The sequence below is a fragment of the Psittacula echo genome (genome assembly GCF_963264785.1).
Source record: "Psittacula echo genome assembly, chromosome: 4".
Lineage (NCBI taxonomy): Eukaryota > Metazoa > Chordata > Aves > Psittaciformes > Psittacidae > Psittacula > Psittacula echo.
The window spans coordinates 103,315,801-103,421,488 of NC_137738.1; the positions used below are offsets into that span (position 1 = coordinate 103,315,801).

The 105,688-nt window shown below is 41.2% G+C and overlaps 3 protein-coding genes across 4 annotated transcripts; 2 read left to right on the forward strand and 1 right to left on the reverse strand.

The window, feature by feature from the left end:
- Nucleotides 1-2,169: 2,169 nt before the first annotated feature.
- Nucleotides 2,170-68,744, forward strand: RCAN2 (regulator of calcineurin 2; the record flags this gene model as incomplete). 2 transcript variants are annotated; one of them, XM_080616789.1, is made up of 4 exons in its annotated part: nt 2,170-2,394; nt 57,610-57,783; nt 61,021-61,192; nt 68,584-68,744. In XM_080616789.1, the coding sequence occupies 4 exons, from the start codon at nt 2,170-2,172 to the stop codon at nt 68,742-68,744; spliced, it is 732 nt and encodes a 243-aa protein (XP_080472915.1). The 2 variants fall into 2 exon arrangements, with proteins under 2 accessions (XP_080472915.1, XP_080472916.1); XM_080616790.1 differs by lacking the exon at nt 2,170-2,394 and adding an exon at nt 31,656-31,742.
- An 8,751-nt stretch (nt 68,745-77,495) lies between these two features.
- On the forward strand, nt 77,496-89,224 carry ENPP5 (ectonucleotide pyrophosphatase/phosphodiesterase family member 5). Its single transcript, XM_080616518.1, has 4 exons — nt 77,496-77,570; nt 79,800-80,669; nt 84,498-84,674; nt 85,932-89,224. The coding sequence occupies exons 2-4, from the start codon at nt 79,805-79,807 to the stop codon at nt 86,294-86,296; spliced, it is 1,407 nt and encodes a 468-aa protein (XP_080472644.1). The 5' UTR covers nt 77,496-77,570; nt 79,800-79,804; the 3' UTR covers nt 86,297-89,224.
- A 4,117-nt stretch (nt 89,225-93,341) lies between these two features.
- ENPP4 (ectonucleotide pyrophosphatase/phosphodiesterase 4) lies at nt 93,342-101,894 on the reverse strand. Its single transcript, XM_080615625.1, has 4 exons — nt 101,766-101,894; nt 99,003-99,867; nt 97,546-97,716; nt 93,342-95,143 (listed from the first exon to the last, which is right to left on the reverse strand). Exons 2-4 carry the CDS (start codon nt 99,823-99,825, stop codon nt 94,779-94,781), a joined length of 1,359 nt encoding a protein of 452 aa, XP_080471751.1. The 5' UTR covers nt 99,826-99,867; nt 101,766-101,894; the 3' UTR covers nt 93,342-94,778.
- Between the last annotated feature and the right edge of the window lie 3,794 nt (nt 101,895-105,688).

The window sequence follows — 105,688 nt, forward strand, 5'->3', positions numbered from 1 at the left end:
GAAGGACTTGGGGCTGTTGGTCGATGAGAAAATGAACATGAGGAGGCTTCAGTGTGTGCTTGCAGCCCAGAAAGCCAACCGTATCCTGGGCTGCATCAAGAGGAGTGTGACCAGAAGGTTGAAGGAGGTGATCCTGCCCCTCTACTCTGCTCTCGTGAGACCTCACTTGGAGTATTGTGTGCAGTTCTGGTGTCCTCAACATAAAAAGGACATGGAACTGTTGGAACAAGTCCAGAGGAGGGCCACGAGGATGATCAGGGGACTGGAGCACCTCTCGTATGAAGACAGGCTGAGAAAGTTGGGGCTGTTCAGCCTGGAGAAGAGAAGGCTGCGTGGAGACCTCATAGCAGCCTTCCAGGATCTGAAGGGGGCCTACAAGGATGCTGGGGAGGGACTGTTCATCAGGGACTGTACTGATAGGACAAGGTGTAACGGGTTCAGACTTAAAACAGGGGAAGTTTAGATTGGATCTAAGGAAGAAATTCTTTACTGAGAGGGTGGTGAGGCACTGGAATGGATTGCCCAGGGAGGTTGTGAATGCTCCATCCGTGGTGGTGTTCAAGGCCAGGTTGGACGAAGCCTTGGGTGTCATGGTTTAGTGTGAGGTGTCCTTACCCATGGGAGGGAGGTTGGAACTTGATCATGTTAAGGTCATTTCCAACCCTAACTATTCTGTGATTCTATGATTTTGTAATCAAGTCCTAACCATTTACCTAGTACTGTCAAGGGCTAGCATGGCTTTGTCTGGTGACGTGTTGGTACCAGTGTGGTTCTTAGCCTCTCTGCCTTAGCCCTGGCAACAAGAAATTATTTCTTTCCATTTGCAGCTGCCTTTTGGGGTGCAAAGATTGCTGCCATGTCCCTTTCAATCTTCTTTGGCTAAACTTATCACTTTTACAAATGAGCAGAATGTCAAAGCAGTGCCCTACTCCCCTAAGTAAATCATTACTCGAGCACAGCTGCACAAGCACTGATTAAGAAAACAGGTTTTGGTAGGTTTTGATTCAAGTAGACATTAACAGTGACTTAATATTCCTGTGTCTTTCTATTCAGTTTTTAATTTCCAGAAATAAGTCTTCTATATTGGTCTCTTAAATATGACCTGATTAGGCCTTGATCCCATGACCTCTTAAATGAATGGATCAAGCTTTGAACTAAGTTAGCTTTGCTTTACCAAGATTAAGTGTAATAAGCCCATAGAGTTTAATTTTGGACACTAGTCCTAAATAGTGTATTTGGACTAATATTTACCACTATTTATAGAGAATAGCAAGCATGCAGTAGAGCAAATCAGAAACAGATGAGCTTACTGTTTATGTAGTTCTTTAACTCATTCTGAGGAGGAAAAGCAGCCAATGATTACATATTATGATTAAAAGAAATAAAAATATCAGGGGATTTATTATGCTTCTCCGTGGCTTCTAGTCAGCTTATTGATGGTCTGTTGGAGGTTATAGCTGATGTGTATTACGCCTGTACTAAGGATTGATAAATACCTGAATTTATACTAATTAACACACCGATAATTAATTGGACCTTTACTTATTCATTTTGGCTAGTATGAAGTTTACTCTTGTTATCAATAGTAGGGGTAGTATTTGATATATGGGCTTGTTACTTGTATGTCATAACATTACCTTTCTACTATGATAGATTTGGAGTAAAGGCTCCAAAGGCAGCAGGATTTTCCTAAAGAGTGCTGAGAATCATCTTTCAAGTCTACTTTTCCCTTAGCTTTTTTTAATTGTCAAAGTTATTTTCACTTTCATCTTACTCAACACATTACACTTTTTCTCTAAGCTGACTGTGAATTCGGAAGTACCAGCCTGCCTTCCCAGTAGCAAACATGATTCTCTTAAACCTAAATGCAACCCAATATTTTCTTTTAGGGCAAGGGCACTGAAATAACACTTCTGGTTGTGTTCAGCAGCTTGTGCTTGTATGCTTGGGTCTTTTCTGTGCTAGTAATTAAAACTAAAGAAGAGCCCCTTTATTTCACCCTTTGGCGAAACTAGTTTTAGTGCCCTGCTTCAGAGGCCAATTGTTGCCTTAAAATAGTGTAAAGTACATTTTCTATGAACTAACCCCCCAAACTAAGGATTTCTGGTTAACTTGTACATATGATATTTTTTAAGTGTAGTGTAACTGTGTCTCTTCTTGTTGCCAGGGATGAGGGGAGACTCATACTTCTTTGGAATGCGCGGCCTGGGTCACTATGGTTGCATCCCGGAGGATGGAGTGCACTTCTTGCTCTACTCTATAAATGGAGACAACGATTTAAAAAGATGCTTTGCAGAGGAAGATTTTCATGAAATAATTGACTTCAATGATCTCCCAAATTCTCTCTTTGCTTGTAATGTTCACCAGTCTGTGTTTGAAGATGAGGACAGCAAGGTACAGTGTTGCTTTCCATATTTTCAATACGAGAGAAGCATATGCCTTACGTTTGTATTTACTGCAGTTTCAATGAAACAGTTTAATCTGTCTTGTACAGAGAAAATGGATCCAAACTATGGTTTCTTTCTAAGGTGACAACAATACTCTGCCATGACATCTGTTTCAATAGCTTAAAAAGCTTTTATCAACTCTGGTGAGCAAAAGTGTTCTTTTGTCCAGATTTGTAGAATACTGAAATGTGGGTACAGGGTTTCAGAGCAATTGTAGCTGCAGTTGTGATGGAGGTGGCAAAGTTAAACATGTGAAAGTTTCTCCCACTTGCTGATCACGTACCACTGTGATGAGAGGCCGCCTTTACTGTATCTTCTCATAGGATCTTTTATGTTGGAAAAGACCTCTAAGATCGAGTCCAACTGTTAATTTATCACTGCCATGTCCACCACTAAACCAGGTCTCTAAGGGCCACATCTACACATCTTTTAAACACCTCCAGGGATGGTGACTCCACCGCTTCCCTGGGCAGCCTGTTCCAATGTTTGATAACCCTTTGGGTGAAGAAACTTTTCCTAATATCCAATCTAAACCTCCCCTGATGCACCTTGAGGCCATTTCTCCTTATCCTATCACTTGTTACCTGGGAAAGGAGACCAACCCCCACCTCACTATAACCTCCTTTCAGGCAGTTGTATAGAGTGATAGGGTCTCAAATGTTTTAAGTTATCTGAAATACTATTTTATTTGGAAAATCTAAAATGAGTGATAGTAGAACCAAGACAAGAAGAACTATGTGAGATTACTTTTAACTCTGTAGTTTGGCTAAAACAGAATGTTGAAAAACAATATCTTAATATAAAAATAATTTTAAAAAATCAACCTTTTGCAGGGAGTGTTCAGTTCCTGTTTCTTAACCTAGTATTCTACCTGATGGAGATGTAAGGAATGTAAAACTGATAGCTTTGTGCTTTTTGTGGAATTTCAGAACCATTTGGCAATGAGCTTCATTTAAGTTGAAGGGGTTTGAAAATACAATTTTAAAGGAAGAAAACAGAAGTGTGCCCAGAACTAGTGAATCCCTTTTTCTCCTGCAGAGATTCTATCTCCACTTGCTCCTGAGCTTTCTTCTTCGAGAGCTCTATTCTGGAATTTAGCTGGTGGCTTAGAAAATGGAGTGGATGATTATGTAAGTACGTGGGATAGCAATCCCCAAAGACTTGCAGGACTTAAGGATGTCTTAAGAATAGCAGCTGGGTTGTGGAGGTGGATATTCTGTTCCATGTGCATTTCTGTAAACTATCTGTCAATGACATGGATTGAACAGCTCTGTTGGCAGGTAAGTAGTTACCTCCATAAGTCTATATTTAACTAGATGGGATTACCTTCAGATTTCTCATTAAATCCAAGGACCTGGGGAGCTGATTATTATTTTTATTCCTGTAGAAGATGTACTTATGTTCCCAGTTGATTAATACTGGTAATCCTTTCTATTATTAACCATTGCTGCAGGATAAGAGCATACATGAATTCAGTATAAAATATTGTCAAGTTACTAAGATGAAGTTTAAAATCTCACAAAATAAATGCTGCTGATAATCATATCTTCAGTTATATATTGATCCTATGTATAAGTAGTGGTACACTGAACTTTTTAAAGAACATACTACAGTAATGGTTATGTTTGTAGTAGTTTCATTGTGTTATCCATTCTACAGAAAGTAATGATTTTGCAGTGTATCTTTTGTAGCTTACTCCTGACCTATGCTTTTAGGAGGAAAATGGAGGCATGATTGTTTTGGAAGTTACAAGGTAGCTGACAAAGAAAGCCAGAGAAACCTGTGTTTTGAAAGGTTGTTTAGGTTTGGTCTGTGAATGTGCTGTCTAAATAAGACTTAAATATATAAGCTTCTAAGTGGCTCTGGCATGCAACAATATTAAAGTTACATTGTTCAAGTGCCTTAAGAGGCTGAACTGTCAAATTCAGACTTTGAATATGCAAATATCTAAGCAATATTCTCACTAAAGATAGGTTTTTAAAGCCAATGCCTTAACTACTTTACATTTTAATTTGAAGACACTTAACTACTGTGTCAGATACAGGGTAAGTTCCAGTTTGTGCTTGAGAAGGGGCTGGCAGCAGCCTGGAGGTAACACTTACCTGCACGTATGCCAGCACTGTGGATAAGCTGATTCACATTGTCTGATCTTACTGCATTCTGTTTCATTTATACACTTTCACCAACCTCACGGGGCTGTACAGCACTTCTTGGAAAGGATTCAGTGTTGCCTTATCAAGAGTATGATAAGGCTATAGCATCATGACTATAGCATCTGTAGGAAGCCTGAGTTTTGGACCTTCGTTTTTTCTGAAGATGAGGAATTCTTGCAGCTGAACGCTGTGTTCTTTACAGATGAAGTTGTATCAGGCCAGGCTTGAGTCTTCTCCTGGCTGGCACCCTAAGGTCTCAACACAAACAGAGTGAGTCTGAAGAGTTGTGGGCACTGAATCTGAAGATGAGCATTGCCATCTGGTGTAAAGGAAGCTGCTCAGGAGTGACTGGCTGATCTTAAACACTAGCAGAAGAAAGGGGAAATATAAATTTATACTGGCTGTGTATATCTGATTTTGCTACAGTAACAGTATCTAGTCAAAAAATACTTCCTTGCCTTCAGGCCTGTGTTCTTGGTCAGGAGAATGCCCTGGCTATCTGGGTCAATGACACAGGCATTTGAGGATTTGCACGCGATGGCTTAGCAGCATCAATACGCTATCAGCTTGCTACAGCTGAAGGGGAAATGGTTTTCCTTATCTCCACTCCCATCATGGACAGCCTGCTCCTTTGTATAGAAAATGGAATTGTACCTTCTTTACAATGAAACTAGAAAATACTGAGGTTTTTAGCTTTTTAAAGAACAACAAAGGTGTGGAGAAGTAGATTATCCAACAACCCTGTTCCAAATCTGGGGTCAAATTCAGCTGTGCCCCATCACTGTTCTGTGTTATGATCATTTATTTTAGCATATAACTTGTTAATGATAGGGGCAGGCTTTTTGGAGTGTTCAGCACTGGCTTTGTTGGGTCATGGAAGTCCTACTCTAAAGAAACTAAATAGAAAATGCTCTTAAACCCTGATAATTACCACATGTCTCTTGGAAAAACTGCTGGGACTACTTATGTGAGCAAGATACGGCAAAATTGAGACTGTTATTTTTGGCTGATGGTGTGACTGAATGGGAGGCACTGCTCCTTTTATCTTTCCTGAAAAAGCAACTGTGGTGGGGAGCCAAAGGGCATGACTGATTACTCCTAAGGGTGGATGTGTGTGTGTTTTAACAGTTAATTGCTGCACGTAGCCCCTAGGGCTTTCTGGATAGTAAACCTTCCGTTGTGAATTTGTTATGCGTATATCACTGTTCTGTAAAAACATCCTTTTCTGTATTATAACTGTAATTTCCTTCAGGCTGAAACTGGTAAGCTCACTGTGAAAGTGAAGCATCTTTGTCTCTTAAGATGGTTTCTTCAGATGCTATAAGCCTCAGGAACTGCTTACACAAAACTGTCACTATTAGAATATGCTTACATGAGGGAAGGACGTGTTTCCTCAAGCTGTTTAGAGGCTGTATGCTCTTCCTTTTGCCACTCTTTTAGCTCAAATCAGGAGGAGCATCTATTAAACTTGATAGTTGTATTTTGGATAAAGGATGAAAAATCAATTTCTGAGCATTTTAGTTATGGTGAAGCTGCCTAAGAAATGGTAGCTGAAGTCCACTAAGTGCTTTTTCTTGCTAACTTAATTAAAACCAATAGGAGAGATTATTATTGATAATTATTAAATTATTTCTGCATGAGAAAATAGTGACCAGACACATCCAGTTTTGGACTTCTCAGTACTAGAGATATGAACATACTGGTGAGTGTCCAGTGAAGGGCCACTTAGATGATGAAGGGACTGAAGCACCTCCTATGAGGAAAGGCTGACAGAGCTGGGAGAGTTTAGCCTGGAGAAGAGAAGGCTCTGGGGGATCTTATCAGTGTATATTAACACCTAAAGGGAGGGTGCAAAGAAAATGGAGCCAAGCTCTCTTCAGTGGTGCCCAGTGATAGCACCAGAGGCCATGGGTGCAAACTGAAATATCAGGAAACACTTTCTTACTGTGAAAGTGACTGAGCACTGGCACAGGTTGCTCAGGATGGTGGTGTTGTCTCCTTCCACAGATGTATTCAGAAGCCTCTGGATATGGTCCTGGGCAGCTGGCTTGAGCAGAGGGGTTGTTCAAGATGACCTTCAGAGGTCTCTTCCAGCCTCCACCAGTTTGTGATTCTTGAACATATGATGAAGTGTATCCTAAAAAATTCTTCTGAAGAGGAGGGTCAGTGTGGGAATTCAAGACTGGGGAATGCATTTCCTGAACAGTGAGATTAATGGAGTGGGGAAGGGAAAAGAGGTCAGATTAACAAATCAATAGAAAAGATAATTCTAGTTTAATGATGTTTATTACAAAAACAGTTAACTACTTTCATGAGAGGTTCTTTCACATATACTGGATGATGACTTGCTTTTACTACAGAAGCCTATGGTAGACTACCTTTTTTTTTTTAAAAAAAAAAAAAAAAAAGATGTATGATTGAAGGTGGAAATTGAAAAAGGTCTAAGGCTACCTCCAATGAATGCTGGAATATTTGTTCAAGTTTGATGCTTTAAGAGAACTCTGTAGCCTTACTTGGAAAGGCTTTTTTCCTTTGTACTTGAATTTGGCTTTCTCACCAAAGCGCACCTGTGTGCTGCTATTTTTGTTTTTAAGGTGCAGTAAAAGGCACTGGACAGTTCAGTGGTCTGCTGGGTTGCTGTTAACTTTTCACTTCTAGGATTAACACATAAACTTTCTACTGATGCTTTGACTCTGAAGCATGTAATTGAAATGTGTCTGTTCAGTACTCCTTTTAAACAAAGGGGAGCCAATGTGTCCTTTTAAACAAAGGAGAGCCAGTGTGTCTGCTGCCAAGTGTGAAGTGTTTCTTTGGTTCCCTTTTCCTACAGGCTAATTCAAGAAGATGCTCTAGGAGGCAGTTTTCATTTCTGCAAGGGAAGATCTGTTCCTTTTGCCTTCACTTTTAAAAACCTAAATTATGATGAAAAAGGTTCTGACTTCACATTACATCACTGGAGCCTCTAGGTGTTGAGTCATCAACGTCGTCAGTTATATTTAGAGGGTGGCATACTTCTTTTTAGTCTAATATTAGTATTCAAGCCTGGTCTCGGTGGAAGGTCACCCTAGCAAAGATGAAGTCACCGCTCCAAGGCTGGAAAGGAATGCAGGCTTCATTCTGCCTTCCTAGTACACTTGCTGCTGCTTTGTTTTACTTTCAGTTTTTCTACCTTTTAAGGTTGTCATCTGTCGATATGATAACATTATCAGAAACTGCCTCTTGAAGCAGACTGTGCCTTGAGCTGTGGAATCTCTACCCACTTTGGTTTGTTCTCCTGTATAAATGGATGAATGTTATTCTCTGTTATTCTGGAAAAAAAGAAAAAAGTGTTTCTTTACTATATACTGTATTTGCACCTAATAAAATAAAAATACGGAGAGCTTGCAAGGAAAAGCTGCAGGAGCAGTGTCCTTCAGCAGTTCATGAATTGTAGCTGCCCTTTGGGAATTCTGTCTTGTAATCTTCCCTGGGTGGTAGTTTACTGATATCTAAGAACTAAAAGCTACGTAGGAGGCTGTTCTTGCTCTGAGAAGTGTGCATTTCCATGGCATTCATATTTTATTCTGTGACTAATTTCAAATCCTTTCAGTAGAAACCATCTTGGTCCAGTACAATGTTTCTGCTGAAGACACCTATGGCCTCTCGTACTTGGCATCTGAGATCCCATCTGACTGTTGGAGTGATAATGCCAGGTTTTTCAGCACCATTATGCAAGTGTTCTCTACAACCTAAAAGAGGTGTAGATATTTCATAGAATGGTTTGGGTTTGGAGGGGACCTTCAACCTCATCCAGTTCCAACTCCCTGCCACAGACAGGGACACCTTCCACTAGACCTGGTTGCTCCAAGCCCTGTCCAGCCTGGAACACTGCCAGGGAGGGGCAGCTACAGCTTCTCTGGGCAGCCTGTGCCAGTGTCTCACCACGCTCACAGGAAAGAACTTCTTTATATCTAAGAACAGTAGCAAAAGTAACTTTCATTGACATTTGAGATCTATTGAGTGTTCTGTCTGGTCGGGAGGAAGAAAATGAATTTTGCTTGGTGTGGTTTGTGTATGCAGAATTTTAATACATATTTATAAGGAGACTATTTAAGGTTACTCTTGTTGCTGTTCAGACAACTTGCATTTATGTGTTTATAAAGGGTCTGACACTAATTTCTCTGAAGCGATCTGCAGAATTTCTAATGGAGTTGTCAGCTTAGTCTGGTTTAGGCATTCCTTCCATCTTCTTTCTTAGGTGATTCTGGCTGTTACTGAAAGGCTTCAGCATTTCTATTGTCTTTCTGGGAAGGTGCATAAGCTTTATGATTTGATAACCTTTGAAGAAACACAAAGAAGAACACTGGGATTGTGCAGCTGTAACAGTATGGTCAGGTTGAACCTATGCATATGCCCATTTCATCCCATGCAAGTGGAAGGTATATTTGGACATGATTATCCAGGAGCTACAAAGCTCCAAATATTATTCTAGTCAATCAATGTTCAGTTCCTGCTCTGAAAATGTGTTTAAAACAACAAAGAATCTCAAGCAACCTATCAAATAAAAAGACTACCAAGAATTTCTGGGCCTGAAACACCAGTCTGTAATGTGGATGCTGTCTAATAACTTATGCAGTACTTGAGGTTATTTTCCCATCCTTGCACAGGGTGTTTGGTAGCACAAATGCCCTTGTTTCAATGGGAGAATGTGCCTGGCAAAAGACCAACTGGGTTAAAGGTAGGCCTCTGTTCACTGCAGTTGAAATTTGTGGTAGTGCTTCAGAGCATCAAGCTATACTAGTTTTGTAAATTACAAAAATAAACTGAGTAATATTCTTTCCAGAACACACAAGACAGCAGTTACTGTCTGCTTTTTAAATTTGGAAATGTACTTTTCTCCTTAAGAGCAACTATGGAAAAATTCTTCTAGTGTTGGCTTTCTGTGCTCATGCTCTGCTCTGCAGTCTAGAGGGAATGCGTTATCTCAAGAAACCAGAGTGGGTGGGAAGTCTCTCCTGAGAAAGGACATTCAGAGTAATTTTTTTTTTGTATAGGAATGCAATTTTCTCACCAGTTCTGCTAATATAGATAAAATTTTGAATAATAAGATTTTAACAAAGGTGTTTGTAAATCCATGTCAAGGTTTAGGAAGTGGCAGTTGTGGCGTGAGAAAACACAGGCTCTGGGAGCCAGAGAGAATTGAGAGGTCTTACCTGTAAGTCAGTTTCTCTAGCACAGTGGACATAGAAGGATAAACTGTGGGAGGGTCTAATTTAGTTACTCCTAAACACTGTATAAATCTAGATTTAAAGTTCCACTTTGCACTCATCTGTCTCCTCTAATCGGTTGAACTAAATTCATGGACTCAAATGCCTTTTAATCTTTGAGGAAGTTGATATCTGGCCTGGAATGCTGAGGCCAGTGTGTCTTCCCTCTGAATTCCCTACCACTGTTAACTGGGATGTTGAGTTCAACCAAGGACTTTTGCTGACAGAGAAGTTTTGTAGGTGGTATTTTTCTCCTCCTGACTATCCTGCTTGAAAATATTTGTGAGTTTGACTGCATGGTTGATTGCGAGTTTGACATACATGGAATACTGAGTCTATTTTTCCCCAGGATGATAGTATGGTATGTTGCTTTCTGGGGCGATATGCAAGAGAACCTAGCAACAATATTTCATGCAGCTTTTTTCTATTTCATATCTACCAAGTTTGCGAGGGTTGGATTTATCGTAACTGGTGATACTTGTTATTCTTGACCAGTGTTATTCCTGGTTGGTTTTTTTTGCCTTTTTGCTTGTCAGGCAATCTAAGGTGCAGTATGTTTTTATAAAGCAATATAAGGGCAAGAAGACAGACACCAGGTCACACTTGGAATAAACCACAGCAGTCATTTCTACAAGAGCTTCCATGTATCTGAGTGAAACATATCTTGGCACAGTGTGTATTAAAGTAAGTCAACCCTTCTGGTCTCTGCTGACACAAGCAAGAGCTACATCTTTAAAAGGGAAAAGCTGCTTTTATGCAGTTTATAGAAAAGTCTTTGGTTTGTTCCACTAAGTAGTTCTTATTGGCTACTATCTGCTAATAATCAAACACAGTTTTTGCCCTTCTCCCTCCAGCAAGCTGTTATTCTGAAGTCAACAAAAATACTGTTTTTGTAGCTGATAGTAATCAAAAAGTGCAGTAAAGCCATTCTAATGGGGTTAGGGCAGCAGCTGTTCCTTATTTTAATACCATCAGAGCTCTTAATCCATCCACAAGTGCTGATATCAGTTTTCTGGCCCAAGGAAAAGGCTTCTAAATGAAGGTCAGCCTTCATTAGCAATGCATAAAGATATTGCATTTACAGAAGCCATGTTCTGGTATAATGTCATTCAAAACAGTAAATCTACAACTTTACCAGTCAAATGTTTCATATAAAATCTACATTAACAACATAGTACCAGAATTTAGTGTAATTAATATGTCAGTGTTTAATAGGGGTAGAAATGTCTTAGAAAAATGAGGGATACTTGAAGGCAAGTTGAGGTAATACAGAGTGGAAAACAGTGAGGCAGCAGCTTTAGGATTGTGGCATTGGTTAAGGCAGGTTCTGCCAAAGACTTGAGCACAAAGGTGAGAGATCATGTGCAGAGTTGAATCAAGGTGAAACGAATAATCAGTTACTTCTGTACATTTGAAAACACATTTTCTTCTGTGCCAGACTAATCCATGCTTCTTTGCAGTTGATGGAAGTTCTTGCATTTGCTGCAGTAGTGCAAGGGTTTCTCCATGGCTGTGTTCTCAGGTCCACTCCTCAGGCAGCAGATCTGCTGATGAACTTTACCATTCGGTCAGCTGAGGAGTTAATTCAAATCCTTAGTTTCCTGTGTAGTCTGAGTGTGTGAATGGCTTTGGAAATAATGTATCTTGTACTTTTTTTTATTGACTTGCTTTAATGTGATCACTTTTAACTGTAGGCTGTCTTGCTCTAATTTGATTGCTTTTTGTGGGTGCTTTATGCTACTTAAATTACATGACTTTTGTACCAGGCTTTGAAACTTAATACAGAAGCAGAGGCATTGCAGCTATGGTTGATGTTATGTGTGTGTCTGAGAGGGATAAGAGCAAACCTTTTCCATGTGATAGAGACTAATGAGCTGGAAGTTAAGATGATAGCATTATGGGAAAAAGAAATTACAGTATCCTTGGCATGTAATGAAGGCATTTATTGCACTGCAGGAGGGGGGATGCAAATTGGTATGTTTTGTCTTTTAATTGTTTTTGTAGTTAGTCTAAAAAGCATAGAGATATTGTTAGGCTGTGGCATGCAATCACTTAGAAATTTTGAGCTTAGTGTTACTGGAACCAGTATTAGGGAGAAATATGATAATTTCTTCCCTGCATTTCCAGTGTTTGGCTGGCTCATAAGGGAAGAACAGAACTGAGAACTTCAGAAGATGCTGAGGAAATGGAGTCTCAGCCCTGACTGAGAGGAAGCTGTTCCCCGTTTTAAGGCTTTGGTAACAGGCTGATGTGCACCATAGAGCTGACTTCCAGACACCATGATAAAGTCACTCAATTTATGTCTCTCCCATTTTTATTCTTCATGACCGTTTTGTATGCAGATTGTTTATCTATTTCTCAAGATATTTCTTCTTGAAAGTTTTGGGGATTTTTAACCCCTGGAGTCATAGAATCATAGAATAGTTAGGGTTGGAAAGGACCTTAAGATCATCCAGTTCCAACCCCCCTGCCATGGGCAGGAACACCTCACACTAAACCATGCCACCCACGGCTTCGTCCAACCTGGCCTTCAACACCGCCACGGATGGAGCATTCACAACCCCCCTGGGCAACCCATTCCAGTGCCTCACCACCCTCACAGTAAAGAATTTCTTCCTTAGATCCAATCTAAACTTCCCCTGTTTAAGTTTGAACCCATTACCCCTTGTCCTGTCACTACAGTCCCTGATGAAGAGTCCCTCCCCAGCATCCCTGTAGGCCCCCTTCAGATACTGGAAGGCTGCTATGAGGTCTCCACGCAGCCTTCTCTCCTCCAGGCTGAACAGCCCCAACTTTCTCAGCCTGTCTTCATACGAGAGGTGCTCCAGTCCCCTGATCATCCTCGTGGCCCTCCTCTGGACTTGTTCCAACACTTCCATGTCCTTTTTATGTTGAGGACACCAGAACTGCATACAATACTCCAAGTGAGGTCTCACAAGAGCAGAGTAGAGGGGCAGGATCACCTCCTTCGACCTGCTGGTCACGCTGCTTTTGATGCAGCCCAGGATACGGTTGGCTTTCTGGGCTGCGAGCGCACACTGAAGCCTCCTCATGTTCATTTTTTCATCGACCAACAGCCCCAAGTCCTTCTCTGCAGGACTGCTCTGAATCTCTTCTTTGCCCAACCTGTAGCTGTGCCTGGGATTGCTCCGACCCAGGTGTAGGACCTTGCACTTGGCATGGTTAAACTTCATCAGGTTGGCATCAGCCCACCTCACAAGCGTGTCGAGGTCCCTCTGGATGGCATCCCTTCCCTCCAGCCTATCAACGGAACCACACAGCTTGGTGTCATCAGCAAACTTGCTGAGGGTGCACTCAATCCCACTGTCCATGTCACCGACAAAGATGTTGAACAAGACTGGTCCCAACACTGATCCCTGAGGGACACCACTCATTACTGGTCTCCAGTCGGAGACCATGGTATCCCTGACTGAAAATACAGTCCTCAAGAAGGGAAATTTAGATGAGATATTTGGAAGAAATTCTTCCCTGTGAGGGTGGTGAGGCACTGGCACAGGTTGCCCAGAGAAGCTGTGGCTGCCCCATCCCTGGCAGTGTTCAAGGCCAGGTTGGATGGGGCTTGGGGCAACTTGGTCTAGTGGAAGGTGTCCCTGCTATGGCAGGTGGAGGTGGAACTTAGATGAGCTTTAAGGTCCCTTCCAGCTCTATTCATTCTATGGTTCTTTGATCTTGAATGGTGGGGAGGAGAGTCCAAATGCAAACATTAAGAGGCACTGGATTTTCAGAATATTCTTCATAAGCTGAAAGTCATGTGAAGACAGGGGTTTAGGATTTTCTGTGTCTTAGGTACTGCAAAGAGGTGGTAAACGGTTTCTGGATAGGCTGATCTCCTTGAAAGATTTGGTACCTATCTTGCTTTTTCTTCTAATTCTGCATTAGCAGTTAATGCTCTCCCTACTTATCATTGCTTTTGAAGGATCTTCAGCTCTCCTTGTAGCGTATGGACTGCTGTTAACCCTAGACCTGTAATACATGAGTTGTAGTTATAATGTGATACTGGTTTTTAGACAAGCTTTAGATTTTTGTTAATGCCGTTTGTGTTTTATGGTACATCTCAACCATCATCTCTATGTATGTGGACTATTTGTTGGGTTTTGTTTTGGCTTCTTGAGGTCATATCTTAGGTATATGCAGGGTGAGGTGCAACAGTATTTGAAACTGGGATTCTCACACAGATGCATCAATTGTGAAAACTGGGTAAACCCACCAATATTGTGGAATTTGAGATTAAAGTGTTGTAAGTGAAAAGCACTATTTTGCTTCTCATCTCTCCTTGCTCCTAAAGATCATGCAGCAAGTCACCTTGATAGTGAAGATAAACGTAATTTATACCCACTTAGACTGTTTATGCTGTATAATGGAAAATCCTGGCTGGCGGAGAAAATACCCCACACTTTCTGCGAAGTCTACTGTGTGAATGAAAGGACATCGGAATGTGTGTGCTCTGGTTGTATCGAGTGCCATGGGTGCCATCTGCTGACTCCTTCAGGTACCACACAGCTCTTCAGCTGTGTTAGGACTGAAAGGTAACATATATTAAGGAATGTCGTTTTAAATACCCTGCCACTAGAGTGTTAAATACAAACTATGGTTTTTAATCCTTGCTGGTTTTGTGCAGTGTGAACAGCAGTGGTCACCCTAAATGTATTTGAGTTTCATTTTAGACCTGCAAAATAGTTTCACAGAGTAATTTTTACTGTCAGTGTTCCTTTGCAGTGTTTTTGCATATGGTGAACCTAGATCTTAATTTTTGCAACGTATTGTGGCTCTTTGTCTGAACTCGGCTTCTAGCCATGCACTTTTTTAGCTTTCAACCTCTTTACGTTTCTGAACTCTTTCCTTATTCCCCATCATAGAATCCCAAGTTGGAAGGGGCCTCAAGGATCATCTGGTCCAACCTATCTAGGCAAAGTATGGCCTAGACTAGATGTCCCAGCACTCTGTCCAGCCAAATCTTAAGTGTCCAGTGTTGGGGAATCCACTGCTTCCTTGGGGAGATTATACCAATGGCTGATTGTTCTCATTGTGAAATTTTTTCCTCTTGTTTCCAGCCAGTATCTCCCCAGGAATAACTTGTGCCCATCACTCCTCATCTTTTCCACGTGACCCCTTGTAAAAAAGGAGTCTCCATTTTCTTTGTAGCCACCTTTTACATAGTAGGACATGATGATAATGTTTCTCTGAGCCTTCTTTTCTCAAGGCTGAACAAATCCAGCTCTTTCAGCCTTTCCTCACATGGCTGCCCAGTCCTTAAGTCATCCTCATGGCCGTCCTCTGTGGACCTTCTCCATCCTGACCACCTCTGTTTTATATAGTGGGACCAAAACTGAACACGGTATTCCAGGTATAGCCTGACATTGTTATATTCCATCTGTGGTATCCTGTATGTAGCTAGGATGTGAGCCTGAAAAAATTTCTTCGTTGTGCTTGCTTGCAAACCTGGTAAAATAGATTTCTTTGTCCTCAGTGAGCAAACTGGCAGTGCTACCAGATAACATGGTATAAATAGTTGGCTATACCTGATTTAGTAACAAAGCTGAGAGAATGGGCAAACTGAAGGAGTGCAATTTGACTAGACCCTAGAGCAGTTTATAGCCTGTATATTAAATTGGTTTTAAAGGGAAACTTCTGTTTTGTCTGGCTTGTCATAGTTGTCTTTAAAACCTAAATTGACGTATTGCTGTGGATCACTCAACTGAATGTCAGTGAGTATCTACCGAGAAGAAATTCAATCCTAATAAACATGAAAGTGTAATATCTAATGCTATAGTCTTAGGCTGCGTTGCTGCTGTAAATCAAATAATGTTCTGACAAGGGTTCCAACACTATAATGTGAGATAATGTTTTCAACCAATTTGTTAAAATGGTCCGTGACACACTTTTGGCTGAGGACAAACAGTACTTTCCCTAAGAACTTCCAGGCAGAGTCTGGAAGTCTCCACGTTGTCAGCTATGATTCCCAACAGCCATTTCAGAACAGGTTCCTTGAAATAATTTAATTGTTGCCTAATAACATGTGTGGCCAGCACATGCTGGTTTGTGTCACCAGCAGGCTTCAGTTACTGTGACCTGTCTCACCTCCTGCTTATTGGGCCAGGAGCTCCTCTTAAGCTCAGGATGGAACCTTTATTCCTGGCCTGAATTACATAGGTCTGTCTATCTCAAGTCGTGTCTTTGAACAAGCATTGTAGCCTTGGACTTAGTTTGCAGCCTTTCTAGTTTTAGCTCTGGTCCCATCTCCTCCTCCTGACTCTCTGGATAGAGCTAGACCTGTTCCTGTTGCTTTCTTTGGCCAGGGCTAGTGGTGTTGCATTATGATTGAATGTATGTGTATGTTTGTTGTCTTATTTGGCAAAGCCCTACTGAGATATATAGGATTACTTGGAAAGCAAGGTAATGCATAGGGTGGGTACAGTTTCAGCCTGGCTTAGAGGAATGGGATCAGCTAAAACATTGAGTAGTCAATTATTTAAATAAACAAGCAATGTTTTGAACAAAATGTGAAGACTGAGTACTTGTGCTGTTCGCAGCTCAGCCAAATCCATGTCTCTTCAGTTCAGAGACAGTGCTGTTGTGGGACAGTGTCAAATACTTTGCACAAGTCCAGGTACGTGATCTTCCCTTATGCACCAGAGCTGTAACCCTGTTATAGAAGGCCACCAAATTTGTCAGGCACAATTTGCCCTTAGTGAAGCCACGATCAGGATTCTGCTAGTTCCTGTTTGCCCACACTTAAATTTATCATTGCAGACCAGTTAATTTAAAATGATCAATTGCTTTTACTGATTTAAGTCATTAGGATAATTTTATCACACAAATTTGGGCACTTCTTCAACTGGCACTTCTTGAAGTTTTTATCTGAATTAAAATTGGGCTCTATGGAAGTAAAATAGCTTCCAGTGTGATCTTAGTTTAGGTTATTAATGAGCTCCTGTCAGATTTGGGTTTAATACTGTATTTCCAATTTACTGATAAAGCATAACCCATTGTTCTGTGCTTTGTTGTCTCGCCTGGCAGGAACCCTCTTTAAGTTGCCTTGGATAATTTGTTTTTTTCACCTGACTTTGGTAATCAGCTCAAAAGCTGGAGCTGATTTAGCTTCCCAATTCTTATCTGGCTCCTTAAATCCGGCTGGTCCATCTTAATGAACGCTTACGTGTGCTTTGCTGGCAAGGTAACTACTTGAATGAGTGAAACCAAATTCCTGTTCCTTTTCTGACGTCCTTTTTGTTCTTTTATGCTGAATATGTTGCAATCTATGTCCTGATTCCAGGTGACAGACCAAGACAATCTAATTTTATCCATGCTCAGCAAACTTGAAGAACTCTGCTTTCCCCCTGCTTCTATGGCTGAAAGAATGTATCACCCATAATGATCTCTTAGCCGAGCTTGGGCTTCACAACTCCCACACTTTCTCCCATGCTATTTCATTATTCAGCATTGCTGTTAAGCTTCTTTCTTATGAATCATTGTGACCATGATTCTGAACTAGCAGATGATGCAGAATAATATGAAGTATAATAGGAGTATGCCAAGGCTTCCTTTCTCCTCTCTCCAGTACTGATACTGTTACGTATTCATACAACTCTTTTATGTATCCATTTGAACTTTATCACCACTTTTGCTCTGCATTTCTTCCTTCCCAGGCTTAACTTAAAAATCTTTCAAATTACTCCTGTCCTTCTCTTTCCAACAACAATGGCAGGCATGGTGTCCAGTTAGCATTCCCACAGACATCTTACACACTCGCCATTAAATAACAAGCTCTATTTGTTTGCTATACCATCGTCATCTTTTATCTATCTTTTCTTTAAACTGTACTGAGTGTTGAGCTGGGGTGAAGTGACATGATTTGTCTTTATTACCTGGAAGTATACTGCTGAGACCTAGGATTGTGTTGGCTTTTTCCAAGTGCTAGTGATCTTTCCTTACCTATGCTGCTGGTCTGTGATAAATTGTAGTCCCAATCTTGATCTGTCTGGGCTTTGAGAACTTTAAGCCATTGGCAGTTTTGTTAGGGCTTGTCTGTTGTATGGGTTGTGTGTGGGTTGGCATTAATATGCCAGATAAAATTGCTGCTAATAACCCATTTTCAATGGAAGCTGTATTAATAGCCTTTTCCTGGAGTGGTACTTCCTCTGTTGGCATTGAGTGTATTGCTATCCTTTTCTACACTTAACGGTTCCTATACCAATCCCATTTTCTCTGCATTAACAATTTGTTGCCTTGTACTGTATCAGATAACTTGTGTATTTGATTTTAAGGTCCTTTCCAACCCTAACTATCCTATGATTCTATCATCCCAAATTTATCAGAAATAAACCTGCTAGACAAAATCTTCTAAAGATTCTCTTCAGAAAGAGACTAGCTTGAAACTTTTGCTGTGTTTTTTAGCATTTGAGTATATGGATTACAATGATCTCTTTGAAAACATCTTCCACAAATCTCTTGAAGTTGTGTAGGCTTGTGCTTGCCAACTGCACTTGTACCTATATTTAGGAAAGCTGTGATTATTCTTGTCCAGTCATGTGGTTTTATGACTTGGTGACACAACCCCAAAGTGATCAAATCTGAGGTTAATCTAAACCCACTGGCTTTGACTTGAGGTGAAAGTTTCAGATGTTTTTTATTAGAGTTTGTAAATGATACACCAAACCAAGAAAACACTCAAATAATGAGATCCCAAAAGTAACATAAGAGACAAGATGAAGCAGTTAGAAAACTTTACTCTGTAAAAACAGGCTGTAGAGGGAACACAGGAGACTCTTTTTTTCCAGTTCAGGCATTTTCAGTGGCTTCCTGGGTTGCAGCAGATCCTGTACACTCATAAATAGAGAAGATCTGAGATAATGGAAAGAAAGGAGCTTGGGTTTGGTTCTCTGTATCTGCTGTTTAAAAAACGAAATATCTGTCAGATATCTTTTGTTCATCCATTTGAATGTAAGACTACATGGACTTCAGATAACTTGTATAAATAAAAGCCCTTTTGCTGTGTTCTGTTAGTTAACAAATTCAAGTTGAAAATAGCAGCACCTATAGCTTCCCATTCACCAAAGGAAGTAATACTTCAATTCCAGACAAAGCAAATTCTGTACAACTGAATTCTCCATCACTTTTACATATAAAATTATACAGTCAGAAATATAAATTAAAACCACATTATTCTGTTAGTTGCAGCATGCAAAATCACTATTTGAGGGTGCTGATTTTAAAATGGTGAAAAAGCATCATTCTTTTTCTGTCCTTTTAAATTTTGCTTTAAAAAGTAGTGTTTAGTTGCTCAGCTTTTTCTCTAGACATAGTGCAAAACCAGTTCTTAACCTGTAATCCCTTCTACATTTAGGGGCGCAGGAACTATTTTGATTTTTGTACATGAAGTTTATGTAAATATTTTATTCCAGAAATTTGTATGGTAATAAATCAGTAAAAATAATTATTTATGTTTATACTAATAAACAGAAGAATTTATTTAGCAAACTTAAATACAGCAGTTGTCATAACTAGAGTTCAAAGGTATTAGAAGAAAAGTCAAAGAGGCAGACCATTAAAATTCAAGTAATTTTTCCAGAATTTAAATTGACATTTTAGAACGCTACACAACTCCAAACCTGTCAATGCCTTGAAGATTCTTCATGGTATCATTTTGTACTTGGTAACTTTTCTACCTTCCAGAAAAGCTTTAATCTCTGTTTTCAAAATACCATGAGATTCTTGGCCCATCGCTGGCAGTGTTTAAGACCAGGTTGGATGGGGCTTTGAACAACCTGATCTAGTGAAAGGTTTCCCTGCCCATAGCAGGGGCTTGGAAGCGGCTGAGCTTTAAGATCCCTTCCAGCCCAATCCATCCTATGATCTTTACAGAACCAGGGCAGCAAGCTGGGACTATTTTTATAGATGTCAGAGTATGTGTCTTTATGAATTAATGTCTTTGGTTTATGTTTGTGCTCGGGTGGAATGTGTGTAAGACTGTGGCTGGACCTTGTGCCTGTTTCACAACTGCTGTGCTTCCTGGCTCATATTCAGATGTTAGACTGATGGGAGTGTCTTTAAGTGGTTAGCAGGATGCTCTTTAAATTTGTGTGCAAATATTTTATACCCTGGCCATCACTACAGGGAATATGATGCCTTGGAAACTTCAGTGAACTACTCTTAGGATTCTCTAATATGGGCAGAGAGCCCTGAAACAATCTGCTGCTTGATATAGGAATTGTTTCACTGGGGACTTTGTTCTTATTTTAAAATCTACGTACTGTATATGGTCTGGTACATGTCCCTTCAGAAATTTGGCTGCATTCATTGATTTATGTAAAATATTTTGTAAATAGCAACCAGACATTACAATAATATTTTAAAATGCTGAAAGAACATCGACAGAACAGGAAACATGTAACTTTTTCAGTTGCTTTGTCCAAAAGATAAGAAATTGGTTTTTGTTCAAATTCTGTTATCTTCCAGGAATGTTTCTTGGCTTATGACTGTCTTCAGTTGCTTCCTTGTGTCACTGAAACATAAACATGCTAAAGAGATACACTTAGTAATTTAGAGTGGGAATAAATCTGTTAGCTGCCGAGCATAGCCTTTCCATAAGAAGTAGTTGCTGTCATTTAATATCATCCAATGCTAGAATACTTTTTAGCAGTCTTTTACAAGCTAACTTAAAGTTGTGACTTTCCTCTTATGCACATAATTGGACCATGATTTTCTTCTCATTCAAGTTGATGAAGCCAGTGCCATGGAATAAAATAGTTTCAAGTGATTCTTTGAGAGAAGATGGTACACCCAAGTTGCCTCTTGTTATGTGTTGCAATACTTGAGCCTAATTTTATCTCTGTGGCCTGAGGAAATTGTAATACAATTGGTGATATCTCAAGTGAAATGAAGTCAAGTTTTGCTTGTCCATCTTAAGTTGAAGGGTATGAAGTTCTGACTGTAAAAGCTCAGCCTATGGCTAAAATTTATATATAATACTATTTCAAAGTTACATACTAAATTACAAATTAATACTTTTCCCTCTTTTTAACAATGAGGAAACAACCACCTTTCTACAAGCCCTACTTGCTTTATGCTGCCAGGAAAAAGATCCCTTTAAAGAGGAAAGTTGTGAAACCAATAGTGAGCTGCAAACTAATACTATCTCCAGTTCATATTTTGTGGTAAACATCAGTATGGAGTGCCTTGCATCAGAGGGCGCAAGGTGGTGGAGAGCAGCGGGATTTTTAGTGAGACCTTTTTTCCCCCTGAACTGGGATCCTGTACATTATATGAAAATGCAGGCTGTTGTATTAACTCTTAATGGTTTGATTGGTTTGAGTACTTCAGTGCTGACATCTGTTTGCATATCTTATTTACATTGTTCTAATTAAATTGACTAAAGAGAAAATTAAGTGGTCTACTGCTATGTGATAAACTGTAATACCCTGTATAAGGGGAAGGTGTAGATTCTACATAAAAACTTGAAGTATTTCTTGCAGATTTAGCTTCCTGCTGTAACTGCAGGTACTGTTCTTTGAAAGTGGGAGAAATCTGCACTTGTAGACATGGGGGCTTTTGCTGTATTTGGCATCATAGTGGTAGCTCTAGTTTGGCCAGAGTATACTTCAGGTCAGAAATACTTAAGGTTTTATTCCTGAAGACTATAAAAACTAGAATGAGTTAGAATTTTTGCATTGTAATGTTCCTTTACTAGAAAAATACGTCGCTTTGTGTAACAGCATTGTTCACAGCTCCATGTTTCAGATGGAAGCTGATCATTTAAATATACATAGGCTGCTTTGAAATAAGATCAGTTTTCTGTCACACGTATTTTTAATGTATCTGATATTTAATTATTGTCAATTGAATATTGACAATGCATTGTAATACCCCTATTTTTTTTTTTTTTGAGTGAACCAACATACAGAATGACTAAATTATTTACGACTTTATTAAATACACATCTTCTGAAACCATGGTACTGATACTTAATGTGTGAGATGACTGTATGGGAACCAGCTCTTTTTATTTTAGTTAATATCTGTTTAGAGCTGTATCACACTTCATAAAACTACTGAAATACTGAGTAAACTGAGAGTGCAAAATAGAAGAATGAAGTGTGGTTTTGGTCATTTCCTGGTCTGGGTCAATGACATGACCATTTCTCAAGTTCTAGGTGGGAAAATAAGTCAGTTTTCAGGGAGATGAGAAGGGAGAAACTAAATCTGCTCTGTTAATCTTCATGTATGCTGAACATGGTCTCTTTCTTCTGTTTGTGAAATCAGGAAATCAGCCTTGTGGGGAGAGAGTCCTGGGTAAAGTAATTTTATAAATAAATTATAAGTTCACTGATATTTTAGAACTACCCAGTTTTCTTTTTTTATTCCCAATCATAAGGTACATGCTGTGGGGGGGGGAAAACCCCACAACTTCGTTAACAGATTTAACATTTTACTTGAGAGCCACTGGGGAAGCTTTGTATCTGACTTTTGGGTCCCTTATTACCTAATCTTAATCTGTCCTTTGAACATAAATAAAATCATAGCAAAGAATTTATCAAAACAGAAGACAGTGTCTTCTGTCTGTAATGAAGACAAAAATTTGTATTTGGATATGATAAATCTCAAGTGTGAACACTTTTTCTTCCTTGTCTGCAGTTGGATCAGGAAATTAACAGATCAAGAGACTATGTGGTTTAAAGTGTTGCAGCAAACTAGATACCTACCCTGTAATATCAGGATAAAATAGCAATTGCGTAAGAAATCTATTATTCATCACTTTATTATTTGCTGGCTGCATGCTGCTTGACATTTTACTCCTTTTTTTCTTTTTTCTTTGAACTTGACTGCTTTTGCTGGCTTGGCAGTAAGCACTGTTTTCTCTCAGCACAGCCATTAAATCTCTCACCTGTGTGTCCTGTGCAGAGCTGCAGCTGAGAGATAAGGTTGGTCTCTCACAGCGGTGAGCATTCCAGGCTCTTCCTTCAAGGGCATTTTGCTGTGATGAAGTGTCTGAAATGACAAGGAAAACGTACAGGCATGTTAAATACCCTTGCTAGTCTGAGACAAGTGAGAGTACATGGAAATGATTTAAAAATACATCTTGAAACTGCTAACAGAGTTCATGGATAACTGTAAATCATAGGGTTTTTTTGGCAGGAGTATTACAGACCTATCCCAAGCACCATTATCCATTGAAAACCATTTAATAATGGAGAGTACCTGTCTTGCCCAGCTTACACTTAAAATCCAAATAAAGCACGAGGGCTCTGAGCGTTTTCAATGTGTGTTCCTGTGTGTTCTTCATCCAAGGTCACAAAGGTAGTTTGTGAGGTACTGAATCCATCTCTTCAGCATCTTGCTCCAGTGCCAGCCTGTGAACATCTCCATCTTCCCGGTGTGAACTGAGAACGTGCCTGAGATTTCAAGAGGTTCTTGGAGCCCTCGGAGCACTGGGCTAGCGTAAGAATCTATTAATTAGAAATGTGTTTTATACATGACATTAACATTGCTTTACATCTACATAGTAGGTAAGTATCACCATTCTTACCTTGCTGTTGAAAAGATTTAGGCACAGTGGTAACATTACATGTAGGATTCAGTTAAAGATCAACAGTTAAATTTAAATGTCATCTTTTACATATGTGCATATGCACTATATAAGTTTCTGTAGCCATCAGCAGAGCTTAGAGGGCAAGGCAGCTCATGTTAAACTACACATCAAGTGACAGGTCAGCAAAATTCCACTCTAGAGTCCATTGAATGTATAAGAGGCATTCAGTTGCCTGAATTAGTGCTAATTAAATATCTTAAAGAACCTCTTGGGGCCTCTGGCTGATGGTTCAGAAGAGAAGAGTCTTCCAGAGGTCTTTTATCACATTTGTCAGCCCCATGCGTGGATCCTCTAAGGCATCTCATGTTGCACTAGCTATCCTTGCTGAAGCAATGGAATTCAGTCCCAAATCTGTTGCTTATAATGGCAATGTATATACCAGGATGTGGGGATCTGTGTTTAGTTCTTTAAATTTAAAATTGCATAGGTTTCAGTTTGTCTATGATACTATGCAGATAGATCGCAAATAAATTTAGCTTACACTGCAGGGTTACAATCTCATTCTCTTATTAGGGATTCCTGCATGTGTTATGTATTCTGCGGGTGGTCATCTGTTCACGAAACGAATCAAGGATGTCCTAACTTCTGAACTGTGGGAGCTCATTTTAAGAGAGAGGGTTCTGTAGTTGGGAACCAAAATGGTTCTTATCCTGTGTGGATCTGGCACAGGGAATGATTTGTAATTGCTTCCAGCAGACAGAAGACTCATGCACTGATTTCTACCCCCTCACTCCTACCCGCATATACTTGGAAGCTAACAACTATGAATGATGCTGCTACGTTAAAAGTAATGGAACACTTCTGACTCAGAGTTGAAACTCGTGTGTAGCTAAATGAGACAGCAAAATGATGTTGCCTAAATGACATAGTCATTTATTCAGGCGCTGAAGTATTCTCACATTAGCGTATGTGGGTCTTTGAGGTGCTTAATATTATCTTTATTAAAGGAGGGAGAAATCCTTCATAATGTTTATGATTTATTTTATAACTCTTGGACCCTCAGATTCTGAGATCTAGAAGTGTGACTGACAGAAGGTTATTGCCTGCAGAAACACAAAATATCTATACCATGCAGAAAAGTTACCTTTCCAAAAAATCAAGGCCAGCCAAGGCATGGTTCAGCTAGGGATTTTCTCTGCATGCATGAGGAATTTATTGATTTAGGGTTATTCTAAGTTTTACTATGGCCAAAATTCTATGTCTTTAAAAATCTTCAAACCACAGGACTGATTATTTGTAATGAGAAGGGGTGAATCCAAGTCCTTTTTTGCCACAGTTGTTGCCAATTTAGAATTTACAGAAACTTCAGCTTTGGAGGTCAAACTCAACTTGGAAAAGTCAGTGCTTTTGTAGCTATTGGATAGTCCATTGTTCCTTCTTTAGTATAAATGCTGTTAAATTTTCTATCTGAAAAGTATTTTATTTAATGTATAGTTCATTTTCTGGGGATGGGTGGTTCACAGATGCTGTAGGTGCCTTATTTTGTATCTTTGGTACTGCTGTGTCCTATGGCCTCTGAAAATTCAGGAAGTTTTGATAGTAATTTAGAACCTAGGGACAAGTAATTTGGGGCAGATAGGCATCCTCTGGCTTAACACGCTATTGTTTCAGCTTTTGACTCCGCTCTTGGAGAGTTTGCCAGTGGACATGAATGGAATCTCAGGCTTTTCCATCTGTTAAAAAGGGTATACACCAAGAGTTAAAATCCTCACAACGTTGTTGAAGAAAAGGGGCATAATTTAACAACATAATGTTTAATGACAGTTCTGTTTAGGAATATAGAGGGGGAATGTTACTTCCAGGTAACAGTGTATTTATCTAGTATGTTAATGCTAGCTCATAGCATCAAGTAATCTGTTTTATCTCATTTGTTTTCAGATCTCCCTCATTTGCATTCAGACATCTCTCTCTGAATTGTGTCTTCAGAGTGCTAATTCTTCACCCTTTCATAAATGTAGAACAAAATCTGCAGGGTGGCTAGAGATGAGAAGACCTCCCTCCCCTCAGTTCCCAGTTCTTGGCCCAGCAGTCTGATGTACTACTTGTGGGTTCATCTTGCTGGGTTTATCTGTTACTTCTGTCCTTTTGAGGGTAATCTACTTGAGCATGAGTCAATGCTCACTGCCATAAGAAAAGAAATAGTTGTGCATGTTCCTTTTCCTTCTGTGGCTGAGCCGAACCCTACACAGTCTTCAATACTCCATTCTCTTTTAAAGTCTTTATGAAAGACCTCTTTGAAGGAGCTAACTTTGTTCCTGAAGAATGTGTGTGTCTGGCCTTTCTTATCTTCTGCTGCAGACACAGAAATTGGAAGAACTTTTTTTTCCTGGGCTTTTTTCAGGCCTGTCTCTTATGTTACTAAGTTTTTATGGGTTTTTAGATGTATTTATCCTCCATAATTCTTGTTAGAAAGTAGGATTATATTTGTAAAAGTGTGTTCCTAGCAACAAGCGTATAAGGGAGCCTGGTTTAAATACTTCTGACTTGTGTAGTTGGCTGAATGAGATCAATTAAGATGCTCATCATTAAAAACATTGAGTTGGGCATAATCTGAAGCCATTCATGGTGTTCCATTCAAGTGTCAAGGGGTCATCGATGAGGGGGTTCTTTTTGTATACAGCCCCTTAATATGGTTTGCACCTGCAAGCAGAGCTGCTACAGAAATAATTCCTCTATTACTAGTAATGATGAGCACAAGCTTCATCAAGTGAACAAAAATGTCACATTTGCTTCTGAATTCAGCTGACATTTTTGTTTACAACGTAGCTGATGTTACTGTGAGGTCTAGACAGTGAAGTTTCCCTAAGGCTAAGTCAGCAGTATTTTGCTTGCGAAAGGAGGGTCAGGATTTTGCACAAGTCATTAAAATAACTTGACAATTGAGCTTGAAAAGTCTCAAATCTGTAGTCCTATTTATATGTCTCAAGCTGAGACACAGCTACAACTATATTAACACTGTAGAAAAACAAAAGCTCTGTGCACCAGGGTAAAGGTTATGCATTACGACTGTGTTATCCCAAACACTGTACAAATCCAGAATGCAAGATTGTCCCTTGCTGGAACAGCTTGACTTATTTTCCTTCTGATATGGAGAACTTTTTGTCTTTTTGAAGTGGATTGCTGATTCAAGTATAAGACATGATCGTCAGTGTTTATCATCAGATAGTCAAGTGATGCTATGGGATTACTTTAGTTCTTGTGAAGAAACAAGAGTGAATACCACCCAGAATTATGTTTAATCAGTATTATTCTGCGTTCTACCCTACTTGATGGCTATACACAGCACTGTAAAAACTTGGTATTTCCATACTCAGCCTACATATACAAGTGGGTCTCAATTGCTCTTAAATTTGCTCCCCTGAAATATTCATACGTAGTGAATAGAGCCCTTTTAATTCTGTGCACATTTGTTACTGTGGACAAAACCTGAAATGAATTGAGAAACTTCTGAATGACTGCTCAAAACTCTCTGCTCTCTCTCCAGTCTCAGAACTAGTGGTCATAGTCTCAAGCCCAATATAAAATTGGTAGGGAACAGCAGTAGAGTTATGTACTTTTGAATGCGCTTATATTAGCGTTCTAGTTCAGGTAATTTTCTTCTAAAATGGCCTTCTACCATCTGTGCTTTGGCTCACATCGCAGAGTGCTCTGTATGTGGGTTCCCTTCAGATGAACCTAAACCAAAGGAAACCTCCAGGACTGTGTCTGCTGGGCTGCTGCTGTATACCAGTCCACAGGGCATACTAGAACTAGCCTAAAATAATTCCTCTTGAAATAGGTATACTGTTTTCTTGAAAGGAAAATAATGGCTTGTAGTTGTCAGTATTAATATTCCATATATTGTCTAGCCTTTAACTTCCAGGTGAAGCCTTAAGGTATACATGTCATCCACAAATCCTCTGGCTTAGCATGTGCCAGAAAGTCTGTGGCTTTCTTATGCCCATGTTAGTACAAAAGCTGTGATTTGCAGCAGTTTGTGATCTGGAGAACCTACTGAAAGAGTTCTTCTATGTGTATGTTGAAGTGCATGTGTGTCTATAGCAATTTCTGTTTATTGAATGTGATACTTTAAAATATTCATGAAATATGGCTTTATTTTTCCTTCCAAATTGGGTGAATTGAATTTAGCAAGACCATATAGAACCTGATCAGAGATATTTTTTAGAAGAATCTTTCTTTTAATTTGATTGAAAACCAAGTCTCATGATCTGGAGAAAGCAGTCAATATTAATCAGTTTTAAATTATCATAGATTCATAGAATGGTTTGGGTTGGAAGGAACCTTCAAGATCATCCAGTTCCAACCCCCTGCCATGGGCAGTGACACCTTTCACTAGACCAGGTTGCTCGAAGCCCTGTCCAGCCTGGCCTTGAACACTGCCAGGGATGGGGCAGCCACAGCTTCTCTGGGAATCCTGTGCCAGTGCCTCACCACCCTCATAGTGAAAAACTTATTATCTGATATTATTATTCTTATTAACCTTAGATGACTCAATACGGAATTGTAGAGTGCTCTGATAAAAAGTCTCATGTAGGATTATATCTTGAGTTCAAATGAGAAATGAGTAGTAATAAACAGAATATGATGTATATTGAAAGACACAAGTTGAAGTACAAACAGTCTGTAGAGTTCTTCTGCTATTTAACCATTGTTTTCAAGAAGAAAAGCCAAATAGGTTGTGTCTGTAAAGAGCTCACTAAAATACCCTAGTGAGCTTGGGAAAAAATAGGTTGTGCTTAGGCAAGAAGAAACAAGAAATGAAAAGTAATTGTGATCTCAGTACGGCTTCCTTAGTCAGATAGAGTGGGAAAATTGCAGTGTTTCTGTTTTGAAGATGAAAGTAGACGTGCAAGAATGATGATGATGTGGAACAGGTCAGTTCGCATACCACATACCAGTTTTCATAAGAAGGTTAAGGAGATGGGCAATTGAAATTGATAGGTGACAGTTTTAAAAATGAAAAAAGGAAATAAATTATTGTGGAACTGTTCAGTGTAGCTCTGTACTGTAAGATCCTCTTTCCATCACTGCTATGAAACCATACTTAGGACAAGCATCACTTTAACTTCAGGTGCTGTTCTAGACCTTAAGTGATCCCCACCATCTCATTCTTGATCTTTTTCAGACATTTGTTTCAGCTTTTCACCCTCTTGGTCCATTTCTGCTAAAACTTTCATTAGGCTCAGATATATGTGACTTGCCTTTGCTTTCAGCGATTCCTTCCAGGTCTTTGAGAACTGCTTACTAACTTCTTGTGAAAAATCTCATGATTTTTCCAATCCTGCCCACTTGGAACTTCAGTCAGGCATCTTTAGGGCTTTTTTTTCCTGTAATATCACGTATATACGATACTCAGATATTGCTGACCAAAGGACTAGGAAGCCTGCTTTGTGAGGAAAGGCTGAGAGAGCTGGGTTTGATCAGCCTTGAGAAAAGAAGGCTCAGGGGAGACCTTGTCACCATGTTCCAGTATTTAAAGAGTGACTACAAAGAAGATGAAGACTCCCCTTTTTTCCAAGGACTCCCATGGAGAAGACAAGGGGTGATGGGCACAAGTTACTCCTTAGGAGACTCTGGTTGGACACAAGAGGAACAATTTTCACAATGAGAACAATCAACCATTGGAATAATCTCCCCAGGGAAGCGATGGATTCCCCAACACTGGACACTTTAAAGATTCAGCTGGACAGGATGCTGGGACATCTAGTCTGGGCCATACTTTGCCTAGAAAGGTTGCACCAGATGATCTTTGAGGTTCCTTATGATGAGGGATTCTGTGATTCAAATATAGGAATAAAAGTTCCTCTAAATGTACACAAAAATGTTAACTTCAAATTTCTTTCTTTTCCTGTGGTTTATGAAAAAGCTTGACAGTGATTAAGTTGCTGGTGTGCAAAACAGTTGATTATCATGATAAACTATATTGATTAACTTGTTGCCCTGTCCATGGCTGTTGACTGGTATATTCTTGGTTTGTAACATCATTATTGCTGGGATGTGTTTGTGTCCTGGTTTTGGATCTTAGTTTGTGATCACTGCTGCAGGGGCTACTATAAAAGCAAGATAAAAAGTGGGAAATTAATTTAATAGAACTTGGAAAAGAATGTTCTGATAAGAGATCTCAGCCTTTCTGTATCAGCATCTAACCCTACTGCCAGCTCGCATGGGTGAAGGGTGGGTTACTCCACAAAGGTGGTTCTGTTACCACCTGATCTGGAATTCCCCACACTTACAGTGCTGGCAAAAAGGGTAAGGAAAGAAGCTGGGTGCTTGAGTCTGATCTGGAGCCACTTCTGCTTTTAGGTGTCTGAATGCACAGTTTTGATGCAAAGAATTTATATATTTTCTCCATGTGTCTTGATTTTGAAGTTCATTAAGGGTATGGTAGTTTGCAGCCCAAACTGACCACAGTTCAGCATATGTACCTGATATAGTTTTAGGCAACCTAGTTAAAGTATCAGTAGCAAACTATGTGCAGCATCACAGAACCATGGTAAAAGCTGCAGTTACCTGTCAGTGAAACGGAGTTGAGCAGAACAGTCTCTTACATTGAGCTATGTGATGCTGCTAGGTTTGTATCAATAGTTAAATATTTTAATTCCACCTGTTAATCTGATTTAGGAAAAAATGTCATCTCCAGGCCTGCAACAATTGAAAGTAATTTATGGATCACAAAATGAAACATTAGAGCTCTGGGGCCCCCAACACAAGAGGAATGTGGACCTGCTTGAGAAAGTCCAGAGGAGGCCACAGAGATCGTCAGGGCTGGAGCACCTCTGCTATGGAGACAGGCTGAGAGAGCTGGGCTTGTTCAGTCTGAAGAAGAGAGGGCTCCAGGGAGACTTTGGAGCAGCTTCCAGTGCTTAAAGAGCCCAACAAGAAACCTGGAGAGGGATTTTTGTCAAGGACCTGCAGGTATAGAACACGAGGGAATGACTTTAAACTGAAAGAGGAGAGGTGGTGAGACACTGGCACAGGTTGCCCAGAAAAGCTGTGGTTGCTTCGTCCCTGGCAGTGTTCGAGGCCAGGTTGGATAGGGCTTGGAGCAACCTGGTCTAGGGAACGGTGTCCCTGCTCATTGCAGGGGGCAGGGACTGGATGGTCTTGAAGGTCCCTTCCAACCCAAACCATTCTGTGATTCTGTGCTTCTGAGAAAAATAGTGAAGCCCAGGATAAAGATCAACTTTATAAGGCCTGAATTTGTAGGTATTTTATTTCTATCATGAAAAAATAAAATGGCAAAGAATAAACAGACCACTGAGTCAGCAGGTGTAAACCATCTTCCCTTTCTAAAATCTGTTTCTTTTGGTTGAATACTGTTACCTTCATGGAGGAGCAGCCCTAAGGACAGATGGTATAAAGGTTTGCCTAGTGCAAAGTCCTGTTTTCAAGGGAAATTTTCATGTTCTGTTCTTTGAAGGGCTGTTGACTTCCAAATCACACGCATATATGCCTCTGATCTTTCTGAAGATGAGTCACAGTTCAACTTGTATATCTAAACACTGGGATCACATTTGCAGTATGTTGAGCACTCCTGATGATAGGACTATGATGATCTCGTGTGGGGTTATAAAGCATGCATTACTAAAAAAGAGGAGTTAGAGCTATTAAAAACAGAATGCTAAGGGTTTTGCTGTTTGTTTCTCTGAGGGTTTTTTATTAGTAAGCTGCTGTAGGTTTTACAGTATAACAAACATTACCTTGAGCTTAGAGGCTCTAAATGCTGGGTTAATTTACACTCAGAGCAGACCTCTCAGTGTCAGGCAATCTTTTTTGCCAACATAAGCACTCAGCTGAAACAACAGCTATGACTCAGTTGCCAGTGAACGCTGCTTGAATTGATTTAGTCCGAGTTCAGATTTAGCACATAATCATGTTCAATTTGATCCGCTGTGCTGCCTAGAGATAAAAGGGTTGAAAAAAATAGATTTAGCTTATGTCAGTCTTTGTGGTGATGTCATTGCCATGAGAGATGGAATAGCGCTGTTACTATGCTGTGCCTGCTCAGTTGGTGGGTGTACGGGGGAAGAGCAAGGAGCAACTCAGTTAAGTGCAAAGAGCTTGTGTCGGAAGCTTGCAGTTCTTGTCAGCATTGAAACAGGATCTTGGACTGTTCAACTGCAATACTGAACTGAAGATTTGTTTTTTTCCTTCTAATCATTCGTAACTGCGAGGTTGCCTAACTCTGTGTACAACAGAGGGGGATGCCAGCCCGTAGCATGGACTGTGATGTCTCCACTCTGGTTGCCTGTGGGGTTGATGTGGAGGTTTTTGCCAACCAAGAGGTTAAGGTATGCGCCTACAATTCTTTTGTTACAGATGCTTCTTAGAAAAGCCTTTGGGAGCAATAGGCATTTGTATGTAGCAATTCAGACTAAGGAGGCAGATGAGGTTCTGCTGCAGTAGTAAAAGTCACGCAGTTAAAAAAATCTGTTAATTTGGGGGGGGGGGGGAATATGGGAAATGTGTCTGCTTTTTGCTGTGTTTTCATAAGCTGAAAGAATAGACTGGTGTTTACTCTTTAATGATATAAGAAATGGGTTATATAACTGATATCTGTGCATATGCATGTTTCATACTCATAACAAACCATTCGTTGTTACTTTCGGTGAGATATTTTTAGCCCAGTGTCAGCCTTGCCACTGATGTTATTTATTGATATTTGTCCTCACATATTTTTACTCAGTTGAACAGAAGCTGTTTCTTTCCTTCAGATCCAGATCATGTGTACAAGTATAAATTTTTTGTGAAGGGTTGAAAGTTTGGAGCCAGGATTTTGGTGCATCTGCAATATAACAGAATACAAAAAGTTGTGCATCTTGCATATCCTATGAATACCTCAGAAGCAAAGCTTAAATCAAAGGCTTGATATGGTGGGCTCTTGATTAGACAATTGCTATAGAACAGTCATTGTGTGTAATTGCTTACTGTTGAAATCAATTATCATCTTCTTTTATTCTCATATTGCTGCAAGAAAATCACTGCAAATTAAGTTTGAAAGAGGAATATTAAGTATGCTTTTCACAGATCATCTGAAAGAGCTCATAGGCATAATACAGTGATATCCAGCAGTTTATTTAGAGGACAAAATACAGACAACGCTAGTTCCTAATCTGATTGTTCTTAGTATTGAAAAAATGGAACAGGGAAGAAAAGGATTTAATTGGAGGTCAAATTTTGAATCCTTGTGCTGTTTAATTCTGAGTCAAACATTGAAGCTAATGGAAGTATCTGGAAATAAAACCACTTTTATTTGCAAGAGATCATTATGGGGTTTATTTCCCTGTTAATTTGTTACCAGGTGCTGTCATGTGTACTTTGTACAGATGCTTTTGTGTTGCCAGCAAGAGATTCTTCTTAATTTAAAAAGCTTTTTCTTAACAGTTTAAAACTGGATTTAGATATGAAATAGCGACTAGTTCAGAGGAATGGCTCAGGTGAGCAGCCTTGCCTGCAGTGGAACATGTTTTCTGTAGTGTTTTGAAGTAGTAAAATGTTTGTCTGCTTATTCCTTTTTCTTTTCTTTTCTTATTTCTTACTTAAGAATATATATACATGTTTTAATTTGGGAATTACACCTGTGTTGAGATGAGTTTGTACCTGGAGCAACTGTCTTTTAGTGACAGGTCCACGTTCAACATAAGACTATGCCAGATGTTCAAGTTGTAGTGATCTCTTGTATCCTTATTCACGACAGCAGCAATGAAAAAGCAAAGTTTTGGTTTCCATAAAATCAGCAGAATGCCTTCCATTGACTTTGGTTAGACTTAGATGAGCCTGATTTAAGCTGCAGAATTTAGAAAGTGTGGTCCAGGAACACAGATAAAAGAGAACAAAGGGGTTACAGAGACATTACAGAAATTGTAATCCTTTTCATTACTTGTAGTTAAAACTGCCTTTATATTTTTCCTTTTTTTTTTTCCTGATGTCTGAATTAAAATGTTGAGTGCAAAGACTTTGGGTACATTTCCAGTGGGGACTGCACTGCAGACTGCACTGCAGCTTAGAAACGCAAAGTCTATTTTGAAGCTGTTTGGCTTAGATGCTGGAAGCAGCCTGTCCTCGGTGACCCACAGCTCACTGCAGACTAATTTTCACTTAGTTGTGCCCAAACTCGGCTGCGGGAGGCTGCGTGCAGTGCTGCCGCAGCGTACCTGCTGCCCGTGCTCGAGCCTCGCCAGCCCTGCGCTCAGCCCCAGTCACTACACAGCAGGCTGCACTGTAGCATCCCCTTTGTCAAAGTTTCAGCACTACTGATATTCCAAAGGTGGAGACATCTGCTGCTCTTTATTCACTCCCAGGAGAACTGCAGCAAAATACAGTGGTTTTATTTGACTGCAAAAGGGGTTCACTTCAAGGTGTTGGGTTTTTGTTGACAGAATGGTCACAGTCAATATGATAATGTTTATGTTGACTTTGGCAGGATAAAGGGAACATCAGGCTTTAAGTTTGAAAAGGAAGGAGGCTGTTTCTGAGAAGAGATGTATGTGGAAACTGAAGTAAAAGAGCAAAAGCAAGCACAGCAATCCTGCCATCTCCCCTTCCCCTGTTCTCCCGTGAGGCTTAGGCGATGTGACCTAGTGTGGGGTGTCCCTGCCCATGGCAGGGGGGTTGGAACTAAATGATCTTGAGGTCCTTTCCAACCCAAACCATTCAATGATGCTATGAGTACTGCTCTGCCCAGCCCTTTTGCAGGCCAACTGGAAGGCACAAGTACTACTGAAAACTGAAATCTAGGCTATTGTCCTTCCAGTTGTTTTCTGCTATGCAGCTCTTCATGCAGGGGAAAGTTGTTTTTGTAGAGAACCTTCTGGCAGTGCAAAGGAAATGTTCCTTCAGTGGTAGAACATATGTATTAAGGATTTCATGATACATGTGTTGCTTGTTGAGATTTCCTAAAATGAGCTATTAGCTCTGTAGAGGTACTTCTCTAATGTGAGCAAGGATTGTAGTTTAGATTTGCCTGCAGCATAGATGGCTTTCATTTCGATGTAGGTTTAGAACTGATGTGGGGCTCCAGAGAAAGATGCTGGCTGTACTGAACCACCATTGTCCTGCTTGTGGTGGGTGGCTGGAGAGGAGCTGCCCCATTTGCCAGACCTGTGCTGGAAGAGCAGGGTTTGCATTGGGGCTGTGGAGCTGGAGCTCTTGCAGCAGGTAGTAATTGGTCACTCCTTGTATTTGCTGCTCCTCAAGAGAAGTGCTGGAGGATTCGCACACAGAGAGGCAACACCTGCTGCTTGGCACAGAGCTTGGGGCAGAGTGAGTGGCTTGTCTTACTGCTGCTTTTCCACCTGTGGAAGTGACCTTATTCTGTAGGCTCTTAGCATCTGGCATACGGCTCAGAAATACTCTTTTTTCCATTTGGCCTCTGGAACAGGAGAGTGATTACTTAGTACTGAAGGCAAAGCTTTTTAGTTTTAGCATTGGGAATGGCTCATCCTTTCAACAAATAGATGCTTGTTTGGATGCCCTGAAACTGGCAGCTGGCCTGCAGCACTGACACCGTTGGTTTACCATCCATGAATTCATCCAACAGGCCTTCTGGTTTTGATCAGATGCTGCTTGGATTGTCTTTTATAATCTCAAAATAGGGGCAGGCTAATCAACATGCTGCTAACTGTATTGGGCCTGTGTATCAGGAACCAGCAGAGGTGAGAAGGCAACCACAGAACTCACGAAGTGCAGTTCTGCTTTGAAGTTCACCTGGATAATTACAATTCTGTCACTGCCTCTAGGTGATAATTTTATGTAATGATCTTTGTTACATAAGCAATCAATTAATGAATATCTTGTTTATTTCTAATAGAGAAATTACAGACATCACTGAAACTGTGGAAGAGAATTTAAACTCATACTTCTTACTCTAAGCAAGATAGTCATATATTATTCATAACTTGTGTTCTCTCTTCAGTTATGTTCATATGCACTGTTCCTTTTGGCATCAAGGTATGACTGGGGCTACAAGGCAGTACTGTAACAGAGAAGAAATATTTATGATCCAGACCAATTGAATTTGTATCTGAAGAGAATAATGTAAAGTAATGTGGATAGGACCATTGTCTTAATGCAGGGGAAAAAACAATGTGGGCATGAGCCAGGCAGCAAAAGGGAATAGGAGAAATAGTTTCACTGTGTTGACTGTATTGCTTTGGAGGATTAATTCCAGTTGGAGTAGTATGTCTGTCAATCTGTAAACTCATTATTCAGTTCAGACGCTCCAGTGAGCACACTGATAATGCTCGTTGTTCGGGATGGATGGTTTAGAGATCAGTCATTGCCCTGAAGTAGCCTTTGAGAGGTTTAACAAGCTGATACTGTATCCAAACCTCTGAGTCTAGAGGGCAAAGACATGCTAGGTTCTTGTGAGTTTTGCTCTCCACTTACAAAATCCTCTAATTTGTAAAAGTGGCTCATTCACAAAGATGGTCTGAGGTTTAAAGTTCAAGTGCTGTAAGGTAGAGTCAAGTGAGGCAAGCTGGGGGAGTGTTGCTGCCCCTCTGGATGCTGCCAGCTGCCCACTGGCAAACATCATGACTTCTTGTGAAAGTTTCAGGGTTTCTTTTCTTCAAATTCTTCTCCTTAGTCACATGAGCTTGATTTGTGGGAAGACTGTTGCTCAGTCGTAAGACTCCATAGACTTGGGGCATAAGGAGGAAATCAAACAGCAGCATGACTACAAAAAATACCCTGATGGCTTGAAAGGATTGCTTTAAAACTTCTGTTAGTATTTCCTGCACTTGATAGTTCTTTCTATTTGCAAATAATGTTGCATCTGTGAAATCTTCAAGATCCAGTAGTTCTGCTGGAGAAATAGATATATATGTCTTTTGATCTCTGCTTACTGTCTGTCTTCATCTAGAGTCAGTAACAAAGAGAAAGAATGAAAACATTTAGCTTTCTTGCTCATCTACTCCACCTGTAACAACGCTTTTAAAATAGGACTGTTTGGTTTGGAGAGCAAAGTACAACCTCTTTTTCTAGTCTTCAAAAAGCTGTAATATTGATATAACTGATGTAGAATAAGGGTGTTAGAAAGATGAAAGATATCACCTTTAGGAGGTTTGTAATGTCTCTATTTATATATATATCTCATAGTTGTTGCTATGTTCTAAATATGGAAAAATTCAAAAGCAGCAGAAATATTTAGGACCTAAATAAGCAGGTACATGTCCAGAGAGATACCTTCTGCTTTCAAGGTCATGGTAGCCCTGTTCTTTCTGTTCTTCAAAGCTTCCCAGAAGATGTAATGCTGTTTCCAGCACATAGACCCTGCTGCATGGCTTCAGTGTCAGCGCCCAGAGACTGAGCCAGCAAACCTGGGGCTCACGTACCCAGTGCTGCTGCAGACTGAAGCGCTGCTGGAAACCAGTGTGACAGGAATGGGTTGGGCTTTGCCTTTGTCCTTCTAACAGCCCCATGTGAAGGCAAGTGAACTCCTTAAGAAATCTCCAAAGAAGTAGTACAGTTGTAAGACTTCTAAGTGTCATGGTGTGCCTTTAAGCTTACCTTCAGTTATTTGTATCTGCCTTTTTAACCTTCAGTGATTTGTATTTGGTTTTTTAACCTTCAGTTATTGGTATTTGCTTTTTTTTTTACCTCCAGTGATTTGTATTTGCTTTTTTCTTGACTCAGAAGGGAATGCTGCTGTTTCACTGGAGGTCAGTTGCAGCTGCAGGTGCTTACACACCTGGGAATATGACATGCTTTCTGTTTCTCATTCTTCACCCTTTTAATACTAACAGAGTGAACAGCAGAACAAGTCAGAGGTTTTTATATTCTTTTTTATCCTCCTTTCTGTTGGAAGCCACATGAAGATATTTCCTTTTCATAAGGATAACAAGACAATCAGCAATTTGTCATCAAATGAAAATAAATAACAGCTAGAATGCATTGCTAGAACATACAGCATTAATCTAAGGCAGGTAATAAGAGGGAGCTTGCAATTATGCTGATAAATGGCCCAGCCTATGTAAGGAGCAATGAAGAGATGACAATTTTCGTCAGCAGATTTGAGGAATTAATCAGTACAGCTATAGATTGAGGTACTTTTAATACACATGCAAGTGTGATACTGAGTTTTTCAGGCAATTATTTTGTTTAGAATTCCCAGAAGAGCCTGTAGAGGTGAAATACCCAAATTCTTTGTGGTTTTCTTAAAAAAGGCATTTCAGAGACACGTTGTTTTCATGTCTCTAGTGACTAGCCTCATTCATCTCTGCAGGTAATGTGTATGTGCAGTGTTTTGTCTCAAGCTTTGCTGATACTGTTTGCTGCTTCATAGCATGATCTAAGGCTTTGATACCAAGAGAAGTTTCAAGTTTTGGGGCAGAGGTCTGCACCAACCTTATTATGTTTATCTCTTTAATGCATTATTTTGCACATAAACTAATGGCTGTGCTTTGTGATTGGACAGTTCTTTAATATTTTCTAGGAGTGATTCTGCCAAAGGCATTAAATAATCTACTTAGTTTTGACCATTCATATGCTAAACAGCATATTTGCTTTGGAAGATATTATCTGATCATATGCTAGAATGCAAACAACCATGACAGTGTGATCTCGAGCAGTGAATTCTTCCTTGGTGAAGAGATGCTGAACAAGAAGAGTGCCACAGTTTATCAAACCCTTGACTAACACACAAGCTGCTGAGGTCCGGAAACTTGCCAAGCTCAGCCTCTAGTCAGTGCTCAGTTGCTGCAGGATTCTTTGTTTTCCTTCCACATATTTATAGTGGTGCCAGGACTCTGTGTGTGGACTTCTGAATGTTTCCCCATTGACATGGCTGTCAGTGTGCACCCTCTTCTAAATGCCAACTGAATTCAAATTTCCCCATGGGAGACTTCTGAGACTCTACTGTCTAACCCTCCTTAACGTAACTGGTTTTATTGACTTCTTAGTGTTGAGTCTTGACTCTTGTTTGGTGTAGATCATAGAGATGAGCCTCAGTTGCTGCTTCTAATACCTGAAGCGGAGTTGGAACTAGATGATGTTAAGGTCCTTTCCAACCCTAACTATTCTATGACTCTATGACAGCTTAGCTGCCCCCAGTATAGGATATTATACATGCAGGGTTTTTTTCAGGCCAAACACAAACTTCTCCCTTTTTTTTCCTCATTGACAGTAGTTCTAAAATGCACATGAAGCCATTGAGTTTGTTTCCAGCCTATGCTTTCCCTCTAGAATTCAGGCTGATTTCTGCTTTGTTCATGTTAATTCCTGAAAGCACAGGTCATCTTCTCACAGCATCTGTGTTCTTGTGATGCATTTAACTGCCCCCATTTGGAATTTCTGTTGGTGCTGAATCAAGGAGAAGCCCTTGGTTGTTGCAGCTCTGAAGAAGTCAACAGCCCCATTGTCCTTGCGGGACCTTTGCACAGCACACTGCAGAGCTGGGGGGGGTGTGCCGCAGCATCTCTATGGCAGTCTGTCTGTTCTGTACTCCCAAAGTTGCTGAAAAACTTCAAAGTGGTGTTGTACACAGAAAGTTCCAAGTCTTCTCGTTTGCAGACGGAGAACTAAGGAACCAGGAAATAAGTTTTCTGATTAGGAAAGTGGATTAGAATGCATCAGGTTCTGCGGATGTTCAATCTCAAATGCTGTTTGAGCTGTAGACATTTGCCAGACAACAAGGAGCTTTGCTTAGTTACCGTCTCTTTTGGGAAGGGAAGAGAGGGGTTGAAATGAGTCCAGCCTTGCTGCCTTTCAGAATCTGCCTGAGGTTGTGACAGCATCTGGATGGAGAGATGGACTTTATCTTGCAGCATGGCTTCACATTTGGCAGAGAAATGTACTGCAGCATGGAAAATCCTCCAGTTTTGCAGCACCAGATAGTCCTATCTGTTGAAATAACAATCACTGAGCTGGGAAACACAGTGAACCTGTTGTGCTCAGAGCAGGATCAGCAGGCAGCTGTATGCAGTAATTTCTTCAGCTCAATTTGTCACTTGCAGAGGTACCTGTCTGCTTCATATATTGTGGTGAGTAATCTTGATACGCTGGCCATAAAAGGTGGAGGCACTCAAACAGCTGAATCAAGCATTGTGGTGAGCTCTGCTGTGTTATACCCATGTCATGCCCAGAGCAGTGCTAACCTTGCAAAATCTCATTTGTCCTTATTCATGTAGGTCAGATGTGCTGGTGTGCAGGTAGATGAACAAACTGTAGTAAAAGAACTGCTGATTCTCTCCTGAAATGAAATTCCATTTATGGAGGAGATAAGATTATGATTGTTTCATTTGCTGTATAAGTCTTATTCCAGGTTTATCAGCTTCAAGTATTCATCATCCTTTGGTGTGTATTCTCTTGCCTGGGAACCTTCAGTATTGGTTACTTTTCCATGTTTCTCAGGGAAAACCAATAACTAAATCAATAGGAATACAGACTTTTGCATTGTCTAAATAGTTAGAACTATACTGGGAAATTTGTTTTAAGCACCATTTCTCTGTAGTTGTTGGTTTGCCATGTACCCTTTTTAGCTGGGTGTTGTTTGTTTGGGGTGTGTGTGTTTTGTTTTGGCATTATTATTTTATTTGCTTGTGCTGATAAAAACAAACCAAACCAAACCAATCCCAAACCCAAAATCAACTCACCATCAGAAATGGCCTTTCTCCCTCAAAGGGGAATGTTAAGAGAAGCACGTATCTTTAAGGAGCAGGTCATAGGTGGAATTCCTCTGAGCTGTGGTTTTAACCTGAGGGAAGAGGAAAGCAGTTGGTCATTAAAAAAGGTGGCTGAAATGAAGAAGGGGTTTCAGAGGAGGGAAGTCGGTATGATGATAGGGTTTTTCCCCCCCCCCCCATCAGAAGTGCCTCTCTGGTGCAAGACCAAGAATGGAAAAAACTCTTGTGGAGGCTGGGGCAGAGAGGTCGGTTGTGGCAGGCCTTATGATTGAGTGGTGGCAGGGGCTGAGAAGTTCGGATGGAGGGAGAATTGATGAAAACAAGAATGCTCAATGGAAAACCAAGGTAAGAACAGATGACTTTGACTTCTCATGGTGTAGTGGAATGATGTAAGGACTTTGAGAGCAGAAGCTGACACAAGATGCTGACAAAACTCAGTGGTGGTCAAGAAAAGGAGGACTTTCACCAGTCAGGTGTTAGCATCATTGAAACCTTAGGTACATTAATCTTCCACAGGCTTTCATTCCACCTCCACGTAACAAAATCCCTTTGTGAACTGTTATTGTGGGCTACTACTGTTCTCAACTTCCTCCTCAAAACTTGCTGTTGTTGTATGTCTTACAAGGAATTAAAGGAATGAATGTGGCTAGACTCAGCTACATATGCATAAGACAGAAAATATTTTGTAAACTCTACCAAAAAAAAAAATCTTTGCTCTTTTAATATATCTTATTCCTACCTTATCATAGAATCATGACGTTCTCTGTCTTCCTTTCTGCTGGATCCTTCTAAAATGCAAGAAGGAAGGGTGCTTTTTCCCTTGTTGTTTCTGTCCAGTGTGGTAGATGATACTAGACATAAAACCCAATAATTTCTGAATTGTTGGAAGTATCCAAACAGGAAGGGATACAGTAAGACATGATAAATTATGAGAATGTTCTGGGCACGCTCCTTTCAGCAAGTGGAGGTAGATAATTTGTATTTGATTCTTGATTGTGATCTTGGCAATTAAGGAAGAAATTAATAATGTCGAGTACTTTCAGTGAAAGTTATTTTGAAGCAAGCTTTTGAAATGAAGAGAGTCTGAGATCGGATGAACAAGGAAAATTATTATGTTTTAAAAAGTCATTTTCAGCACCTTTATGGAGCTGGTAAATAGTGTCTCCTAAGATAATTATCTGAGATTGAGGAGTGCATGGGAGTTAACATTTGAGGAGGCACTGTTGAATGCATAATGGAGATTATCTGTCCTGGTGCAAAGGACAGATGGGACATACATTAGAAGACCGTTGTGGCTAGATCAGATACAACTTTTGCTTTACAGCAGTTTAAGGATTTATATATAAAGTGAAAACCAAGTGTGCAAAGTTACAAAATTGATTTCAATTAACTGAGGATTTAAATAGGAACAAGGAAAGTCTGGTGATGCAGAAAAAGTGGGAGGAAAACAATGTGCAACTCCATTAACAGCAAGATGCATAATGAACAGTGTGTTATATAAAGTGCTTGACTAATAAGCAGCTAAATTAATAGAAAAAACCCAACCCTAGTAGTGGCCAGAGCAGAGATAAACTGCTAAAAATGCAGAGATAAGACAGTTATTCAAGTGTACAGGACCTGATAAAATCTGCCAAAGAATGCTTTACAGTTGAAATACTCTTGCTACCATTTGAAATTATCTTTGAGAATTCATCGGTTACAGAAGACGGCTGTTAGAAAGAAATAGCATTTCTATTTGAATGGAGGAGGGGAAGAAGAGTCTGGATAATTACAGATATTTTATCTAACTTGAATTTTGGAAATAAGTTTGTAAGTACTTTGGAAGTTCCAGCCCTCTAATCATCTTGGCCTCCTCCGGACTCACTGTAGTAGGTCCAGTCCCTCTTGTGCTGAGACCCCCAGAGCTGGATGCAGTACTGCATGTGGGGTCTCATGAGAGTGGAGTAGAAGGGGAGAATTACCTCCTTTGACCTGCTGCTTTCTGGCCGTGTTGTCAAGCTAACTGAAAGCTGTCAAGTCGTGAATATTGTTGTGGTTTCTTGGGTGCATTAATCCTGTTGAGTGGTGGTTTCCTGGTTTGGGTTCTGTGCTGATGTGGCTGCGGGTCAGTTTAAGTAAGCTGGCCAGTGCTGGTGCAATGTGTGTCTCTTGAGGCTGGTTATACTTTACAGATGCACGTTTTTTGTCTAAAAATGAGATTTCATGTTGCCATCTTGTTTACAGATCCCAAGAAGAAAACCACTGAAGTGTGAAAGGTAGTACCTTTATCTTTAGAAACAGCTGATTATATTAGAGGAATTCCAGGGCTGTGCAACCAGGCAGCTTTCTGCAGGCGACTGCTAGTCCTTGAACCATAATCTGAGAATCACTGAATTAAACAGAATTCTTATTAATCACAACAGCTGGGAACAATGCCAGATCCTGGGCCATAACAGTAATAAGTATGCTGCTTATACTAGCAGTAAATTATTGGCGTACTTAAAGTTTTAGAGGTTTGGGAAGTTGATGCATTTTTGTCTGAATTCTTTAAATAAATGAATAAAGATGAAAGATGCTCAGATATCTATTTCTTGCTTTTGTAGCAGATAACTAGACTGAAATCACCGATAAAACTGTAGTGATTTAAGCTACCTGCCCACAATTTTAATTCTCAAAGTAGTGATACTTCTTGGGGTAGTGAAAGGAGCTTGGTGTCACTAAGTGTTGCTGAATAAAAACATTTGCTTGGCATAAAGTGGCAGTCCCGAAACAGGAGAGTACTCAATGCATACTGCATCCTAGGAAACAATAATACAGAATATTTTTTAGTGTTGTTGGCTCAGTGTTTGCTAAAATTTCTGCTAAAGCTTTATTATTCTGTTTTATAGTTCATGTGGTTTTATAGTGAACCAGAAGCAGAGCAAATGGACCTTAAGTATTTTTATAAAGAAAAGGTCTTGGATAAGGAGAATTTACTTTGGGAATAAATAGTTGTTATAAATGTGGTAAAGTGATAATTAATAGGAGTGTGCACCAGTGTCTAAAATGGAGTGGCTGATAATAGCTGCAGATTGGTATATATTGAACTACTATATTTTGAGACCACTTATCTGTAGGAAGGTACCCTTACTTTCAACCTCTTTTGAGTCATTCTTCCCTAAATGTTTTCCATCAAATTTAAGGTTTATATATATAGGAAGTCCATATCTACTGTGTTTCTGATTTGCGTGCCCCTTAGAGAGTCTGTGGGCTCTGCTGAGGGACTTCTAGGATGAAATTTTCACTTGTAGTTGATATTTGTCCTTCTTAATGATATACTAGTATCCCAGACTTATTAAGTACACAGTTTTCAATTTCAGTTGCATTGAGAAGTGTAAATTCTGTTCTTAAGGCTACAGTTGGCACTGCTTCTGCAGTGTAGTGATTTGTAGGTATAGTCCAAACATCAGGCTGAGTGGTCTGGAAGATGTAACCTCAGTAGTGAACAGGTTGCTTCCCTTTATTTTAGGTTTAGGTAGGTTTACATTAGATATTAGGAAGAAGTTCTTTACTGTGAGGGTGGTGAGGCCCTGGCACAGTTTGCCCAAAGAAGCTGTGACTGCTTCACCCCTGGCAGTGTTCAATGCCAGGTTGGACAGCACTTAGAGCAACCTGGTCTAGTGGAAGGTGTCCCTGCCCATGGCAGGGGGGTTGGAACTGGGTGAGCTTTAAGGTCCTTTCCTACCCAAGCTATTCTGTGATTCTATTATTTTGACTGACTAGTTCCCCTAAAATTGATATTCCCATGTCTTCTCATGTCACTTAGAATCTATTTGCACCAAAGTTCAGTGCTTTGAAATCTCATTGTCCTCAAAGCCAGACTTCTCAAGTTTACCCATTTGCCTCCAACACTGCTGATAAACACATCATAGACTCACATGGTGGCATTTGCAAGGCATGCACCGTTCTTTGACACAGAGGCAGCGTGAAAAAATGCCACAGGGCAAGAAACTGGACTCTGTGGGGTACTAATTATTTTTATATGTCCTACTTTTTTACTTTTCATAAAATGAGTAAAAATTCATGCAGTTACCACTGCTCGCCAGTCACTGGGCTTGCTGGTATCCAGAGCAATCGGTAAGAAGGCAACGTCTATGATGAGTGGCTTCAGTTTCATGATGCCAGTCCAGTATCTTTTTAATATCATGCTGTTACTGATAAATTTTTCACATCAGGAAATGAAAATGATTTTGATGAAGAGCAGTGCTGGTTTTAGCTGTAAGATAGGATTAGTCTATTTTCCAGTTCTTGTTTCTAAACAAAATCTGTGCCAACTGGAAATTATCCAGGTGGTTGAAAAATAACATGGGAGCAGTTTGATCAGGAATATTTGCTTTTTCACCCTGGGGTTTCTTCCATCTGCCTAATAAAACAATTATATCACTGTAAGATTGAAATGCCCTTGCCTATATTCTGTCGGGTAGTGGACATTACTAGCGGCTGTTGAGGCAGATAAATACTATTGCTTCTTTTACTGCCCTTACGTATTTGTTACAGATATCAAGTCTGTCCTCTCAGTAACCACTTCTTGGTGCTGTGAGGCTGCTTGCCAACTAAAACCCCTCTTCTGGCCTGCACAAGCCCAGTTTTCTGAAAATTGCTAAATTCTTGATTTCATTAGGTACTATAGCACTGTAAAGTTGTTAGAGTCTAATTAAGCATTGTGGTTTATACTGGAAATTAAAATATGCTGGATTTTTAATTAGGCAGATAGACTACTGTATGGCATTTCTTTGATGCTTGGGATCCTGGAGTCCTCTGAAGACTGTGACCTCTGATGAGGGAGAAGACAGCCTCTCTTAAGTGTAAGAATGTTTCAAGCACATTTTTTGTCACAGAGGCTTATTCAATCTAGAAAGCATCTTCAATATTTTGTAGGACAGGGCTGAAATGAGTGTTACAGTGACAGTATAGAAGCAGCATGGAGGGATGAGTGTATCATCTCTCTTTATGCAGATACTTGCCATCCATTTTCTGCCATGATCTGCAAAATCAAGTTCACAGTTCAACTTTTCAAAGTGATAACAGCATTAAGAGCAATTGTACCCCGCAGATTATAGCTCCTCTGAGGGCACCAAATCAGTGAGTGTGGGAGACTGATACACTTGCAGTCTTTTATAGTGGCCTCTTTCAGTGCAGGGTATAAATAGGATCATTTTAGTCTATGGAAGTTCTGCCATTTGAAGTTAGGAGGAACGCACTGTTACCTGTAGTTATCCTCTTTTTAAATATATATATATATAAAAAATATATACACTCACGGGTGTCTTTCTATTTTTGACAGCACAGCTCCTGTTGTGAGGAAAGTCTATATCCTTTGTAATAATAAAAATAAGACTTTTTTCCTCTTCAAATAAATGCATCAAGCTCAAATGTTTTCTTTTAAACAATTAGTGAAGGAAGGACTACAAAGAGCAAAACAGTATGAAAAGAAAATATACATAGAGAATTGATGATGAAGGTGGGTTTTCACTGGCAAGCTACAGAATGAGGCTTTCATGAATTATAAAAGCCTTTTCTGGAAATAATTTTGCTTAAGATATTGCAGCAACTCAACACATTTTTTTCTGGACCTCTCAGTTTGAAAGAGCTGTCATAGTTTCTGAACTATGCTTTAAAGTTGTTTATTTCACTTTATTTTCCTCTTCCTTTATCCATTTTCTCCCCGCTTAGACCACTTCTCTCATTTTAAAGTGAAATTAGAAACTAGAACAAGTTAATGTCTATTAAGAAAACTATATTGATCTGTATTGTTTAGTGGGATGTGAAGGGCTTTGCTGTATTAACCAAGGGCAAAATGCAGAAAGCTGTGCTGTGGTGTAATCATCTCTCGTGTGACCCTGCACCCTCAAATCCTTATGCAGCCATCAGGGTAAAATTTGTTTTAGTTGCATGTGTCATCCATCCAGTTCTGGTGTGTTGCAGTGTGACTAGTGTGCTCTTATTCCATCACCTGTGCTGTGCTGGATGTACGAGAGGCAGAATAGGTTAGAATATGTCTGAAATGGATCCTATAAGGAGTTTCCCATATGCCTCTATTTGTCACTAATTTAGGAAGCAAAAACTTCCCTTTATGCACACCTTTACTCTTTTCCATCCCAATGATGATTTTTTTTCTTAGTGTTTTGAGGGTTTTTTTACCTCTTCCTTGCGTGTTTATTTCCGATACTTTTTTTGTATACCATTAAGCCTGAAGCACCATTCACATGTCATTTATGTAGGTTTACAACAGACTCCATTCAGTCGCTCAACTGGAGATCACGTATTACTGACCTTGATGTATCCTTGTACAGACTACAGTCTTAAAGGCTGCAGCTTCTACGAGCTGTTCAAATGTAGACAGACGACAGACCTGCTTGAGTAATTTGCAAATGAAGTGTAAGACAGCGAATGACAGATGGTCGAGACAGACTGGCAAGAATAAGAAACAGTCAAATAGTACAACCAAAGCGTTAGACAGTGGTCACAGCACTGCAGATTCTGCCCACTGAGTGTGGGCTGCAATAGCAAGGAGAAAGGCAAGAGAGAATAGCTCTTTATTTAATGTTTAAGGGCAGAGGTGCTGTTGCAAAATGAGTGGTTTAGGGTTGCTTAAAGAACGATCATCAAAGGTATTAGCAAGAGCAGTTTTAATATGATTTATAAAAGCACAACTTAACAGAATTTGATGGCAAGGTTCACTTTGTTATTTATGGATGAAGCATTCAAAGGACAATTGTAAAATCAAGCTAAAGATGATTGATACAGATACCGAGGACACCAAGGGTAAGGGAGACCCTCCCTCCTCTCAGACTCAGTCAATAGCTTGTGTCTAATGGAATGTATAAAGGAAAATTGAGGTAGAATTAAGCTAAAATGATTTTTATAGAGATCGAGGATGAAAAGGGGACCCTCCCACTGAGTCACAAGGTTCAGATTGGACTCCTTTGCTTTCTAAACTCCTAATGGAGCCTGGGTAAGGCTGAATCAAATCAAGTCTCGGACTTGGACAACGGTTTACGTTTAATGGAAGAAATACAGGGAATAAGGAAATCCTCCCATTGAATTGTGAGGTTCAGAACAGACCCTGTTGTTTTCCAAACTCCTGACAGAGCCTAGGTTCAGCTGGAACTAGTCTTGGTCTCAGATTTGGTCAATGGCATTTATCTAAAGGGTTACAAGTGTCATTTAGCAGCAGCACCTTGAGTGAAAACTGACTTTTACATTTTTGTCTCCAGGTAGGCTGTTTTCCTTTGAAGCTACATTTCAGCAGTGGCTTTTGTACTAAACTTCTGAGAATGTGTCTTGGTGGCTTAATAGTTTTCCCTCATGCCTTACTTTCTCGGTTAAATAACATTTCTGGAGGAGCATGAGATTAGATTCTGTTGTGCTCTCTAACTTGTTTTTATTTTAATAGTCACTTTCAAAATTGTCAGTGTCCTTTCTAAATCTAAGCGAGTTTGTTTCTAGCTGTATTAGTGCAGTCTGCAGTTGTTAGGGGAGAGGAAAGGGAAAAGCATTCCCCATGACCGTGATGAGAAACAGCTGAAATGCTATAAATGTTGATCACTGTAGGCGAAATAGTAAATCAGGAATGGGCAAAGCAAGCATTTTATTTGTTTAAACTGTCCCATGGCTTTTTCTTGTTGATTTTTCTAGTTTAACTGAGTTGAGACAGGAACAGGGAAGGAATAGCATGTATTTATTTATGGTTTACAACATTGCAGCTCCAAGAGTATAAATAAAACAAAGTTTCTCAGCTCTTAGTGTTCTCCTTATTGTATTTCTTTCTTGCATTTAGCATTCCGTTCAGTGAGGTCCTAATTCTGCGTCACTGACAGCAACAGAGGTGTCCCCTGACACTTCAACAGGCTCAATAAACAGATTTTTAAGGGGTTGAGCTTTCTAGATGCTCTGACTGGGGGTTTGTATGCTTAGAGAAGTAAAATGCTTCTGAATGAGTTAAATAAACAATGGTTCTGCTCCCATGGTTGCCTGTAAGTGGGCACTGTGACTACAAGGGAGTCTGTCCTCTCCTCAGTGTCACCACACAGAGGAGGAGAGTAGTATACCTCAGGAGGGTTAAGGAGATGAAACTTAAGTTGTCAAAGATCAATAAAAAATAGTGCAGTAAGAAGATGGAGTTTTATGTGGCTTTTCTTACAGTTCGTAAGCTCATACAGTTAGTATGAATATTTTTCACAGAGCTAATGCATAACTTTAATCCTCGTTCTCTGCAGAAGTTTGACTACCAGTCCTTTATTTATTCTTGTCCCTAGCACTTGAATTTGGTTGGGTTTTTTTGGCTTTTCCAGGAGTGCCACCTGACTGTTCTGATGAGAGATCCTGGCTTCCATCTACATTAGCTTTTTTAGTCTGAGTTTGGGGATTCTCATGAGGCAGTTTTCCTGTTGATCTCCATAAACTGTGCTTTTCATCCACATCACAGAGCAGCTCGTGAACTGGGTGTCTTTCAGATGAAATTAATACAGAAGATGCACTCCAGTAATGTGCCTCATATATTCCAACTGCTAATGGGCATTCAGGCCACAGAATCTGATCAGAAAGTCCTCAGCACCAACTGTTTTGCTGCAGAGATCTGCTCCTTGGGACGCCCTTATTGACAGAAACATAGCTACTGGTAAAAACTAATTAAGGTGGTTTTTCTTCCTTAGTTTTGTTTGCCAGATTACAATAATAGGAACTTGAGGAATTATTGGAACAGGCTAAACATACACACAGTAATTTGTTGCTTGTGCTACCAGTTAATTGATGGACTTAAATGTTTGCAGCAACAAGATAAAATCGATACTATGGACATTCTTAAATCCAATGCAGATGAGATCCTTGGAGCTCGTGAAATACATTATGTACACAGTTATTGTGTAAATTCTTCAAATAAAATAAACATAAAAAGGCTTTTTTTTTCCGGACTGTCTGATTATTTTCCTCATGGCTTCATTATGAGCATTATTTTTATCATTCTTAAGCCAAAATGTAAGGCTGCTATTTGGAAAACAGAAATTGCATTAAATCCTTCACAGATCTTTGTTCTTGCTTTTTTTACTCTGACAAATACGATGCAAGCGAGAAGAAAAAAAGGAAGCATCTAGTGATGTTGCACAAAATTCTAGCCAGCACAGGAATCAGAAGTAGCTTCTCTGAGAACAAAGAATGATGTCTCTATAGAACACTCCCTAGCACTGGGGGTGAAACTAATAGATATAGTCATATAATGTGCATTTGGCCAGCTGGGTTGAAAGAGCACTTCCAGTGTTTCAGTGAGCTAATGCAGCATCTGGAACTGGAGTACTTCAAATATGGGATGCTCAGAAAAGCTGTTTCTGGTGATACAGTCAAATAGCAGTGCTCTTATAAAGAAGAAACGTAAAGTGTAGATTTTTCTTTTAGCTCAGTCGTTGGGTGTGAAATTGAATTGAGAAGTCTCCAAACTATATTAAATCACCCCCTTGGCATTGCCACAGGAACAATTTATTTCATCTTGAAGGAGCCTTTGGTTTCCAGATCAGTGGAGCTAAGCAGGAGGAATGTGCGTCACATTGAGGTAAACAGAGATGTGAGCTGGTTAAAAACAGAAAAGGCAACGCAGCAAAATTCTGTGCCCCTGACATTTGTCAGCCTCTTCTGAAATGTGCATGCCGTTTCCATTAAGCTTTGGGGCAGATATTATCTCTGTACCTTTTGTTGTGCTGGTGAGTTGGGAGCTGAACAGGAATTTATTTAGTTCAGCTGATTTTTCAAGAGGCAAGTCTGTCTTGTTTCGTTCACCAGCGGGTTTGCGGTGCTGCTGCAGTGCTATCATGCCTTGGTGGACTCGTCCTTGTGCAGGAGGACTGGTAGTGAGGGATGGCTCTTACTGCCTCAGTGCTGGTGTGAGGTAAAACTATCAAGCTTCTTCCCATTTCCTGTCTGTTTTTGTCATCACAAGTTTTTGTGAGATGATGAATTAAAAATGCCTACAGCATAGTGCAATGTCTGTTATACTTTCTCAAAGTCTCTGGAACAAGACGCCGTATCTGTAAGCATTAAGCATGACATCAAATATTCTGCTGTCGGAATGGCACAAAATGATGGTGCAAAACCTTGATTGCAGCCTTCAGGATCTAAGAGTTCTGTGCAGATGCCTCCAAAGCAGCCCATGTAACGTGACAGCACATGTGAGCCATGGGACAGGGCTTTGTGCAGGCACGCTTTGTAGTCACTGTGTTTCTGTGTAGGGTTGGTTCACTGCAAACAGCAGAGCAACCAGGTCACTTCGCATCACCTCTGGAATATAAAACATGTATTCTTTACATAGTAAAACTAAAAGGTATTAGGACCCCCATTAACATTCACAGGATTGCAGTAATGCAAGCAAATCGGTCATGATATAACCAAAGGCATCAAGATTTAATGTATTTTTTAATCTGTTCCTCTCAAAGTTCAACCTCAAAATTTATTTTGGCTTATACTGTTTTGTTTAATCTTTGGCTCATAATTTACCTGACCCTTCACCCCTTAAAACTAACAGAAAGCCAAGCACAGAACAACAAACGGCATGAACCGGGGTAGCGAATCTGGGTTGATTTGTTTGTGTACTGAGACTGTTGTGCAGTTTTGGAAGTGCTATGCATAATTCAAATAAATAAACCCAAGCTCTTTTCACCCCTATCTCAATGCTCTAATCCAGCCTCAGGAGAGAAGTTTGCACTGAGTACCAAGGTGAAAAACACTTTTTTTTTCTCCCTTTCAAAATTTCTCACATGTAGAAATGTTACCATCTTAAAATGTACCCTGACGAATGTCAGAGAGATGGAAGGACACAGTTTGCTACTGCATTTTTGTTGCTGTCTCCACCTATGGGATTGTATGAGACATCCCCTTTGATAACAGAAGGAATTTCCTTCAAACCAGCATTCAGATATTAGTATTCATTCTGAGTAGTTTCTTCAAATACTATCCTATCCCACTGGTAAGGAGGGAGTAGGAAGATGCCACACTCTTGGCTACAGCTACCTTCAGTGAAAGGCAAAATAAAAAGCTAAGACCTGGAGACCTGTGCCTTAGTATCCCTGGATGATAAATCCGTAATTTATTCTCTTGCTATTTCATAAAGGTGTAAGGACAAGACCATGGGAGCTCTTTATTGATCATCGTAGAATCATAGAATAGTTAGGGTTGGAAAGGACCTTAAGATCATCTAGTTCCAACCCCCCTGCCATGGGCAGGGACACCCCACACTAAACCATGTCACCCAAGGCCTCATCCAACTTGGCCTTGAACACCGCCAAGGATGGAGCATTCACAACCTCCCTGGGCAACCCATTCCAGTGCCTCACCACCCTCAGTAAAGAATTTCTTCCTTAGATCCAATCTAAACTTCCCCTGTTTAAGTTTGAACCCGTTACCCCTTGTCCTGTCACTACAGTCCCTGATGAAGAGTCCATGCCCAGCATCCTTGTAGGCCCCCTTCAGATACTGGAAGGCTGCTATGAGGTCTCCACACAGCCTATCATCATAATCCGTTTAAAGTATTTCCTCCCTTTTCAGCACTCCTGGAATGTTAACTGCAAATCAATAGTGCTTTTCCATATGTGCTTCCAAAGTTTCCTATTTCACCTTTTCAGAGGCAGTGAATTTGATCGTTGATTAGGCTGTTGTTTATACTGGCTACTTGCAGGAGGTCTTGCCATTTAAAATATTTTCATGTATGAGTTATATCAAGCTGTTTGCTTGGTTTCTGTGGCTCATGAAAGACGTGTTAAAAGCACTTGATGTGAACCCAATTCTGATTACAAATCAGAGCCCTTTTTCTTTTAATTTTTTATTTCACAGCTACAGAAATGCATACTGCTGTCCTCTAATCTCCCCTTCCTGCCCCTTTCATGAAAGTAGTTACCCTTTTTGCTACTCCTGGGCCAATGGCATTTTGAAATTTTACAGGTTTAATGCTAAATAACCTCAGTTGGAGCCTGAACATTTTAATGGGAAGTCTTTGTTTCATACCAGTGCTGTTGGTTATTGTAATTCAGATAATCCATTTCCCTGCACTTCATCTACTGCTTTTCTTATACTCAGATGTAGCAGGAAACACATCATACCTTACTTACTGTTTCCCAAGGTAAGATCACTTACTTTCACCTCCCATGATACGCTCAGCACTTCTCTAATCATCCTTGAAGTCTTCTTCCATTGCTTTTCCAGCTTACCTCCATCTTCCTTAATCCTGGATGAGAAAAGCTATACACAATACCCAGACCAGATCATTACAATACCCTTCATGTAGCACTGATGCATCCCAATCCTGAAATTACTTCCAGCTGAGGTTTTCTGGGTTTCTGTTGTTTTATTTTTTTTAAATGTTCACTGCTTTAGTAACTCCTTTATCCCCTCTAGATTAACTGATATGTGTGTCTTCCTTACTGAGCTGTTTGTGGACTGTTTTTGTTGCTAGACTCTTTAGTGCTTGGCCTCCAAACATTTTATCAAGCTCCATCTTTCTTCTTGTGCCACATGAGGGATCTACACTATTTCACCAGCCTGGCTATGTGGAAACAGAAAACATTCTGCTCTGAGATATGAGTTTATTTCTTAAAGGCAAATTTGTATGTGGTACAGAGCTAATTTCAAGAAAAACGTATTTCATGGTCTAGTGTGAGGTGTCCCTGCCCATGACAGGGGGGTTGGAACTGGATGATCTCAAGGTCCTTTCCAACCCTAACTATTCTATGATTCTATAACTGTAAATTATGACTCTGTTTCTCTATTGTACACCTCTAGTTCCTTGTATTATCTTCATATAAATGAACAGGAAAAACTAAAATGAGAAAAATGTGTGCTGTATTTAAAATCATAGAATCATAGAATAGTTAGGGTTGGAAAGGACCTTAAGATCATCTAGTTCCAACCCCCCCCTGCCATGGGCAGGGACACCTCACACTGAACCATGTCACCCAAGGCCTCATCCAACCTGGCCTTGAACACCGCCAGGGATGGAGCATTCACAACTTCCCTGGGCAACCCATTCCAGTGCCTCACCACCCTCTCAGTAAAGAATTTCTTCCTTATATCCAATCTAAACTTCCCCTGTTTAAGTTTTAACCCATTACCCCTTGTCCTGTCACTACAGTCCCTAATGAAGAGCTCCTCCCCAGCATCCTTACAGGCCCCCTTCAGATCCTGGAAGGCTGCTCTGAGGTCTCCAGGCAGCCTTGGTTGCAAAACTCTAGGAAAGTTTTAAATCACAGCCATCTCCTAAATCAAATGTGTAACAAGGGTGATAATGAGTGTAAGCACACTGAATAATAAAATGTAATTTGTGTTCTGAGTTATAGGGCTCTAATCCAACCCTCACTTATGTCTGTGGAAAGACTTCTATTGAATTGCATTAGGCCTTGGCTTTTGTCCTGAATTAACACAATACCAGTGGAGCTATTCATGAAAGAAATGTTTGGAAATACATCACAGGAACTTGCTGTGTCAGAACCCAATTCACTTGCTAATTCAGGCAGTCATGTTTTACAATGCTTGATGTGGGGACACTTTGTCATAGTCCCTCCCATCAACTAACCAAATTAAGTCTTCACAAAAAATCGTTTTCCACTGCTGCTGCAATTGGAAGTTTGTTTCTGGATCAATACTCTGATGTTTGAAACCTTCTTTAACTTCTGAGCTGCACCTATTTATGTCAGTTGTTTCCACTTGATTCATGCCGACATAGTCTCCTAGTCTGTACTCTGCAGAATATACTTTGTCTTTATTCTGTGCAGTTCTGTTACTGATGATTGTCCCATCCCCTCTCAGGCTTTGCTTTGTTTTGCTAAATAAGCCAAGCATTTTCATTTCTTATTCAGTAAGTCTTTCATTCCCCGTAGCCTTTATCTGAATCTATTCCTGTTTGGCTTAATCTATCTGGGATACAGGCAACAAAACCTGCATTTTTTAGTAACACGTAATAGTGCTCTATACAACATTGTTAATAGCTTCCTTGCTTTACTGGAAATACTTCTCCAGATACATTCAGTATTTTGTTTGCCTCCTTATGGCTGCATTTCACTGATGACTTTTATCATGTGACTTGACAGAATCTTGGATCCCAGGTGAGCTCCCCTTTAGGAGTACCAATAGGTTTCAGTCTAGGAGTGCATAGCTTTGCTCTTGTACTCTGAAGCTTTTAGCTCATGTCTGTCACACCAGTGCTCATTGCTTCTATGGGTGGTGTTCTGTTTGTCCTTTACATTGGCTGTCATAAATGATAACAGTCAAGCTTGAGCAACCAGCAGCCTCAATTAGTGTGTGCACACTTTGTGCTAATTTTGTTAATGAAAAAATAAAAGAACTTTAGAAACTGCTAGAGGTGGTGAATGATGGGTGATGAGAGCTGACATAAGGTGACAGGGAAGAACTGGGGAAAGGTGCCTGGTGTTAGCAAAGGAATAGCAAGATGGCAAGATGGCTCAGAGCCTATGAGAGAGAAGAGAAAACCTCTGCAGAACTGGTCAACTGAAAACTACTTGCATTTGCCAGAGCATATCAGGTCTCACAGAGACACACTTGGGATGGATGAAGACAGTCCAAAATCCCAGAAATAAATGCCTAACTCATGACTTTCTGCATTTTGACTTTTTAAGAGTAGCAACGCTGCTGCTCAACTTCGGACATTGCTTTATTTTCAAGAGTTTTCTAAGTATTCTGAAAGTTCAGGGACACATTTTCTAGAAGTATTTAAAGAATTGAGAGGATTATGAGTCTTGAATAATTTATCCACAAAACTTGAAAGGGAGAGAATTTTCTTAGGTCTTTAAAATGCGTATGATACATTTTCTTATAGGTTGGAATTAGTCTGAAAGACTTTTATCCAGATAAGTACATTCAGCAGATATTAGAAATCACAGGCAATAGCAATTAAGGCATAAGGCATTTCCTGGGAATTAATATCAAGCTAGGAGGAGTTGGGATGACTCTAAATGCAGCTGAGGGCCATTAATTGCAGTTGATGATTAATGACCTCTGCTGAGGTTATTATTATTATCAGCTGAAAATGGAGAAAAATTCAGATGTATGAATCTTTTTAATGGGAGATGCAGTTTCAGGCAGTGCAGTAGGTGCGTGCCCACTGTAGATAGACTGCCCTGTATTAGTATCAAATAGAGGGCTTGATTTCCCTTCTCCCCACGGCATTTTTAGGAGCATTAATCAAAACTGAATCTCTAAAGCTGTACCAGTATCAAATTGAAAAGTAAGCAGAATAAAGTCCATAGCACTTTAATGTTCTCCCTATGTTACATTTGGTGTCCAGTGTTTAATCAGCTTTATTTAGAGATACTCCCATCTGTCCCTTTCAGTGTCTAATAAAAGTATGTCTCATTATTGTCCAGAAATGTGCCCAAAGCATTCCTTGTGCTCTCACTGTTCTTGGGCCCAAGTTTGAAATCACATCTTCCCTTCTTCTGCATTATGACCCTCACCAAGATCTGCATTCTGGAGTGTCACAAAGAGGGCAGGCACAAAAGACAAGAAAATACCACTGTTTCAATAGAGGGAGAATCTGTTTCCTAAAAAACAGTAAGTCATAATAAATAATTACTTTCCAGTTGCCAGACAAGTCTGTGCATGGTTTCTTCCACGGTTGGTGAAATATTTTTTTATATGATGAATGATTTTATTGTTGACTTGTAGGGAAACTGAGAGCTGGGACTAGGAAATGTTCATGACTAGGAAATGTTCACTTTGCTGCTTATTTTTAGCGTATGTGACTTCTGTTACAATACCTTGAATACCTATCAAGTCCATGATGTTTGTGGGACTACTGCTTGCCGTTATTCCCCTTCCATCAACCACTGAGCTCTCTCTTCTCTTTTTTCTCCTTTTTTCTGTTTATTCCTGTGAAGTATGTCCTGTGGTGAGAGGAAGGGGTGAGTGAGGTTAGGTGAAATGAAAATCATGAGAGCTTAATAAACCACGGGGAGGTTCCTTTGAAACGTAGAAGTTCTTCCCTGTGAGGGTGGTGAGGCCCTGGCACAGGTTGCCCAGAGAAGCTGTGGCTGCCCCATCCCTGGCAGTGTTCAAGGCCAGGTTGGACGGGGCTTGGAGCAACCTGGCCTAGTGGAAGGTCTCCCTGCCCTTGGCAGGGGGTTGGAATTAGATAAGCTTTAAGGTTCCTTCTAACCCAAACTATTCTGTGATTTTTCTAAGAAGGTCTGGATTCTTTGTCTTGCTTTGTATGATCAACAGATGAGAACTTAGGTCTTGATGAGATTACATAAATTGCATTTTCTATTTCATCTTATGCAGCCTTAGCAACTTATCCACTCAAAGAGAAAATAAACTCTTTTCCTGGGTGAGAAGAAAATAAGTTGTATTTTAAAGCTTCCTTGCAGACGTATCAAAGAAAACATCAGGTTGTTGTAATTCTACAAACAGCTGACATAACAGCGCTCAGTGTATGAAATGGTGTGGCAAATCATCTCAAACACTTCGTTTTCAGGATAAAGAACCCTTAAAAGAGCTTTGCTAAGGCTGATTCTCCTTCTTCAAAGACTTTAAGTCTTTGTTACAGTAGTTAAAATGTTAGAACTTTATGTGAGACTCACTGGATGGCAGTCGAAAGTCTGAGTAGACACAAAGGCTCAACTAAATAGTAACTGCTCCCTTTCAGTCTTACCACTTTATGAATCTATGCTTGTGAATGAAGAGACCTGTGCAAGTGTGTCAGAACTGATGTAAAGACTTTGGTTTTATTTGATGATTTGGAACTAGTCCTCTGTGTTTGCATTTTTACAGAGAAATTGCACAGAAGGTCTGATCTTCCAAGGCTGCTAATGAACCTTGAATTTCTGTCGATCTCTAGGTTCACAGATATGGAAAACCTTAAACCTTTCCTTTACAGTATTAAAATATCCACATTTGTGTCATCTGCTTTTGAAAGTGGTTCTACAGCTAAACATTTTGAAGCCTGAAATTTGTCTTTGGGTCAGGTGACTGTTTTCAGTTCCTTAACTTTTTCCATGCTGCTACAGGAACTCTCAATAAATGAGTGTATCTGTGCTAAGTATTTAAATGACAGAAGCATCAAAAAAGCATAACATGCAATACCAACTGACCCTGCTGTGTTGATGTGAATGTAACCCTCAGTTACAATGAGCCTGACTTTGTCTGCTGACACTATTGTAATTCAGCACAGTGCTTGCTTTTGTACAGATGAGACCACAGTTGTCTGGTATTTTCAGTCATGCACCCTTTTCAGCTTTATTCCATAAGCCACTGTTGCAGTTTTGCTCAGCTTCCATGAGTTCAATAGCTTCTGGGTTCTCAATTTGAAGAATCCTTCCCCCAAACATTTTGCAGAGCACTTCCAGACCAGTGCTTTCCTTAGTTTCTTTTCACAGCGCCTTCGTTAGTCTATGGACAGTCATCCCCAAAGGCCACAGGCTGAAACCCCCTGGTTAAACAGTTGTCAGGTTTCAGATGATCCTTTGACACAGACTGATGTGACGGAGCACAGAGGAAATGCTCAGCATTCTTTCTTTTCCATCTGCAGGAGAAATTTGAAGGCTTGTTCCGTGCCTACGATGACTGCGTGACATTCCAGCTGTTCAAAAGCTTCAGGCGTGTGCGGATAAACTTTAGTAGTCCCAAATCAGCTGCTCGTGCCAGAATAGAGCTGCATGAAACACAGTTCAGAGGGAAGAAGTTAAAGTTGTATTTTGCACAGGTAATGAAATCTGGTGTCCACTTCTATATTAGTGCTTTTATAGAAGTATTGAGCAGTAATACTGTATAAAAGTAATAAAGGCTTCTCCCATGTCCAATCTCTCTGCTAAAAGATTTCTCAAATGTCCTTATGTTGCCTGAGCTGTACCTGACCAGTGGGTCTGCAGTAAATTTAAAGGACCACTCAGGACCCAAGTTGCTGATTCAACACACAGAGGATACATGGCTTAGAACTGGTTTTACAAAATTGGGTAATTTCTGTGAGTAACTCTCTACACCATAAAAGAGTGGTAAAGTCTCCTAAGTTCATAAAAAAAAAAAGTAGGGCTGAATTACTTATTTGACTGTATCCCTGAGCCATAGTCAGGCTTCCTCCTCTCCCCCTTTTTGTTTTATTCTTACTGAATACATGTGTGAATTTTCTAAAAGGAATTTGGTAAGTATCAATAAAAGGAAGAACGTACAGGAAAAGCCATACCCCCAACCTGGGGGCATAGGTGATTAAATCCATCTGTTGGAAGGGTCAGTTGAGGATTTGATTCTCCATGGCCAAGGAATAGAGAACCCAGATCTCCCACAGCCTGGGTGAGTACTAGGCCTCATCCAGGACACAGAAAGGTGAGGGAGGCTAAGAACCCAACCACCACCTCTTCTGAATGTATTTCAGTGAATTGCTGTGGCCACTGTGGCTTATGGGATACTCACTAGTGCTCATAAGCAACATAAGTGTGCTCTGAGCTGCTAGATAGGTCCTTCAGAGCTCTGGGTTTAAGAGCAGGCTGATTGGAAGGTATCGGTCAAGCCTAAGAGGCTGTTAAATTTTGAGCTTATGCAGCCTGGTCAGAATAAGAGCTGATTTAAGCCTAGGCAGAAGCAGGACCTCGTGAGGATGGAAAACTACATTGGTGAAAGAAACAAAACAAAACAGTATGTTTAGCAGGTTAGATGAGTTCAGAAGACTTTACAGTTGGCTTTAGGTGTTGAAAAGCTGCCTCAATCCCATTTTAGATGCCTTCATCTCTAGATCTGGCTCTGATTTTTTTTTTCTGAAAGGTTTCAAAAGCTGCTGTTAAGCAGATCTAAGAATCATTTCACTCCAACTGCACAACCAAGAGGTTAATTGAAAACTTGGGTAGCACAAGAAAAACAAAAATGTGCATAACAGTGATTAGTCTCTAAATTGATTTCCCGCAAAGCCCTTCAGGTATCTGTGCTATGCTCTTCGGTATATGCAGTCTTAAAAGAGCTTGTTAGTTGTGCCCAGGGAACGGACATGTGGAAGCAGCACAGTGTTTGGAGCGGTGTGTCTTTACATGGGCCTGAGCCAGTCTGAATAAGCACTTCAAGAACTAGAATTTCTGGGCACCATGGAGTTGAGAGAACCAGACTGGCTCTTTGCAAAACCCATTCTGTTATGGCAGGCTGCTGTCTCAGGCTTGCTGTCATGCAAATGCAGGTTACTGCTTTTGGGCTCAAGGTGGTTGCAAACTTGCTCAGGTATGTGGAACCTTCCTTGATGATGAATGAATGATGGCTTGACTTCGCGAACGAAGATTTTGAAAGGGTTTTACCCACGCTTACTACAAGCACACTGATGACTAAAAAGGCCAATGTGGGATAGGCAAATCCGGTTGCAAAAAGCAGCAGGGCTTTGCAGGTGTGAGTAAACCCTTCGGGCCTGCACAGTGGGTTTTTTAGGTGAGGCACAGCGTGCGCGGAACTGGCCCCACCCTTTACACCTGAGGTTTATCCAACAGGGCCTAGCGAACTTGGACAGTGACAGCAAAGTCCTCAGGTCGTAGGTTTGGTTAGAGTATCCTTCTCTTACATGGATGGCCTTACAGGGCTAAACGAGCTCCATCTGCCCGGGTTTAACGTTAGAGTTGTTCTTCTCCTAGGATGGTTGCCTGAAGGCTAGTGAGCCCATCCTGCCCATGGACACACTTTGTCTGACCCTTCAGTTCAGACCTGTCTGGCATGGGAGACCCTACCGAAGGCATACGCCACCACCAGCATAGCTCTCAACCTCGCAAGGGCACGCAGGCTCTTTCCCAGGAAAAAGCAGTAGCTAAACTACATAATTTAAGATGGAAATGAAATGAGAACAACTAGCTGCAAATGACTAAGAAACGTGATAGATTCCTTTATCACTTCAGCTAAAGAAATCAGATCTTCAGAAATCTTTCTGAAGTTACTTATAAGGCCTTGGTGCAGGAGTTACTGGTTTCTTGTCTAATGTCTCTTTTATTTAGGAATTTAGACCAGTAGATCACAACAATATCTTTTCAGCCTCAAAAATCTCTGAACTAGCAGCTGTGGATACCAGAGCTTTGCATTTATCCTCACAGAACATACACAATAGGCACAAACATTGTAGCTTTGTTCATGTCACAACCCCCCACAGTGCATTTACTGTAGAGGAACCATCTATAGCATTGAAATGAAATTCATCTCCAGACCTTCTCTGCTGAGACTGACACTGAAACCCTGCCTGGGTGGCACTTGGCATTAGAAGTGTCTGATTTGAGTAATCATTCCGTTTACCCATCCCGTGTGGATGAAAAGCTGGACATGAGCTAGCAATGTGCACTCGCAGCCTGGAAAAACCAACTGTACCCTGGGCATCACCAGCAGTGTGACCAGCAGGTTGAGGGAGGGGATTCTCCTGCTCTACTCTGCTCTCGTGAGACCCCACTTGGACTATTGTGTTCAGCTCTGAGGGCCCCAACATAAAGAGGTGGAGCTGTTGGAGAAAGGCCAGAGGAGGCCACAAAGATGCCGTGAGGGCTGGAGCACCTCTGCTGTTGAGACAGGCTGAGAGAGCTGGGCTTGTTCAGCCTGGAGAAGAGAAGGCTCCAGGGAGACCTTAGAACAGCTCCAGTGCCTAAAAGGGCTGACAAGAAATCTGGAGAGGTGCTTTTTACAAGGGCCTGTAAGGACAGGACAAGGGATAAATGGCTTTAAACTGACAGAGGGGAGATTGAGACTATATGTGAGGCAGAAACTGTTTACAATGAGGGTGGTGAGATACTGGCATAGGTTATGCAGAGAGAGGTGGTAGATTCCCCATCCCTGAAAACAGGCAAGGTTAGGTTGGACAAGGCTCTGAGCAACCTGGTCTAGTGGAAGATGTCCCTGCATGGAGGGTTGGATGAGATGACCGTTAAAGGTCCCTTCCAACCCAAGCTATTGTATGATTCTATGCTATACTAAACAGTGTATTTGTTATTCTTTAAAGATTCAGACCTCTGAGACAGATGGAGACAAGCTTCATTTGGCACCACCACAGCCTGCAAAACAGTTTCTCATCTCGCCTCCAGCCTCCCCACCTGTAGGGTGGCAACCAATAGATGATGCAACACCTGTCATCAACTACGACCTCCTTTATGCAGTTTCTAAGCTAGGACCAGGTAAGCATGTGGTTCTTCTGTGAAAATATGTCAGAAAAAGGAGAAGAGAAACAGCAGCGTAGATAATAACTGTAAGGAAGTTGGCGTAAAGCCTGTAAGTGGCATTAAAGCTTTGGATTTAAGCTGATGCATGTCAACTGGTTCTTTGCTTAAGGATGAATTTTACCATATATACATACAGAATTCTGTCTGCAGCTCACGAGTGATGTCTGACTGAATAGCAGATCAAAGCTTCCTTACACATTTTATTGTGCTTGGGTCTGTGCTTAGATGAGGCAACTGATGGTTTAGGTGTGAACTGGACAAATGTTTGTCCATGAACTCGAGTTTTTGCTTTAAATCACATCTGCTCAGTACTGCATTCTGAGGTGCAGAATACCTTATGTAATGTTTAGGCATCACTGCATTTCCACTGGAGTGGAGAATCTCTCACCGAAACATGTGCCAAGAGAGAACTGCCATTCCCCAATTCTGGCAGGGTTGCTGTCCTAGGACTGCCCATTTTCTGTTGTAAACTGTGTGGAGGAGGAGGAATGGTTGGTAAGCTGTAACCTCTGTGAACATAAGATACATGTCAGTGAGTAATGCTGACAGGCTTTCTTCTCTCTTCCTATCTTCACCTGATGCCAGGAAGTGAAGCTAGCTGGGATTTTCAAAACAATGCTTTCCCTTAGAAAATGCTCACTGATGAAAACAAAACTTTTCCTAGGAGAGGATTATTTTTGTTTTAAGGCATCTTTACCAACAGTTTTCTTTCAAAGCTGTTAAAGCACCGTCTTTTAAAATTTTCAGAATGGAAAGGTTCCAGTTTCAGGTCTAAGCAGTATCATTTAGAAACTGGTCTAATTTACATTCATAAACCACAGGGAAAAATAGCTTATTAAATTACTTTCATACTGAAATAAAACACTTCAGATGCAATCTAATAACAATTGGGGGGTGGCTGAGCTAATGAAAATTTATCAGTTTAGTTTTTAAATTCTAGTGGGATGAGGGAATTGTTTTCTCCCCAGTTGAACCAAACATGCTGCTTGCTTGTTCTGAGAGTAGCTTCCAACTGCAAACATCTTATCACTAGGGCCTTTGTGTAGCTGTACCAGAGTAACCCAGAGCTGAGGTGCAGGATTACCTCACATCTTTTTCACATGGGATCTCTCACAGGGGGAAAATACATTATCAGGAGAACATCAGAGATTCCTGTGGCTTATTCCCCTTCAGCAGGACAGCTCATAGAAAAAGGCTGTCAGGCGTAACACTTCATACTGTATTGCGTATTATTATTTCCAGAATTGATACTTTGCTTCTAAACTGCTGAATAAAAGAAAAACAAAAGCCTCCTTTTTGTTTTTTGGGTTTTTTTCCTTTGATGCAGCACTGTTATAAATGGAAACACGTAAACGAATTCCCGAGCTGGCTGGGTAATAAATCAATTCCTGTTCTGGAGCAGTGGAATGTGAAATATCACTCATTGTCCCACACTCTGGGACAGCTTTGCGTGAAGGTCATATTCACCCGTAGTTAAGGAGCCTGCAGGGAGCAATATGAAAAGTCATGGTGTGCTCTCGTCTTTCTATTTTTAGCACTTGTTAGAGGGATCAATTTTAGTTAACTGCAGTGCTGGGTTTAAAATAGTGTTGCAGTTCTCAGTTGTGCATTTACTATGTTTAGCATTCCATTGAAAACAAATCCACCAAACCTCATTTCTCAGTAGGAAATCAGTAAAACACAGTGCTGTACATCAACTGTTGGCCTCAGCTATGTTAGATCTTTTATTTTCATTCAAGAAACACAATTAAAACATGTAACTATGGTTAACAGCTATGAAACAATGCTCACTGACTCTGAATGTTGGAGCCTGACTTCTATGTCTTTAACATGTGACGATATCCGAGTACCAGAAAAACTCATTTAAGCATGTAAATAGTGAACAGTTTCTTTCTGTCTCCTCAATACAAGATGGCTTTTACTGACCTACTTCACTGGCAATGTGAGATACACCACTTGGACACAGACCCATGCTACTTTCACCTTCCATGTGTACAGGTCATCTCCTCTCTGTCCTGGGCACAAAGTCTGGGACATTGGCTTTGGACTAAAGTGAATAGACTGGTAGCTAGTTAACAGATTTGCTATGTGTTGTCTTTTTCCTTGTGGCTTACAGCAGTGGCTGTCTGGCATCTCAGAGGTCTAATGGAAAAGATTTCTTTTTGCTGTGCACAAAGGGAAGCTGGCTTGTGGTCCTTCAACATTAAATTAAGATCAATGAGGGTGCATTTACTTCTTAGGGAGGATCATGGCATATTTAATAAAGTTTCTGGTTGATTGATGTATATTGTCTCTCTCTGCAGATGCAGAAATTGAGCTTTAAATGAGGCATGAACATAATGCTGTAGACCAGTCAGAGCCAGGAACTGTGCCTTTGCCTGGTTCTGACCACCAGCCTAGAATTTTTCCAATATATTGCAAATAAAGAAGCGTGATGTTAATCTCTCTGATGAAAAACACTTCCACTGTCAAGAGAACTTCCGCTATCTTGTCAAAGATACAAAGGCATTGCACTAACTGGGGTGGTAGTTTGGCTGTTTGTCTACCAGGCTCAGATACTATCTCTGCCTGGCCTGGCTGTCACCTAAGTATTTAGAATAGTTAGAATCATAGAATAGTTAGGGTTGGAAAGGACCTTAAGATCATCTAGTTCCAACCCCCCTGCCATTTCCTACAGGAATGCTTGCAACCTGTCAAGCTGTTGCCTAGTCTAAGCCCTCATGTCTTTTCCATAATGTTTTATAAGGTCTTAGTTTCATCCTGCTGAGAAATACAGGAAATAATTTCATATGAGAAATGTTTGTAAGGGGGATACAGGGGGAATGTCCAGGTCTAGGCTGTGTGTAAACAGCAGAGCTATTCATAGCAAGAAAATGCAGCTATGTTCGCTCTGTCATTTGTTTGTGCAGCAGTTTATGAACCATGCTCATGGCACAAGAATGAGCCTCTCCTTTTCTGGAAAGCAGTCCTACCTTCTCCCTATCCACTTCCTAACCTGCATATTTCTTTCCTTTTACCCCCACTGCCTCTTTCAAACCTGTCACCCCAATTTCTTCTGCACTGTACAGTAACACACTATACAGTAACACACTCACACACTGTGGGTCAGGGTTCTGAGGACTCACCTGCTCCATGTGCTCCCCAGTGTGATTTTGCCCTCTGTCAGTTAACACTCGTCCCTACGATTTCAGGCATGTTTGAAAACCATTGCGGGCTGGGCACCATCTCCAGTAGTCCCTATAGACAAGTTTGTACCAGTTTCAGTTCTCTCCATGTTTCCCACTCTGTCATCAGCATTCCAGCAGGCTTTGCACCTCCTAAATGGCCTCAGGCTACACTCCAGGTCATGTAAAGCACATTTTTTTTACCCTATGAAAGCACCATTCCAAAGTATTGCACATGATGGCTCTTGCGTCCACAGTGGTACCTCTGGGTACGCAGAGGAGACCCTGCAGCAGGCTGTGTCACTTGGGCTGCTGGGTCTGCGAATGATCAGTGGTCAGAGGAGGGGTTGGGTCAGGGCTTCATTGTTGTCTTTGAGCAATTAAGATGTGGCTGTTCCTGCCATGGTCCTGCTGGCTTCCTTGAGGAGGATGCTTAGTTCTTGCCCCTGGGTTTGGTTCACCCTTTCATGGAGAAAAGGAAAACAGGGAAGAACAGGATCATACCCAGAAAATGCCACACACAGGGATTTCAAACTGTTCTCGCATGGCAAGTTTTCCATGTCCAGGTGTTGTCAAACCCTCCTGTTTGTTCTCACTGATTCAGAGGAAATGCTAAATACCTCACATGGCTTCCAGAGAAGATTAAAGGGGTTGGAGGGGCAGGCAGATGAGTGATAGATAACATTTTCCATCTCTGTCCTTCCTCTCCCCTCTGTTCTGTGGCTGCTTCTGCACTTCCTTCCCCTTGCCAGGGGCAGGGTGCAGGAGAGCTGCTGGGTGTAGAAAGCTTTCCCTCTGCCTTCTGCTGGCCAGGAGAGGAGGGTGCCCTTCTGCAATATCAGCAATGGGCCTCCAGAAAGCAACTCCTCTATTTTGTGTATGGCAGATCCGTGCAGCAGAGATTTTACATGGGATGGGTTCTCCTTGGCATAAACATGCACACAAAGGACCAACATTATTTGCACCATATTATTTGTAAAGCACTTGGGTTAAGAGACTATAAGTCGAAGGTCTTTTTATAATGGTAGTGACATAGGGAAGATGGAATGGACAGCTCTGAACCCATTAACCTTTGATCATGAGTCAGAATCAGGGATGAGGTAACTGCGCAGTATCATTACCATTTCTTCATTATTAATTAAATATATGAACATCCTTTTTGCTGGACGAAAGTGCCTCATTAGATGAGAGATGCACCATCAACAAAAGGTCGCAGTACTGATCCAGAAAGGGACAGAAAATCACATACCATTATTTCTAATTCTGCAATACCCTACACTGCTTTTGTGCTGTTCTTGTGGTCATCTGTGTTGTGTCACTTGAGGCTGTAGGTTTGCTTGCGGTTAGCGTGGCCACAAAAGGTAGTGCCAAGTGACACAAAAGCAGCTAGGCCCATTGCTGAATGGTGAAACTTCAAATTCCTGGGGTTTTTTTCTTATCAAATAAAGAAAGGAACATCACTGCTATTTTCAGAGGTTTGTTAGCAACATTTTCTGACAAACCTCTATGGTGGAGGTGCTGCAGCTTAGTTCTTCTCTGTATTGTAATCCAAACGCAGAGTTAAAATGTTTGAGCATAAATTGGGTGATATTTTTCTGAGTAAATTTATGTGAGTTTCCATTGTTACCTCAGCTTACATGATTATTTAAATAATCTTATCTATACTAACTCAACCTGCTACTCTCAGCTTGGGACAACCTAGGGCTTGTAACTATATCTCAGTTGCAGCGATTCAACCATTACTCCAGTAGCTTAACTGCTGTGGAATTAGTTCTTTTCTTATGCTGAAGGCATTAAGAAGAAAGAAAAAAACACGGCAAAAAGCAGAAGGGAAGGTGTAATCTGCCTGTACCTAATGGATTTTTATTTTGTACTTATTACCCTATTATTTTTCCCCAAACAATGGTTACCTTTAGGAACAAGGTACAGCTGTGTAGTAGTCCCTTAGTTACTGTTCTTAGCTCAGCCATAAAAATGTGTTCTGCAGTTTGAGCTACAGTTCTGCAAGCATGAATAATTGGGAGTATAGAATTGAGTCTACAGCTCATTTATGCTCAGAAATAATTGTGTGCCTTAAAACCCTAATTTATGGGAGCATTGCATTTTGATTTGCAAAGTGACATTAATTGCTATTGCAGTTACTTGTGCCAGAGGCATCTGAATATTTTTCCTTGTGTCTGTACTTATTTCCACTGCTCTTTTTCAGCAGAAAGAGCCCTTCTGGGAAGGATTTGAACAGTAAAAGAATGTGGCATTTGAACTGGGATTATTACCTTTTAAGAGGGCAGTGAATCTGATTTACTTCTCGGTGCTGGTGTATCAGCAAAGGGCCCGGCGCTGCGTGCGCGCAGCACTGCAGAGCTGCTTGTAGCTGACAGTGACCAATGTAGCCTTCAGTGCTGGTTGGCAGCATTGACGTCAGCCCAGAGCTGAGAAATTAGCTGAAGCCCGCAGGGAAAACAGGCAAAGAAAAACCGTATAATTTCTCAATGCAGCACAACCAAGCTATTCCTCTTTTTATATTTCAGCCTATCAGCAAGACCTGTAATGCTTTGCTCAATTTGGATTCAGAGGAAAGGTAGCCAAAAATAGAGCAGTTAAATGTCAACATTAATGGTATCACAGCAGTAAAATATTTCTCACAGCAAGATGCCTGACTTCCAGCTATTATTCACTAGTTTGCCTCCTATTTTTTAGGCAAAAATGCAGCATGTCCTCTAATCATAAGCCGCCTGGTCGTATCTGGACCAAGAATTTGTCAGCACAAACAGCATGTGAGCACAGTCCCATAACTGCATGTGCTAATGAGGGGACAAACCTGCAACCTCTTCTTCACAGCAATTACTCTGCCACAAAGTTGATAATAAATAGAAACCCAGATTAACAACACCAGCAAACTACAAGTGCTTTGGGGTAGAGCAGCCATTTCATTTTCATAGTGCAACACCTAGCGCTGCCAGGCTCTGCCCGTGATGCAGGCATTTAGGAGCTGCTGCACCACAAATTCAGGCCAGCTCAGTATATTGGGACCTCACATTCCCCATTTCAGAGTATTTTGCAGGCAAAAAGCAGTGGTTCTGGAGCGGTCTTATGGAAAAAAATCCAAGCTATGAGGTGTGCATATGGTCACTGTAAGCCTGTTTTAATGTAACTTGTGGGTCTTGGGAGATAAGAGCGATGACAAGGGGGACAGGGCATTATCTCAAATGGTTTCTAGTTTTTAGTGCAGTGAATGGTGTTTGTCACTTCTGAAAGACCAAGTCATGCTGTCAGACATGTCACCATTAGGACATTTTCCTTACAGTCTTAAATTAATTCCTTGCAATCTAATAACCAATACCTACTTAGATCCTGTGTATAGTCCAAAACAGAATGCAGTGCCAACAGACTGAATGCAGGACTGAAAGTCCTATGTCTGATCCTGGTTTTCCTTTGTGGACTCCTGCAGGTAACCACCAAAGCCACCCTTATCTTCCTTGCAGGTGTACTGTGTGCAGACTTAAATAGGAAATGTAGTTAGCAAATCTAATGTACTGTTTTAATTGTTTCGCCTGCTAGTGAGCATTTATAGCCTGTACTCTGTAACCTCATCTGCAGAGACAGAATTTGTTACAGCTGCGGCTAAAGAGCTTTGGACTTCAAAATCCATCTAAAGCAGATATGCGTATTTTTGTATTTCTGGAGCAATTGGACCAAGTGTTGATGTCTCTCTGGAGGTGACAAGTTGCAGAATCTAGGGGGCTTCAAATGGGACTGGAGCCAACAATAGAAAAGGACAGCCCCAACCCAACATGTGTGACATGACTTCAAGACCAGATGTGTGAGGGGTTGGACTCCAGTCCCTCTTCTTAAGCATGAACTTCCATGTTCTCTCTCCTCTTTGTCCTTCCCCCACTGATGCTATGGGCCACTGACATTGGTGCAAAACACCAATCAGGGTATAGACATCAGGGTATTTTATTATGCCTTGTAGACCAATGATCATGCCCCACCCAGGGCATCAATCAGTTGTGACAGCTAATGCAGTTTAGCCATGTTTGCCCTCACTTATATTTAAGAGCAGCACAAGCTCATCTGCCGCATCCAGGTGCAGGAGTATTCTGCAGTCCAAGAGCGCCATGGCCTGTGCTGCTATGTGGACTGTTGTTGTCTTTTGATCTAACTGTTTTCCTCTGCTTCCAGGAGAGAAGTATGAGCTGCATGCAGGAACGGAGTCCACTCCCAGTGTGGTAGTGCATGTCTGTGACAGCGACATGGAAGAAGATGAGGACCCAAAGAATTCTCCAAAGCCAAAAATCATTCAAACCCGACGCCCTGGTCTGCCACCTCCTGTATCTAACTGAGCCTCTCCGGCAGAAGCAGCACTTCTCTCCTCCAGCACAGCTCTCGGTTTTTGTTTGCTTTGTTTTGCTGAAAGGCAGCCATCGCCTTTTGAGTTCCAGGACACTACTCATTGAAACCCCTTCACAGTAATCAAGCCTATGTAATCAAAGGGCTAGGGAAAAGATCTTTGTATATGTAATCATATCACACACCAACGGATAGGTTTTTCTGGAAAGGACAAAACAAGGCTGAAGAGCCAAGGGAGGGTTTTGGTCTGAGGATTTTTTCACAGCTCTAATTTGCATGCTGAAACACCACTACCAGAGAGATTGTTCAGGTTGGCAATTAGGCTGATACCAGGCTTGATATTCAAACTCCCAGAATACTTGCTACTGCCCTTTACTGAGCAGCCAGCTTCTCTGACCCTCCCAGCTCCCCTGCAGACCTTAGTCTTTCCTTTTTCCATTTAATTCTTTTTGTTAAGGGGGGGTATGTGTGTTGTTTTTAATCTGTTAGCAGCTTGGTGGCCTTCTCGCCCCCTGGAGTTTTCTGTAAGGAATACTACCTTTGCAGCATTTTTAGGAGCAGCAGAGAAACACCGTCTCCCACTGGTAGAGCTCACTGGTCCTTAATGGTGGCAGGGATGTGAGACAGAGCTCTCTGGGCTGAGGGGAGAGACTGCAGCTTGCTGGAGGGTCCAGTGTCCTTCTCTTAAAGAGGAGCGATCCAAAAATACCAACAGGGATAGTTGTTCTATCTTCCATAAAGATATGAGTGGTACTTCTCTCTGAGGTTGAGGAAGAAAGAGAAGTTAACTGATGGCTCTCTGTCATAGCTGTAAGTTCTAGTAATGATACAGGCTGAATGCTTTCCTAGTGGTGTGTTGAGTAGCCCTGAAACTGTTAATAATTACTCCCACATCTCTGATACTCAGATCTCTTACTTCCCACTTGTGTGCTTTAAAGCCCTTTTTGAGCTGTATGCAGTTTGGGTTTGTGGAGGTGAGGAGATGTTTGTTGGTGTTTGTTGATTTCTTTTTTCTCTTTTTTTTTAGGCCAAAGAAAACAGGACCATAATTACACACTTGAAATTAGACTGCATGCAACTGAATCCCCTTTTTTCACTCCCTCCTGCATGTTTCTTTCACTTGCAGTGTATACTGGGTTACAAGAACTGTCCTGTGTTTTCATCATGGCTGGCAGATACTGGATTCCCTGACAGACCTTCCATGATGATTACTTTTTTTATGCACACTTGTCATTTTGAGAACATATTTTCTAGACATTTGAGCTCAGATTTTGCATATATTTAAGCATGCGCTTAATTTATGCACATGAGTAGTTCCACTGAAATTAATACTGCAGAAAACTGAGCATATGTGTAAGATACAGTGGGATTTTAAAGCTAATTTAATTGCAGCTGTACTCCCAAAAGTGACTATAATGGCACAGTGAGGGTCCACGGTTCAAATGCATCCTGGAAGCTCGCTCTAGGATCTGAAAAGTCAGCTCACATTCTGTAATCAAGATTTTTGTCCTAAAAACTAATGATCTGGTCTCTGAGGAAGGGTTCCATTCCACCTTTAATTAGCAGTGAGGCTATGGGCTTCAGCACAGTGAAGCCCCGCTTGCTGGAGCATCCATCTGCTCTGCAGTACTCCCAGGAAGAAAAGCAGGTTGCTCTGTCAGTGAAGAGTGGAGATGCCATTCTCAGCATGCATGGTGAGAATGTTCTGAGACCTTCCTAAGGACTCATCATCCTCATACGCTTCATTCTCTGACTACCAAACCCTCCTAATATTCCTGTTGAGATGTAGTGCTTTCCTTAGCATGTATCTACAATGCGATACTTGTTACTGCATTATGGACCTTGTTGTGCATGTGTTACACTAACAGAAGCACATTCTTACAGCAGAAACTGAACAAAAATTGAGGCTTTACTATCCTCATGATATCTGTGTAAACTTGTCTTAAAGTAACTCCTTAGAGGTTTCACTTCAGTTACTTTCTCAGTGATGCATTTGGAAGTGGTTTCAATAAATAAATTGGCACTTGCTGCCCTGGGACTATAACCTGGTGTTCCTCTTGAAAACACCATCAGAGGCCACCTGCAAGATTTCAGGAGTTAACACCACTGTCTTTTTTGAGAACATACACAATGAGAACATACACAAACATGGAGGTCCATGGGGTTTAGACCACTTAAAATAGGGACAGTAAAATTTAAACACATAAGATCTTTCTGTTGAGATTTGCTGTATAGAAGAAATGACTGGCCCCATCCTCAAGTGATGTAAGTGATCAGAAATCATCTCCAATCAAAGCTGGTACTCTGGAGTTTTTTACATGCAAAAGCATTGGAAGTCAAATCTTATTCTTGTGTCCATGAACTCGAACTTCAAAGAGACTTGGTTCTGGAATATAGACTCTGGCCTCAAATGATTCAAAACTATACTGCAAATTAAAGCATTGGATCTTAGATGTGCTTTCCTCAAAGTGCATTTTCAGACAGATTTAAAAACAAGTCCCATGTAATGACTCCTCATTGTCCTTGTAAAACTCCACAGTACTGCCCAGGAAGGAGTGGAACATGGCTCGTCGGATGAAGTGTACAATAGAAACACAACTACAAACCTGAAAACTCAAAGAAGCCTGTCGTTACTATGGTCAAAGCTTATAGATCACATTTTCATGATAAAATAATGGTCAGCACATAAAAATGTTTCAGGTATTATGAAATAACATCCCTATCATAAAAGTAGCAGCCTTTGTGACACTTGTCTCTTGAGGCAACCTGGTATTTTGCTAGAGGCATGTTCTTGCCATCACAGAAGAAAGGCTTCTTTCAAAACACGCTGACCATCTGGAGGAGAAGCTGTCCTGTTTAATTCAGTAATGCACAGGCAGAGCCCCTGCTTGCTTCAGTGGGCATTTTCTTTCATATAGCACCTACGAGCTCAGTCCCTCTGACATACTCTTTTCACAGGGTGTCCACAGTGCTAGAAGAATGGAATCTCTGTTACATTACATCTGCCATTGAATAGCGATGTGGGGGACATCCTTCTAATGTCATTTCTGAATCAGGAGCCTGTGGGAGCAGCTGGCAGCAGTGCCCTGGGGCCCGCTGTTGGGTGGACATGGCTGCGGCTGCTTGGAAATGAAGGAAGGGAATCAGGGAGTACAGTTGCTATTTCTGTTGCCTGCTGCCTGCTTGTCCTTTCTCACCTCTTCAGATACAAGATCAAAATTGTAATGACTTCCTAAATACAGTAAAAAGCATGAAAACATTTACAGTGCATGGCAGAAGGGTATCTCTGAGTCTGTGCTTTTGGATCAGAAGAAGAAAGAATTTCTGTGGCCTTGATTTCTGTAACGAAGACGAGGTAGTACAAACTCCCCCCTTCCTAACATACTCACACACCCTCAAGCACACTTTGTTTTCAGCAAAGAAAACATGGTAAGAACATCCCTTCCTCAACTGGAACAAGATTACAGGCATAGTTATTGCAAAGTGTTTTATAGTGTGAAAATGTGCCCCATGCGTAAATTATTTAACATTTAATTGATCTGAAATCAGGTGGGGGTGGATGGGTTTATTCATATTTTGGTCTTTTCCCCCCATCTTTCCTATTTAGTAACAGTAAAAAAGCTTTCTTCAAAAAGACTGTACAGAATGACAGACTAAACCATCTTGCAAGACCTGATGACAGTGGCATGTCTGAGCACTGTGATGGTTTATGTGAGCATTTCCATTCTATTGTAAATACTTTTGAAATGTTCTATTTAGTCATATTTTATAGGACTACTGCAAAGCTATTGGCTAATTAATCACTTATACACTTGTATAAGAGCTTAGTTTAAAAGAATAAATATGGCAAACAATATTTTTGTGTTCTGCTTGCGTTGGCATTTTGAAAAGCATCATTTAAAAGACTTAAAGTATTAATAACTGACTAGTGTGGTACATACCACTGCTCTCCTAACTGGTAGAACTGAAAATGCTTAAATGTGTGATCTAGGCCAAACTCTGTTTCAGTAGCAATTAGGGGGGAAGCATCCCTCTCGCTGGCAGGATATGCCATGTTCTGTTTTAAACTGTGCAGTTTCACAGAGTGATGTGAGCTTGCACTGGTTTGCTGTGGATTTGACTTGGTGTATGCAAAAAAAAGAATAGAGCACAGTCTCTGCTGGGGAAAAGCACATCCCTGGCAGCTGATGTGGTTCTTACTGTGCTGTTATAGTAACTGGTAAATGCAGTGAGCACAAGTGCTTGCATGAGGAACATGGATGGCATCCAGCTGCCATCCAGGCTGGGGAAGAAGTTCTGTTAACATTAAGCATTACAAAAATTAAAAGTAATTGTAGTGTCTTGTGTCAATTTGTACTGGACTTTGCAGAGGACTGCAAACAAGGAGATGAATTTGCTGGTTAACTGTCTTGTGAAATTCCTGTATTTCATTACTCGGATATGCATTTGGGAAAATGATTGTTTTTCTGGGCGCCTGGCATAAAAGACATTGTTTCTCAAAGGATGATTGTTCATGATTCTGAAAGTTAGATCTGCTTAGAAGTCTTGTTAGAAATGTAAGCTCTGAGCTCCCTGCTTCCTTTTGAAGAGACAGGCCTTAGCCTCTATGTTTTCATTAAAAAAAAAAACCCAATAGTTGTCTTCTCACAGTGTTCTTCAGAAGCAAAATGTACTATAGGACGCCCAATTTAGTTTTCACTTTTGAGCAACAAATGAGCTTTCTAACTACAGTAAGGCTGTTCCGCTGCTCCCTGAAATGCTGCATTGCCTACATGCCAGTTGTGGCTCTTCCCTCTTGCTTGGCACTGGACAGTGTGCACTTGGAAGTGAGCTTCAGTGCCTCAGCAGGTTGTTGTGGACATCCTGACTACAGTTGCAGTGCTTTCAGATCACATCCTCTAAAGAACCCTTACTAAGTTTATTTCTGTTTCTTCTTTAGTGGTAAACATTTTACCACTCAACATTGAGCCATTTAAGACTTGATCTCATGTACCAATATGAATTTAAGACCTTTGCATTTCCTTAATTCCCCTCTCCCTAAAAAATACTAGTTCTATTTTACCAGAAAGTAAAACTGGGTACAGATTAAAGCCCCAGTCAGACCCTCATTTATTGTCATCCTCATGCAATGCTCTCAAAGAACCAGATATGCAACCCTAAAAAAACACCCCAAAACAGAACACTGCTTTTCCTGGTTTAGCACATCATCTGGGGAGAGCACAGCAGCTTTCACATATTCCAGGCTTCTCTTAAAAGGAGATTTTCTTCATAACGTGAGCTATGCTCTTTTTTTTTTAATACAAGTAGACTGCAGCATTCAGGGTTAAAATTACAAGGGAGGAAGCATTGTAAAAGCTCTTTCCCACATGTCTATTTGAAGTGTTGAGTGTATTTGCTTTGGCTTGGAGGGAAGTTTGCACTGAGGTAGAACAGCAGCAGCACTCCCAAAGGAAGGGCAAGAACCCCGAATGCCTCCACTGCAGAGATGCTCAGAAAACATTAAAAAATGGCCTTGATTTGTCTCTCCCCTTTTGTCAGTTTGTTCAGTCACTACACAGAGATTCTGGGGCTACACTAAGAGTCATATTAGTAGAGGATTGTGTACCGATGCAGTAGCTACAAAGCTTAGAATCAGGGACACTTGTCAGTGAGATTCTTGCTGGAGTAAGGATGGGAAGGCTGTGAAGTGTGAGCAGCCTCAAAGTTAATGAAAAACAAAGATATTCACAACCTTAAAGATAGACTTCAGGATGTAAATTCATGAAACTTGGGTTTACAAATAAGAATTTATTAAGAAGGGCCCATCTGCTGTCCCTGAGCTGGGGCTTCCTCACTCACCAGAGCATCCAGCAAAGAGGATTAAACTTCTCTACACCACAAAATCAGCCTTGTTTTAATAAATTGTTGTAATTGATCATTTAACTAGTACAAGAAAGTTGTGTCTACATTAGTGCCACACAGGTGTGTTCTCTTCACTATCTGGTTAATGAAGGTAAATGTTTTGAATCCATTTTAGAGCAAAGTTCTTGTTCAGAAACTTCTGAAAGAAATGCCATCTGTAATGACTGTTGGATCCTTAAGTGTCAGTTTGGCAAGTTGTCCTGCTGTGGGTAGCTGCAGAAATATTTTATGTATGCTGTTGTAGGTTTAAAACCATTACTCATGTTTTCATTCAAGTGTCTACATTTCTGACACAGATGTGACATATCTGTATATATTATAAATCAATACTATTTTTAACCACATATTTTGTACAAATATTCACATTAGCTCTGTACTTCAATGAAAATCTATTATGGTATTAAACATTTTGGTGGAATTAACAAACTCCTTGATCATGCTTTGTTTTCATTTTACATGTTTTAAGCAGCTGAGCCATTTCCTACTTCCAAGGCAAATATTATCATTTCCAGCTATTTAGAGCAGTGCCTTAAATCCATATACACCTCTACCCTCTAGTGACTAACTCCAGCCACTGCAGATGCGTGCAGATCACTGCTGAAATTTCCCAGGCCTCGGGATCTGAGTGACGAGAGGCTGGTTAAAGCTGAGTGGTAAATGTGAGTACTGTATTTCCTAGCTAATAACATTAACTATCAGAGTGACACAGCACCCTGCTGTTGAAGGGAATCTAGCCTGAGATTTCAGTACACAGGGGTGCAATTTTCATGGAACCACAGAATCACAGAATGGTTTGGGTTGCAAGGGACCTTAAAGCTCATCCGGTTCCAACCCCTTTGCCACGGGCAGGGACACCTTCCACTAGACCAGGTTGCCCCAAGCCCTGTCCAACCTGACCTTGAACACTGCCAGGGATGGGGCAGCCACAGCTTCTCTGGGCAACCTGTGCCAGAGCCTCAGCACACTCACAGGAAAGAACTTATTAATGTATAATCTAAATGTACCTTCTTTCAGTTTAAAGCCATTTCCCCCTTGTCCTGTCCTTGCATGCCCTTGTCAGAAGTCCCTCCAGATTTCTTGTCAGCCCTTTTAGGCACTAGAAGCTGCTCTAAGGTCTCCCTGGAGCCTTCTCTTCTCCAGGCGTAACAAGCCCAGCTCTCTCAGCCTGTCTTCGTAGCAGAGGTCCTCCAGCCCTCTGAGCATCTTTGTGGCCTCATCTAGACAGGCTCAAACAGCTCCGCATTCCTCTTATGTTAGGGGCCCCAGAGCTGGATGCAGGATTGCGGGGGGGGGGGCGGGGGTCTCATGAGAAAGAAATTTATAATTGCTTTTCCCTGCTTACCCCTTTCTCCCAAGCTGCTGGTGTGGGTCAGGAATCATATGATGAGCTTCACGCTACAGATGTGGTCTAGTTCAGTTTCCTGTGTACACAAGCCGCATCCACACAGCTTCTACCACTCACATCAGCAACATGTATTTCCAGTTTTGTACTAGTCTCCATCTTGTATCTGTAACAGAACAACAGTAATGAAGGGGGGAAAGTAAAGATAGTAAGAAAACAATTAGGAGAGCCTTGTCCCCCGGTACAGTTCTATGAGCTGGGGTGAAGGGGAGGAAGGTATCACACTTGCTTAAGGAATTTAGATGCAATGATCAGCCCTTGCCACTGCCCCAAGCTTGAGCGTGTCCTTTCCTGCATAAGCCTGGCCAGCCCAGTGATCTCGAGCTCATGAAGCCAAGCTGTCCCTTTACACATAAAGGAGCCAGAGTCTTACCTGGATTACAGCCGGTACCCAGGTTGTAGGTAACCCTTTTCTACCTACTTACTAATGATCTGCTATGTTGGAGATGTGAAGCCTCCGGTAGGTTGCCGTCAAGAAGAAAGCAGGTTTATCCTGTAAGGATGAGAAAAAAAACCAACACCCCTTAAACCCCACAGGTTTTGTTCTCTTTGTGTGACGATGGAAGGCACGGACCCAGAGGTAGAGCACAAGCTGGATCATTTATTACAAGGATTACACGATATTTATATGCTTACAAGCAATTAGCCAAGCACATCTGTGTCTGCCTTGCGGTTACATGTACAACTTTGGGCAAAAGGTCTGTCTGATTTTTCTCATCAACATCCTCTATCCAGTTCTGATGTCCTTGCTCCTTGCCACTTCCAACGTCTTCCAAGTACCAGTCAGGGACAGGTCACTCCTAATTGCCTGCGGTAGTTCCTCCTTCCCATGGTCTCTGACAGTTTCAATACATTCCAACCCCCGTATCTTTGCATTGTAATTCTTGTTTACACCAGAAGGATGTAAAAGTTAGGCAGTGCCAGCTGTGAAGTGATCAACACAAACCATGTTCCTATGCACCAGTAAAGTGATTTTGTACACAGCCACAGAGTAGAGTAAGGTATGAGTACATAAACACGGCACGGGCTTGTACCTGCTTATAGCACAGTCCCTCAGCTGTTAAAGGGGGGAAACCCAGAACGGATTTTTAACCCTTCAGATTCTACTGAGACGAGGATGAAAAACTAATTCTTCTTGATTCCAGGGCATGGCTATGGGGCTTGAACACGATAACATCGAAAAAAGTACCTGCCATAAAAAAACTGGGAGTTTAGAGCCTCAGAACACAAGAGGAGAAAAAAAGGCAGATACAAGAACACCTGAATCAATTCTGTTTATTTTTAACTGACGAAGTACTTGCAGACACTCAGCGAACTTCGCTCCTCGCCCTTACAGCCAGCTCAAACCACGGCGAACCGCCCCAAGCCCTTCTTCTCTATTTACTGCATGACACGCACCACCCCCTTTCGAACGCGCCCTCCTCAGACCGCCCAAGCGCCATGACGTACCTCAGCCTGGTGAGGGGCTGGAGCCGGTGCTCTTCGCGTTCCCCCCGCGCTCCGCGGCCGCCGGCAGGTAATGGGGGGCCGCGGCTCTCTGCGGCGTGACGGGGGGAATCTCCCGCGGCCTCCTCTCTGGCGCACCCGCCCGCCCGGCGGCGGGAGCTGGGGCAGCCCGGACCGAGGGCTCCGGCGCGGAGGGACGGCGCGTTAGGCCGCGGTGGGGGCTGCCCTGGGCCGAGGGGGCCTCTGGCGTGGAGGAGCGCGGGGTACCTGAACCGAGCTGTGCTTCGCGGGGTTGGCCTGGCCAGGGGAAGGAAGCCCCGCACAGCCTTGTGCGGCTGCGGGTGCGGGCTGCTGTCTAGGGCACTGCCGGCCTGCTGGACGCGTCCCTGGTGCTAGTGTGGCAGCTCCCTGCTCCGGGCAGTCAGATGCCTTTGTCCCACCAGAGCCCCTTCAGGACCCCAGGGCCGTGCTTTATGGTGCTGAGCCTCCGGGAGACCTGGGTCAGTAGATGTGCTCAGGTGTGTACAGGGAAGACCAGTATGGGAAGGCCTTGAGGAAAAAGAAAGCGAACACCATGATTATTCATTTTAAATATGTAGTTAAAGCATCAGGTGATGTTGACATCAGTATTGTTAATGATTCTGTGATAATGAACTGTGTAAAATTCAGAAGGATGGACCTAATTTCACTTGAGAGGACTTAAATTCATATTTGTCAGTACCAAGAAGGAGGAATTTATTAGTCAGCCTTAATTTGGCAGGTGGGGTTCAGGTGGACAACAATGGCGTGTTCTCCCTTCCTTCAGATTCAGCTGAAGGAAATCCCACACGGGGTGGAGTGGAGTGATGCAGCCCCACAGGTCTGGGGTGTTTGCTGGAAGGGGAATTATGCCTCTGAAGTGGCAGTGCATTCTTAGCAGCACTGTAGGCCTGGATTTTAATTTTGGGAGACACGCAAGGTCAGGGGAACATTTATGCTGTTTTCCAGTGTAAATGTATTCCAGTGCTGTATATTGGGAGGAATCTGGGAATTGGACTGGGAAAATTCTCTATGGAAGATATCTTGTGTTCTACCAGAATGACAATTCCTATTCCATCACTGCAGTGGCATTCAGATGCTTGTTACGCTAGAATTTTTCATATGAAGTAGGGTATTAATGTACTCTGGATATTAACATGGATTTACTGGTTATACAAGTGCTGTTTTCCTGCTGTATTTCAGTAGCAGAAGTTTTCTCATAGGCCAGTTTCTTACAGCTTTGAGTACAGAAAATATTTGAGAGATGTAGTATTTCCGGTGGCTCACTGAATGCAGGTACCACTGGATCTTCCAACCACCTCTTTCCAATCCATTTTGGGACGTAAGTGGTTAGTTAGAACTTAAACTGCACACTGGCTTGTATGACTTGTGTACATTCTCGTTGATAAAGCTGCCTGTACACAAGAAGTGACCTTTGGTCGTAAGTGGATCAGTAAGAGCTTGGTTTTGTAGCGAAGCTATAATCAGGTTAGAGATGTGATAAATGTTGGGAAACTGACGTTGCTGCTCTTTGTCTAACTCGATCTGACACCTTGTAAGCAGCACAACCTTTTAATGGATATATGACTGTATAATGAAGTTCAGAGCTTGTTTTCTAGATTCCCCACCTGTACATTTAGTAATCCCACACCTAGTGTAGGGGCTCAGAAGCTATGATGGTTTCTAGGTGGTTCCCTCTCCCTGATGGGAGCTGTGCACGTGCAGGCTCCACCAGTTCCCCTGTTGTACTTCCTTCTCCCATCCCATTGCCCTGCAGGGATGTGATCTGTGCCATGCTTGCGCTAATGCTTCATTGGCTTTAATGAGGGTTATAAAGTTCTGGTGGAGATGGACCATGTTATTCTCATGGTGAGAGCTGCCCCTGTTTATATCTTAACTCTTTAACAAGCAGAAGTTTTCTCATAGGGCAATTTCCTACAACTTTGGGTACAGAAAATACTTAAGAACTTGTCAGATTGCAAGAGCAGGAGTTCCTGTGTATTTGGAGCAGGAAGGAAAAAGGAAGAGGTTGAGCAGTGATGTTGGGTAACAAAGTTGCTCTGCAAACTGAGTTTCATCCAACAAATTGTAGTGTCTCACTTCCCATCTCTGAAATTGGGATATCACTATAACTGATAGGTACAAGGTCTTGTTTGGATGTCAGCATTAGTAAGGCACGCTGTATAAATACAGAAGGAAGAAGAGCTACTTGTTCTTAAAACTAAGTTATGACTTTGATAAACAGGTTAATGCAAACAAATGTTCTGTCTCTGCTCAACAGATGCCATGTTGCCTCCAAAGAGGGGACGAATACCTTCCAGAATAGCCGTGAACTGTTTATGGAGAGTCCTGGCAATTTTCTTACCATTTCTTCCAAGCACATTGTCTCTCCAGCCAGCCCAGGCCAAAGTGTTGCTGGTATCTTTTGACGGATTTCGATGGGATTACATCTATAAAGCCTCAACTCCCAATTTTCATTACGCCATGGAGAATGGTGTTCATGTCAAACAGGTCACTAACGTGTTTATAACAAAAACGTATCCTAATCATTATACAATGGTGACTGGTCTCTATGCAGAAAGCCACGGTGTAGTTGCTAATGAGATGTATGATCCTATTCTGAATGAAACTTTCTCTTTGAGCAGAATGGCTATCTATAACTCCAAGTTCTGGGAAGAAGCCACACCAATATGGATAACAAACCAGAGGGAAGGACATAAAACTGGTGCAGCCATGTGGCCTGGGACAGATGTGAAAATACATGGAGTCTTTCCTACATATTACATGCCCTACAACTATTTTGTTTCTTTTGAAGATAGAGTTGCTAGGCTTATTGACTGGTTTACATCAGAAGAACCCATAAACTTTGGTCTCCTGTACTGGGAACAGCCTGATGAGATGGGCCATATTCTGGGTCCAGAAAACCCACTTATGGGACCTGTAATTAGTGATATTGACAAAAAGCTGGGATATCTTCTGTCCGAGCTGAAGAAAGCAAAGCTATGGGATGTGGTAAATGTCATAATTACAAGCGATCATGGAATGTCAGAGTCTTCCTCAGAAAGGCTCATTGAGCTTGATCAGTATGTGGATAGAGAGCTCTATAAAGTCTTTGAGAATTCTCCTGTGGTAGCTATTTTGCCAAAAGAAGGTAGGAATTACAGCAGTAAAATTCTCTGAAGAAAATACTTGAATATGAAACCTTGTAGACTTTATTCCTTAACTGAAGTGGCAGCAGCAGCCACTGATGCCAGGAGGACGTCAGCCTTGAACAAGGAGTACTTGCAGGATCACTCCTTTGTTCTTTTTGCTAGCTCTGTCAAAAGCCTGGATTAACTTTCTGAAATGAATTGTGAGCAATTTGTCTGTTGTTGACTAATATTGCCAAATATCCTTTAGTCCTTACAAAAAGTAAGATAATCTAACAGCATTATCAAGGATGAATGGTGTTCTAAATAGATAACAACTGAATGTCACATATCTTGCCTTTCATCAAAACGATATGGCTAAAGCCATAATGGAAGAATTAGATATCTAACTCAAACAGTAAACTGAAACCAGATGGGGACCTGTGATAAAAAGAAAGCCTGTGTTGGCTGTTTGATCAGCTGCCAGCCATTGTAGTTCAGTTTTTTCCCCCCTCACTTTTAATAGACAACCAGTTATGTTCATACCATTTTTATTGTCATAATAATGGGCAAGAACACTGTTGGAATCAAAACCTGGAGTCTGGTTGCAGTCATTGAAGTGTTGCTTAAGTGTCAGGTGTATGTTCAGGGTAGTGATGTAGGGGTGCTGCTCTTTAGTTGGATGATCAAAAGCTATAACTATTTGGTGTGAATGCATTAACCTGGAAAATAGTGGGTTTATGTGTGGGCAGCAGGGCTAATTTGGAAGCTGAGTTTTAAGGTGACCTTCTGAAAAGGTATGTTCTAAGATTCCTGTAACGTTTGCATTACTAGTGGATAGCACTCTACTTAATGCCCCAGCAGAGAGGATATTTTGCAGATCTGAGCGACTTTTAAATATGTAAACAAAAGTCTCCTGTCATTTTGCAGTTTGAAGAATACTCCAGACTAAAAGGTTGGTACGTCCAGACTGAGCCATTTGCTGCCTGAGCACGCTTAGCTTCTTGTAGCTGGGCACTGTTTCTCTCAGTGGTGATAGAAGAGCTGCGTTTGGGGGTCCCATCCTAATGGAGACAAACAAGGTTGATCAGGATGTTCTCATTACCAAATAAAGGAGTTGTAAAAGTAAACTTTAGTGCTGAAACCTCCCTAATGCAGTAAATGAGAACTTAAAAGATGCGTAACCTGATTCTCCTGCTAGATGCTGCAAAGAAATAGTATCTCTGCAGTAATTAGATGACAGAGTAGTAAAAAAGCCATTTCCAAAATAGCTTGAATTTGGTTTTGCCCAGAGGTTCAGATATCTACTACACTACCAATAAACAAGAATTAGTTTTGAGGACAGTTAAAAGTCCTTCCTTTTTTGTTACCAGCTGAAATTTTTATTATAAACTATTTAGGTATGAAATAACAAGTACGTAAGACTGATTCTTCGAGTTATTTGTCTTGCTTGTAAAACTTAGTGGGACGTTGAGAAAAATTCTGAACCTTTCAACATGCAGCAGTTTCCGCTACTTTAACTGTTTGGCTGCATACTTCTTCCCTGAGAGATGGATTAAAGCCATTATTTAACCGTGATGGTGTATTAGTGCGTGTGGAACTGAGCCTATGTTCATGAACATGGTACCTGTAGCACAGCTGGTGATGCTGACCTTTTTTCTTGCATATAACATAATACATTAATTCAAATAATTAATTTAGTGTAAAAATCATAGTTTGCTGTATTTGGGGCTTCTCCTCTCTGTTATCCACATAGAAAAGTGGCATAACAAAATTAATTTTGTTACTAATTTAGTACTGGAAATGCTAGATTTGAGTCCTTTTTCCTGTTGCTCTAACTATCTCTATCATATCTGGACTTCTGCTGTCTCATCTTCATTGTCAAGATTATTAAGTTTAGTGGTTCTTTCTTTTATGCCAGTTTGAGTTAAGTAACATTATACATTAATCCATTTCCAGTTTTCCTTCAGAATCTCTATACCAGATCCTAGGAACTGAGGAGGAAAATGGAGAAGTTTTCTTTAAAGTCATTGGTTACCTCCTCCCAAACTTTTTTCCCCTGAGATACATGCAAAACTCCATGCACACTGTAAATGGTGTACTTCAGGAAGCATCAGACAGGTCAAACTAAGCACTTGATCTGGTGGTCATCAAGGCAATTGTTTCTTGGGATAGACACTCAGAGAAGAGCTCACTTGGAGGAACACCTGCTGCAGGATGTAGCTGTGAAGGCAGAACTAGACAGAAATAAGTTGTCAAAATGACAGCATGTACTTAAAATTCCCCTTATCTGCTAAAAATGGCAGTGTTAGCCGCAAAGGAAATGTAAACGTCTTCCAGCTGTGCTTCAGACCTTGTAGTGCTGAAACTGGCCTGCAGAGGCTAGCTGTGAACTCTGCTGTCTGACTGACTTGCACATGTGTGTAGTACCACAAAGTACTTAAATAAGTCATGGAGCTGAGTTACTTGGTGTCTAACAGAAGTCTGTTATATACGCTGCATAGCCCTTAACAGGAATCTCTGCTGACATTGAGGTGGAATTGAAGAAACTTGCTCAGATGTAGGTTCTTGAACTTGCTTTGTGTTACTGTCTGGATGTCCTGGTTCCTCCTTCCTGCTCACTGGTGTTCAGCTTGTCCAACTGCTTTCTGGCCGTTCAGTGACTTTTACTGGAAAGAAAAGCTCAGAAACTGGAAATAAGGAAATAAAGAATTGGCAGTGAAAAATGCTTATTTATTTGGTAGTGCTCTTGAGGTTTTACACTCCCAATGCAGTAGATGACTAGGGAAGGGAAAAGAGTAGAGCTAAGAATACAAGCGAATGTGTAGCGATGTTAGCTGCTATTGAGTACACAGTTCTAGGCCAGAAGTGCCATTTCACCTGTCAGTCCAACCTGTCCCTTTGTTTGTCCCCTGTTCCCTGCTTAGGCCTCTACAATCTTTGTACAGCTCCTAACGCACTAGTGGTGTCTGAACTGTGACCTGAGGGCTTCTGTTGAAAGATTAATGCAAGCTAGTTGTGCTTATCCCTAAGCAATTAATTGCTAATATGTGATACATAGTGCATAGCAACAAACTACCTGCTCTTTCTAAATCAGCTAAACTTGTCATCAGAATGGTAGAAGATCAAAACTGGGAATCAAATGGGGTCAGATATGCAGCTGTTTATTGGAACGTCTTGTAGAAGAAAAGTAGTTGGGTTCACTCAGAAGTAAGTGTTCAGAGATGCCAGGAAACAAAGTGGTGCTCTCTGTGGCCTTTTAAAGGAAAGCAATTAACAATTAAACTGATTTTTAAAAAATAGAATCATAGAATCATAGAATAGTTAGGGTTGGAAAGGACCCTGAGATCATCTAGTTCCAACCTCCCTGCCATGGGCAGGGACACATTTGTCATCATAGCCAACTGAGGGGAAGAAGAATATGGCCTTAACCTGTGCATTACCTCATGAATAGGTTTAGGAGCTATCTTCTCGCTTTCAAGCTCTGCATGGAGCTAGGAGGAGCTGGTTTCTTTTCCGTGAGTGTTAATGGCATGCTTCTAACTCATTCCTGTGAGAAGCTTATTTTCTGGTAACTATGAAATGAGGGATTTTTTGTAAAATTAGCAAGGCACTTTACTACTTGGGAATAGGCTGTGAAGCCCAGTGCCAGGTGTGAGCTCACTGTGAATGATGCTCTGGATTTCTCACAGTAACCTCTGTGCACATTTTAATCTGCTCTTGTCTCTTACAGCTATAATTAGCTTTTGGGGAAGTGCATTTTTGCCCTCTTCTTCCAATTGTATTTAAACTACTGATGAGCTCAATAAGCATACCGCTGTGTTTAAGTTTTGTCTTTTGTTTCTTTGAAGGCAAACTGGATGAAGTATATGAAGCTTTGGCCAATGCTCATCCCAACATGACTGTATATAAAAAGGAGCAGATTCCAGATAGATTACATTACAAACACAACAGTAGAATTCAACCAATCTTAGCAATGGCTGATAAAGGATGGGAAATTGTGTACAATAAGTTTGATGTTATTCAATGTAAGTATTCTGTCTTTACAGTGTTTTGGTTATTTTAAGACTGGGTTAAGTAAGTTAAGTAGTGTGGAATTTAGTTTTAGTAGTTAAGTGTGTTATGTGTAGTTAAGTGTGTGGAATTTAATTTTTTTCCTATGGGATGAGGGAGGGGGAACTGGACTTACCATTTCAAAGAACAAAACTTATTGAGATATGATCATTCCCCTGTTTTAGTGGCCACATTCTTGAGGTCTTATTGTGAGATCTAGCAAACTGACAAGCACTTTCTGAGAGATTAAAAAGAAACTAAAAGTTGTAAGTGAACTTGCCGAGTAGAGGATGAATTGCTTTGTTTTATCAGGTACTATTTATTTGCTGGAGAGGGGTTGCGTTGGAAATACAAGAATGCTTTCTGAAAGTCCCCATTTTCTGTGGATGTATTTGCTTACAGTAACCTTGTTCTATTGCTAGAAAGAGTCCTCAAATACTGTGTTACTGTACAGCAGTGATTTTCATTTACCTTGCAGGCTAAGTAAGATGCATTCTAGGTGACCTGGAGTCAGGAAAAATAGGAAATGAGGAAAAAGAAAGGTGTCATGTGGTCAGTTCTTAACTTTCTTGACTAGAAACCTTTTAAACTTTGCTGCTGGTTATGTAGCTGAAGGGTGTTACCTGTAAGACAAGTACTTCAGTTATTGATAGCTGATGAGAGCAGCTTTTTGTGCTTACAGGTGTATTTACGTGTGCAGGATTTTCAGTGCCCTGCAAGGAGCGGGCACTGGAGACCCACTAGTGATGAGCAGATCATGCACAACACTGGACAAAGCGTCAAAGCAGCCACAGCTTAAGTTCTGTCAGCTACTAGCAGTCAGACAGTCTGTCTTTACACGGATTTCCCCTTCCTCCCTCTCTCCCCCTAAGGGATCTGGTCCAGTTGCAAAGTTGGAGTTTTTCCTTAGGGAAAATCAAGGAAACTTGGGTGTAGCCCAGCGTGCCATTGGCAGCTCTGTTACTGCCATATGAGCCTGCCTTTTTTAAATTTCTCTTTCTTTCTTGAAAGTAGTGCTCTCCATTCTTTTTCCTAAAGCATTTTCTCTTTGTAGTTCTGAGACTTGATGTTTGCTGAGAGCCATTTATGCTGTTGATCAAAATGATTCTTCAAAACTTGTGGAAGACTAAATGATGTCTGTTGCTTTTCTGCATTCTGTTAGTTTTAGAAAAAAGTTTATTGCTTGTTTTGCAGCTTCAGAATATTGACCTTTATCTGTCTTTCATTTCCAGCTGGTAATCATGGATATGACAACATGTTACCAGAAATGCATCCAATTTTTTTGGCATTTGGGCCTGCTTTCAGAAAGAATGCCACTAAAGAAGTAATGAATTCTACAGACCTGTATCCCTTGTTGTGTCATCTCCTTGGTATTAACCCACTGCCAAACAATGGCTCATTCAATGCTGTGAAAGACATACTTGCTGAAGAAGTTCCCTTTGAAGCAGACACCTATGCTACTGTTGTGGGAGTCTTTCTAGGCAGCTTTCTTGTTATGGTTTTTATTGCAATTTTTGTTAAGCATTTTATCTTCATCCAAGCAAACACCATGCAAATGCAACATAGTGAAGCTGCCCAGCCACTGTTGCAAGATTAGTTACATGTGGAACTATTTCGTGTTTGATGCTTAATATAAGCTTACACAAAAAAAAAGTCACAAAAATGGATAGAGGTGGGTCAGCATAAATGTGTGGAGTAAAAGGAAATGGGTGCTGATCCATTGGTCCCATGGAGTACGTACATACCAGGTATGCAGAGAAAGAGCATGTTTCTCTTTCAGCCTACAACCACTTAATCTTTCAGGGGTTGAAGATACTCTTAGGGACACTGTATGTATGTGACATGTAGACCTTGAATACCTGATTCTGACCTACTTTTAGGGAAATAACATCAGCTGAGGTGCACTTCACAGACTATTACGTGGTGATTTAATCCCCCTCCACCTCCCTTTTTTTTTTTTTCCTTTGAGAAGTTCTTTTTAGTTTCTTGGATTCTAACAAGTCACTGAATGGGACTAGACTCCTTTGGGGTGTTTATTCCATGACCAAGGAAGCTTTTGCATGGATCACCATTGCAGCTGCCTTAGCAGAATAAATCCTGCAGAAAACCAACATTATCATTAAGCTAGATCATGCACTGCTAAATGTCTAAGTTTAGAGTTAGGCATATTTCTTTGAACTACTGTGTTAACTGTAGCCCCAGAATAAGAATCTAGGCGGTATTGCCTTCAGCAGTCAGCATTAAACTGCTTGGTTTTTTGTTTTGTTTTGGGGTTTCTTCAGGTAAATATAGGTCTTTATGATTTTAGGTATATTTTGAGGTAAATATAAGTCTTTCTTTTTCTATTGTTTCTTGTACACTGGACTAAGTTTTCTAGGAATTCCATGCAGTTGGCAGTTTAAAGACGTATACAAGCACAACACCTTTATATCCAAATGGACTCTTCCATATTTCTGTGATGAGAGGGTTCCTTCAGAATAAGGCAGATGAATCAGGAAAGGAATGTACATGTGCAAGCTGTTTTCAAAGTGCTGTCAAGCTTGTCATTGGGTGACAGCATCTGATCTGTTACTGGAGACTCTCCTCTGGTGTGAGTTTTGCTTGCTCCCTTGTGTTTTATCTGACTGAGTGGACCTCAGAATTTGATGAATATGATTAGACACAGAATTTAAGAAATAGCCATATCGTAGATGTGAAAAAGCACACTTTAATATGAAAAAAAGGCATAAGACTGGGGTTTGTTCTTCCAGAGGAAAGTCTCTGTCAAGGAAAATTACTTATTATGGGTCGTCAAAACTATATATTGCTCTGATAATTTTGCATGGAGCAATAGATCTTTTGCTATTGTAGCTGTGGGAGTTTTGGTGAGCTGATTTAAATGGGAGGCGAGAAGCTGATAAGGTTTGCATGAAAATCATGGTGTGAGGTGAGAAAAGTTGTCCAGTTGTCTGACTCATTTAGAAGCTGGTGGTTGCTTTTCCCTTCCCTGTGTGAGTTGACTGTTTCTCTGCACTTTGCTTCTGACTACAATGCCTGAAGGAGAAAGAAACTCTTAAAAAATTCACACAAACTGTGAGTCTGGTATTTCAAGTGTAATTTATTGCTTTATCCACAGCACCCAGAAAAGGGCAAAGGTGGGGACATCTTGGCTTTGGATGTGCTCTGTCAAACTACTGGTGTGACTAATAGTGTAAGGTTGCAGGTGCAGGGGTGCTGGCAGACCAAGCAAGGAGCAACAAGCTAACTAACTGAAGTACAAAACTCATTTTGCTGAACTTAATTCCAGACCTCATGAATGTCACCTTGGTGAGTTCAGATATGAGTGTACTCCTCACTGCCTCAGTGATGACTCTGCAGTGCCATGTCACAAACTGCCTGGTGCTCAGTGTGTCTGAAGTAACAACCTGTTGGATTCTTTTGTGATGACAGGGACACTTGCTTGGCATTAAGTGGTCTTGCAAACGGATGTGGAAGGTTTCCACAGACCACAGCGCAGTGCAGTGGATGCTTGAGAGGGAAGGCAGTGAAATACTCCATTTTAAGGTGTATGCTGAAAGTCTACCTGTAATAATAGCTGTAGGAAGGCAGGAAACTAGCAGATCTGTGGAGGACAGCCCCTTGATTTGGGGATATGTATGAAGCCTAATGAGAATCTGACTCATCTCTGCAGTCCTGTTCTTCCTGTTCTGTGTACTGCTGCCTTGTTTACATACGTTGCCATTTTCTTAAGAAAACACTGAAGGAAAACACCTGAGTTAGGTGTGTCTGGCACTGTAAAACCAATTCTTAGTGGAGCTGACCATTAGCTATGTCGTAAGTTTACTTTGCTGATGCCAGCTAAAGCTGAATGCTGCAGGGGCTTCTCAGGCTGACAGATGGAGGCAATAGTGATGTTCACAGCAGTTTCTAGAGTGTCTGGGGAAGTCTGAGTAGAAAACCTGAACCTCTAAATTGTGACTCATCACTTCCCTAGCTACCTTCCAAAAAGTGGGTGACAGCTTGATGCACCGAGTCCAACTTTTCTTTCTTATTTATAACTTAAAAGCAAGCTTTAGCACAAATGTCGTGTTTGAAGGAAGACCTACAGGCTTTGTTAAGGGAATAACTGAAAACTGGAGATGCTATAAACATACCCTGTAGCTACTTCAGCTACACACTTTCTCACTTTGGAACATTCTGCTTTAATAGAAATTCTTATTGCAGTGATTTCACAGCACTGTTTATGGCAGAGGTAAAAATGAGTGGATTGTAATCTCGGAGGTGATCATTAAACTCCAGCTTCTTTAATTGTGACCAGAGTAGAATCATAGAATAGTTAGGGTTGGAAAGGACCTTAAGATCATCTAGTTCCAACCCCCCTGCCATGGGCAGGGACACCCCACACTAAACCATGCCACCCAAGGCCTCATCCAACCTGGCCTTGAACACCGCCAAAGATGGAGCATTCACAACCTCCCTGGGCAACCCATTCCAGTGCCTCACCACCCTCTCAGTAAAGAATTTCTTCCTTAGATCCAATCTAAACTTCCCCTGTTTAAGTTTGAACCCGTTACCCCTTGTCCTGTCACTACAGTCCCTGATGAAGAGTCCCTCCCCAGCATCCCTGTAGGCCCCCTTCAGATACTGGAAGGCTGCTATGAGGTCTCCACGCAGCCTTCTCTTCTCCAGGCTGAACAGCCCCAACTTTCTCAGCCTGTCTTCATGCGAGAGGTGCTCCAGTCCCCTGATCATCCTCGTGGCCCTCCTCTGGACTTGTTCCAACAGTTCCATGTCCTTTTTATGTTGAGGACACCAGAACTGCACACAATACTCCAAGTGAGGTCTCACGAGAGCAGAGTAGACGGGCAGGATCACCTCCTTCGACCTGCTGGTCACGCTCCTTTTGATGCAGCCCAGGATATGGTTGGCTTTCTGGGCTGTGAGCGCACACTGAAGCCTCCTCATGTTCATTTTCTCATCGACCAACAGCCCCAAGTCCTTCTCTGCAGGGCTGCTCTGAATCTCTTCTCTGCCCAACCTGTAGCCGTGCCTGGGATTGCTCTGACCCAGGTGTAGGACCTTGCACTTGGCATGGTTAAACTTCATCAGGTTGGCATCAGCCCACCTCACAAGCGTGTCGAGGTCCCTCTGGATGGCATCCCTTCCCTCCAGTGTATCAACCGAACCACACAGCTTGGTGTCATCAGCAAACTTGCTGAGGGCGCACTCAATCCCACTGTCCATGTCACCGACAAAGATGTTGAACAAGACCGGTCCCAACACCGATCCCTGAGGGACACCACTCATTACTGGTCTCCAGCCGGACATTGACCCATTGACCACAACTCTCTGCGTGTGGCCATCCAGCCATAGTGACCCTGGATTTTAAGGAGGAGGCAAAGTTGGTCAGTGTTGTTCAGTCATCTTGGGACTCACCTGCACAGACATACAACAAGGGAAGAGTATGTTTCCCCTAACAAAGGGTTTGGAAATAATAATACTTAAAATAATTGGGAACACAAGCATGAGAATTCTTCTGGATGCCACTGGTCTGTATTGCACTGTAAGGCCCTTCTTTGAGGGGGGTAAATTGCAACTATGTAGGAAACAGAAGGGAATCTTTCAGCATTCAGGTATTTAGGTGTAGGTTTAAACATGTTTCCTTTATTGCTGAGGTGTATTTGCAGGTATGTCTGGCCAAATACACTAACTACTCTAGCCAGTGTTAAACACTGTTTTAAGGTGTTGGGTGTATGCTTAATGAAATTGCTAGCACATGTGATGGCACTCGAGAAAATTAGCACCTTTTTCTCTGATGTGAGATTTTTTCAGACTACCTTTTGGCTGGGGAGGATCTGGGATTTGGTTTCTGTGTATATGGTACTTTTTTGATGTACAAACAAGTTTATTGGAAATGGGTTTCAGTATGCTGTATGCTACTTGTAACTTAAGCTTGGAAACAGAGAAGCTTGCATGATTTTGTCTTTCATTACTGACCTGTGAAGCATACTTTGAGATGTCAAACGTTTTCTTTGCTTCTTTCTGCTTGGAAACGTTGAAGTTGAAATATATCTTTGTTATGGAGCTATCAAGCATTGAGTGCTTGCTTCATTTAAAAGCACTTTGGGAAAAAACTTGAACTGTGGGGGGATGGCTGGGGGAGAATGGCCTTAACTCATATGTATCCCAAATATCTCTTGTACTCTGCAGAGTGTATCTGTAATTGAAAATAACTGGAAGTGTGATGGAACTTCAGAATTTTAGGTCAAAGTTCTTAGGAGACCTCTTGTTTCCCACCTTGCTATTGTATATGGAGATAACAGCTGTCTGTTACCAGGAATGGTAATAGTTTCTCTTATCAAAACAAGCCATGCAGGTTTCCTTGGTAAAGAAAGAGCTGCAGTAATGTTATCTGCAAGAAATGCAGGTTCAAACAAAAAGGGGCACAAAAATGCCAGCCAAGGGTTGTTCAGAGTGATTTTTCAGAGGTGTGGAACAATGCAATCCTGAGCTGTGTGCTGGGAGAAGGACAGCCGGGCAGTTGCTGAGTCCTGCTGCTTTGTAAAACGCAGATGCAACAGGCTTCCTGCCACATCGTCTTCCCTGCTTAAATAATGGCCAGGAATGCGGGCTTGACCATACCTGTGCTGCTCTACACATCTTTCCAGAAAGGGCATGTTTGCTCTACAGTAAAGGTAATGTGTGTTTATTACATGTGGGGCTACAACGATTGTTGCAAGCACATGAAAGCGCTACATTCAGTGGGCCTTGCCATAATGAAGTCCTGATCTGAATCCTATTAACTTAATAAATCTTACTATTTTCTGCAATAAAAGGTGGTACCATGCATATTAAAGCAAACCTCTGTGGTCTCATCATTGGAGGTATGTAATGCTGTTGGTTTGTATTCATAGACACTACATTCTTTTTGAATTACAGCAAGTTAAACTTCCCCTGAAGGAAATGGTTTGGACCTGTAGTTGGTTGAATCAGATCAATTGTGGAACTGTTTCCTTAGCATATGCACGCCAAGGGGTGGATGTTATAAAGGCTTGTCTATGCAGTGTTGAAAGTTCCTTTGTGGAGGTAGTCAACATAACGAAACATCTGTCTTCATTGCTGGGAAGTAGTGTTAGAAACTGCCCATTCCCTTCTAAACCTCTATGCTAGTTTAAGAACTTCCCCTAAACTAATATGCCCAGTATGAACACTGCAGAGTTGTGTATATTTCACAAGTCATTAAATGTTGCCACAAACCATTGTAGGGTATGTATGTCCTCTGTCACAGCTTTGAGGAAGGGAGAAGTCATGGCTTCTTATGTTCTTGTTTTAAATAAACTATTCAAAAGGAAATCAGGTGCTGACTTTCACAAGCAGTAATTCATGCACACTATAATTGGACAGTGGAAATATTGAACCAATGTTTTAGGCACTAACTTTTAAAACCAATCTTCTTTAAATATTTCGGCTTTGTGTCTAAGGACAAAGAGGTTTCTTTATTTGTACATTATCTGTATGAAATCCTGGCTGTACAAGAGCTACTTTGAAGCCTGTCCTGCCAGCAGTGAAGAGTTACTACAGGAAGAAGACTCAGCACTCTAAATGGAGTTGACGATAACTAACAATGCAACCAGAATATAGTTTATCCTATTTCTTAATACTTCAGCTTTCTCTTTAAACCCTTCTCCACAATAACACTGTTTAGTCTCGACACTAAACGGAGGAGGAGTAGAGGGTAAGAAGCATTTCTGTTAGATAACTACCACTCGCTGCCTGGTTTCATAGGAGCTCTTTTTGTCAGAATGGGCTACCTACAGCTAGGAAGAGAAATTCAGTTCTAGATTTTCTCATCTCTGACAATATTCATATTCAGATTAGAGTCCTACCATTGTACGTAGTCAACATTTACATTTCTGGTAACTAAAATCCTGGTGGTAACTGTGACACCTGGCCTATGACACTGATACACAGAGGAACTGAAAGCACATGAGTCACACTGCATGACAGTTATTCAGGGAAGGAGAAAGGGAAGAATAGAGAAGAGCATATACTGTGCTTATTTTAGCATCTAAAAATAACCCTTCTGACAGGTAGAGGACAGTTTAGTCTTTTACTGAGTCTGCCAGAAAGATACTCAGTTGAGTCAAGCCTTTCTATGTGCAGATGATGAAAAGCTGAGGATGCCTTCTTATGCAAAATAACAAGAAGCTAACAACTTTCTCCAAGGAGCTCAAGCATCCTCCCTTTTACAGTATCTCTAAGCCTGAGATGCTGTAAAACATTCATTTATAGTTACTCCTTAACCTAACCTCTTATTGTAAGTAATTAATTACTTCAAATCTTCCAGCAGGATGAGAGTGACTTCTGTATTCAGTCCAGTTACTGCTCTATTATAACAGTCTAAAGTACACTACACTGTCAGTAACAGTACTGATTTTTGAAGGGGCCTGAACTTCACTTAAGTTCAGATGAATTCAGAGTAAAGCATTAGTCAGCAAGTAGGAGCTACCAGTTTGAGAGAGTAAAAAGAAAACAGAACAGGTTAACTTATGTATTGTGTTTTTAATCAGTACAACAGAATCCTCAGGGAGGAAGATACAAATTAGTAAGACTTCCACAAATAATTTAAAAAACCCCAAATACAGCTGAGTTTTGAAGTGGGCAGTTAAAAGTAACCCTTCCCTCCAAAGTCAGGGAAAAGGTAGTCTGTGGCTAATACCAAACTGCATTGAGCCTGAGCCTGCAAACAAGAAACCATGCTGCATGTTACCAGGTACCTGAGTGCTATCACTTCAAATTAATCAGTTTTTCAACTGTCAAGCTTATAGGAAAAGCACTTGGTAACTATAGTTCTCTTCTGGGGATAGCATTAACAATTTAATCCACCTTCTTTGCTCACTGAAAGATAAGGTACCACTAAAGCTTTCTAAATCAATTTCTCTTACGGCAAGTTACTAGACTTGCCCATTAACAAGGAATCAAGAGTTCGAATAAAGAGAACACTAGCCCTGGTCTGCACCAGAACTTTGCATCTATACAATTCAGACACTACAGCTAACAGATCTTACCTCAAAAACTAAACTAACTTTTCCCTTTAAATTTCCAAGGTTTAAAATAAGAGTTTAGAATCCTTGCTTGATGATTGCATATCAAACTTCCAGTTGTTGCTTTTTAGCACTGCTTTTTAGTCTTCAAATATTATTACCAGCTGGTACACAGGGCAGAACCACCTCTATTACAAAAATACCTTTAGCAGAGTTTATACCTGAAAAACTTCTCAAAGCATTTAGAAGCAGCAATTTTCCCCTACAGCCCCAAAACTGAGTCATCGAGGGATTCTCAGTTTAAACTGAGATCTTTGAGATACGCAAAGTGGTACCATCCTAACTGGAGCTGTGCAGGAACTAAGTCATCCACAGGCACACATCTGGAAATGTCAAGAGCCATCTGCCCAGTGTTATAACTGCTGGACCACACACTTTTTTGCTCCGAGTAGAAGTGATATGCACCAATTCTTTCCCTACTGGCTTCCGTTTTCCTTCTCACCAGTTTTTTGTCATATTGCTGGCTTAGGGTGGAGACAGAAATATTGGGATCTTCTCTATGCCTTCTATGCCCAAATTCAAGAACAAATCAGAACATACTGTCCAAACAGAAGTAACTTTTAACTCTCATAAAAAACATCTTTCCAAAAGATGTACAAGAACACTAAAAGTCAACATTAATTTAAACTTAATACAAAACCCCCATTAATTATCAAATTATTATCCCACATTTACAAGTGTTAAAAATCCACTTAGTCTACATCCGGTCTAGTTCATACTCTGGGATTTCATTTTGAAAGTGGTCAAAGGCTTTGAAAAACTAAGCATCCTTACTTTGTTAAGCATCTCTTCAAGCAGAATGCCACCTGCTCATTGTTTTATTGGCTCATGTTTTACAGGACTACTAGTCAGGTAGCACATACAAACAAGTTAGCAAGGTCTGGCTGTACAGTATTTTATACATATACCATTAAAGTGCAAAGTATGCCATCCAGTGCAAGTGCAAACTCTCTTCCTGAAATTCCTATTTAGCAAGCGAGACGAGGCTCCCTAACACTATCCAATTAAAGGGTCATCATCATCATATTGTAACTGAAGTCGGGAAAATGGCCGTGTGGGAGCTACTCTATTCTTGGAGATTATAATAATGCCGGTGAAGGCAGTCAGTACCATCAAAGCCCCAGTGACTATCCCAATAGCTTCTGGAAGGTTTATGCACCACTGGTCAGCAAGCAAGCACTTGGTGTTACTGAAAGTGCCATTGTGGGGCAGCGGTGTCAGGCCCAGGATGTGGCACATCATAGGGTAAATATCAACGTTGTGTATTGTGCTCTGCTTGTAACCCCGACGAAAAGCAGGCCCGCGAGCAGCCAGGAACGGATGCATGCTTGGGAGAGCATTGTCATAGCCATGGTCACCTACTGGAGAAAGGCAAAGTTTATAGAGTTAAAAATCACAGTTTCTGTTTGCATATTGAGTATTCCCCCTCCCCTTCCCTCCACCCCCAAAAGGCACATATTGTAACCAAAGACTAATGCAGAACATAAAAGCAGCTGTTGGATCAAACACAGATGGAACCCAGAGTTCCTTCCCTCCTCCCCAGTTCTCAGAAGACTCTTCCCATAGCGGTCTTCCGCCATGGTTCCCCCTCCATTATCCCTTTTCAGCCATCAACACTTCCAGTTTTCCCCTTCCCACTTCTCATGTCAAAGTTGAAAAGGAAGTGGCCACTCCACAAGTCAGTAACTGGAATGTAGATTTGTGCTTCTCAGGTTTTAGACGGGTATCTCCCCCTTGCAAAGCAGACACTTTAATTATTTCTTAAAAGCCAAACAATTTTCCTTAAGCAGGGTTCAGTTCCAGCATGTGAAGTACCCTCAAATCATGCTTATCAGATTAGGTACTTCAGGTGAAGGGACACCCAAACAGTCAAAACAAAAACACGGTCAAAGGATGACAGTGTCAGTGACAGGTATACAACAGAATGTTTGTGGCTATAAGGCCACCAGTACTTGGATATTTGGTAGGTTTTTAAGAAATACCCAGACTTCTGGTGGAATATAAAGAGCTGAAAACCAGCTATAATTAAATTTCCTAATAATATGTCTGAAAAATTTGCCCTAGATGCTAAAAATTTCTCATAGCAAACACAGCACAGTATATTTGAGTGCCTGCGTTTTAAGTTTTGAGTTCATTTCTTACTAACAGTTAACGAGTATCAGAGAACTGTCTCCTTCACTGAAGTTTCTGATGTGAAATGTCAAGATGTCACACTCCCCACTTCAGTGTACTTCAATATTCCTTTTTAATGTTTTCCACCATTACATTTGTTAGCACAAAGACACTACTGCACCACATCTTGCTTGTTTTAATGCAGTCCTGTCTTTCCAGATTACACTAGTTTTTTCCTTCTACTGCTCTCTTGTTTTGAACAGAGCTGTTCCAAGTCCCCACTCCAACAAAGACTCCTGTCTTCCACCCCTGAAGTAGGAGGGATGGTGTGTGCTGACACAGGAACAGTGTAGGAATTGGTACACTAGCCACTTCTTATGCTGCCACTCTTATCTGTGATGACAAGTACAATAAACACTTAAAATAACCTTTTAGGCTAAAACCTCCCCTGCCTGCTTCTGGGAAGCTTTGGCTAGCAGAATTGTTTTGAAAAGTGATTCACTTCAACTGATACAATGCTGTTACTTATAAATATAGACTTATTAACTATTTTTAGGTACATGGAAATGAATCTAACCATAAACAAGAACGAGACCTCTATTAGAGAACATGTGTGCCAAGTATTGCCAATTTGAAGATGACTGTAGCAAATCTGTGAGGAAATTAAAATATAAACATATCTTACCTTAAAAACAGTACTTTTGTACAAATAAACATAAATTCATAGAAGGGTTTGGGTTGGAAGGGACCTTAAAGCTCATTCAGTTCCAACCCCCTGCCATGGGCAGGGACACTAGACCAGGTTGCTTCAAGCCCCATCCAACCTGGCCTTGAACACTGCCAGGGATGGGGCAGCCACAGCTTCTCTGAGCAACCTGTGCCAGCACCTCACCACCCTCATAGTAAGGAATGTTTTCCCAATATCTAATCTAAATCTCCCCTCTGTCAGTTTAAAGCCCGTGGCTTTCATGTAACTGTTGCATTTTTTCAGTAAGTTATACACATTTCTCTTGTCTGCCAAAAAACAACTCTGCATGTGAAACACCTGGAAATATATACATATATAATCACACCTATACATATGTATGTATGCAGTTAGATATTCATAGCATGTAGCAGGAAAAACATGCATAGCTTAGCAATGTCCTATATGAAGTAACATCTCATCTGTTTTTTCTCTTTAAAACATACTATTTGATACCGCTAACAGGAAGGCCTCTGGCTTCTTTGGCCATTACTGTTGTGTTCCTACTATTTTTAGTATTTCACCCAGTTTATTTTCTATTATATATGCTGTAGCATTAAGTATTGTGTCTGGCATGCTTCAATCTGTGCGCTTCTATATATGTATTTTATAAACAAAAATAAGCGAAACCACACTCTAGTAGAAGCTTTGAGACTGACTTGCCTAAGATAACTCTTAAGTTGAATATATTCTAGCTAAAGAAATATCCCCCATCTCTTCCTCATCCATTAAAACACTCCAGACTCAGGCTGAGAATGTTCTAGAAAATGCTGAGATGTTCCTAAAGAAGCACAGTGCCAGGACTCCACTCATTAAACTGGGATCAGCTTGCACATGGCTGGAATAAACCCAAGACAGTTTATCAACATAAGCCACCAAGAGCACAAATGAGGGACACGCACTTACATTTTGACAGTGACTCGTTCTGTACAATGGTCCAGCCTTCATCTGCAACCAGGATTATGGGTTGGATTCTCTTATTATGACGGTAATGAAATCTGTCAGGAATTTCTTCTTTGAGATACACTTTCATGTGACTGTTGCATTTTTTCAGTAAGTTATACACGTCTTCCTTGTCTGCCAAGAAAAAAAAGTGCATGTGAAACAGCCAGAAATTATGTCCTGGTACTGCAATTACCTGTCATTAAACCTGAGATTTTTTTTTTTTGTCCAAAAACAATTTTTCTTTAAAAGGCACACAGAAAAGTTATTTGTTCAGGTCCCCATGTATCAAGGTGAATTTGACAATTTGCTCTCATTTTCAATAAGGCACCTCACAGCTGTGGTTTTGAAACTACAATTGAATTAACCATCTGAACGTGCAAAGCAGGAGGGCAAAATTCAAGCAGAGAAATCAAGAGCAGGCAATCACTCACGAAGGCAGTAGATTTTGTTACTGTATATATCACTTTGTTCATTAGAATTGCTTCAGCCTGGCCACAGATGTGGAAACTGAGACCAGCAGTGTCATGACATGCCTGTTAGTAATTACTCCAAGATACAAAAATTCTTAGTAAACACAAGAGTTTATTTCACGCTCACTGTGAATTATAACCATATAGACTTAAGCGAGCAACAAGAGAGCAGGCACAGAATCACAAAATGGTTTGGGTTGGAAGGGACCTTAAAAGAGGTTACCTATTTCCAACCCCCCTGCCATGGGCAGGAACACCTTCCCCTAGACCAGGCTGCTCCAATCACCGTCCAACCTGGCCTTGAACATTGCCAGGGATGGGGCAGCCACAGCTTCTCTGGGCAACCTGTGCCAGGGCCTCACCACTCTCACAGGGAAGAATTTCTGCCTAAAATCTCATCTCAGTCTCCCCTCTGCCAGTTTAAAGACATTTCCCCTTGGCCTGTAGGAGGCCTTTGTAAAAAGTCCCTCTTCAGATTTCTGACAAGCCCCTTTAGGTACTGGAAGCTGCTCTAAGGTCTCTCCAGAGCCTTCTCTTCTCCAGGCTGAATAAGCTCAACTCTCTCAGCCTGTCTTCATGAGCATCTTCATGGCCTTCCTCTGGACTTACTCTGACAGGTCCATGTCCCTACTGTCTTGGGAGCCCCAGAGCTGAATGCAGTACTCATACTAAGAGCCTGTGTACTTTCTCAACAAGCTGTACTAGGACCATCTTTACCACCCATAACAATTTGACACTGATTACCAAAACAAAGTACTTTCTAAATAAACATTCTTTAACTTACTCATTAAATTGTGTCAAACTTGCAAAAGCGATGTAGTTCACCTTGCAGAGATGTGAACAATCTACCATAGCATGTACTTTTTAGTAGTAAGATAAACAACATTTAATTCTCAGTGAATGACTTAAACAAACAAACAAATAACAAAGAAACAAACCAAAACATACTCTGTCTTGGCAGCACTGCAGCAACTGGACTCTTGTCTATCAAAGTGTAGTTGTTGCGCCCAATGCACTCATCCAGGACAATCAGCTTCTTTGCTGAACAGGAGGCCATTCCATGATCACTTGTTATTATGATATTAATAGTATCCCACAAACCTAATGCCTTTAATTTATTGGTAAGGAAACCAATATGATTATCCACTTCTTCTAATACCTTGCGCATGTTCTCAGTGTCATCTGGCCCATACTTGTGTCCACTTGCATCCGGTTCTTCCCAGTACAGTATAGCAAAACTGACTACTGGATTAGAGCTGTTCAGCCAGGCAATGATTTTCTCCACTCTCTCCTCAAACGTTACTGAAAAGTTATACTTCATGAAGAACTGAGGGGTTGTATCATTAATTTTTATGTCAGTACCAGGCCACATTGCAGCAGCACTTGCTCCATTTCCCTGCTGTTGATTTGTCACCCAAATTGGAACTGCCTCATTCCACCAGAAGGGATCTGAATCATTGAACTGTGAAAACTTCTTCTTGGCATCTGCATCGTACATGTCATTGGCCACAATGCCATGGCTTTCTTCATATAAACCTGTCACTATGGTATAATGGTTTGGGAAAGTCTTGGTGATAAAAGAATTTGTAACTTGTTTTACAAGCACACCATTCTCAATGAACTCCTGAAGATGAGGAAGTTTATAGGTGTCCAAGTAATCAGCCCTGAAGCCATCAAAGGACACAAGGAGTAAACTTGATACTGCATCACCCGCAGAGCGAGCACAACAGGCAACTATTCCAGAGAAAAGTAATGTTAACATCGAGTTCATTGTTGATACTTCAAAGTATTTACAGCAGGTAATCAGATGAACCTGAAAAATTCAAAAGATAAGGCATGTAACACAAAGTAATTGTACTGGAACCAGTTTAACTAGCTAGACATCATGTACATCTTGCTTGTAGGAGATGACTGCAAAATAACATGCCTAAACAACCACTGAAGTCAACAGCGGATTTTCCTACTGACTTCAGAAGCTTCTCATATATTGTCATAGTTTTTCATATATTAAAACAACTGAGCAATGAGATTTTCTTTCATTCTAGACTAAATGAAAGGAAGAATTGCTTTCTCTTTTTTAAGCAATCACTCCATCGTTCTGTGTGTCTTATTATGATTCTGCATTCAAAGACAATCAGTATTTTACTTCATGTTCAAGCACAGACACCTGAACAATTCTAGCTCCACATTTAAGAATCCTCTGCAGCTCTAAATCCTCATTACACATCACTGTTCAGACCAGAATTTTGTTTTCTTCTGTAACTACAATTTTTCCTTTTCATCCCATCTTTTTCCACAGTTTCCACCCTCTCGAGTTGCTGGAAGACTTTTGAGCCTTTCAACACTCCTATTTACTCATTGCTTACTCTGTACATAAAACTGCCAGGAGTTGCTGTTGCACATCTGCCATAACAGCATTTAAGCCTGTTCTCTATGTATCATATTTCTTTCTAACTAAAAAAAAAAAAATCATTAGTAACCTTGGGTATGAATCAAGTATTTCTCACCAATGGATTCATTACTATTATGAAACAAGGCGTGATTTGTAAGCCTTTTTTTATCCTTAAACTTATTATGTGACAGGAGTACTTTGTTCAGAATTATTCTACAAGCCTTTAAGAAAGAGGAAGTGAATTCCAGGTTTCACAAAAACCTTTGCAAGATGGTCAGACAGCGTATTTACTTTTTGAAAGTAAAACCCACCCCAGCAAATTTCTCCTTTATCTTGCACAAACAAAGGTGATTCCAGGAGGAAGAGCAGGTATCTTCCTAACTATAGTAATATCTTCTGGTCTCTCTCAACCCTTTTCCCCAAACTCTTAGAAACTGTGAGTGCATTACTTCAAAAATGCAAGTAGTTTTAATGCTGGCTAAAACTTTAGGAGAGAGAGGAATTCAAAGCATGGCAAATCATCTCCACACAACCAACAGTTAAAGTTTCTTTAGAAGATACAAATGTTAGAAGAAAGGATAGTCCAAAATAGTTTTAAGGGATTTTCTAATACAGAGGACTTGTGACATACAGCCCCTTTAAAGAGCAGCAAAAATGAAGAAATTACATAAGCAATGGAGCAGAGAATTGCCTGCTTCATGTTATCAGCCACTTTAAAAAACAGAAGCAAGGCTTTTCACAGCACAGAAAGACTTAAGACCATAGTATTAGCTTCAAAAAACTCCGAAGATGCTAAGCATTTCTGGTTTACACACTGTATCAGCATTACTCCCTCCCTGTTTGCATGGGATGTCCCATCCCTGGCAGTGCACAAGGCCAGGTTGGACGGGGCTTGGAGCAACCGGGTCTAGTGGAAGGTGTCCCTGCCCATGGGAGGGGGTTGAAACTAAATGAGCTTTAAGGTCCCTTCCAACACAAACCATTCTATGGTTACAGCTATCCTGAAACTCCTAACCAGGCTTCCAAGTCCTCTGTTATTCGGCTCGGTCAGGAACGCGCTACCTTGCGGGCTGTCACCGCAGATCCACTCGGTGCTCAGCGTTCCTGGAGCCGAAGCGCCTGCACCGCGGGGCCGCTCAGCCAACGGGCCAGCCCCTTGAGGCTCCGGCCTCACCGCACACACCGGCAACGGCTCCACGGAGCCCGACAAGACTTTATTTCCCCTCACCCTAAAATCGAGGGGGTAGGAGGCGCAGCCACCGGAGCCCGGGGGGGTCCTACGGCCTTGCCCCGTGCTGCGCTCAGGCAGCACCACTCACCACAGCCCCGCTGTCGTCCCCTTCCCCGCTGCCCGGCCGCCGCTGTTCCACCCCGACCCCACTGGGAGGGCCCACTCCTGCTGGCAGCGCCGCCGGGACAGATCCGGACGGCTCTAGAGGTGACGAGCCGCGGCGGCGAACGGCAGCAGGAAGCACGGCGAGGAAAGCGCCTGCGCACCCGCTGCCCGCGCAGCACCAACCGCTTTAGGGGCGGCAGCGCCGGCACTGTCAGGGTGGGCGCGGCAGCGGGGGGCTCTGCCGCATGTGATTGGTTGAGGGCTCGCTGGCGGGAGCGCCGATTGGCTGCGGGGAAGTGGGCGTTTCGCTGTAAGACATGGAGGGGATCGTGGGAGGCGGGTTGGTGAAGCTGAGGGGGATGGAGGAGAGTTGTGGGGTACTGGGGGGAGCGGAGCTAGGGAGAGGTGAGGGGCGGGCTGAGGGTAACTGGGGGGTTTGAGGCGAGTTGTACGGAATCATGGGGAGCTGCGGGGATGTGAGTTGAGGTGAGGGGCCTAAGGGGGAACTGAGAGGAGACAGGTTATAGGGAGCTTTGGGGGACTGAGAGGAGCAGGGCTGTGGGCGGCTGATGGGAGGAGAGCTGAGGCGAGCTGTGGGAGGCAGCTGTCACAAGCAGGGAAATGTGGCAGGTTATGGGAGAATGTGGGTTTTATGAGCGGTGTTAGCTCCTCCGGGCTGGGATGTGGGTCCTGTTGGTGAGGGATCAGAGTTTTTCTGGGGCACAGGCTGCTTGCTGGGGTGCCGGTGGCTGCAGAAGGATGCTGCCGGGTGAGGCGAGGCTGTGACCAGTTGTGTGACTGGGAGTTGTCCTGTGTCTCCCGAAGATGTCTTTAGCCTGCCTCCTTTGCAGGTGTCGCAGCAGCCCCAGGCTGTGGCCTTTGCGAGGCTATGGCGGTTGTCAGCGTGATTATCAGTTTCCTGTTCTCTGGGACACCCGTTTGGTCGTGCAGCTTCGAAAGTGACTGTTCATATTGTTTCCTGTGTGTGACCTTTTTGCGTTCTCTTGTGGCATGCTGGTTTGCCCTAAAACTTTAAATACAAGCAGGAAATTGTGAATTGTCATATGTAAGTATGTATGTATGAACTGTGCTGTTGCATGTAAGTATGCTGAATGCCACTGCGCTGTTAGGAAAGCAGTGTGTTATGGTCTGATGCATTGAGATCTGTTTTGTGTCCTGGTGTAAGTTTGCTTCATAAATTAAGGCAAATAGTTCACATGCCCTTAGTTTTCCTTTTTATTATGAGAAGGCGTTAGTAATTCTGCAAAAGCTGTTAAGTTACTGGTGCTGAATAATAATGAAATCAGCTCTGCCTGAACAGAGAAAATAAGTGTCCTTTGATAGCACAGAGCAGAAATAATCGCTCCATTTTAAATTTCATCATAAAAACTAGGAAGGTGACCTGTCTACAACTTCATGGCTGACTCAAAGAATTTCCTTCTGTGCAGCCTCTTAGCTTGTTTATACTCAATGCCTCATAGATTTGAGCTTGTTTCATTCTAATGCCTTTTATATATGCATGAGTTTGGCAGGTTGTGCTGCCTTTGCTTGCTGACTGTGGAGTGGCTCTAATGGTGTGGTATAATCAGCTGAATAAAATGGCATGCCTCTGATTCACCTTGATTTAGGGAAATGTAGCAGGTGGGGCAAAACACAGGAGGAAAAAAAATTCCAGGTGAGCTTATAAGACTTCTTGAAGGTATTTACGTGTTATTGGTCAAGATCAAGTCAAGGACTTTGTCTTTTGTCACTTTTTTCGTCTAGCTTTTTTTTTGTTTGTTTGTTTGTTGCACTAATTTAGGTCTGTAAATATGCACATGACAGTAGATCATGTGGAGGAGGGAAGTGTCCTTTACCAATTTATTTCCTTCAAAGTATTTATTACACAGAGTTAATTGGAGGTCAGGGGAGCACATAACAGATGCCATCTTTTAGCCAATTTCATCAAATTTCGATTGGGGTCTTCTTAGAAACTTTATGCAGAGATACAAATATATTTTAAGCACCAATGCTCTTTTGTTTGCCTGGTTTGGCAACATAATCACTCAGCTATTCAGTGCTAGAAGGTGTGAGTAACCTTTTTTACCCTTACCCAGGTGCTTTTGAAACCTGTTTGCAGTATTCACTTATTCATGAGCCTGGCCTAATATAATGTATTCAGTTTGATACATCATAAAAGCAGCATGCCACACCAACTTTGGACTTTGAACTGGGCTAGCCAATATGTATTGCATATTTAATACATCTCTTGCTTCCGTTTACAGTGTATGTCTACGAGAAAGGTGTGGTTGCATGTATACTTACATTAAGAGAAGTAAATCTGGAAGGTACCAATACGTTTGTCTTTCCTCACCTTAATATATCTCTGTACTGCATTTCACCCCGTATTTGGCTGTACTGACTGCAGTTCTTCTAAGCTCTAGACCATACTAAATCCTGCCTGAAGCTGCACAGATTTACTGCTCTAATGTAATGGAGCGTTTGCAGCTTGAATACTATTACACACATTTGTTTGTGTCAGTGGTATTCGGTGAACGATGGGAAGTAAAGGGTAGGCAACCTCAAAACATTCTCAGTGTTTGGCTAGGTTTAGTAAAACACTTAATTTTTAGATGGGAAACAATACCCTCCTGTTGGCAGTGTTATGGAGGGAAAACAACTCCTTATTTATTTGGAAGAAAACTAAATGTTGCACATGGGTAGTTCAGATACTTGTCTTAAGAATAAGCTGGGCCATTTTCTTTCTTAAGAAAAAGCAGGGCGTTTTATTACTTAAGAGTTAAAATAACTGAATATTGACAGAGGCACCTTTTCCTGCGTTTTTCATTTTATTTTTTCTTTCCTTAATTTTATCTATGTGGTGAAATCTCTTTGATCATTTTTGCTGAGTATTTTTTTTAATCCATTTACTGTGTTTTGATGCATCTTTATACAGTCGAGATGAAGAAAAATGGGAAGACATTCCATAAAACAGTATCAGTTTTAGGTGACTAACACCTGTTAAACTGTATTCAGTGTTAAGCTTTTAGTGCCCATTTATTCCAAGAAATAGGTTGTATATGGAGGCTATAAATGAAACAGGGCTTTTGACTCTGCTGTTCCTCAAGCTGTCCGTGGAATGATGTCTGGAAGGCTGCATGACAAGGTGATAAGAGAGTAGGGTGATGTCTCTGCTTTCTCTATTTTGGATACTAGAGCCTCCATTGTAAACGAGCCTGAAGCCAGATTGCTTGGGCTTCCTAAGGGTGCTTGGTTTCAGAGGCAAACAAGGATTTTGAAATGATGCCAGATTTTAAAGGCAAACAGAAATGTTTTCCTTGGAGCACTTGGGGGAATAAAAAGCCAATATTTCTTAGGCTCTCAGGTTTCTAATGGAGTTTCCGACCGTAGAGCTAGAGAGAAAACCAAATAAAGTTTTATAAAAGGACCTGGAAGACCACAAATAAAAGGCTTTGGATCATCCAAATCAGGAATAATTGTTTAGGCCCTTCAGCAGGTACAGCAGATTTTCAAATGTCTGTTGATAATTCCTGGTACTTTTAACATCTAAAAGCTGTTGATGAGAGTTGAGTGTCCTGTGCAAAATAATTTTCTATTGTTTGTCTAGTTCCCAATGGAGAAGCATCTGTCTTCTGCAGAGTTAAATTTACTGATATGCTGGCTTTAAATACGCCTTTTTGCAGTCAGTAGCAGAGCAAAATCTGGGTGAAGATGAATCACTGTTATTACAGCATGGTCCTGAACTCATGAGCTAGCCTGCAGCATCCAGGTCAGTTTTAGCTAAGCAGCAAATGGTTTCTGGAGGCCTGACTGCTGTGTGGAACAGCAAGATGATCAAAGTCTTCTACCAAACCACTGTCTTCTGAAATGTTTTTTAGTGTGTGTTTTCATTTCCTTATTATGTAC

Bases quoted from the DNA above. Each gene is read 5' to 3' on its own strand.
- ENPP5 (XM_080616518.1), top strand. From the start codon at position 79,805: ATGTTGCCTCCAAAGAGGGGACGAATACCTTCCAGAATAGCCGTGAAC. The intron at 80,670-84,497 runs GTAGGAATTACA...GTTTCTTTGAAG, and splicing joins AGCTATTTTGCCAAAAGAAG to GCAAACTGGATGAAGTATAT. The intron at 84,675-85,931 runs GTAAGTATTCTG...TTTCATTTCCAG, and splicing joins TAAGTTTGATGTTATTCAAT to CTGGTAATCATGGATATGAC.
- ENPP4 (XM_080615625.1), bottom strand. From the start codon at position 99,825: ATGAACTCGATGTTAACATTACTTTTCTCTGGAATAGTTGCCTGTTGT. The intron at 97,717-99,002 runs GTATGTTTTGGT...TTTTCTTGGCAG, and splicing joins TGCAGTGCTGCCAAGACAGA to ACAAGGAAGACGTGTATAAC. The intron at 95,144-97,545 runs GTAAGTGCGTGT...GCCTTTCTCCAG, and splicing joins GAACGAGTCACTGTCAAAAT to TAGGTGACCATGGCTATGAC.